The following is a 117799-nucleotide window of genomic DNA, read 5'->3' as shown; positions in this document are numbered from 1 at the left end:
ATCTCACTAATATTGTGAAATATCATTACAATTTAAAAAAAATCAATTTTCTATTTTTAATGCTAATATATTAATGTGATGAATTTTCAGCATCAATACTTCAGTCTTCAGTGTCACATTATCTTTCAGAAATCACTCTAATATGCTGATTTGCTGCTCATTTATTATTATTAATGTCCAAAACAGATTTTTGTGGATACCGCGATGATATCTTTTTCAGGATCCTTAATATTAGAAAGTTTAAAAGAACAGCATTTTCATATTTTGTAACATTATAAATGTCTTCACTGTAAATTTTGATCTGTTTAATGCATCCTTGCCAAATCAAAGTATTAATTTCTATATAAAGTATAAATTTTATTAATAAAAAGTGACTGACTCTTTGAACGGTAGTGTATATCTGCTGTAGGTTACTGCCTTTAAATAGTCCTGCAGGTTTTTGTGGTCAGTCGTTTATAGTTTTTTGATGCCAAAAAATCACAGCCATTTTTTTTTTTCAATCCTGTTAAAGGTATGGTAGGCGATTTCGGAGAGGCTAGCAATAGCAAGCTAAATGTGAAAGCATAAAATCCCACCCTCTCTGCATAATCATTCTCCAAATCCACACCTCAGACAGACCAGAGGCTAACCAGCAACACTGAATGCAATGCTGTCAGATTACCAGTGTCCTAACCGGTGAGGAAACATTACAATACAAAGCGCATAATATTGCAATAATAACGCCTTCCATTCTCGCTCAGTCTGCAATAGCGCAATGGAACACACTGATGACGTATCATGTCTGCGCGAAAAGGTGTGCAAATACATACAATGACAGGCAGGTAGGACAGCCTATCCTAGTCCTAGGACAGAGGGATATGATTTGACTAACATTTTATGGTCCTGCGCCTGCCAATGCACCTACACCCATAAATACATTTAGACCACTTAACTGAGTGATTGCTATCAGGATGTGAAGAGACTTTCAACCAGCATAACAAAAAATGTTTTTGAACCAAATCACCTTAAATCTCAAGAAACACCTATTAGGCTAGAGAATCCATAAGGACACTCCCAAACTGCAGTGACCTAAGTTTAGCCGATCTGAGCAACAGATAGATACTGCAGTGCTGGTGTAAACGTCAGAGCAGCTGACTGTCTGCCAGGCCATAGAGAGCAGCCACTGAGAACAGCAGAACGTCTCATTATCCTTAAGCAGCGAGGAGCTAATCCTCTTGATGGCATTTACATCTGTGCTCCATGAGGAAGGGAAGTGGCTGGGATTACAGCATTACTCTCTGGCAGGGTCAACAGTGGCACTCGAGCCCGTACTGCCATATGTTTTCATATGTGACCCTGGACCACAAAACCAGTCTTAAGTGTCAATTTTTTGAAATTGAGTTTTATACATCATCTGAAGGCTGAATAAATAAGCTTTTCGTCGATGTACGATGTTTGTTATACAATATTTGGCCGAGATACAACTATTTGAAAATCTGTAATCCGAGGGTGCAAAAAAATCAAAATATTGAGAAAATCGCCTTTAAAGTTGTCCAAATGAAGTCTTAGCAATACATATTACTAATCAAAAACGACGTTTTGATATATTTACAGTAGTAAATTTACAAAATATCTTCATGGGATATGATCTTTACTTAATATACTAATGATTTTTGGCATAAAAGAAAAATCTATAATTTTGACCCATACAATCTATTTTTGGCTATTGCTACAAATATACCCCAGCGACTTAAGACTGGTTTTGTGGTCCAGGGTCACATATAGACTTTTATTTGATATGATACATGTTGCTTCCTAAATTAAATAACCAGCTTTAATCAGCTTTAAAAGAGTGATGCAGGTACGGTGTATTTTTGCATTTTAGCACCTCCAACTCCATTGTTCTGAATATTATTGGTTATGTGGTATGTGGTTATTTTCACGTTTTATACTACAGCATAAAAACACCTGTAATACCCCACTCACAATTTTTTTTTAAAGCTTTTACTTGCCTTTAAAAGGCAATCACTAACAAGTGGCTAAATGAGGCAACAGAGGTTGCCGGCGATGTTAAATGTCATCACATGAAACATGTAAACTCATCTACTAACTAGTCCACTAATATAGTCTTATTGCCTTTACAATTGTGCTTTTGCAAGCTTTTCTAACGCAAATGTTCAGGGAAAATGTTTTTAAATAAAGGCTGAAAGAGTTGTCAGAAGGTTATGGCGGTGACATTAAAATCATGCGACCATGGTTTGTTTCTAACTTGTGTTTAGGTTTTTACTTCTGGCAATTGTATTTAGAATTCAAAGTTCATAAAAGTTGCATTCATTTGTGAAGCAGTGTTATCGTCAGTATCTATGCTAGTTTTTGTTGAATTAGATTTTATTTTAGTTTTTTGCTTTTATGTTAATTGTAGTTAAATTTTTAGTCATTTTAGTTTGTGTTTGTTTGTTTTTAAATATAACCGTTCATTTTAGTTTTAGTTGTTTTAGTACATCAAGTTAAACTACATGAAAATAAGAAACATTGCCTTGGAAACTAGCTGAAATAAAATAAAATGAATAGTATGTAAAATAATAAAATATTTTTAGATTTTATTTTACTTCAGTTAAACAACGTCGTTTGCACCGTGCTCCTCCACTACTTGATTCTTTTGTTTTGGTGCATCAATCTGTTAAGTTACTTTGTAAAAGAATTTATGATCCGCACTCACGTGAACAATCTTCTTTTTCGTTTTATTTTACAATCATTACCATTGGGGAATAGGCTACCAAGCCTTCCTCAGTGTGTAAAACAATTATGTAATTGTATCTCGTGAGTGCGGATCATAAATTCTTTTACATTTGACTTCAGTTAACATTTATTTTATTTCAAGTCACAAATGTATATTTTATGAATGGCTGAAACTGAATGGCTGAAATCATCAATTGTGGACCCTAGTAAAAAGGTTATATATTTATTTCTTAGTATAGTTCAAATCAATTAACATATTTACTGACATATCGCTAGAGACTTACTGATGAAAAAAAAACGAATTAATTAAACTTTATTTGGAGTACTACTTGTGCACAATGCGCATTTCTTAATATTAAGTCTAAAATGTGTTTTAATGTCACTATTGATCAGTATTGTATGTTTTTGAATAATATCAGTCTCTAAACATCTGCGAAGATATTTAAAGCGTACCTGAAGTATAGTTCCACTTTAGCACAATCAAAAACACTTCAGTATGTCTTTAGTTGGGCTTCAGCACTATGTATATATCACTCCCAAGCTTTTGCAAAGTTTTAAAACGGTTGGATTTGACAAAAATGGCAAAGCAGTATACAGTAAAACAGAACGGTGTGGACTCACAGAAGTACTTGAATGTCTCGTCGATCTGCTCCTGTGTAAGTCTAAGAGCGGCCTCTGGTGGCAGCAGAGGTGTGTGCAGCCAGTCATCATGCTCGTACCCATACACATGGTTCGCCCGCAGAGTGTATTTGGGCAATTCTTCTGTAAGCAAGCTGACGATCTCCACCTCTGGCAGATCCACACTGGAGCACAGGTCTGTGTGCGATAAACAGAAAGAGAACCATTCATTCACCATTCACATGATCTGAAAGTATCTAATTATCAAGTCGCATCATTTAGAAGCTCACATTCATTGATGTAATAAAAAATACACATACAATGTCTCTGTGGCCTGACTGAAAAATTCAAATCTCACAGTGTGAACATTAATTCAGCAGCAGCTACGATGATACGTCTTTCGAGTTATGTTATTAGTCAGTCAGTTATTAATTAAAACGGTTAGGTTTAGATTACTGGTAGCTGCGAAAGAATGATTTAAAAATCATATTTGAGAGTTTAATGCTATTAATAAATCTACAGCACACACTCTGAGCTTTTAGGATGGAGTATAATTAGAAAGCAGCACACATATAGGTACTTCCTTAGATAGCATGGTTTGTTCCAGCTTTCCTGCCTTTGTCTGCTCTCTGTTCTGTTGTGAAGGTAACACAACAAACTCATATCAGTGAACTGCAGGTGGTAAAGAACAAATGTTGAAGGCTACGTGTGAACAAAGTAGTATTACCCTCACTTAGCAAATTTAAGTAGTTTAAAATACCAAAAAAAGCTACAATCGCGAGTTGGGACATTTTGTCAAATGCAATAAAATCAAGAATCTGTGATTTGTTCATTCTCTTTAACTTTTATTTAATTGACAAAAGCACGATGAAAAGATTTCCAAAGTTTTCACTGACCAACGTGAATGTGTTTTGTAAATATGAACGAACTTTGATTTTGATGGCTGCAACACATTCCAAAAAAAGTTGAATGTTAAATCTTTTGTAACATTTTAAATGTCTTTGCTGTCACTTTTAAATCAATTTGCTGCATCCTCACTAATCAAAATGATACATTTTGTTCAAAAATCTTGATGCATCCTAGGAACAATCGCACACCAGCAAAACCATTTTCTGTACCTGTGAGAGTAGAGACATCATGGAAGCCCCGTGCCGGCAGAGGATCCTCCCTCAGGTTCCCAGGAGTGAGGCAGATCTCCTGGGCGAGGGTCCCGCATGCCTCTCCCTGCTCTCCATTGCGGATGAGAGGCCCTGGGGTCTCCAGGGAGGGCTGAGAGAGGCACGCAGGAGGAGAAGAGGCAGAATCAGAGGAGTGAGACAGCGTGACAGGCCTGCTGGGGTTCAGGGTGATGGATGCTTGAGGCCTTCAGCGGACTGATGCTGGATCAGCGAATGGGTGCAGAACAGACAGACACACGTCCTCATGTGACCTAGCCGAGACAGAAAGAAAGAGAGTGATGCACACTGATATTAACAAATTGAATGTACAGTAAGAAAAGAGCTTTTTGTGTACTCCCCTATCAGTATCTAGTTAAAAGACGTATGAAGACAATGATGCTCAGGATACAGCCTGTGTTAACTGAAAGCAGGCCATTGATTGTATTGTGCTACTGATGTGAAACTAGATAGGCCCTCACGTACCCACAGCAGTGTTACTTTCAGCTTAATGTCTTCCAGTGAAAATGTCTATCAGATCCAGTATTAAATGTCAAGATGCACGTTTCAATAATTCAGCTGGTGGCATATAAAATCATGCATGACTTTTGAGCCATGACCTGTTCGGAAGCAAAGACCCTGTGGTGAGAATATATCACATGTTTAATAGGATATTTGGATACAAGGTGTGTTATGACAATAAAAAGTAATATTATGCTAAAATATAATTATACCATAACAATTCTTTGGTAAGCTCATGCTCTTTTGGTTACTGTTGTTTTGTCATAGCTTTACAGAACATCCAATAGGAATGAACTAGAGATATTTGTATTATACATTTTTATGCAAAGAAATGGTTAAATAACACAAACACCTTGACAAACACTGCTCTAAAAAGAAATCATGAATCAGAACTGGACTAATTTTCACAGTCACTGGAAAACGATAAGCCTCATTTGAACATGCTTACAGCTGATAAGATTTATCAGAGATGCAAAACAATAATTCAACAATAATTGTTATATAATAGCTTTAGATTTTACCTCTGGCATTTTTACCTCTAAGCTTGTAAGAAACGTAAAACTTTGTTGGTCACAGAGCATATTTTCTGCAAATCCAATGAAAAATCCTATTGGGGAACCAGAGTGATGCTTGCTTCCGGGTTGGCTGACAAAAATACGTCACTCTATACAAACTTTGCATTCCACAGTAAATTTGAGCACTGTATTTGTTTTTGGTTTTAACATGTTGACCCAGCTCTTACTTTCAGCCAGAGACTGTGGACTAGCTCAAGGTGACTGTAGACAATACCGGACTCACTGCCAACCAAACTCCTGCTGGAGGTGCCTACGTGTGTCCTTTCACATAGCCTCTATGGCTCTCCTCATCTCAGGGAAAGAGAGAGGCCAATAGAGAGAGAGAGAGAGAGAGAGAGTGATAAAACAAGAGAAAGTGGGAGAGAGAGACAGGCAGAACAAAGAAAGTCTTTTTTCAGCCTATCGGAACAGACACACTTGAATTACAGCTTAAGTCGGGAGGAGGGGCAAGTTCAATGTTCAGAAAGCATGTGTTTGGCTGAATGCAACATGCACTCTGAACCCATCGTCTCCTAGGAGACCTGAGGACTGTGAACGTGCGGCTTGGTCACATGATGCATCCGTCAGTGGGCTTTTATGAGCATGGGCTCATGCAAACACGTACATGCGGACATCTATATGCATGCATACACTAACTTGTTTTTAAAAGTTTATAAAGTTGAAAATGTAGTTATAAATCACATTGTAACAAATACAAAGAACACATTATCACTAAGTCACAAAGAATTAGTTCAGAGATAAACAACTATTACAAAGACAATTTCTACTCGAAACCTAATCCACTTTTTTCGCTTCCCTCTACAGACCACACTTTAACTACAAGTCACAAAACATTTCTTTCCATCAAAATCAAACCACTTTCCTGCAAACTGTTCAATGAAAATCAGCCATTTGTAGAACACACATGCAGTTCAATGGGAAAATCATCATGTGCACAGTTTTTCCTGCTAAAGCATGTCAAGGTTAATGCAGTTGTCCTTTACTCTCTCACCTTCAGTAAATAGATTGGTTGACTGATATGAGTTTTTCAACGGCCAATGCTGATGTCAGTATCTCAAGGTGGCAGGCATAAGGCATATGGCAGGCAATTTAATGATCGCAAATAAGACAAAAACCCACAATATTTATTCAAAATCAATTAAAATAAAATATTTGAATAACTCTGGGTACCTTTTGTTATAGCCTAAGTGCCCTGACAATAATGTTTTACCCTATTTTTGAATCATTTGCCCAAATAAATCTCTTTAAAATTATTCAGATGGCAAAAGTTGACAGCTAAGGCAGGTACAAAATAGACCTATCTGAAAATTGCATGTGTATTATGCAGGCTATTGATAGATTTTGTAACTGGCATATGGGAGAACTAATGCTTTTGGCAATATACTAAGCAAGCATGTGTATCTTCTAATGCCAAAATCAAAAAAGGTCAAATATCAACAAATTAACCAACCTGGCATATCATGGTCAAAACTGATTTTCATCGATCAGCGGAAGGAAATGCATCAAGGAAAACAAGGAACTACAAGCTCGATTTTTTGTAAAATACTGCCAGTTACAAGAATGTTTTCCGCTAATTTGCATCACCTAGATCAGGTAGGTTGATTGCCGGCAATAAACCATAGACCAACAAAGGTGTGGTTGGATACAGATATAATGAGAATCAGATTAAATTACGATATTGAAAGATGCGTCCGTCAAGAACTATTAGCCCACTTTCATCCTGCAGAGATTCAGAAAACTAAAAATGCACAAGGAACCATCCATTACCATCTGCTTGATAATCCACAACCTTTAAAAGAGAACAGCTAATTTCATTTTTCAAATATGTTGCAAGTTATGTAATGATCTCGGCTCTCAGCAGCAATATCAGGTGTTTCTAAAAGAGATCTCTCTCTGCCCCTCAGGTGATAGATAAGTTTTTCCTATCACCGCTGTATCTGATCATGTGTGCCGACTATACAAACAATACCCATTGCCTACGAGCAGTCCTGCACACACTCTCTCCGAATAAAAAGGACAAACAAATCATAAATGCACAACAGCCTCCAATTCTGAGCTGAATTAATAAGATTATGAGCTCAATATACAATAAATAAAACACTGATGATGCAATATGCAGTTGAAAATAGCACTGTTGTGGAAACCTGTTGTTCCAAACCAGTATGCTAGTATTTTGTACATGCGGAAAAGCAGAAATAGTCTGTCTTTGCAGGTTTAAAGATAAATTTAGGACATTTATGTCAACGTGTCTTTTTTCAATTAGTTATTCGCAATACTTCAGTGTTTGAAAATACAACTTCCATTCATTTGTAATTCATTTTACAAAAATAAATTAATTGAATTTGTCTTGTTTTCTAGTGCAAATGCCTATGCATTCTTGATTCAGGAAAATGCATACTTGAGAAGACAAGAAGTCTTTTTGATTGATCGATTAAATTGATTAAAATTAAGTTATTTTATGATTAAACCAAGGACAGATATCTGTTAATGGGCTCCGAAAATCAATTTTCACACCCCACTGACAGATATTTGCTCTTGTTTTAAGCATGAACGTCATTTTGTGACTTCATCTTCATTTTGCATCTGAAGCAAATGTATCTTTACTTAAGGAAGTTTAGATATTTGTATTGAAAAACAAAATACTGAAGGAGACATTCATTTGTTGCAGTGCATGCATCATTCAATGCCATGACTTTATGAATTTTTTTTGAAGACATTCTGTTCCAATTTAAGGCCTTTTTAAGGCCTTTTTAAAGCAAATTAAGACTTTTTTAAGACCCGCAGAAACTCTGTTGAAGCTTGATGTAATATTTATTTTTCAGAGCCAAATGAAACTTGTAGATAAAAATGTAGATAATTAAATATACAAGGAACAATGTGAGCGCAAAAATGACATTTGATGATCACAATAAGGTTTATTTGCTTGAAACCAAACTTTTCATCTGGCTCAGAGTCATGAATATAACATCACATCTATCTGCGCTGCCCGTCCCTTTCCCTCCCACGTGTGGTTTGCTCGGGTTTTTACCTCAATGTAAATCATCCCTCACAAAGAGTGGACTGGGTGCATGTTACACATTAACCCGAGGACATGAATAATAAAAAACTTCCTATGTGTTGATTCTGAACTGATGCACCTTCCTGAACTATGCAGATAAAAATTACAAGCTATGGCTCATCAAAGTTCTCCCTCTAAACTTTTTTTTCATAAAGATGATGATAATGATATGAGACCTGAATTTATACAGTAGCAAGAAAGCGAAAACATGATATGTGCTGTAAGCTGGGCAGGGATCTTTGTTTAAGAGGTCAAAGTTATGCTCATTTATCAAATGACATCAGTATTTATAAAGGTGATCAGCTGATCTGCTTTGCTTTCACTTTTGCCTACAAGCAAAAAAGAAATAAATATAATATTCCAGATCAATTCTGCTTTTAGTGAATTTGGATAAACAGCGCTATAGTGGATAAAGTTACTGAAGCGACTTCCACAAATAACTATTTTCTATTGCAATATATTTTAAAATATTATTTATTCCTGTGATGACAAAGCTGAATTTGTCAGCCATTACTGTAGTCTCAGTGTCACATGATCCTTCAGAAATCATTCTAATATGCTGATTTGCCGCTCGAGAAACATTTATAATTATTATCAATGTTATAAACAGTTATGCTGCTTAATATTTTTGTGGAAACCACGATACAGGATTACATGATTCTTTGAGAACGTTTAAAAGAGCAGCATTTACTTGAACTAGAAATCTTTTGTAAGAATGCAAGTCTTTACTGTCACTTTTGATCAGTTTAATCCATCCTTGCCTGAATAAAACTTTCAGCGTACTAACCCCAAACTTTTCATCACAAGACACCACTTGTCACATTGAACTTCAATGTTCATCACTCATTCAAGGTTTTCTATATGACATAAAGTTTCTATAAAGTGCAAAATTCAACACAGAGAAAACAAACACATGCACACTGCATAATGCGGACTACACTGATAGCAACAAATGTACATTTTACCACACAGCGTTAGATGACTACTTTCATGCCCTTGTAAAATATTTTACAATTAAATAAGACTCAAAGGGATAGTTTGTCAAAAAAGTAAAATACGTCATGCTTTTCTCCCTCTCACGTAGTTCCAAAAATCATTCTTTTTTTCTGTGGAACATAAAACAAGATATTTTGAGAAGTGAACATTGAAATCACTGGGCACCAATGTTTGGTTACCAATATTTTCCAAAATATCTTTTTTTGTGTTTTGCAGAAGATAGTTTGGATGTAGTTTCACTAAAGTTTGGAACAAAAGATTTTTGGGTGAACCTATGCCATTAAGAAAATAGCCTAAACTTCTAAGCCCTTTTTTAAAAGTATTTTTAGAGCACAGTCCTCTGACTATTCAACACACTTCATTACACAATGCCTTGATATAACAACGTGCAAATCTCTGGAGAGCCCCAGCTAAATAGTATGATATATGGTATTTGTAATAGTCCTTAAATAGCCACTTATGTAGTTGTAGTGTTATAAGTATTGTATTGTCTTACACTGTGAATTGTAGTGTTATTAATAAAACAATCATGATCTTGTGTAATTGAAACACAAAAACTAAACAATGGCCTGTAAACAAACGATGATGTATCACATTTCACTGTGGACTGATATCAGTTAAACAGCACACTTACTTCCTGCCTTCTTTCTGTTAAGGGCTTCTCAAACGATGCTTGGACACCAAACAGACATGTCATGTCCATTTGTGTCATATTCGATAAACATCTACAGTAACAGGTTGAAGCTCGACCGAGGGTCCCGTATTAGGACAGAAGAACAGCTGAGAGCTACACATAAAAGAAGTCTAGAGCTACTTACAGCAACTGATAGATGATCTCTGCATTGGTGCATTGGGCGAAAGCAGAGCCGCACTCACACTGGAGCCTGTGTCCTTCTTCAAACTGTCCTTTACACCCGCTCAAGGTTGCCCTGTCTTGTTCTGCTCACTCTATCGACTGTCTTGTGCACTGAGACGACTTTCTGAACGGAGTGATAGGGAGGGTGGAGTAAGAGGAGTGGGTGGGAGCAGGAGCAGGAGCGAGAGAGAGAATAAAGAGAGCCGGCACTTTGCAGCTGATACAGCTAAAAGCAGTTTCACCGCTGCCAGGTCAATTTAATCAAATGCCTCTGATTACTTTAAGGAATCAATCAGGTTTACTGATTAATTGAACTTTATCATTGTCTTTACACTCATGAATGGTTTGTGGACATTTGTGATGGTTTTGATGCTTATTAAACCCATTATTAAATTGCAATGCTTCAATATTCCAATTTAATAATAGTACTCAGTGATGACCAAGTCATTTATTTAAATGTCAATGACTGCAGGCGTGACACGTCATGATACGGCCATATGTGGCACAGTGTGACACTTGCATAATGTAATGTTTTTTTATGTCCAAAGGGTTGATTATTTGTTAAACTAGCACACCTTTTTTCTTTTTATTATATGACAGCCCTATTAAAACAGTCGTGGAAACTTTTCCAACTTATTTTTGCTACTATACTTTTTATGCATATATTTTATTTTATTCTTGTCCCAGACACAGATTTTCACAGTTTTAAATTATGAAATTTCATCATAAACATTTCTTTCTTTCAAAAAGATATTGTATTGTTTACCAAGGATAATAACAGTACAGTGACAGTAAAAGCATGACTAATTATTAAAATTCAAGTAAATATCAGAGTATTTTTTTATATTTTTATTTTTATTTTTTTTAAATGCTTAATATGTCACTTCCAAGACAAAATGTTGATTCAAAAAGGAAATGACATTTTCTTTTATGATTTTCAGAAAAAAAGACTGAACTTTTCTGTGATGCATGATAGACATTGACAAATATTTGTAAGTTTTGACATTTTTTTAAAACATCTATATGGCCAGTAGTTCCTTAAAACCCTATAATAAAGTTCAAGAAATCTATTACAAATTGCATTCATAAATGTTCAATTTAGAACCAAACCTATACTGGTTTATTATAACTAGTTATAATAGTTATTATATGATATCTTACCAGCTCACATTTGTCAATATTTTGTAATATTTTATTTTCAAAATGTCTATGCAAAACAGGAACACAGTTTACATTTCTCCTCATAATGTTTTCCTCATGAGCCCAGGATCAGACTCTGCCCTCTGAGTCACCGTACTTATTTTAACAACATCCTGGAAACATTGTCTATGTCCCTGTTCCTTGTCTTCCACAACAATAGGAGCAAATGCACAAACTACAGAGTTCTCTGTTTTGCATTTGCTGGCAAAGGCTTTATTGGGGAGAACAGGACTGACCACATACAGCAAAACAGAGAACAGGTGCGGACAGGCTTGGAGAGCTAAATCTCATGCTGTATTTAAATGAATCCATTCAGGGGCCATTCAGAGAGCAATGTCCATGTTTTCTAATTAAAGTCCATATTTTGATTAACCCTTCATTTCCAACAAGTATTGTATGCAACAATAACAATCTGGGGAAAAAACTAATCATGCACAGTAATTTAATCAACTTAATTTTCATTCAGAATTACAAAATGTAGGTCATGAGACTTCTGTGGTGCATGATTTATAATACATTCATTTGATACTTAGAGAAAGAACAGCTGAGGTGTTTGCAATGTTTATATTATGTATGTATAGTGTCGAATTTACAGATAACTGGAATATTGGCTTATGGCAATAAGGCGTTTTACATGACTCAAAAATAATTTGAATATGTCAACATTTTAATTAATATCAGTTTATTATTGTGCACGCAAACCCAGTCAATGAATCTCTTCGGGTGTGTCTACACCTGTCTGTTGCTGTTTTTCATTTCAGTGGGAAAATCCACAGCAGCCTGTCTTAAACCCAGGGTAAAGCCCATTTTAAGCAAAGTACACTGCATAAAAGGATTTAAAAGCCATAAGCTTACAAATTAATGGGAGGTGAAAATATTTCGCCCACACTCATGCTCATAATTTCCCACTTATTATTTTATTCTAGCTGATAAATTGCTTCACTGAGCAAATAAATTGCACTTTAATGACTTGGCAGTTAATAGGGAATGTTCCCAGCTGACAGGGAACGTTTTCAGAACTTTGGTTAGAACGTTTTGGCAAGGTTCTCTCAAAAGTTATGAACAAACGTTCTTCCACATTAACTGAACGGTCTTTCAAAGTAATCTGGTCTTTAAAAGGATAGTTAACCAAAAAAAGGAAATTCTGTCATCATGTATAGCCTACAACTCACCCTCAAGTTGTTCCTAATCCTTATGAGTCAATGGCTGCCGTCAACGTTTTGGTTACCAACATTCTTCAAAATATATTCTTCTGTGTTTAACAGAAGAAAGAAAGTCACAAAGGTTTGGACCAATTATATAGGACGACAGAATTTTCATTTTTGGGTTAACTATCCCTTTAATAATGTTCTCGGAATTTCAGCAAAAACATATTTATACATTGTTCATGGAATGCTTTTTTTCTGAAATGTTTTAGTTGGATGTTCATTATTACTTGCCTCAGAATGTTCAGAGATTCAAAAGTAGCATTCCAATGATGATCAAATGGAATGTTCCCTTAACCGCTTTTAAATCATTTGTTAAAAACTTGTTTTAAACGTAAACATAAATACGTTATGAATCATAACTCAATGGGAACGTTAGCTAAACGTTCTAAGAATATATTTTTTGTCAGCTGGGTTGTCATGTCCTATTCTCTCTAAACAATACATAACTACTATGAGTGCAATAGTTTATTATTATCTTAGTCCAAACGTCACCGCGAGCATATCAGGCATACATTAGCAATAATCCGGGTGTGTATTATTTTTGTAAGGGCTCAGCACCAGGCTGTAGAAAACGTGGACACCGGCATATAGCCTATCCAACTGCAAACTGCCGTTTCGGATGGCACCAGACACAAATGCCCTATGTGTGCATTCAATTAAAAAGCGCACAGCGGAAACAGAAGACACTTTTTCTATAGCAAAGCTTTCCATGAGTTTACTAAACCTTATTTGGTAGAAGTGCAACATATGGGGAAAAAAGTAAGAGTTAAAAAAAACACACATAGGCTAATTTAGTCTGCGTTTAACATCAAATGCACGCTGAGCATTTCTAAACCCGTTCTAAACAACACAAGTAAGTGAACTGTCGATGTTTGCAATCAAATGCATGAGATGAAAAGTACCACCCTGCCAAACAACGGGAACGGTCGCCCCTCTGTCCAATTTACTCACTTCACGAATCAGCAGCCAAGCAGTGCATTTTGTTGACAGTTGACATATAAATGCGTGAAACTTACTTTATTTTGTCTGTCCTCTCTTGTCCGTGTGTCGCTCAGGTTTTTGCCCCGGGGTGAAGTTTGTCGGCAGCGCCTCGAGCTGTCAAGATCCGCCCTGAACGCGCTGTGATTCAGAAGCTCGAGCTCCATCAGAGGTCGCTCCATCACCGAGGAATGCTCAGCTGTTCAGCTAAATACAGTGCCTCAGATGTGCTGTCAGGAGATCCATTTAAGTGGATTGAAAACTTTACGCCAGTTTCTTCCTTAAAGGATAGCCTACATGAAAAAAAAAAAAAGCAGTTAAATCTAAACATTTTGACCATTCATCTCAATGACATAAAGAGGTCAAATACAGCCTACAAGTATTCACCCTACACAAATCTACATACAGAGGTGTAAAATACTTGAGTAATTTTACTTGATTACTGTACTTAAGTATTATTTTGGGGGATTTTTACTTTATTCAAGTACAATTTAAACTGACTACTTGTACTTTTACTTGATTACATTTCTGAAGAAAAAACAGTACTTTTTACTCCTTACAATTTTATTTCAACTTAAAAAGTACATTAGAATTTTATGTTATCTTATACACATTGAATATGGGAAACGGAAGCTCAAACGTGCGTGCCTGATGTGAGAACCAATGATCATTGTTTTCACGCATCAAGCACACACACAGTTCTACTTCAGTTATGACTTTCATCAGGTAAATGTCTGGGTTCAAAAGTTCAACATCAAATTCTGGGAATTCTTTTTTTTAATTAAATGTTACAAATCTCCAAAAAAGTGTTTAATTGAACATTGTACGTTTTAATTAATTGTAATTCATGTTTATTGACGTTCTTACCAGGAAGTGGATAAGTTGTATTAATAATATGTCATCATATGACGCATTGAGTAGGAATTTGGACTCTCAATGTATGTATTCTTAATCTTAATAATTACACGATTTGCTCATTAATTCATATAATTAGTCGCAAATAATTATGTAGCAATATTTCCTGAGAAAAAGCCCCCAAAAAAAAATTCCCCAAATAAACCATTAAAAGATTAATTATCCTTTTAGACAGTGATGTAGACAACACACAAAAAAGTGGCCTTTCAAAACGTTAATATTGTATGTTTTAATTCTATGACTCTCTTCATTAATTCAACCCATTCTTGCATTCTGTCTGGAATATGTTTCTAACCTCTGCATCACATTGTTATTAAAAGTGATATTTCACCCAAAAATTAAGATTCTCATGTCGCCCCAGATGTTTATGACTTTCTTTCTTCAGATGAACACAAGCAAAGATTATTAGTCCGTATAATGCAAGGGGACAGGACCACTTCAGAAACCACACAAAGTGAACACGACAGTCAAGTTTAAAATATTAGTATTTGTAATTTTCATTGTTTCACTTAAGACACTGATTCATTAACAGGGGTTACTGTAATATTCACTTTGTGTGGTTTTTGAAGTGTCATTTTTGGACATCCCATACTTGTTATACGAAAAAAGATGATTTAGTTTAGATGATTTAGATCTTAGTTTGTGTGTTCATCTAATAAATGAAAGTCATATATATATATATATATATATATATATATATTTAACTGCATGATTTTTACTGTACCACCAATAACCTACTCCTAAATATAATGTAGAAACTTACATTTTCTGTAAAGCTGCTTTGCAATGATTTGTATCGTGAAAAGCGCTATACAAATACATTTGAATTGAAAAACCTGTATTTTTCTCCCTTTAACAAAACTTATGTATATGTCTGTCAGAAAAAAAAAAAGTACTTTTACTTTTTTAATACTTGAGTACAATTTAAAGTTATACTTTTTTACTTTTACTCAAGTATGTTTTTGGCCAGATACTTGTACTTTTAATTGAGTAAAATTTTCACTGAGTATCTTTACTTTCACTTGAGTAAAATTTTTGAGTACTTTTTACACCTCTGTCTACATATTTATGCATTTGGCAGAAGTTACTGAATGTGCAATTTACCAGTTTGCTATTTCCTGGAAATCGAATCCCATGACCCTGGTTTATGCTTTATGACATGCTTTACTGATTGTACTACTAGTATTATTCATTTTATCAATCAAAATTGTAATGTGAATCAGGTCATTACAATGTTGCAGTAAGAATCCTAAAACTCTGTTTTGATTGTTGTTGTTCTAGTTTTATTTATTATTTATTTATTTTTGTTAAGGCCTACACAGTATGATTTGATTTATTTATTTATGTATTATTTAAGTAATACTTTTATTCTGTAAAGACTTTTAAATTGTTACAAAAAACAATTCTTAAAATGAATGCTGTTTTTTTAGAATTTTCTATTTATCATAAAATCTTGGGGGGGTATCTTCCCCCCAAAAATATTAAGTAGCACTGTTTTCAGCATAAAAATAAAAAGAAGAAATGTTTCTTGAGCAGTAAATCATCATGTTAGAATGATTTCTAAAGGATCATGTTACAGTGGAAACTGGTTGCAGAAAATTCAGCCTGACTATAACAGGAAAATTACATTTTAAAAATATATATTTAAATATATTATTTAATTATATTTCACAATTTGACCGTATTTAATATTATTTAATCAAATAATAGCAGCCTTTGTGAACATTATGGACTTTTCAAAAACAAAAAAAATTGTACAGATCACAAATGTTTGAATGGTAATGTATATTGAAAAGTCATGTATAAATCTTGTATCTTTTATTATAGTCACAATTAAATGGTAAATATTTTTATTAATAAAACATATGGTACATGAAAACATACATAGTCATACACCTCTGAATTATGTGGTAGCATCTACATTAACCAGTTCATTCAAGTCACAAAAATGTGTTTAATATGACTAAATCGCACTGATTTCTTTAGAATTTTTGCACAAAATTCATCTGGTAGAAATAACACCTTTACATCACACATTGTTTGCCAGTCCTGGAGGGCCACCACTTTTCCCATTTGAGATGCTCAGTATCAAAATTTAAGTATTTCCGCTCATGTCGGCAGAGATGTTTAAACATTTAAGTAAGGAAAGTTCGTTTCTATTACACTTGCGTTCATGTGGTGTTTGAAGACAAAATTATACTCTTTCTAACATCACAGTATTGTTATCCATCTAAATCCCTGGAGCTCTGCATTTGGCTCCACACAGCTCTATGAGTCTCCTGCAAAACAATCCTTTACCGCTTAATCGATCTGCAAAGATTGCATTTATTACAACACTGCTTGTTTTCATTCACATCAATTACACTAGTTTGGAAGAGCGTGTTCTTCAAAGCAGCACGTCCATATGTCATCTGTCTCTTATAAAACAATGAGGCTATTTATCATGCATTGTCTTTCTCACTGAGGCATGTCAGAGATCCTCTCTAAAGAGCGCTGGGCTGAATTCAGTAGATGCAGAAACACATGTCTGTGTCTGCTGCACACGTTGCAGCTATTTTGGCTTCCTGAGCTAAGCATGAAAGGCAGCTCGGGAATGCTGACCTCTGACCCCCATTCAGACTGCAAGGCTGAAATATTGACCACAAACCTGCGATTTTGTTTTTTATTTGAGCTATCCAAAATACACATTCTTAATGTACAACAAAGATCTAATTGTTTTTATATATCCTCTTCAAAATCAACATGAATAGATCCCATGATTGCTGGAATGAACCTGCAGTCCTTTGAGCTCTTTCTTTGCACATCTTGATGCTGGTTACACGTCAAAAAGCAGAAGCGGATTTCTAATCTAAAGTGATTTACACTAATCCAACATGAACTTTTAATCTTCTCCTTTCCTAAACTTCCTGATTTTGACCAAGCGATTTTGCCTTCCATTATCGTTACTGCTGTAATTCTTTCAGCACAAAGGAGTGGCCCAGCCACACCCCTTTCTCGCCTTTCACACTCCCTCCTTTTCCTCTGAACTATGTTTTACACATTGGTAAACAGTAATCTGAATCATTCACTCCACAGCAATTAAATCGTTGCCAAAAGCATCAAACGTGACAGGTTTGTAGAGTGAGTGGTCATTGTCTACTCAAAAATACAAATATCTTATAAGATCTAAACTGGTAAGTCAGGATTGTTTAGTCTTTTAGAAGATCTTTAAGATGTCTGAGGACATATGCGTGCTAAAATACAATATTATGGATTCATAATAACTCTTACAAGTACATAATAAACTTCAGATTTAAAAAAATAATAATAATTATAATATTAAAAATGTCATTTTCACTTTTGGGAAGTGTGTCTAGCATGTGAAATTTGTTTAACCCTAAGTGTAATTTTAGAATAAAAGCTCTTTAAGTAAACTGGATGAGAGTATAGTTTCAGAAGTGATTAGACAGAGAGATCATCATATTGCATTGTCTGAGAATTACATGAGTCATGACGCAGCGCCTTGTATGTCGTAATACCTGCCAAAGGTGTGGCCGCTGACATGGGAATATGCCCTACAGCTAGAAGATCTCACTGCTTTTGAGAAGCACAAGTTTACGGCAGAATATGATTTGGAAGGATATCTCTATGAATCATCAGAAATAAAAAAAAGCATAGATGAATCCTTATCAGTGGTCACAGAAAAGAAATGACAGACACAGGCCAGCATACACAGGAAGAAAGCCTCAGTGCTCACTGTGGGGAAAACATAATATTTAATTTTAGATTATATACTTTTATTGTATATTGAAATTAATATGTTTTATTAACATCACACCCTTCCCCAGCAAACACTTTACCGAGTGTCTTCATGTTGTGAGACTATATTATACGAGAAAAAAAAACTAAAAACTGTACCACCAATACCAATACTTTGCACTTTGACATTATATATATATATATATATATATATATATATAGCGACAGGACACAGATAATAAAAAGAATAATATACAAATATACAAAATAGACAAAAAAACAATATATAATATAGACAATTATGTATGTACAGGTATGATATGTGCACATTTGAAATGTAAATAAGTATGTGTGTTAAATAATTAATGTATAATAGTGTTGTGTGTTCCATGTTTATTGTCAAGTGCTCATGAGATGGATTGCCTGAGGGAAGAAACTGTTCCTGTGCCTGGCTGTTCTGGTGCATATATATATGTGTGACCCTGGACCACAAAACCAGTCTTAAGTCGCTGGGGTATATTTGTAGCAATAGCCAAAAATACATTGTATGGGTGAAAATTGTTAATTTTTCTTTTATGCCAAAAATCATTAGGATATTAAGTAAAGATCATGTTCCACGAAGATATTTTGTAAATTTCTTACCATAAATACATCAAAACTGAATTTTTGATTAGTAATATGCATTGCTAAGAACTTCATTTGGACAACTTTAAAGGCGATTTTCTCAATATTTAGATTTTTTTGCGCCCTCAGATTCCAGATTTTCAAATAGTTGTATTTCGGCCAAATATTGTCCGATCCTAACAAACCATACATCAATGGAAAGCTTATTTATTCAGTTTTCAGATGATGTATAAATCTCAATTTCGAAAAATTGACACTTAAGACTGGTTTTGTCGTCCAGGGTCACACACACACACACACACACACACACACACATATATATATATAGGCTATAGCGTTCACTTTTATTATTCTTTTATTGTATAGCCTATTTGAAATTGATATATCATGCATGTTTTAAAACCCATTTAAATGATATGCCATGATGAGCAACTAAAACAATCAGATTTCCACTGTAAGTATTTTTTGAGTGTGTTTATCGGTGAGAGTGCGGAGGTGTGGGGCTGGGTGTGGTGCGGGACTCGTATAGTATCGGGGGCGGAGCTCTGGAGGAGACTTTGCCCTCTCTCCCCAACACACATTGTTCACCCTCATCTGAATGCGAGAGAAAGTGTCGCTCTCTCTGGAACTCTGTGCGCTGGGGAAAACTAAACTCTTGGATCGCTGTCAGCAGCAGTGTTTGGAGACGAGCGTTTAAAGGTAAACTCAAATCTGATTTTATGTGTGTATATTAAATAGGACAGAACTGTGTTTTATTGTGTTTGTGTGCCTTCGTTGTTAGTTAAACGCTCTCCGTTTATAAAAAAAAAAAATTATCCAACATCGACCCTATGAAAAGCAGCCATTGAAATTCGCGGATAGATCTCTTGGGAAAGTGGCGTATTGTGGTGCTCTGAGTTGTCGGTGTTGCTTTACCTACCTGTGCGATACTCGTTCTCACTTCCGTGTATCGGGTTTCAGCTGATCCAAACTTTAAATGCATTTATTTCGCTACATGACCGTACTTTAGTCGTAGTTTGTACAGCACTCAGCTGTATATAAGTTAGGAGGGTGTGTTTATACCCAACAAAGAAACTCAAGCAAAAACCCCCGCACGTTCGCAAATATGTCAACTGTTGGCATTAAACATACGTAATAGGCCTACTACGAGTAAACAATAAATTAAAAATGTAAGAACATGCAATCGACTGAAAGGAATAGTTCATACAGTGGTTAAAGTACTGTAATTACTTACTCGCCCTCATGCTTCAAACATGTAGGACTTTGTTTCTTATGTGAAATACAAAGGGAGATGATTTCAGTTCTGTTGCATGGACAAAATATGAAATAAGTACTTGGCGACGGAGGCTGGCACAGCAGTGTGTGAATTTTTATTAAATAATTTAATTTTTAAATTATTTTAAAAATAATTTTCTGTTCTAGGTGGCTTCGTCTAACACAAATGGTCTTTTAGCGCCTCTAGCGCATGTAAGCTAAGCGTCAACGATCTTACACACATTTTAAACAAAATACTAACGTTTTTTTTTCGTTTGTTTTTTTTAATGTGTGAATATATGATAACTTGCTAAAAAAACAAAACAATGGATGGCCAATACAGACAGCTATAGAGCAGCTGTTGCTGTTTTCCGCATGCAAATAAGATTGCATGCGTTTAGCATTTAATCTCATAGTCTAACTTTTGTATTTTCTAAAACAATTTATTAGCATATTGTTAAAACTAATGTGTGCAACGTATACATACGGTCCAAAGGATATTAATTATGGGAGAACTATCCCTTTAAGAGATCAGTCTTTCTCTCATGGGATTTCGTATATGATTTTTATTTTTATACAAAGCATAAAATTGCATTTTGATGTGTACTGATGGTATATAACCACTGGTTTTGAAAAAAAAAAAAAAAAAAAAAACCCCAGCATGTTTTGAATGCTGATCTGTTGCCACACCTGTAACACCCTGCAGGTTGTTCAGTGAATAGTGAATTTAACCTAAAGTGTGTTATAGAACCTGGTGTCGTCAAATGTAAAGAAATATGTAAACCAAACTAGTTAATTTAACACATCTAAAGTTATTCATGCCTTTGTCTTTTACATTGTTAGTCAGGGTCTTACGTGAGTGCATGTATCTGGGTGGGGCTGTACCATGTTTTATTTACTTCCCAGCTGTGAGCACAGCTGAATAGCTGACTTATCTTTAGTGCTTTCATTTTGAAGAGATGGGATCAGATTTTTCTCGTAATTAAGTTTCTACTTAAGTAATTTTGAGTGTTTACAAAGTGTCAAAGAAATAATGTGCTTAATGTGCCTCAGAGGAAGCAAAATTCCTTATGGTACTCCCTTTCCTGTTTGTCTGGTTAGCAAGGAAGCAAAAAGTCATGTCCTCTGTGAGTGCTTTATCTCTTAAAGACGCAACTAAATTCCGCAAAATTTAATGACATGGATTTAGCGAGCCGCTTTGGGCCAGTTGAGTTTCATTTGGATTTTGGATGGCATCAACATGCCCTACTGGCACACAGTAAAAGGATGATTGTGAGACAAGAACACGTTTTTTTACTCCCTTACAGAATCTGAAAGAAATACGGCCAGACGAAGGACCATATGACAGTCTATTTATATATTTTTATGGGTCAGTTGTAGTAGATATTAACACAGACAGGATGTGGCATTTGCTCTTTGTGGGAGTTCCTGAGTTGTGCACATTAGTATTGCAGTCAGAGGCCAGCTGGTTGCTTTACCGGCTGACTGGCGTTGGTTTTAGGATGAGATTTACAGCATTTGGGCTCACACATAGCCGTTAATCTCCCTACAGGCTCAAATCCCTGATATTGTCCTACATTAGGACAGCAAGGGGCAGCGTGATCCCCTCTTCATAAATACACTTTCAGAGGGGGCAAAGAAGATTACCCACAAGCACCATTCGCTCAGGATGTCTATTTGCTTGTATTTTACTGTATTGTTAGATTAGTTACCATCTTTATCTCTCTACCTTTCTGTATAATTCATGTCTGTAGCATTTTATGGCTGTAGTCTCAGCATATGCGTCACACCTTTACACACTCTCTCCATATCTATAATCTCTAATGTGCAATGTATCTTTAATGAATGTGGGGTGAGATCTGTAGCTATATGAAATCTGTGGTGAATGACCAGCTGGCTGAGATGGATAAGATGGTCTAATGGTTTCATAATCTGTACAGGGCCAAGCCGGTTGTTCTTCAGGACTTTTTGAGGTTAATTGTGTTGTAAACCTGAAACTCGCTGTAGAGGGCTGTTCACAGCAAAGACGATAACGATAACGATAGAGTGCTGTAGTGATGACGTACTTTTGATGGCCAAGCCGGAATTTAGCATATTGCTGAAAAAAAGCAAAAAGTCATGATAATAACTTTTGTGAATTTTGAAGCCTAAATAGGCTACAATCTTAAGACTATAAATGAACCACGTCACATGACCTTTCAGTCTTTAAGAACATTTTCACTGGTAGTTTTCCTCCACTAATAGAAGAGTTTGCAAGAGTGAGATTATAAAAACTATAAGGCTATAAAGTGGACTAGTTAGTAAATTACTTTACCAGTTTGTGATGACAATTAATGTCACGACTACATCCATTTAGCCACTTGTTAGCAACCGCCTTTTTCCAGACAAGTACAAGCTTTAATAAAATTGTGAGTGGGTGAATATTTTATGTCGTAGAATAACACGTGAAAAATATCTTGAGCTTGTGTTACCACAGATCTTATTTCAGGCATTTAACAAAAAACCCCATTGATTTCAGGACAATGGAACCAGAAGTGCTAAAATACGAACTTGCTTCTGGGGTTTGGCCAATAAAAATGTCATGTCTGCAGGACTCTTTGAAGTTTTACTAATCGTAATTGTATGGAAATTGAGACGTCCACCACACAACTATAAAGATAATGACAAAGGAACACTTCCATCTGAATTTAAAGTGGCAGAGGATAAAACTGCAGCCTGAGCTTATGATAAACAGAATATTATTATGTGTTGACACTAATATGGTTATCCTTATTGGTATCATTTTTGGTGTGAATCAGTCTTAGTACTCTGCCTTGATCATTGAGTAGCATTGGTATAACTCAAGAATGTTTTGCACTTAATTACCTCTCTAAGATCTTTTTACACACTGCTATCTTTTCCATACTCTGTGCGGTCAGCTCAGCTCTCATGCAATATTAACAAAGCTCTCCTCAGATGTCAGTAAACACTCCGACACCAGCACAGACCTACTGAATTAACACTGAGCAGTCACAAAGGAGCATAATAGACCCTCTATCCCCTCCCCTTTGTTTTTTTATAAAGTGGAGAGTGGAATTCGAGGAGTCAAATTCCACTCAATATCAAACTAACCTCAGACCCTCATATCCGGACAAAGTGAGTTTAACACTGCAAAACATGAATAATTGGATGTTCCTGTGCTAGTCACTAGTAGAAGGAAGTTGCAAAGCCTAGAAGGGAAGTTCTAAACATGCAAATTGAGTGTGATTTGATCGGCTTAACCAAGGATTTGGGTGATGTTCTGGGTGTGATATCAAAAATAACATGTTACACGATTCTTTATCAAGACCACTGTTCCTGTGAAGGAGGGAGCAGCTTTGCTCAACATGAGTCAAACGTTGTGGGAGGGTCCGGGCATGTATCATCAGGACAGAACATCTCCACTCCTTAAATCAGGGCTAGGGAGGTGTAGAGTAACCAGGGAGAGGTGGAGAAAGGGGCCATTCAGGGAATTTTCGCACACCAGAGACAGACAATCTCAGGGTGATAAATAATCATTATAAAAGGGACTCCGTTTAATTCTGTTTGGTAGTAAAGAAAACTCCCATAGCTTTGTAATAGTGCATTTGACCCCTGTAGGTGACCTGAGTGAAAGATACAACAACCTATAACTCTAGAGTTATAACAGTATTGCACCAGCAAGTCACAACTCCTAAAGGGTTAAGGATATTATAGTTGCATTATAATAATTAAGGACAAACCGCTATTAAAATTCAGGCTGATACCAAAAAGCTGATTAAGTATCATGTTATAGACAAAACCTAATAAATGGTTGACTGATTAGTTACAATCAACAGTGATTAGTTTTGTCTTAATAAATTGTTTCATGAAAAATGCTTACTAACCATAATCAATCATTTTAAATGCTCAGTGAATTTGCATCACAACATTGTAACGTACATTATGAAAAATGGATTTTCATTTAGTGGCATGTTAAATATGCCATTTGCAGTATTTTTAAATTGTGCATATAGATATTCAGGCTGATTAAGTGAATTTCTGGCAATTGTTAGCTTTTTATTAAAAAAAAAATATCTTTAAGTGTGCATCAAATTTGTACTTTTTGCAAATATATTTTACAAATAAATAAATATATATGTTACAGACGACATTTGATATCTTTAATTGTGCAATTTTTGCATTTGGTTAATTTAGAGCGAAGTTTAAAATAATAATCTAAATTTAAAAAATCTAATATTAGCCAGTAACCATTATGGCACAGTTACATTGTGCATCTTTATATATAGTTTCTAGTTCAAGCCTAGTAATACTCTTCATACAGCAGTAGCCTAATTCAGTCTCTTCTCCCGTCAAACATTAACCAGGTTGTCTTCCCAAGTCACTTGCTCTTGAAGACTGTGGCATTCCTCCAGAACTTTCCAGATTTATGCAGAACCAGTAAGGTTTCCCTCAGGACATCTCCGATCGATGAAATATTCAACAACTGTCACATTGGCTCAGTTGTGCTCTACAAACTCATGCATACCTATGATGAAGTAGCTTTCCTCCTTTCTGGGGAAGGAATGACACAATAGGCTCAAATGACGACATTTATGAGAACCACAGATACTCTGATGAATTCTTCTATGTAAAAGTCTTCCATTTCTAAAACCAGGAGGGGCAAATGTTGAAACTTAGCCCTCAGAATGCTGGTAAAATGTCAAACTCTGACTCTGTCTCAGATAACGCCCCACTTACTGTTAAGTGCCTTTGCTAATGACTCAGACTCAGAAGCGTCTTACAATAACACGAATTGTTACCGATGGTCCATCAAGACACAGGCAGTCACACAGCTGCCCACATTCAGTCATGCGCTCCATTCAGATGGAATGACCGCTTTCATCTCAACCGGCCTAAAACAGAAGAGGGATTATGGGATAGTGGACGTTTGAATATGTACATGATACTGGAAATTAGACGTACTCACTGCTCCTATGGCGTATCATGTCAAATTGAATGGAGATGCGAGGATGTGGCGAGCAGACAGACAGCATTTGCTAATGCCCTGTCTCTTCCTGCCTGTGTTAATCTAAGCACTTATTGCAAGTGACACCCATGACTAAATGCCCACCATTTAGCTTTTAAACCATGTAAGTGCAACAGTATGGAGCATCTGCAACATTGTATCATTAACACAGATTTGCAGATTGTCTATGGCAAAACTGGATTGTTTAAATGTACAAATTGTCCTTGGAGTTGCTTCATGCATTTGTTGAATTATGAATTGTTTACATCCCACAGCGAACTAATTAGCCTAGATCTTTACGTTTTAAAATTTTAGCCACAATACTTTGATTAGTATGCTAATCCATTAGACGGGTTGTATGGGAAAATGATCATTTTGACTTTTAAGATGACTACAAGACTTTTACGAACTACTTTTAAGGCCCATTCACAGCCAGGACGAGAACTATAACGATTTAAAATGTTTGAAGAGCTGCTGGAGCATTTAAAACTGCACACAAAACTGCCGTGCTGTTATCTTGCTAACCGAAGACACAAACAAGAAATGTTTCATTTCAATTTTAGCTTTAGGAATATGAAGTTTTATTTCATGATACATTGCATTAGGGGTGGGCAATATGACCCAAATCTTATGTGACAATATGAATTGTTTTATTTCAAAGAAACAATATATATTACAATATAGTTGTTTTTGCTTTAAATAAGGTCTTTAGGACATCAATTTTTGATATCAGTCAGCGATTAAATGGGAATGAGAATCTAATTACAAGCAACAGGACAAAAAAAAAACTACAGTACAACAAATAAATAAGAAATACTACATAGATTGTATAAAGTAATCAAATGTGTAAAAACACTGCATATTCTTCACTCTGTAAATTTAAATATATATTTCTTCTTATTAAAGTTACAAAATTTATTTAGTCAAAAGCAGTGAGAGATTTTCTGTCTCTTGTTGTTTGATTAATATGAATGACAGACAGCAGGAATATTAGACTTTAAGAGCTGCCCAAATCCAATATACTGTTACACGTTTTCTTTCTCAGCTGTTTACTTTCACTTAAGACCTAAATTACTGTGTTTACGAGGATACTTGCAAAGATGCGCATTTTGACACATATGAATAAGTTTGTGTGTATTTAACCGGTCTAGGCCTATAAAGAGGCAAAATGAACTCTATGAGCACCGTCTTCATGTATGCGCGCCTCTCTGACAGCGCTCAGACAGCACGAGCATACAGCAAAACGGGTTCTCTTTCGCTGCTGATTGTGTTTCAGATGATTGATTTGTGTTTAAAAACACGTGCAAATGATAACTTGCATGACCATGTAGCACAGCAACGTCACGTGTAACTGCAATAGAGACAATAGTCCAAAATCTCTACCAGCTAGTGGTTCGTGTCTGCTGGTATATCGCCCATCCCTACATTGTATTAGCAAAGCTATATTATTGTGCGGTAAATTTCTGTAGTAGGATGAATTAAAACCTCTGACGTTGGACACATTTTTTTATTTCATTATAGGCCTTGCAAATAGTCCTCTCTAATAGCTATACATTATTCCGAGGGTGTGCAGCTTCAGATATGTACATTATAACTCGCTGAGTTCTTTTGATCATTTGACCTCCTATGATAACTGTGTAATTGGATGTGCTGGTTGATGGATCTGCATTTTGAGAAGCCTGTGCTTGCATTTCATCTGGGGTTAAAGAAACCCGAGGGCCCGAGCCAGTGCAGACCACCTGCTCGCCCACTTGCTGTCCTCAGCGGAAGCAAGCTGAGCGTCTGGGGAGATCTCAGACACAGCAGGCTCTTAGCAGTATGGGCTCAGCTGGTAACAGCCAGGTCACAAAAAGTCATTAACGGTGTGTGTGTCTGTCTCCTACTGTGTGGGTGGCTTTGGATTTCATACTACTGAATTAAAGCTATGAGGCATAGAAGCTGTATAATCTCTGGAGACTGACTCTAAAACCAAAATGGCTGCTTTCTGGCAGTAATTCAGATGTAAATGTGGTAATGGCTCATTATGGTCACTGTAAAAATAAAGCCTGGCCATAGCCTGAGTATACTGTGATTATTATGAACGTTGTATTCGTAGAAGATGTTTTTCTTCGTAGTAAAGCAAAATAATAATGTTGGATTCATATGATTTTGAAAAACAACTTTGTTAAAGAGACCTTTTTATTTAATGGCTCCAAAATGTCAATGAATTTCCCTTAAATTACCGTAAATGCATGAAAGTTTGAAATTCTGAAATTTCATTTGGAATGAAAGTTTGAATGAAACTCTTCCCCTGCATGTTGAATGCACCACATGAAATTTGTTATGATTTGGTGGACAAAACCTTTTAAAGTTAAATGTTAATAAGCAGAGAAGCAGTTTTGTTAATGTATTTTTTAAAGAAATAATAGTATAATGGTAGTAGTAACAATAGTATTGTTTTAAGGTATAATAGTGTAATAATACTATTAAATTATAATTGTGATTATGATAAAAAAGATTGTCAAAATACATTTACACCACACCCAGACATTTTTGACTTGCAAAAAAATATATAAAAATGAATAATATTAAAATATATTTCTATTGCACCTTTACAATTTTATAAAGATCTATTCAATATACATAAAATGCATGTATATTAATTATATTAGTATAGTAATTAATTACAATTCAGAAATTTAAATATTTGCAAATTACATTTGAATGCGTTTTTGAATGCATAAATAGATAGGACATTAGAAGAAATTAGCATCATATCATTGATGCACACAATTCTGCGACACTATTGAAAGGCTTTAGATGCTATAAAGAGGTTGTCTCAGAGCAGAAGACCACACACACCTGAGTCATATCAGCGGCACTCCCTGTCTGTCCCGAGGGCAGGGCAGTGAGAGCGAGATCACGGCCACTGCGCTGTCAGTCCTCAGTATTGTTCTGTGAATGAGCACCATCAGCACATCTGATTCTGACATTCTTTAGCTGTCAGGTCATGTGAGAAAAACCAGAGTGCTTGTGTGTACATAAGCTAAAAAGGATACAGTAGGGTTCTGCAAACAAGTTTAAAGATTCTAAATTTGGCCAGTTACTGTGTAGTATTATTATTTTTTTGCCAAAGCATCAAGTTTTGTGTCACCAAACACTTGCACTGAAATTATTTTTGAAGTTGTAAATTCTGCTTAAAATTTTTACATTTAATCCAATGTTTTACTTGCTATTTGTTTGCAATTATTTTTTTAATTTATTGCAATTTCTTAGTGAAAACTGTTTCTGCACTTTATTTTTTTGGAACCTTTTTTTTTTTTTTTTTTTTTGTAGTGAAGACTGCTTTTGTATAATCAGATACTTTACTTAAATATTGAAAATTATCGAATATAAATCAGCATTGTACTACCATTTCTAATGTGGATACAAAATATATTGGTAAAATATTGGTTATTTGTAAGTATTGGATATTTAATTCTGCATCCCCCCCCCCCACACACACACACATCTTTACTTAATCTTTAAAGTACATTTCTTTTTTTTCTTTTTTTTGCAAATCTCAAAATTGTATGGTTCTTTTCATAATGTATTTTTTACTGTTTTATTTTAATTTACGGTATAGAATTTTAATGTCATTTAAATTGGTTTATCACCCACGGCATGAAAATAACTATAAACTTATTGTTATTGCACACAATTTTAATATTGGTGCATTCTTGTGTTCTGATTTAATTATTTAATTTGCAATCCTTCAATTTCAGTACCACATGAGACAAAAATGTAAAATACAGTTTTGTATTTATTTATTTTTGAATCAAAGTTTACTTTTTTTAAAGAGTTATTTTGCTCCATTTAGAGTATGTGTGTGTATATATATATATATATATATATATAAAATAATAATTATTTTTTATATATATTAATAATATAAAAAGGTTAATGAAGCAGACTAATGGGAAAAATACACCAGAGTCACGTGTTGATGTGGTCACTGTTGGGCACGATTTTGTGAATATATGTCAGTACATGACAAAGTCATTGACAGGGTGTGTAATGAACACAGTGGACTATTGTGGAATGTCACACCAGGATTAGAGTTTTGGGAATCAACTCTGGGATGTGTCATATCCACAACCCGTTCTGATTCCTCACAGCGTGAGTCAAACACATCCCAGCCTTGTAAGCTGTCAAAGGCGCTCGGCCCGTTAGGCAGGGACAGTAGGTGGAGCAGGGCAGGTGGGGGATGGTGATTATTCTGAAGGGCGTGTGACATTCGTTGCTTGCTTTTCTCAGTGTGAAATCAAATGCACAGTAATAAACTTGTACTCATTAACTACTCATCATCCCAACTGTGTGTGAAGTCCAAAGTAGAGACTACAGTACACACCTCATATCAGCAGTGTATCAGTGGTTCATCAATCATTTCCCCCTTCATACTGCACACTAGATATTGTGGTATCTTGAAGTATCTTTAAAAGTAACATACATGCATACATGCATATACACGTATGTGTGTGTTGGGTCCAAGTCATTAACCCTTTCCCTGCCATCGCCAGAATTTCCCAGCTTTCCGCGTAGGGTACACTGTTACACATCTTCTGTAGTAATGAGTATCTGGATCAAAACGCGGTGAAGAAGCAGAAAAAACAGAACATGTAAACAGGTGCACAGGCAAAAAACACGCTGGTTAAACATATAAATCAAAACCAACTTACGTTACCAAATGAAATGTCGACCCAGTTAGTGATACAGGACTGTGAAGCTTTGGGAGTGTTGATGGAAGCGATCGACTCCATCTGTGTTTTTGACCATAATTCTGAATCCAATCCGAATGTAGTCTTTGACAAAACAGGACTTTTCTCAGCTTGTTATTCAAAAAGTTGCCTTTTTTGAAACTTACCCACATCAGGAATTAATAAAAAAAGAATGCATGCAGCTATGGAAGCTAATACGAATTTATGAATGAACGGCTTTTCAAATTTTAATTTCTCATGACATCCACTTTGAACACTGCAATGCTCATGATAACTTTCATTAACTCTATAATAGTAAATCCACTTCACTAGCTAATTTCCCTTCTTTAGTGATGCTATAGAGTAGTGTTGTCAAAAGTACCGACCGCGATACCATTCGGTACTGGAATTTTAAAAACGTCCATTTCCCGTTGTTGTTGTTTAAAAGCAGTGGTTCTGTTTGACATATTACATGTTTGACACATTGCCATGAAAGTTTTGTGAAAATGCTCAAAATTGCTAGTGGTTGCTGGCAAGGTTTTTAATCACTGGTGGGGAAAGAGTTAATGAACTGAGTTTGAGTGGTAGATGTTTATTAATATCTTTTTATCGTAACTTTGTTTTTACTTATTTTTTTAATCTTTCATGTTACACATGATATGGATTTGTCTGTACTCTGAAAAAAAATCCAGAAAAAGAGTCCAGGTTCATACGTAATTGCAGTCCAAGTCCCAAGCCTGCTGGCTGGTTGCTTACTGCCTCGAGTCAGGATCCCACTGCTGGTCTTAGAAATGTCTCGGGTTCTTTCAGGTGTAAATCTGTCAGATTTTTCAGGTAGTGTCATTTGGGTGTGGCACTGTAATTGTGTGATTGACCTCACCCTTTAAAACAGACCTAGCGTCTGCATGCAAGTATGCACTAGTAAGACCAACTGGAATTGTTTGGTCCACGTTCAAAATCAGTATGTTGTAAAGCTGATCTCGAATGCTATCTCGCCTAATCTGTCATAATCTGTTATGTTTTATTGCTTCTTTTTCTTGCAAATTGCGGCACGGTGTATGGACGTACCAAAGTGGGTGTGTAAACGTGATTCTTTAGCTCACTAGACTGGGAGCTTGAGAAAACACACACACCCAGTGTTCACACAGACACTTGCTATCGTTCACCTGCAGGGCTGGCAGGAGTCGCTGCGTGTTGCGTTTTGCGTGTTTTGACAAGTTTTTGACTTGGTTACACCCAGTTAGGTGTGTCCTGACGTGAAGGGAGTTCAACTTTATATGCAAAACCTCTTACTATGACCTTGAAGTAAAACTAACTCTAAAGAACCATTTCAGTGATGTGTAGTAATACACGAAAAGACTATTTGTGTCAGCACGAGGCACATTTTGGCACGAATAAACAACCACAAGCTTTGCAAACCGACTGACATCTGCTTAGTATTGCTGACTGTTGTGCGGTTTAGAGAAAATGTTTGCTGTAAAACTCTGTTCTTAGTGGCAGCGCAGCCGCACACACTCCACGTGTGTGTGTGTGTGTGTTCACGCTCTCTTCGAGTGTCAACATGCAAGGCATTCAAGATATGTGTTCAGGCTGTTCTCATGATGTTCTGTAAAATGCGGCACATGCATTTTTCAGAGACAGTCTAAAATGTAACTTTCATTTCATTACATGTTTGCAGGGCTGTGGCCAGGCATTCCTGCTGGTTGTTGAATGTCAAGCCTCTGTTTGTGTGCGTTTTGAAAAGTTTATTGGAATGAATCCATGAAACTACTTCACTGCATTTAGGTGCTTGGTTAATTCATACTAATGTTTTATAATTCAAAGGTTTTGCTGGTGCTCATTGGCTGCTCTAATAAACCAATCAAGGTTGTTATTTCCTGAGGCCTGTCCTTTATAGGTCCCACCTCTTTTAGGAATATAAGCAGAATAAAACAGCTGTCATGAGTGCTGGGTTGCTCAGGTCAGGTCTCTTTTGCTTATTAGCAATAAAAAATATAGGCCTAGTGTGTTTGTGCTTTTGTTTTTCTTTATTGTTATTATACTTTTATATCAAAGTTGTTCTGCTGCTTTAAAAATGTTTTTTTTTTTTTTAATAATTAGTACTCATATATTACAGTTAGTGTTTATACATGAATTTTTTATATATTATAGAATTTATTTTTATATACTGTATTTTTTAATATTGTACAAATTTAGGCTTTTTATTCACTTAATCAGACAAACACCATTATAAATAAAAAAATAACAATATAATAATAAACATTACAATATATGTATCTTTTTTTTTTTAAATGCTGAGCTCATGAATTTAAGCTTTTAATCCATTTAACCAGAAAATAATAAACTTTATTTATTATAGATAAATAAATAAATAAAACTGTAATAATAAATATATAATTACATAAGTTTATTTTTTTAAATGATGAATATGAAGTTAGACTTTTTTTTATTGGCTTAATTGGAAAATCGTAAACTATATTTACTAAATATAGATGATAAATAAAAATATAACTATAAAAATAAATACACAATTTTATTTCATTTTTGTTTTTGTTACTCTGAAATAATATTTACAGGCAATAATTTATTATAAAAATAATTTGTTGAACATCAAATATGTTAATCTGTCCTCTCTGCGGTGTTTATTTACACTTGGCCATTTTATGCATTTATAGCTATCCAGTCACGTACAAAAAAAGTGCAAATACCCTTCAAGACGCATTCTAGATCTAATCAAACTACTTCAGTAGGTTGTTTGAGTTGCATGCAAGACCTGACTTGACCAAGAGTAAATGCATCTTTTTTTTCTTTTTTTTTTAACTCCTCCCAAACAGATATTTGCATAGAACACAGGAACAGGAATAATCTATATTAACCTGTCTGATAAATGCTCTTCTTCTCCTCCTGGGGTTCAAAGGTTTTTGTCGGACACAGTCAGAATGTGCTATAAAAAGAGCAAGAGAAATGCAGGATGTACTGTAGATTACCAGAAGGAGGGTTGGAGAGAAATAATTGATAACGTATGAGGAGGAGTTCAAGTGAAGTCAAGAGACTACAAGGTGCAGATAAAAGTGAAAGGAGAAAAGTCATGGCAGCCAAATACATTCAGTCTGTCTTGCTTATTTTGAGAAACATACTGCTCCAATATTGAGCTTTTGTCTGAAATGGACGGTGTAGTTGTGTGTTTAAATGTGTGAGAGTTGGAGAAAGGAGGAGGGTTTGGTGTGTAGGGGAGTGTGAATGCTGAAACACGCTGAGCCGGTTTTGTGAGGTTGTTGTGCTTGCAATCAAGCATTAGCTCACACGCCTTGTTTGAGAAGCCAAGGGTCAAAAACTACCGCTGACATTCCCCCGTCACTGCCGCCCGCCCCTCCTCTCCCATGATCCTTTGCACCAGTTTCAATTGCTTGTGTTTGTTTGAACTTCAGTTTATAATGTGTCCTGTTTTGTCCTGCTGATCAAGAACATATTGCAGGAGGTCTTTATTACATTTTTAATGTTTGGTGCAGTGTTTGACACAAGTCAGTTTTAGTATTTGTTTAATCTTGTCATTGTTTTTTCGTTTTACAGGTTTTTACTTTTGGACCGTTTGGTTTGAGTCCAGGAGGCCAAAATGGATATTCACTGTAAGTAGATGCAATTGTCACATTATTAAAACTCTTTGTGATGCACATAATCCAATTAATATTTTCATGTTATGACCGATAATCACTAAATGGCCAGGATTTAAATCTATTTTTATTTACCGTTTTATTTAAAAGAGAAAATGAAAGAAATAAAACACTAAAAACCTAACTTTTAAATGCTATAAATGAACAATTTAATGTCCAGTATTAAAAAAATGGATATTATTTTATTTATTTAAATTTAATATTTGCTCAAATTATTTTTATTTATTTATTATATTAATGATTTAAATATTAATTTAAATTGAGCATTAGTTGATGGCAGAAAAAAAAATGTAAGTGTAAAAGTAAAGCATGCACAACTAAATACCTTATATTCAATATTGACTGACACTGATAAATTTAAATATCTCTAAAGTAGTGCTAATATATTGTGCATCCCTAATAAAATGCCCAGTCAGTTTAATAGTTGTTTATGAGTTGGAGTTTTGTGCTTTGTAATCCATGTTTAATAGCTTTGAGGTCATCTGTCATCAAGTTTTGCTTGATTATAATTGTAACTTCAGTGGGTGTTTTATATGGTTTTAATGAAACATAGGCAATATGTCCATTCAAACTCATGCTGTATATGTGTGTATCAGTGGCAGAGGCCCCAGGCACGGTGAAGGTCACAGAATGGCAGCAGTCGTATTATGGGACAGATTCAGGCATCCAGTCAGGAGCCACTACGGTTCGCTCAGATGAAGATGGAACAGAATACAGGACCAAGAAATTCTACACCACCACATTCACAGAGAACCCTGCAGGTGCACAAAGTAGGGCTGCACAATAATGGTCGAAAAGTTAATTATGATTATAAAGCATGATTATTGTCATTTCAAATTGTTACATTTCATCAGAATTATCGCACTTTCACATAAGCAAGAGAACAAGATTCGGTCACAGTAAGCAGCGCAAACGGTCGCATGAAAGTAAACAGACTGGTTCTATTACACTTTTATTTGAGCAGAATATCTCAGTGGAGATCTCTACTTTAATGTTGAACTTTTACTTTAATGTCTGCTGGTGTTATCAGCTCATCAGCACTTTTTCCGTAATGCAGTGAGTGTGTGTGCATGGTTGCCAGGTTGGGAAGATTAAGTAAACCACTGGGCAGATATTGTATTGATTTAAAGGGATGGTTCATCCCACAGTGAAAGTTCAGTCATTAATTACTCACCCTTACGTCGTTCCAATTTTGGAACACAGATTAAGATATTTTTGATGAAATCCAAGAGCTTCTGACTCTCCATAGAGTTATTGACAGAATTAAAATTTGTGGGTGAACTAACCCTTTAAGAGAAAACCTCTGTTTGGGGATTTAAACACTTGACATCTGGCAACCCGCAACCATGAAAGCTTGTGGAGGCTTGTTGCTAATGCGAGATGATGCAGATGCCAACTGAAAATAAAACATTTTTAGTATAAATAATCAGCAAATATCACAGACAATTACGCTTAATAAAGCGAGCAGAAATTGTTTAATCACGATTAAAAAATGGTTTATTGTATACCGTACATCAAAACTATTATATAGCAAGTTTGCCTACCAGTTGCCTTTGCCAGGATACACAGTATGTTGAGCTACAGATTTATTTCAGATTCTTTTCCACCAAAATAAGCATAGAAACTTAAAAAAAAAAAAAGTAAAGTTGGTTTATAGTTCTCTAAACCATAGTTCACTCTCTCCTGTAGACGTGGAGTCTCAATATAATATGACTCGGGCCCAGCGCATAAGAGCGGCCATGTTTCCCGAGACCGTGATGGAGGGAACGGCCGTCCTTTCCACACAGATGGATTCGTCCCAGCAGACCAATGTACAGAAGCTGGCCGAACCGTCTCAGCAGCTCAAAGAAGCCATCATTCATCTCATCAACTACCAGGACGACGCCGAACTCGCCACCCGCGCCATTCCAGAGCTCACCAAACTCCTCAACGATGAGGACCAGGTACCTCGCTGCTCGTGTCGAATATTCAATCTCTGCTTTTTCTATAGGATCTTCATGTCCTGACCTCTGACCCTCTCTCTTGGCTTCAGGTCGTGGTGAATAAGGCAGCAATGATCGTGAACCAGCTGACCCGCAAGGAGGCGTCCCGCCGGGCTCTGATGCAGTCCCCGCAGATGGTGGCCGCTGTTGTGAGAGCCATGCAGAACACGTCTGACATGGAGACAACCCGCGCCACAGCCAGCATCCTGCACAACCTTTCCCACCAGCGCGAGGGACTGCTCGCCATCTTCAAATCAGGAGGCATTCCCGCTCTGGTGCGCATGCTGAGGTAAGAGAGTCACACTGAAGTAAAGGACTAGTTCACCTGAGAATGAGACTGTTGTTGGAATTTATTCACCCTCGTGTCATTTGAACAACATGGTTATGTCAGAATGTTCATTTTTAGGGTAAACCAAGTGAAAATAAAAACTGATTTCTAAAACTGTCATATGTCGTATGTGTTTCACCCTAAACTAAAGCTGTATTAATTTATGCATTTATTGCACATAACACATTTTTCATTTGATTGCATGCCTTTCATTTACATGTTTTGAAACAGATATTCCTAATTATTAGGAAATTACTCCAGCACTTGATTTGAAATTAGACAGTGATTTATGTTTCAGAAAGCTGCAAAAAGCAGTCAAAAACTCATTAAAAAATTTGTGTGTGCTAAGTTCTTTAATACCAAGCTCAGATGTTCTGCCGAAGATTTCCTTTTGCATTTCATTGATGAAATAAAAAAGGAAATCTAATTTAATGACAAAATGGGGTAAACTATTACTTTTAAAAAAATTAAAACAAAAACTTGATTCATAAGACTTCCATGCCGTATTTATGTCACCCTAAATTTAAAGCTATATTAATTTATGAATTTATTGCCCATAACAGATTTCTCTTATTTGATTAGATGCATTTCATTGCAAATATGTGCTTTTATTTTACATTATTTGAAACCTAGATATTATTAGGAAATTACTCCAGCACTTGATTTGAAAGTAATTGGAGATTTCATTTATACTTCAGTAAGCTGCAAAAAAAATGATTAAATGATGACAATTTTTTTTGATAAACTATTACTTGGAAAAAAATAAATAAAAAATTATTTAGAAAGATGATCAAATGTTATATTTTTGATTTATTGCAAATGTGTGCTTCAGTGTTTTTTTTTTTTTTTTTTTTTACATTGTTAGGAACATAGATATTCTTAATTTATTAGGAAATTAGCAATAAATCACTTGATCTGCACTTGATCTGAACACTCATCCCATTTGTTTTGTAGCTCTCCGATGGATTCGGTTCTTTTCTATGCCATCACCACCCTGCACAATCTGCTTCTGCATCAGGAGGGAGCCAAGATGGCGGTGCGTCTGGCTGACGGTTTGCAGAGGATGGTTCCCCTGCTGAAGAAAAGCAACCCCAAGTTTCTGGCCATCACCACAGACTGCCTACAGCTGCTTTCCTATGGCAACCAGGAGAGCAAGGTGCTTGTTGTTATATTTAAAAAATAAAAAAAAAGTTACAAATAAATGTATTAGTTGTTGATTTCCTGTTTCTTGTGGTGTGTCATGTGTTAACATCAGTCTGATTGTCTCTCAGCTAATTATCCTGGCTAACGGTGGTCCTGAGGGTCTAGTGAACATCATGAGGACCTACAACTATGAGAAGCTGCTCTGGACCACTAGCCGTGTGCTCAAAGTTCTCTCAGTTTGTCCTAGTAACAAACCTGCAATTGTAGATGCTGGTAAGTCAAATTGGAAAACTGAGCTCTTCTAAATCTAGTAATTAGAGTGTTTAGTTAGTTGTGCTTGCTAAGGCATCCATCACACTTGCTTTTAATTATACTAATCCACTCTGGACATCAATGATAGCTGAAATTTTGTGGCTTTTTATCAAACTTGTGCTTTTTGCCAGGTATATGTTTCATTTTAATTTTAGTTAAAGTAATTTTGTTGTCTTTGTCTCTATAGTTTTTATTTAATTTTTTTTTTTTTTTCAGTTTTGATTTCGTAATTTAATGAGAAATATTGCTTTGGCAATATAAAGTTTTAAGTATTTTATTACTTTTTTTTTTGTTTTGTTTTTTTGAATGTTGAAATATTTAAATGTATAAATTAAATATATTTAAAATATAATTTTTTAAGTTAACATTTATTTTATTTACTTTTCACTTTTTTATGGTTTTAGTTAACTGTTAATCACAAGTGTATCTAACAATTTCTCTCTCTCTCTCAGGTGGAATGCAAGCTCTTGGTAAGCATCTGACCGGCTCCAGTCAACGTCTGATGCAAAACTGCCTGTGGACCTTGAGAAACTTGTCAGATGCTGCAACCAGACAGGTCAGTTTATACATCTGACACCATCTGTCTTTCACGCAGACACTTAATATATTAATAATAATTCATTCGCTTCAATTCTTGTAAGTAATGCAGTTTAATTCTAAATTAAAATGCTGAAAAAATCCAATCAAGATACAGACTGAATTTTGTATCCCTTTAGTAACTTTTGTTTGTATTAAAGAGCAAAGTGCTTGAAATGTCTGGAATCTTAAAGTTTCAGTGAATTGTGGTTAATTAATTTAATGTAGCATGTCAGTTAAAAAAAAAAAAAAAAAAGAACCCTTAAAAACAACCAATTTTTCTTAGTTCCAACACAAACACCGGAATGTATCAGGCCAACACATGCTCGTTCTCTCGCCCCCTGCAGGACGGAATGGAAAATCTGCTCCAAGTGCTGGTTGGCCTGCTGTCCTCTGATGACATCAACATGCTGACCTGTGCCACAGGCATCCTGTCCAACCTCACCTGCAACAACACACGCAACAAAACACAGGTGACCCAGAGTAACGGCGTGGAGGCTCTGATTCACACCATCCTGAGGGCCGGTTCAAAACAAGACGTGATCGAGCCAGCCGTCTGCGCCCTGCGTCACCTGACCAGCCGGCACCCGGAGGCTGAGACTGCACAGAATGCCGTACGAATGCATTACGGCATCCCGGCTATTGTCAAATTGCTCAATCAGCCCTACTACTGGCCAGTCGTAAAGGTAAGTGAAAGAAAAACAGAGAAAACTGACAAATTAGTGCCTTCGTGAACAATTGATTGGTTTGTAAACTACCCAAGAAAAAAAAAAGTATCCTTTTTAAACATTTTATTAATTTCTAAAAGTTTTTAGCAACAAAAAGTATTTTATCATAAAATTAAGGTGCACTAATAATTTTTTTTAATTTGATTTTTAAATTTATTTTTACTTTGCGTAATGCTTCATCCACACCAATAGGTGTCAATATAAAGTCTAAAACCAATGTATAGCAAAGTAAAAACTTTTTTGGAGACATATGTGAAGGGTCCATAATGTCATTTTCTAGGTGTATTATTTTTGTAACAGGATCACTACTTAAAGCTGCAGTCCGTAACTTTTTTTTGTGTTCAAAATTTATATAATAAGCGAATACACCATGAATCCATTTTCCAAACCATGTTTTTGGCTTGTCCTGAATCACTATGGTACACCTATGATAAGTGTTTATATTCAGACTATTTTAGACTGGTTTGGGTAGGTACCGGTACCTGCGTTATTCGTCATAGACATGAACAGAGAGAAGTAGCTCCGGCTACAATGTTCTTCCGCAAGATGCACGCAGTTGTGTGTTAACCGCTAGAGCGCCAAAAGTTACGGACTGCAGCTTTAAATTTGCAAGGCCCAGGATGATATATCATAGGCGGTCTCTTTCTCAGTTAGTAATTCTCCTGTTGTGCTGTATAACCATTGCTGACCCCACGTTTGTCTTCATCACAGGCTGTGGTTGGTCTGATCCGTAACCTGGCGCTGTGTCCAGGCAATCAAGCTCCTTTGAGAGATGCCGAAGCCATTCCCAAACTGGTCACTTTGCTTACGAAAGCTCATCAAGATGCACAGAAGCACGGTTCATCTGCTCAACAAACATACCAGGTATGAATTCCTCACCTGTCAAAAACACGTAGAACAAAACTATAGTACATTTCCTGAACTAATGACTCTAATGAGTTGATTCTTTTTAGTGAATCAACAACATATAGCTCAGTGCAGTCCAGTTCCCAGTCAAAAGACTCTTTGAGTTGGTTCTTTGTAGTGCAGCTTTCACTAACCTCTGAGACTTGAATCAGTATATACTGACTAGTTGTTCATATGATTACATGTAGTTAAAGAGACACTTTTTGTTATGTTTCTTAAATAATCTTACTATTCCTTAAAAGTGCTGAACAAGTCATTAATAGAATTGTGAAGTAACTAAAACCATTGAGAAGAATCAAAACCAGAATTGTTCAATTCCCTACAGTTCCCATTCTTACGCACAGAATACAACGTACAGACTACTATTTAACGAAATGTCCTTTTCTCTCTCTCTCTCAGGATGGAGTGAGAATGGAGGAGATTGTGGAGGGCTGCACTGGTGCTCTGCATATCATGGCCAGAGATCCTTTGAACAAAGCCACCATCGCCAGCATGGACACCATTCCTCTGTTTGTTCAGGTAACTCTTACATCTTTCCACTGTGTTGTGGGTCAGTCTTTGCCCTCCATCTGACATGGTCAGTGTATAATAGACATCTGTTTTCTGTCGCTGCAGCTGTTGTATTCTCCACTGGATAACGTCAAGCGTGTGGCAGCTGGTGTTCTGTGTGAACTGGCTCTCGACAAACAGTCGGCTGAGATCATTGATTCAGAAGGAGCTTGTGCTCCTCTCATGGAGCTCCTCCACTCCAGCAACGAAGGGATCGGTGAGTGAGAGAGAAGCATCCAAATACGCCAAAAAGATTTGAATGAATACACTCTCATCAGCATAGTATATGAATACTGTACTCGCATGTCCAGTGTCTACGCCAAGAAAAATCTGGCTAAGCATAAAACTCTCTAGTGTGCATGTTCTATCAAATGTGTAAAAAAGCTATGCATTCACATCAACACTGATGTATAATTTGGATTTAAGCGCGTAACAAGGGTGCTTGCTTTCTTCCAGCCACCTATGCTGCTGCTGTTCTCTACCGAATTTCGGAGGACAAAAACCCAGACTATAAGAAACGAGTGTCAGTGGAGCTCACGCACTCACTCTTCAAACACGACCCTGCTGCTTGGGAGATGGTGAGTTTGCCCCCTGGTGGTGTGGAGGTTATTAAGTGCATTATTTGAACACATTGCACCTGAAATTGCATTCGCAAACCATTTTTATCTCCATAATGTGACGGATTTGAGTGTATTTAACAAGAAAAACAAATTATTATTTTATTATGTCTGATCCTAAAAAAATGGTCTTTATGGTAAGATATTTTTATAAGGAAACTTGGGATATTTCTGTGGAAGCCCGTATCCTCCACTGAATAAAAAAATAAAAAAGGTAATTGCGACTTTTTATCTCACAATTCTGATGTATTTTCTCACAGTTGTGAGATATAAACTTGTGAGAAATAAAGTCAGAATTGCGAGATATAAACTTGCAATTCTGTAAACATACCAGTTTTTCTCTTATATTTCTCCTATATATATATATATATATATATATATATATATATATATATATATATATATATATATATATATATATATATATATATATATATAAATATATATAAATATATAAAAATTGTAATATGTTATTGTCTATGAATTAAAAAATGGGAACAATATATTTTTGCTTGTTTTAGTTTTTTAATTGTTGGTTCAATATACTATTATTGTAAACCCTAACCGGTTTTATGCAATTCACCTATATATATATATATATATATATGAAAATATCATGTTTGATTTCTATGTTGACTGTAAAGCTGACGTTGGCAGTCTTTATATAACAGTACATTGACATAAATCCCAACAAATGAGATCATTTATGATATAAATATATACATGGAGTGCAGGTTTCTTGACAGTTTCCTTGTTGCATTTTAGGCACACAACACCATGATGGAAACTGGCCTTGCAGAGGATGGTTAGTATATCATCTCTCTCTCTCACCATGATTGGCAATTATGTCTCTAACGACTGTATGGTCTGCAGAGACCATAACATTACGCAGATAATAACTTTTTGCAGTGTTGTCCCGTACAGAACTGGATGGATACGGTCAAGCATATCAAGGATACGATGGCATGCATCTGGACGGTATGCATCTAGATCCAGACATGCCAGAGGATTTTGTGCCAGGCATGGGTTACAGCTCCATGCCCAGAGCCTATCATGATTACTAACAGGTTAGTACTGCTCGAATACACTAGTAGCTGTCATTCGAATACTCAAGTAGGATTGGCTGTATGTGCTAAAGTCTGCATTAAACTGAATGTTGTGTATTTATTTTACAGCACGATGATGCCACTGAAAGAGGGATATGAAAAATACAAGAGACAGACACTCTTGGCAGAGTTTTTTTTTTCTTCTTTTCCAACGCTAGACGCCTGTGGTCCATTTCTCGGCAAACACAAACTGACACTGCTGTAATATATGCAATTCTCACTGTGCTGGGAGAGGCAGAATCGAGCACAACTTTAACCTGCCTTTATAAAAAGATGACAGCATGATGCAATTTACACGTCTTTTTGTAGAAAATTTTATATTTTAGTGTTTCTTATGGGTGCATTAATACATTGTTGGTAAGAGGACTGGTTAACTATGCCAAAGAGATTTTATTATAATATTTTATAATGATAATCACGTTGCTTTTTATAGGTTGTAAGATTTTGGAAAATGCGCTCAGTGATTTAGACTTGTGATCTCACAATAACTGACCCGAGGTCAGCTTTATAGCTTGGTTCACGATGGTTTTAGAGGAGACCAGAGCTAATTGGCTTTTGTGAGTGGAAATGTCTGGCATGTTGATTTCCTACAGCGCTTTGAACTCAATACAGTGCATCTCCATGTTTCTTCCCTTGCTGAGACTGTCGAATACTGGCGTTTTTACGTTAACTTTTTCCCACTTGTTTTTTTCACTCCATATATTTGTTTTGCTAAAATTGTCTTAATGTATAGACAAGGAAATACTGATTTTGTTTGTTTTGCATTGCAATGTGTATGGAGGTTTTGTTTTGTTGTTTTTTTTTTTTGCGTGATAAATGCTGTGCTGATTGAAAGGGACTAAAGTTTAACCAAACAATTAAACCTTGAGTTATAAAACTAGCTTCACATTTGTTCGAATACTAACTCCTCTTAGGAGGCAAGCAGAACAAAGGGATTCTTCGTAGCGTTTTTACTTCACACTTTGTCCAAAAAAATGAAATAAAATCATGTTAACTAATGCTTTGTGTTGAGCTTCATTTTGACAAGTACTAGGGTGTTGAAATGGTTGAATTGTGTAAAGGTCTTCCGAGTCATTTTTCTTCATTTGGTTTAATCAACTATTTCTTTATTGTATTTTAAATATTTCAATCTTAAAATGAAAAGTTACTTTTGGAACTGATTTGGAAAAAATTTAGCATTACGGCACTTGCTCACCAATGGATCCACTGCAGTGAATGGGTGCCGTGAGAATGAGAGCAGATAAAGCTAAGAACACCACAATAATCCACACGATTCCAGTCCGTCAATAAAAAGTGATAATGTGAAACATACTGTCTGAAGGAGAGAAACAAGCACTGATCAAGTGTTGTTTACAAGTGAAACCAGTCCAGAACAGTTCTAAACAATTGATGTGAGAAGACAACAGGACTTTTTCACTGGAGGAAGTGCTATTATGGACTTGTGTATCAGCCAGAAGTGATGGTTTAAAGTTAATACACTTTGATGGATTTGTTCATTACAAACACACAGCCTTTTACTTCACAATACATTAATTGATGGACTGGAGTGGTGTGGATTGTGACGTTTTTAATCGGCACCCATTCACTGCAGAGGATTCACTGGTGAGCAAGTAATGTAAAGCTAAATTTCTCCAAATCTTTTCCTAAAAAACCAACCCATCTACATTTAGGATGGCCTTTATTTCTGGTGTGTGTAAAGCCAAATTGTTGGTCAACACACAAGTGAAACTTTAGCAGTAACAAGTAGATTTAATACACCTACTTTAATACAATAGGGAAGTGGAAAACTTTGACTAGCTTGTTTTAAATTGTGCCATATTTTATAAATGTGTTTGATTTTTTAGATATAATTAAATGAGTAATTCAGAAGCAAACTTACATTCTGCTTTATTAAAAGTGTACATCCCCAAAACCATTACAAAGCTGATGTACAAAATAAAATAGAAGGCACTGTCTTCCGTTTTGAAACAGAAGAATTTATGCCCATTTAAGAATACATTAAAAAAAAGAAAAGAAAAAAAAACAACCCTACACTTAAGGCAGGTCAAATGTTTGACACAAACAAAGAAAAAATATCAACCCTTTTGGATCAAATCATCACTCTTTGAAACGGCACATCTCATTTTAAACAAGACTTCTCAAAGTATTATAAAATATTGACCAATGAGAAAAAAAAAAAAAAAAAGTAAAATTAGTTAAAAAGAAAACAAAAAAACTACGGACTTAAAATCTGATGTAATTTATGGCAGACCAGCTGCTAATATGCTACCAAGGAGAGTTCGATCCTTCAATGCATTCTCCACATCTCGCTCTTCAATCTTCAGGGAGATCTAGGAAAGAGAAAACAATATTGACCCCTCATTAAGCTTTAATGAATTAAGATACCGATTCAATAAAAATCTTAAGGCCAGAGTACACTACATTTTCTGTTATACTATAGATAATTCATAACTGCTCTTACTTTAGTCAGTCGAGCCTCCTTGGCCTTTTTGAGTGTGAAGATTCCTCTGCTCTCCAGCAGACTGCAGAGAGACAGACACTCAGTCTGTCCGACGCCGCCCACCTGCCTCTGCTTACACAGCTTACTGTACACTTCACACAGCTGCAGAAACACAAACAGGGTCATCAGCCCCAGAATGACCTCTCACTTCCTCCCTAATGTATTCAGAACACTTCAGTTACAGGGTTTAGAAACAAGTTTCATGTTAAAAACATGAGACGATCAAATTTTGCCTCACCTTGCCCAACTGCACCTCTTTGCTCTTGCCATTACGGATGATAAGCAGCAGACAGCAGACCAGAAGCTTCTGCTGCAAAGGGAAGCTCTCGCCTTCCCCGCTGCTGGATGCCATTCGGTCACCATACACCTCTGATAAAACCCGCGCCACCTGAGGAACGCTCACCCGCGACACTGCAACAAGAAAGCAGACAAATCCCTCGTTTCTTTTTCTCTAAATAAGGTTTAATTGGTAATCGGGACACCGTATCTGAACTAGCCACAACAGGAGATTCTGCATGACCTTTTTAAGACCTGCAGACCCTGATGATAACATTAAATGACATATATACACCCATGTAGCTTTTTTTTTTTTTTTTTTTTAAACTCTCTCAAATGACCCAGTACATCTTATTTTCTGGAAAATATAGTAGAGTAATTCCTACCTTTAGGGCTGGCCGCAGGTTCAGACCTGTCAGCTGCTTCCATAATCTCCACAGCCCTCCTGATGGACAGACACACAGATGTGTGAGAACCTCACAAAGCTAACGGTCACACTTATTTTAGCAGTTGAAACTGGTTCTCTTACCTGCATATGTCAAGCACTTTGCGGGCATCTCCTGACACAGCTGAAACTTTTCTGGCACAGAACTGAACTGCTGCTGCGTCCAAAACACCTTCACCTGAAATCTGAACACACACGAATACGCCAGTGTATTATTACCTCAGAAAGTGAGAAGTTCAAATAACAGGAAATATGGAAGTATTTGTAAGTATCACATACTTGTGTGAGCCGGTCTTGAACGATTGCATTAAGCTCCTCACGACTGTAGGGAGGAAAGTTGAGCAGCTTGGGTCGGCAGTGTGGCTTGGCCTGCAGTCTAGGCAGAATACGGTCCGTCAGGTCCAATGCATTAGCAATACCTAAAGGGTTAAAGTTCACCGGTTAGCAGACGTCCAAAACGACCCTCTTCATATAGAAGATTGTTAACAGAAACCATAAATTTGGGGAGATAAATGCACGACTATCTTACCAATGAGACAAACACGAGAGTTGCGCAGGTAAGGCCACTCAAAGATCGTGTAGAGAACCTCCTGAGACTTGCTGTCCAACTGGTCCATCTCGTCGAGAACCAACAGGCTGTTGGACACAAAAACACCACAGTAAGAGCTAAATCAAGCAAAACAAAACATGTTTGACTCAGAATACAAAATCTGGCCTCGCTCACAGTACATAATGAGCTAAAAACCTGAAATGGTTCATGCAACTTAGCACGAGCTGACTTACACAGTGGGCCCTGAGCTGGTCAGAAGTTTCTCCAGCCGAGCCTCGCTGTTGCCCTTTGGAACCCCCAGTCTCTCTCCCAGCAATGGAAAGATGGCATGTGAGCTACGCAGATTCATACAGTTGATGACCACAGTCTGAACACCTTTCAACAGAGCCTGGAAACAAGAGAAGACGGATGACCATAAGCACGGTCGTTTATGTATCATCTCATTTTAAGTTCATGTTACAATCTTGCATGCCAGATTTGAAAAGCTGATGTTCACTACTATTCAAAAGTTTATGGTCAGGAAGATTTTTTCAAGTCTCTTATGGTCACCAAAAGCTGCATTTATTTGATCGCAAATACAGTAAAATATTAATGTTGTGAAATTATTATTACAATTAAAATTACATTTTTATTTCTTGTGATGCAAAGCTGAATTTTCAGCATCGTTACTCCAGTATTCAGAGTATTAGTATGATCTTTCAGAAATCATTCTAATATGCTGATTTGCTGCTCTAGAAACTTATATTATCAATGCCGAAAACAGCTGTGATGCTACATATTTTTGTGGAATGTTTGGAAGTAAATTAGAAACTTCCCAAGAACAGCATTAAGAAAATAGATATTTTGTTACACATTATAAACACCATTTTAATGGAGCTTTCTTGACCTCGATTTTAAACAGTAGTGCTGTTTGATTTTAGATTTTCAGACCCCCATTTTTCCTCTTGAGCTCACCTTTTGTTCCTGGAGGACGCAGTTCAGACAGGCGGTCTTGCCTGTGCCAGGAGCACCAGAAATATAGAGGCTGGAGGGTTTTTCTGCCACCACATGGTTCTCTAGGAAGGAGACGATGGCAGCTCTCTCTGCCTCACGAGAGAGAAGACGTTCGGGTACTGCGGTGTGAAGAGCCTGCTTTACACTCTGATAACCCGATTCTGCAGAAAAAAAAAGACCATAAAGATACAGATTGCTTATTAAATATCAGCAACTGATCAATGTGCGACACCGGTTTTAATACATCAGAGTAAATTAGCTAACAGACAATGAACAAAACATACTTTTCACAGGAAAGAGTCGAGTAACAGGGCGCTTTCCCTCTTTACGGGGGATTGGGTTTGAGCAGGGGGTCTCCTGCAGACGCTTTGGCGATGGACGTGAAATAGGAGAGAGGGGAATTTTGGGTGAGGACGGGGTGGGACGCGGAGGTGAGAAGACCGGCGTGTTCTCATTGAAGGACAGCTTACGAGGGGAGCACAGAGGAGCGCAGCGCTGCTTAGGAGGAGAGCCAAGCATAGAGACCGGGAGGTTACAGCCATTCTCATCACCTGAAAAACAAACACAGGAAAACCAAGAGCATAAATCAATAAAAGATTCAAACCATGCCACGTTCCTATAAGCACAGCAACTGTGATGGGTGTTTAAAGGTGATGGTTTACACACCTGTACGTTTGCGGGGGCTCAAGGCAGCCTCTCAGACAAAGAGAGAGATTTCCTGGGAGACAGACAAACGCCGAGCGAATCTCCCACGTTTGTCTTTCTAGGGGACAGAGGGGTGGTCTGGACGCCCATTGCATTTTCAGAGGAGCTTTTAGGTCGAGAACCCAATCTGGAAGACTTTCTTCGTGGGAACTGAAGGGTGGGCTGATTCTGTGAGCGAGTGCTGGGCATTTTTAGTTTAAAACCAGGAAGCAGATCTGAAAGGAAAAGCACAGTGATTACTTAGTTTACTGTAATCAATGACCTCCAAAGCACAATAGTTTGCAATATATCCTGTGTCTGATCCACTCATGTGATTTGATTACATCTGTAGCTTGAGGAGCAAGCTGAGATAACCCATCAAGTATTTAGCAAGTAAGTGTAGTTTTTAGTGTGGACTTTGAGGTGCGAGTGATTAACAAAGCCATACTAACCTAAACCTGTTGGGGGTTGGTTGTTGTAGAAGTTAATATCATCAAGTCTTACAACAAAGACAATCATGTATGACCATTTCTCCAGAATCACACAGATCAAAGATCAGAAGTTATGTATTCCTTTCCATTTTGGCCGTCTGAGCTTACAGACACTTTGTGATTGCTTATTTTGTTAATGTTTTCTGTCGGTTTTATTCCACGACCGCGCTTTGAAAATAATTCCATTAACAAATAAATGGGTTTATTTGTTGCAGAAGCGCTTGTGGATGTCTAACAAATACTGTAAATTAAAAGTAAGCAGTTCCTGCTGTGGGTCATTTGGCGCCAAGCTGTTTGTTCACACGCATAACAACACTCAATAAAACTAATCCTTTCTTTTAAAAAACACTACACAACAACCTTTTAAAAACGACAGGATTAATACATTTAATGTCTTACCTGATTAAAGCTGAATTTGCGTTGACAATCGTTGTAATTACCACAAGCTGTAGATCTCTCCGAGTCCGCTCCTCTCAACACTCACTTCCTCGCCGTCAAACTAGCGCCAAATGTGCTCGCGACGTCCTCCTCTAAACAGCTGACGCGCTGGCGTGTGACGTGAGCGCATGACTACGCATTTCATTGGCTGGCGGAGTTCCTTTTTGTTTTAAGGAACCAATAGGATTCTTAGTCCCCTCCCCCATTGACTTGACTGTAAAGGCGGGTAATTCTTTATGGGTATTTTGGCGGAAAGAATTTCCCGGGAAATATTAAGAACGTTTTTCCCACTTAGTTGCAGGTTTGTTGCATTAATTGAAGGAAGATGTTCTAACATCAATATCCACTCTTGAAATCTTTATTTGAATCTTCCTGGTGTAAACCAGGTTTCCACATTGTCAGGCTCATTTGTGCCTCGCACACACACACATTCAAAAGAAACATGCTGCTGGAATATTCTGAATACATTAGTTTCTACATTTCCTGATCTATGACATACTATTAGTATAAGCGCTTATTTATTGAAAGATTTTGGTTATTTTATGGCCATTTTTGTATTGTTTTTATCGTATTCACTCATCTAAAAACGAGTTTTTATACATATTTATTACTTAGTTGGGTAAAAAATCAACAACAACCAAATCTTCATTATATCTGTTCAGTTATTGTATTATATTTTTAAAATACATGAAATAATAGTGTTTTTACTCTGCAGTTCAAATGTACTATACTAATATGAAGAATATGTAGCAAATAAAGTGTCACAAACGTTTTGTAAACAACTTGTCTCTTCAGAGAACATGCTTGAATACTCCTGGGACAAAGTATCTAAAAACAACAACTACATAAAACAATCAAATTATTTGCTGTTTAATCTCTTTAAGGTCCTCTTAGATCTATAGGATAAAGTGTTTCTGTGACAACAGTGCCACCAACTGGGTCAAGGACGGTCATATTTGTGTCTGAATATACATTTCAGTAAAAATAGAAATTGTGTTATATTTTGAAATTTGATTGTTTAAAAATCATGCATAATATTATCTTATATTGACATTTCATTCGAGTATTTGAGTTTAAATTGATTAATTGTTCATGTGAATTTATTTTATGTTGGATAATGTTTTAATTATTTTGGATTTATGTTGGGCAGTTTCTGGATTTGTTAAGGGGAGATTTGTGGACTTGATTAATAGATTTTCTGGTGAAAAATTACATTCCGTTTCTTTTAAGAATATGTATAATCATGTGACATTTTTGACTGTGATTCTGTTTGATTTGGCTGTTATTAAATTATTCAACTAAGCTATAAAATACATACATTTACAGGATATCTTGTTTCACATTTTATGTTAAGGGTGTTTAAAAATGGTGACAAGACCATTTTGGTCCCTTTTCATGATTTAGTTATTTTTATCCATTTGTTCTCTTATGTTGTTTGTCTGTTGTGACATTTAAAGAAATCTGAAGTCAAATTTCTTCCAAGATTAATCTATATAGACAATAACCCTGAGTTGTTTTGTGAGTGTGCATCATCAGTATGACAGTGTTATACCTCAGTCTAACTGGTTAATTATGACATGGAGTGGCTAAATATTTAGTTAATGTAAAAGACTAATTATAAAGCAAAGTGTATTAACAAAGATCAACACATTTATATTATAGCATTATCGTAAAGAAGCACATTAATTCCCATTCCACCTTTTATTTGAGAATTATGTTGACACATATTTTAACATTCAGAAAGAGATAAAATGACATTTACAAGTCAGACTGATTGGTCACCAAATCCTAATTAATAGCTTCTATATTAATGGCCAGAAGTGCCAAGAACATACTTGGGTCACTTTATAACATATAATACAATGTCACAGAATTAAAATACGCCCATTAGAAAACTTGTAGTGTTTTGTACAAAATCAACTAAAATTTATTTCCTGAAATTCAGTTTAGGTTTAAAACACTAATGATGAAAAGCAATGTGTAAATGACCCAGAAATATTGGTACCCAGCAGGAGAAAGGGTGCAGATTAGCCAGAAGATGGCACTATCTGTATACTGTTTAAAAAAAAACACAGATCTCCAACAAGACCAAGTCTTCGATGGCACTTAGTGTATATTTGGTCAGTAAAACGTAGTTTAAATTCAGCATGGAGCTGATTTTTTTATTTTTTTTAAATCAGCTCTATGTGACCATATTTTTTGACTCTGTAGTATGACGAGGAAAACACAACTGTGGAAACAAAGCTGTTCTGTGGCCTTTGTAGTGTAAGCAAACGCTATCAGAATTAAACTCATTCCTGACTGGTTTGGAAAGAAAAAAATAAGAATAAAAATACATACAATGACATGATTGTCCAGAGAAATACAGACTTTGTGTCTGATATGCATAGTCATCAATAATCTACAAGTGCTACACATTTTCTCATTGAATTAAAAGATTTGGTTGCTGTAAGAAACAGGTGGAATGTACACATCTAGCTTCATGTGAACTGGAGTTGTCTGCTCTCGCATTGCTGTGCCGCTGTCATCTGACACGATATTAAAAGGTGCATTTCTAGGCAGCACAGGAATATTGCACAGTGTTTTCAGGTCTAGAGGTACAGCATTCTGGAGTGGTTTGGATCAGAGATCATGTAGGTTTTTATAGTGTTGTCTTAAGAAAGATGTCACGTTATTCGATGTATTTGTAGGTGCAATTAATGTTTGTGTGGCAAACACACATAAATATTTACTGTATATGCATGTACACATTTATGTGTTTATGTGTCATCTCTTCTTGGTCCTTCTCTTCCCTGAACAGTGTTCACTTCCCTAAAACAGGAGGCAGTGGAGGAGCACCTCTCACTAAACCTGGAGAGATAAAGAGGACGTGAGGAAATGTGTTTATCTCTATGGATGAATGATAGGTCAAAGTTAAAAGTAAGGTCTTTACCCCTGTTGCTTTGGCTGGGGTAGATCTTCGTGAAGGGTCTGTATTCTTCAGGCGGGGGAAGGTCCTCTATAGGGTGGAAGTCGTACTTGGACTCAAAATCATCTGAGAAGAGACATCAAACATTTTATAAATAGAAAACATTATCTATTTTAGGCACTACCTAGTGGACAAGTAGCTTTGCATATGCTGATGTTTAACTGCCATGTCAAGATGAGCACATTCATTTAATTTAGTATGTGGCTGTTGGAAGAATTTTTCATAAATGTTTTTGCTATATAAAATAATTATAATCCATCTACTCCAGTCTTTAGCAAATTAAAGCTTCATTAAAAATTCAAAGCAATACATTCAATATTCACAATGAACACACACACACACACAAAAAAAAGAGTATCGAACAGTACATTTATTTGTTCAAAATATGTTGTAATTATAATTTAAAATAACTGTTCCTTATTTGAATAAATTATAAAATGTAATTTATTATTATAAATAAAAAATGTGATGCTTAATATTTTGTGGAAACTGTGATAAACAGCCATTTAAAAGTTGGGGTTAAGTGAAGGAAAGAAATTAATTACTTGTATTCAGTTGATCAAAAGTAACAGTAAAGACATTTTATGTTACAAAAAATGCTGTTCTTTCGAAATTAACAATATAAAGCAGCAAAAACTGTTTTCAACATTAATAATAATAATAAATGTTTCTCGAGCAGCATATTAGAATGATTTCTGAAGGATCACGCGAGACTGAAGACTGGAGTAATGATGTTGAAAATTCAGCTTTGCATCACATGAATAAATGAGTTTTTAAAATATATTAAAATGGAAAACAGCTATTTTTAATTGTAATAATATTTCACAGTATTATGGTTTTTTTCTGCAGCCTTGGTGAGTGTAAGAGACTTCCTCAGGCCTATTGTGAATACTGTATTTGATATTAATGTGCTTGTTTAGTTTAATAAAAGTAATTTTGGTGTTTATAGTGAAATAGTAATCAAACTTGATTACCTTAAACAAGATTTTTTTTCTGTGTTTTATTTCTTGAATTAAACATTTTAAAACTGAAAGAGGTAGCTGTTTGGTCAAAATGATTTATCCAACCTGTCAAATACTGAAATATAGAACAGAATCAAAAAGCTGATATTTCTTTAGCTACGTTCTCCAGCAAACGGATTCCCAAGCTTTCTTCCCAGCCGAATCCTTCAGACAAAACATTTTCTGGGTTTTTAAAGTTAATATTTCTGTAATTTACCAACACATTTGGATGTTCAGGGGTTTCTGATGTTGCTTTATTGTCACATGGCATGCAGGTAAACAAATAAAATTTTATTTTCATTTTATCATTATCATTTTATTTTGATGGTTTTTATTTTAAAACTATTTATTCACAGTAGAGGCCTGCATGATTTGGTCAAAACATATATTGTAATTATTTCATCATATATTGCAATTTCAATTTCCTAAATGCACATTATAAACAACATTCAGAGATGGAGTGTGACCCGAGCCGCATGAGACACTGAAAACACTGGATCATGAGCTGCTCACGGGTAAATGAACTCAGAAACACGCAATGTAACAGACTAAAATACAGCCTTTTGTGACTTCATAATCATATTAAACTATTTTAATTTGACATTTTTATTATTTTAGTAACGCATGAACCTTCACAAATCCCCAAGAGTTTTAGAAACCTGTTTTTTGTAAATTAATGATGACTAAAGTTTTACTCATGACCATTAATGATGGTCATGAGTAAAACGATGATCTTATTTTTCAGAACTACTTATCTGCGCGTTCTGAGAAGGCTTTGTTGACGGGTGTAATGAGGAAGTAAGTGGGCCGCATTTGAATTACTGAGAGCTCATTTGACTTCAGGGTTATTTTTATGTGCTGATGCACAGTAGACTACAGATCCACTCTGGAAATCAAAGTTCTGATCTACGGGAACTTCCCACGAACAACCAAATTAGCAACTAAGAGAATCAACTGAACTGATGTTCCCAAAAAAATCTGATGGAACTCACCAACAAAGGACCTGGGGGCAGATGACGTGTGTCCATTGCGGAGAGGTGGAGGAGGAGGAGGAGGTGCATGTCCTGAATGCTGACGTCCAGCAGAGGACAGAGGAGGGGGCTTCCCTCGACTAGGGGGTTCAGAAGACGTTTGTGGCCCGCCGCGATAAGGAGGCGGAGGGGGTGGTGTTTCCCGAACCCCGTTACGAATTACAGGAGGAGGAACCTGAGGAGCTGAATGAACACTTTAAATGAGATCTACATTTACTTGAAAACCCGTGATTTCAATTAACAGTTCATGAAAAACAGTCATCATTTAGTTCTTTTTCCATTTAAAACCTATTTGTTAAGTAATTCAATTTTGGTAATTGGGTCATTTAATTCTATATACTGTTCAGTGAGTCATGTTGTCATGTTGTCTTCTAATCTCATTTCATTCTGTAGTGAGAGAATTTTCAGTTTGTGTTTTACCTGTGTTGCGCACCACTGGATCTCGTGATGGCGGCGGGGGTCGTCTGTTCTGCTGGGCATGGGGTGGAGGAGGAGCCTGGCTACGGACGTTAGCATTGCCATGGCTTCTCTTGTTCAGCGAGTTTCGCCTCTGTGGCAACTCAGGGGCCGGGTCACCATTTGCAGCATTAGTCGGCTGACGATAAGGAGGTGGAGGTGCGTTTGAGGAAGAGGAGGAGGATGAAGAGGAGCGAGATGAAAGAGGGGGATGTCTAGGATGCCCATCCCGAGCAGAAGATGGCGGCGGCGGAGGCCCCTTGCTTGCAGGCGGTGGTGGAAGGGGTTTCTCACGACTGTGTGCCCCAGAACCCTGTTGGGCTGAGGAGGGTCCGCGGTTGCCACCGCGATTGAATGGCGGGGGTGGAGGCGGAGCGGAGTTGGTGGGTTTTGAGGAGCTGCTGGCAGAAGACGGTTTGGAGATGTCTGGCACGGAGGGACGTTGATTTCGTGGCTGTTCTGAAGGTGAGGAGCGGCCTCCATCACCACGACCGGAGCTGTCCGGTTCAGAATGACTCACGCCACGAGGGACTGCAGGGCGAGAGCCAGGCGGCCGCAGCGCTGACCGTCCTACAGAGCTGTCTGTGTGGACACATTAATCAAACAGTTTGAGATAATTAGGGCTGCACGATATTGGGGGAAAAGTGACACTGCAATATGCTGCGATATGAAAAAATACATTTTGGCCATTTGACTTCATAATTGGAAAGAATTAATCATTCTAGAGTTAGTACGGTGATTTAGTTTGCTAGCGCATCTTCATATAAATAAAAATGAGGGCTTACACCGAAATGAAAATTCTGGGCCGAAACTGAAAACGAAAATTCTGAATGCACTTGGCCCAAAACTGAAACTGAAAATGCTTTTTAATAATGATTTCATATTTTATAGACTTTTTTAATTTGACTCGATACTTTTAATTTTACTGAATAAAAAAAATACACTTTTATTGAAAGTAAAACAATACAATTGGACAGAAAATTATTTAATATTAAATATCAATATATTATTTTTATTCAGTTGTATGCAACAGAATCTTTAACTGATTTAATCGATTTTCTTTTCTTTTTTTTCAGTTTGAATTTTTAATAATTTTTAACTGATTTTTTTTTTTTTTCAGCCAAAAATCAAAAATGCCATTTTCAGTCGATAATTTTTGGCAGCCAAAATTTCAGCGCATCCCTAATAAAAAATAATTTTTAAAAATGGTGAAAAAGTCATTTTTATTGTGTAGCCTTAATAAAAATCCATCATTGCACTACCCACTGTGAGAGGGAAACATACCTCCGACTGGTCGTAGTTTAGGCACTCCTCCACTGAACAATCCTCCCATGGCCTTTGGCCCAGAACCACCTCCAAATCCTCCACCACCTCCACTACCTCCACCTCCACCTCCACCTCCTCCTCCACCTCGACCTCCAGTCTCTGCCAAAAAATAAAAAAAAACACTGCATGGTTAGCTGGCTCACGTCAAACATTAATTGTATTTTCAGCAGTAGTGCACTACAGATGACGTACGTTCAAGGACAGGTGCACTTCTGTCATTGATCCCACTGGTCTTCTTCAGTCTGGTGCCTTTGCAGATGTCTGACAGCAGAGCTCCTCTTCCTTTAGCTTCATCTCGATTTATTTTTGGAGGTGTGGTGTTTGCCTGAAAGTCAACACATTTGTATGTTAAAAAACCTGATCTATTAATTTATTTAAAAATACACTAAAAACGCATTTCATTGACTTGAATTTCTCTTTAAGAAAAAAAATTGTTCTAAATTTCTGAAATTAAAATGAATTTTGATATTTTTTTGTGGAGCATAAACATTGAATATATATTTAAAAACATGATAAAATTATATGCAAAACTTTTTTCAAGAATACATCTTGTTTTTTTAAGACAACAATGTTTTATTATTATTTATTGAAAAAAAGGGTAACACTTTACAATAAGGTGTCATTTGTTAACATTAGTTAATGTATTAACTAACATGAACAAACAATGAACAATGCATTTATTACACTATTTATTAATCTTTGTTAAAATTCAGCCGTTCATTGTTTGTTCATGTTAGTTCACAGTGCATTAACTAATGTTAACAAACATAACTTGTGATTTTAATAATCTATGTTAGTTAATGAAAATACAGTCGTTCATTGTTTGTTTACAGTGCATTAATGTTAACAAACACAACTTGTGATTTTAATAATGCATTAGTAAATGCTGAAATTAACATTAACTAAGATTAATAAATGCTGTAGAAGTATTGTTCATTCTTAGTTCATGTTTACTAATGTTGTTAACTAATGTTAACTAATGAACCTTATTGTAAAGTGTTACCAAAAAAAGTAACAAATGCTTTAATGCTCAATAATATTAAAAAAATTCCACTAAATGAACGTTATATGGTGAAACCAACACGCTGTGTCAAAGTCAGTCTCTTAAGTTATAAGATTATTAATTTTTTTGTTGTTGTTGTTATGACAAGTAGTGTCACTCTGCAAACTACAAAATCTAAATGATATTTTATTAACTTTTTTAGTAACACTTTACAATAAGGTTCACTAGTTAACAACATTAATTAACATGAACTAAGAATGAACAATACTTCTACAGCATTTATTAATCTTAGTTAATGTTAATTTCAGCATTTACTAATGCATTATTAAAATCACAAGTTGTGTTAACATTAGTTAATGCACTGTGAACTAACATGAACAAACAATTAACGACTGTATTTTCATTAACTAACATTAACAAAGATTAATAAATGCATTGTTCATTGTTCATGTTAGTTAATACATTAACTAATGTTAATAAATGACACTTTACACTGACCTGGCTAAAGCTGGGGGGTGGTGGAGGTCCAGGTGGAGGGGGAGGAGGAGGAATAGGCATCTTGGCAAATACGGAAGACGTCGACAATCAACTCAATCTTCAGCGCTTGGTCTGAGGTTCTCACAAAAACTCTGCGAGGTGGAAGAATTACAGCCATCAGACTTCCATGCACAGCTTCAGGCAAATCAACAGATGGTTGTAACTAAAACAATCTTTTAAAAACAGGGACTCATCACAGTGACGTATTAGTGATTAACATCATCAATGTGGCGTCACAGTACCTCCTAAACTACCTGACTCTTCCAGGAACTACACAACAGCAGACAGCAAGCTCCACTATAGAACGTTTCAAAAATACTCAAACAAAAAAACCCTATTCCTCGTTTTTTTTTTTTTTTTGTTCACTGACAGGTTAAATTTCCTTGCTTCCAAAAAGTTTCCCTACCAGTTCAGGCAGAAGTGCTCGCTCACATGTCCACAGATGAAGTGTAGTGATACAAAACTTCAGCAGGTCTAACTGGAATGTCACTAAGCAGGATCTGCCGCTGCACAACGACTAATTGAGAGAGTGTTAAAATGGGTGAAGCACGGCAAAATGTGTATAAAACCATTATGCTTGTGACCTGAATGGCTCATCTTCATTACATTCAAGCTATTATATGCTGTAATCGAAACACCTGTTGCTGCTCTATTTAATCATGGCTTTGTGTATGAACATATCTAATAAATAAAACTACAAAATGCACCACACAAACCTCTAAAACAGATATGGCATATGATTTGTTTCCCGAAATCTGCATGTGATCGTGAGCACATGGACACTACAATAAAGAAATAAACCCACCTATGTCACAGAAACTCATCAACCCACTTTTAAACCTAGTGACCTTTAGAGGCAAACAAATTTAAATGGAAACACAATGGGGAAAAAATACATTTCTGTCATCATTTACTCACCCTCCAGTTGTTCCTGAACATAAAAGAAGATATTTTGAAGAATGAAGAGTTGATGGTCTGCATTGACTTCCACAGTGGTGACCAGAAAACAACATTATTTAAAGTATCTTCTGTGGTGTTCAGCCAAAGAAAAAAATCATAACGATTTCGAACAACTTGACAGTGAGAAAATGATGACTTTTAACAATATTGAATGCACTACAAAACATTTTATCCAGAAAATAAACCTGGCATTCCTCACATTGTCGCATACCAGGCCAAAACAGGCAAACAACTATCTCTGCTCTAATCAGCCGTACCAAATCTGACAAGGGCCTTGTTTATTACACCCAACTGTTGCATGAATCTGTTTGTGATACGCATTATAAAAGCACATGTGAAAAACGTACAGATGTAGGAGTTTAATCAGCTGGCTACATTTAATCTGGAATGCAAGGTTCACATCAAGACCACAAAAACAATTTAATTTTGTGAGAAAATGTACTTTTGCCACTGACAAGTCGCTGATGTATTTCACAGTTATTAACAGTAAAGTTCAGACATGATGTCGTACGTACATTTTTGCTTGGCAGTTGTAAATGTCTCATGACCAGACGTGTTTAACCCTATATAAAGCCTACAGTATCATATTTGAAACTTGAATTTCTAAACCGTCTACATTATCCACATGATCAAAATGGAAAATGCTGTTGCAGAGTTTATACTTTTTCAGCAAGTAAAAGGCCTTTTAGTATAATTTAGTATAATAGTAAAACATCCAATAAAGTAAACATAAGAATAACTTTAATATCCTTAGTAATATTTCAAGATGAACACTTACTAGACTGAAGCAACTTCAGTTTACTTGATTATCCATGCATAATTTTTTTGAAAAAATCAGGTTAAAATATAAACTTATCAAATATTATTATCTCTATTATTACTATATAACATTGCATTACATGTTTCGTCCCCCATAATTAAAACTACAGCGTTTCGATCATAAAACTAAACGTTAAAATATAATCTTAACAAGACATATTATTAGGAGATATGGAGTGACAACTAATATTAATATGCATTTTATGTAAGTAGTCTGCTGTAATAAATACACATCATCATAATATAAATATCTTGTACCAAATATTTGCTGTAAATAAAATTGCTCTGCTTTCTTCATCAAGTGTAAACTTCATATTCTCCAATATCATACTATATGTTTTATGGGCATAAAAACTTGATATATCAGATATGATACTAAACATACTGCAAAACAGTTTCATATTTTGTCTAAAGCTTCAATAAAATGTTCAATTAAAATAAAAAATCATTAAAAGACCTCACAAGGTATACTTTTGTTTGGCCCTCTAAAAGATTTTGTCTCTAAAAGCATAATACAGATACAAATACCACATTTGGAGCATATAATATTTATGCTCAGTATCATAAACCGCTGCCATGTCAGACCAATGTGATCATAGAATTAAAATCTTGTTTCGCTGAGAGTAATTTTACAGCAAAACGAAGGAAATTAACAGTGGAAGAAGCCAAACCAGTTTGTGGTTAACATGATCATGCCTAACTGAGTCAACAAATACTTGAACAGTACACACAGACTAAGTGACCATACCTGTCATGCCATACAAGATCCTGAAGAGTCGTGAAATGTGATACAGGTTCAAGCACGTACAGGTATTGATTAGGTAAAAGCAAAACTTTTGAAATAACGATGTTGCGAACGACGCAAATGATGGGGATTCGTAACCGAATTGTTCTTTTGAGTCGAATCTTTGGAATGAATCGGTTGAACAGGTTCACAAAACCGGTCTAAACGACTCGCTGATTAATAAAAACAACCCCAGCGAAACAGTATATGCGCAAAATCACTTGTGTATTCAATAAGAACGGTAAATAACAAATAGGTCAACTTGATGACTTCTTATTCTTCCGGCTGTTAAGACGTTAGCAAAGCTTAACTTACCTGTCGCTCGATGTGAGATCCTGACCCAAACAACATTAATGTTAAACAGTAACCGGCTGCTCTTTCGCCGATGATCCGCTGTCTGACTGACCACCGAAAACACTGGTAACTAAGTTAACTAGTCGTAAGAAAGCTTAGATTGGTCCGCTGTCATACTGACGGCTGGTTATTGCCAACTCTGTAAACTTATTCCCAACAGTTCACTGCGTCAAACGAAAGCACCAAAGGCAAAGATTCACAAAAACGGATGTCTTGTTGCCATCAACATTGCTGCCCAGTGTTTGAGAGCGATACTCTTCCAGCGGTGGACCACTGGGCTTCAGCGAACCCAGTTCTACGAAATCCCGGAAATCACCGAGTCGGTACAAAATGGAGGCACGAGGCCGAAAAAATCCGATTGCATCCGGAAAACAAGACCTGCAACTACACGGCTAACCTGACCTTTTCCCCTTGCGTCACGCTGCAGTGGTAATCAGATTGAAGCATCTGCCAAAACTCAACAGTAGTTACTAACCTCGTTGTTTATTTATTTATTTGAGGACACTGGTGACTGCAGGAACTTTATGGTATTTATAATAATAGTTTCTAATAATTGTCACAAAACCAGTCATAAGTGTCAATTTTTCGAAATTGAGTTTTCTACATCATCTGAAAGATGAATAAATAAGCTTTCCATTGATGTATGGTTTGTTAGGATAGGGCGATATTTGGCCGAGATACATCTATTTGAAAATCTGGAATCTGAGGGTGCAAAAAAATCAAAATACTGAGAAAATCACTTTTAAAGTTGTCTAAATGAAGTTCTTAGCTATGCATATTACTGATCAAAAATTAAGTTTTTATATATTTACGGTAGGAAATTCACTAAATATCTTCATGGAACATGATCTTTACTTAATGTCCTAATGATTTTTGTCATAAAAGAAAAATGGATAATTTTGACCCATACAATGTATTTTTGGCTATTGCTAAAAATATACTCCAGGGACTTAAGGGTCACAATTTGTCAAATTAACCATAAAGTCAAACTAATCATATTCAGGTAACACTTTACAATAAGGTTCATTAGTTAACATGAACTAAAAATGAACAATACTTCTACAGCATTTATTAATAGATTATTAAAATCACAAGTTATGTTTGTTAACATTAGTTAATGCACTGTGAACTAACATGAACAAACAATGAACGGCTGAATTTTAACAAAGATTAATAAATAGTGTAATTAATGTATTGTTCATTATTGGTTCATGTTAGTTAATGCATTAACTAATGTTAACAAATGGCACCTTATTCTAGTGTTACCCATATTTTCAACAAGTAATTTTGAACAACAAAAGTTCTAGAAGTCACTTTGCTTTTGAAACTAATTTTAAAACGGTTTCGCTCATTTAGACCCAAGCCTATACATAATTGATTCAGAGTTTTAACATTTACATTTATGCATTTAGCAGACACTTTAAAGCGACTTACATTGCATTCAAATTACAGTTTTTACATTTTATCAGCTGTTGCTTTCCCTGAGAATCGAACCCATGATCTTGGCGTTGCTAGCACCATGCTCTACTATTTGATCTACAGGAAAGCAGGAGTTTTAATACTTTTTGACCAAAGAATTTCCATAACTTTAGCCTACAAGTATTTTTAACATCACTTATATAAGTTAGAATTATCCATTGGTATCTCAGGTAAAAGATGTACAGTGAAGGAGAGAGCAGGACTAACACAAGACCCTATTTGCCCACTATTACAACAGCACCTGATAAAGCTCTACCCTCCAGGCCACAGCTCCAAAAACAGACAAGTCAGCAGCACAAAAGAATCTACAAAGTACAGTGCAAAATGTGTTCAGCAAAATTCAGTGTGCAAATAGATGACAGACACAAGATCAAGCAATAGATCAAAGATCAATATTATGCAAATAAGTCCATGGGAAATTTTTAATCATACATTTCTTTACTCTAATTCTAATATCAAATTTTAAGTGTGAATCTTTTGAGATTTTCATGTCACACAATAGGCTACTTTTATGGTCAATTCTTAAACACATGGGCTACACTGTAAAAAAAAAAAAGTTGAGTGAACTTTAAAAAAAAAACATTTTTTACCAGCTTCAGCAGATTTTTGAGTTTACTCAACTTATTTTTGTGGGAGATTCTCAAATTTGTGTTGTATAAACTTAAAACGACAAGTTGAGAAAACTTAAAAATCTGCTGAAGATGGTTGCCTTAAAACTTTAAGTTGGCTCAACTTTCTTTTTTTTTACAGTGTAGAATGTTTATTAAGAATACCAACACTGCTGTCCACTTTCTGTATGCAAAACAGTTTCGCTAGGTTGACCTTTTAATTATCATAACTGACTACAAAAGACTCTTACATAAACTCTTAAAAATGAAGGTGCTTAAAAGGTTCTTCACAGCGATGCCATATAGAAGAACCATTTTTGGTTCCACAAAGAACCATTCAGTCAAAGGTTCTTTAAAGAACCATCTCTTTCTTACCTTTTTATAATCTTTCGCCACAAATAAACTTTTGTGAAACAGAAAGGTTCTGCAGATGTTAAAGGTTCTTTATGGAACCATTTAGGGGGGGGGGGAAGGTTCTTCTATGGCATTGTGAAGCACCTTTATTTTTAAAAGTGTACATGCAGATTTTGTCATAATGTGCAAATACTCTTTATATAGCAAGCTTTTTTAAAGTAGCATTTAGGTAAATGATTTTTCTAAATAACCATTTCAGAAAAGGGTACACTATTATGTTTATTTCAGTTGCATAATATTTGAAGTATTCTACAACAACAACTGCTTTTGTATCTTGAAGCAACAATGTTAGTAGGAATATTTCACAAATGATTTATACATCCTTCAAAACAAATACCCCTATGTGTACCTTACTGTATCAATGAGCATAAAACACAAAAAATGTATGAAAACAAAACAAAAAAAAAGTTGGAAAGAAACAAGAGATATTATCCAAACAAACTGTTTTCCAGACAAAACTTTACACATGTGTATATTTCATCCACACTGTATTTATACATTACTGTAGCATTTTACATAATTTACAAAATATATATGATTTACAATATTTAATCAGGCAAGATCCACATAATATAGTCACATATTTTGTCACACACACACACACACACATATATATATATATATATATATATAGTACATAAACTCTTCTAAAAACTTATAACCTAATGATCTGTGCTACTGTAAGTTTATGCTAACATTTCAAATATAACATCTCCTTTAGGGAAAGGCTTGTTCATCGGTGTTAAGAAGCAGTGTAGAAAAAACTCTACTCTAAGTTTTTATAGTTTTTAATATGCTATTAGTTCTTATCAGCCCTGTAAACATGATTGCTAAGGTCTCCCACATCCCTTTCTATTAATGATCCTACTATATTAGTTTAAGAACGTTAAATTTTGACCCTTTCAAAGTGCTTTCTGGAACCTCCAGATCCATTGCATGTATTTGCAAATGTCTCATTGTCTGTCTGCGACTATGGTCAATTTGCCTGTAGCCCCTTCCATCTCTTCTAGGCATCCCTTTGTAAGTGTAGCATATATCATCAGTAGTGTAATAATGTCTAGGAACCATCTTCCTATAATAACCTGCATTATCACCTGATCTTTGCATGGTACTTATTCCCACTGCTACATTTTCTCTATTTCTTGAAACTGGAATTTTAGGCACTGATATATTGTTCCAGTTGCCATCAATATCAAAGTTACTTGTTTTTGCTTTATGATGTCCTGACCTGAATGCCCCAGACATATCATTGTAGTAAACATCTGAAGATGTTGGACCTACTCCAGAGATTCTGGTCTGACCAGAGACATGTTTTTGCATTGTAGGCCACTGAGCTTTTCCTGAAACTTCCATGTCTCTATTCAAGTCATAATAGGGGTCCTGCATGTTAAATTCTGGGGCACTATATTTCTGATGAGCCGGTATTCTGACGTCTCTTGAAGGAGCATCAAGACCATACGTTTTACCTCTTGGGACTGCATAGCTGTTAGCATGCATCTGTGTATAGGTACCAAAATCAACATCAGACCCCAGGCCATGAAAATCAGGGCTATCAATTCCTCCTTTAATTCGGGGGGTTTTAAGATTCATCTTTGGAGAGCTGAATTTAAGATCTGTTCCTTCTGGCATGTTTCCTGAGAGTTTCATTTTCCCAGAAGGAGCATCAGTGTCAAAGTCTGGTGCGTTCACATGAACACTGGGTTTCTTGAAATTTGGTCCTTTTATTTTGCCTTTATGGAAATCAACATTCATATCTGGGGCTGTGATATCTGGCTTATGACCTCTGATACTGAAGTCTGAGGAATCAAATTGTGTCTTAATCTTCGGAGCCGAGAGGTCCATTTTTGGTGTCTTTAGATCATACTCAGGTGTCTTTACTTTGGGTGCTGAGAAACCAATGTCAGGCATTTTAAAAGCAGGCATTTTAATTTGACCAGATCGCATGTCCGTGTCTGGAATTGTCAAGTCTGTTCTTGGACCTTTAAGATCAACATTAGGACCATGAATGTCAATATCAGGATGATTAATCCCAGCATTTACTTTGGGAGCTGATGCGCTCAGATTAAGGTCGGGCTGATCAATGTCAGCATCCATATTCATATGTGGCCCTTTCAAACCAGAAAGGCCAATACTGGGCATCTTTAACTTTGGCATATTCATTTTACCCGAAGGGCCATTAAAATCAATATCAGGTGATTTGATATCTAGGTTTGGGCCTTTCAAATCAGACCGAGGCAGAGTTAGATCCATGTTTGGGGTGACAATTCCTCCCTTTATTTTGGGGCTTTTAAGATTCAGCTTTGGAGATTTGACTTTAAGATCAGGTCCTTCTTGACTGCTGTCTGAGAAGCCCAGCTTTGGCAGTTTAAATTTACTTGAAGGTGCATCAATGTCGAAGTCTGGAGTGTTCAAATCAAGATTGGGTTTCTTGAAATTTGGTTCTTTAATTTTACCTTTAGGTAAATCAACATTCATGTCTGGGGTTGTGATATCTGGCTTATGACCTCTGATGTTGAAGTCTGGTGAATCAAAGTCTGCCTTAAACTTTGGAGCTGGCAGATCCATTTTAGGGGTATTCAGATCATAGCCCGATGTTTTGAGTTTGGGTCCTGAGAAACCAACATCACGCATCTTGAGGGTGGGTATTTTCAATTTTCCAGAAGGCACGTCCATGTCTGGAAATGCAAGGTTGGTTTTTGGACCCTTGAAATCAGCATTAGGTCCATGAATGTCAATATCAGGACCATTTATCCCTGCATTTAGTTTGGGAGCTGATGCATTCAAATTAAGGTCGGGCTGATCAATGTCAGCATCCACATTCATATGTGGCCCTTTCAAACCTGACAAGCCACAACTGGGCATCTTTAACTTTGGCATATTCAATTTACCTGAAGGGCCATTAACATCAATATCAGGTGTATTGATATCTAGGTTTGGGCCTTTCAAATCAGTTTGAGGCAGAGTCAGATCCATGTCTGGGGTATTGATTCCCCCCTTAATTTTGGGGCTTTTGAGATTCAGGTCTGGAGATTTGATTTTAAGATCTGGAACTTTTGGCTTGGTACCAGAAAAGCCAACTTTTGGCAGCTTAAATTTACCTGAAGGGGCATTTATGTCAAGGTCAGGTGCATTCATGTCAAGATTGGGCGTCTTTAAGTCTGGTGCTGTAAATTTACCTTGAGGGAAATCAAGATTCATGTCTGGACCTGTGATATCTGGCTTACGACCTTTAATGTTCAGGTCTGGGGAATCAAAGTCTGCCTTAAACTTTGGAGCTGACAGATCCATTTCAGGGGTCTTCAAATCATAGTCAGGCGTCTTTATTTTTGGCCCAAACTTGGGCATCTTTAAAGTGGGCATTTTAAATTTTCCAGAAGGCTTGTCAATGTCTGGAAGAGTAAGGTCTGTTTTTGGACCTTTGAAATCAGCATTGGGTCCATTTAAGTCAATATCAGGACCACTTAACCCTGCATTTAGTTTAGGAGCTGATGCATTCAAATTAAGGTCAGGCTTGTTTATGTCAGCATCCACATTCATATGTGGCCCTTTCATACCTGACAGGCCAAAACTGGACATCTTTAACTTTGGCATATTCAATTTACCTGATGGGCCATTGATATCAACATCAGGTGATTTGATATCAAGGTTTGGGCCTTTTAAATCAGTTTGAGGCAGTGTCAAGTCCATGTCTGGGGCATCTATTCCTCCCTTCATTTTGGGGCTTTTGAAATTCAGCTTTGGATATTTGATTTTAAAATCTGAGCCTTTTGGCTTACTACCTGATAACCCGAATTTTGGCTTCTTCAGTTTACCTGAAGGGGCATTGATGTTGAGGCCAGGTGCATTCATTTCAAGATTGGGTGTCTTTAAGTCTGGTGCTGTAAATTTACCTTTAGGGAAATCAAGATTCACATCTGGACCTGTGATATCTGGCTTATGACCTTTAAAGTTGAGGTCTGGGGAATCAAGGTCTGCCTTAAACTTTGGAGCTGACAGATCCATTTCAGGGGTCTTCAAATCATAATCAGGCGTCTTTATTTTTGGCCCTGAGACACCATACTTGGGCATCTTTAAAGTGGGAATTTTAAATTTTCTAGAAGGCTTGTCAATGTCTGGAAGAGTAAGGTCTGTTTGTGGACCTTTAAGATCAATATCAGGACTATTTATCCCTGCATGTAGTTTGGGAGTTGATGTGCTCAGATTGAGGTCGGGCTGATCAATATCAGTATCCACATTCATATGTGGTCCTTTCAAACCTGACAGGCCAAAACTGGGCATCTTTATCTTTGGCATATCAAATTTACCCGAAGGGCCATTAACATCAATATCAGGAGATCTGATATCTAGGTTTGGGCCTTTTAAATCAGTTTGAGGCAGAGTCAGATCCATGTCTGGGGCATCTATTCCTCCCTTCATTTTGGGGCTTTTGAGATTCATCTTTGGAGATTTGATTTTAAGATCTGGGCCTTTTGGCTTACCAAATTTTGGCAGCTTCAATTTACCTGAAGGGGCATTGATGTCGAGGTCAGGTGCATTCATGTCAAGACTGGGTGCCTTTAAGTCTGGTGCTTTACATTTACCTTTAGGGAAATCAAGATTCATGTCTGGACCTGTGATATCTGGCTTATGACCTTTAATGTTGAGGTCTGGTGAATCAAAGTCTGCCTTAAACTTTGGAGCTGAAAGATCCATTTCCGGGGTCTTTAGATCATAGTCAGGCATCTTTACTTTTGGTCCCGAGACACCAAACTTAGGCATCTTTAAATTGGGCATTTTCATTTTTCCAGATGGCATGTCCATGTCTGGAAGTGTAAGGTCTGTTTTTGGACCAGTGAGATCAACATTAGGTCCATGAATGTCAATATCAGGACTGTTTATCCCTGCATTTAGTTTGGGAGTTGATGCACTCAGATTGAGGTCTGGCTTATCAATGTCAGCATCCATGTTCATATGTGACCCCTTCAAACCTGACAGGCCAAAACTGGGCATCTTTAGCTTTGGAATATTAAATTTACTTGATGGACCATTAACATCAATATCAGGTGATTTGATATCTAGGTTCTGGCCTTTTAAGTCACTTTGAGGCAGATTCAGATCCATGTCTGGCGTATCGATTCCTCCCTTTATTTTGGGGCTTTTGAGATTCAAGTCTGGAGATTTGACTTTAAGATCTGGGCCTTTTGGCTTACTACCAGAAAAGCCAAATTTTGGCATTTTCAATTTACTTGAAGGGGCACTGATGTCAAGGTCAGGTGCATTCATATCAAGATTGGGTTTCTTGAAATTGGGTCCTTTAATTTTACCTTTAGGGAAATCCACATTCATGTCAGGTGTCGTGATATCTGGTGAATCAAAGTCTGCCTTAAACTTTGGAGCTGAAAGATCCATTTCCGGGGTCTTCAGATCATAGTCAGGAGTCTTTATTTTGGGTCCTGAGAGACCAAAATCAGGCATCTTGAAAGTTGGCATTTTAATTTTTCCAGATGGCATGTCCATGTCTGGAAGTTTAAGATCTGTTTTCGGGCCTTTGAGATCAACATTAGGACCATGAATGTCAATATCAGGACTATTTATCCCTGCATTTAGTTTGGGAGTTGATGCACTTAGATTAAGATCGGGCTGATCAATGTCAGCATCAATCTTCGTATGTGGCCCTTTCAAGCCTGGCAGGCCTAAACTGGGCATTTTTAGCTTTGGCATATTCATTTTACCTGAAGGGCCATTAACATCAATATTAGGTGATTTGATATCTACATTTGGGTTTTTTAAATCTGTTTTAGGCAGAGTCAGATCCATGTCTGGGGTATTGATTCCTCCTTTCATTTTTGGGCTAGAGAAATTCAGCTTTGGAGATTTGACTTTAAAATCAGGTCCTTTTGGCTTACTACTTGAGAAGCCAAATTTTGGCAGCTTCAGTTTAGCTGAAGGGGAATTTATGTTCCCCTTCAGATCAGGTGCATTTATGTCAAGATCGGGTTTCTTGAAATTTGGTCCTTTTATTTTTCCTTTTGGGAAATTAACATTCATGTCAGGTGCGGTGATATCTGGCTTATGACCTCCAATGTTGAGATCTGGGGAATCAAAATCTGCCTTAAACTTTGGAGCTGACAGATCCATTTCAGGAGTCTTCAGATCATATTCAGGTGTCTTTATTTTTGGTGCTGAGAGACCAAAATCAGGCATCTTGAAAGTGGGCATTTTCAGTTTTCCAGATGGCATGTCCATGTCTGGAAGTGCAAGGTCTGTTTTTGGACAATTGAAATCAGCATCAGGTCCATGAATATCAAAATCTGGACCATTTATCCCTGCATTAAGTTTGGGAGTTGTTGCACTCAGATTAAGATCGGGCTGATCAATGTCAGCATCAATCTTCGTATGTGGCCCTTTCAAGCCTGGCAGGCCTAAACTGGGCATTTTTAGCTTTGGCATATTCATTTTACCTGAAGGGCCATTAACATCAATATCAGGTGATTTGATATCTAGGTTCGGGCCTTTCAAATCAGTTTGAGGCAGAGTCAGATCCATGTCTGGAGTATCGATTCCTCCCTTAAATTTGGGGTTTTTGAGATTCAGGTCTGGAGATTTGATTTTAAGATTTGGTCCTTCTGCTTTTTTACCAGAGATGTCAAATTTCGGCAACTTCAGTTTACCCGAAGGAGCATTTATGTCAAGGTCAGGTGCATTCATGTTAATTTTGGGTGTCTTCAAATTTGGTCCTTGAACTTTACCTTTAGGGAAATCAACATTCACGTCAGGTGCCGTGATATCTGGTGAATTCAAATCTGCCTTAAACTTTGGGGCCGAAACATCCATGTCTGGAGTCCTCAGATCATAGTCAGGCTTTTTCATTTTAGGTGCTGAAAGACCAAAATCAGGCATCTTGAAAGTTGGCCTTTTCATTTTTCCAGATGGCATGTCCATGTCTGGAAGCGTAAGATCTGTTTTTGGACCTGTGAGATCAACATTAGGTCCATGAATGTCAATATCAGGACTGTTTATCCCTGCCTTTAGTTTGGGAGTTGATGCACTCAGATTGAGGTCTGGCTTATCAATGTCAGCATCCATGTTCATATGTGGCCCCTTCAAACCTGACATGCCAACACTGGGCATCTTTAGCTTTGGCATGTTAAATTTACCTGAAGGGCCATTAATATCAATATCAGGTGATTTGATATCTAGGTTCGGGCCTTTCAAATCAGTTTGAGGCAGAGTCAGGTCCATGTCTGGGGTATCGATTCCTCCCTTAATTTGGGGGATTTTGAGATTCAGGTCTGGAGATTTGATTTTAAGATCAGGTCCTTCTGGCTTTCTACCAGAGAAGTCAACTTTTGGCAGTTTAAGGTTACCAGAAGGAACATTTATGCCGTCATCAGGTGCATTCAAGTCAAGATTGGGTTTCTTGAAATTTGGTCCTTTAAATGTACCTTCAGGAATATCAACATCCATGTCAGGTGCTGTGATATCTGGCTTATGACCTCTGATGTTGATGTCTGCTGAATCAAAGTCTGCCTTAAATTTGGGAGCAGACAGATCATAGTCAGGTGTTTTTATTTTGGGTCCTGACAGGTCAAAATTAGGCATGCTGAAAGTGGGCGTTTTCAGTTTTCCAGATGACATGTCCATGTTTGGAAGGTCTGTTTTTAGACCTTTGAAATCAGCCTTTGGTCCATCAATTTGTATATCAGAACCATTAAGACCTGCAGCTACTTCAGGGTATGCCAGTTTTGACCCCTTCATACTTCCATCATAACTGATGTCTGCATTCTTGTTTCCAGAGAGGCTAAACTTTGGCAGTTTAAATTTTGGCTTCTTGACATTAACCGATGGTACATCCATATCCATATCAGAAGAATTAAGCACTGCTTTTGGGCCTTTAAAATGTCCTTTTGTGAGGTGCATCACCGGAGATCCTTGGGTATTTGGCAGTGCAAGATTTGAATCTGGTGCATTAACACCAACATCTATTTTTGGATCTGGAAATGTTCCACCACGTATGTTGATTTCCCTATCAACACTGGTCAAGTTCTTTGTGGAATGATGCGATGGAACATCTCTCAAAATATTGGTTTTGATCTTTGCTGATCTGAGCAGGTCAGATTCTTGTATTAACATTTCGGAGTCATATGGCCCTGCATGATTGTCAAATTCTGTTTCATATGAAGTGAGACGCATTCGATCTGCATTCTCAAGTAAAGCAGAAACATTTACTCGACCACTTTTGCGGTCAAGTGTTTGGGTTGTCATTGATCCATCGTGTATGCCATGTCTGTTTTCCTTAAGAGTTTTATTTCCTTTCATGAATTTCTTGACTTTAGTATTGAAGAGCTTGTCATATGAATCTTTCCACACCTGTTGAAACATTTGAATTGTAAATTAATTTGTTTGGGGGTTTCATAAGAAAAAAAAAAAAAAAGTGAATGTGATGTGCACAGACCTCATTTGGAGCTTTGATATCCAGGCTTTCCAAGCTCCTGCTGGATTTCAAACCATGCTTCGTTATCTCCTTGTCATCAACAATCAACTTTAAAATGTCCACAGCTTCATTCTTCTTTTGTTCATTCCTCTTTAGTTCAAACTGACCACTGGCACCCACAATTTCATCATCTGAAATGGAAATGTAATGTAACGTGAAATGTAGTCTTTCATAAACGGTTATCCTTAAATTTCCACCTTATCAATGTTCACAGCAAGCCATTTTCCCCCACAGTAAATGTGAACCAGCAATATAAAGCTCAATCAATACACAATGACGTTAAAAAAAATAATAATAATAATAATATTCAAACAGTCATGAAGCTGTACCTTCATGAAAGTGCAGGTCTGTGTATTCCAAACCCTCTACAGACACATTGTCATCTTCAAGTAGAAGGCTGTCAGAGAGGCTTCTTCGAAGAGCCTGCAAGTTACAAGATAATAACATGGTGTATTTATTTATTTTTTTCATATTTCTTGAAATTAAATTCATGCATTTTTTTTTAATTTTTTGGTGATAAACATAAACCTCTGCCAAACTGCGCTACTAATATTTAATTAATTCATTTAGCATTTACTCCTAATAATGACAAGTACATGAACTTTAAAGTATATTTGATAGATCACACAAAATGCGTACACAAAATATAGTTCAGATACAGATTGGAAAAAATAAAAATAAAAAAAGAGATGTCATACCATTTCACTAGTATATATTTACAGTGGAAAAAAAGCCTCCGAATCTCAAACCTGTTGATGCAAAAGAAATGATTGAGCGGTAGCAAGACACCCAGGTTTCAGTGCTTATTAACTACTGACAAATGTAATTGTTAATGGTTGGTCATAATGCAATGACAGACTTGAACATGTGAACTATGAACATCATTGAATGAAAAAAGCCCTTGCCTCAAAATGAAACAAGACTGAGCAAACAACACTAACTTCATTTAAATTTACTTTACACTTTGCCAGTTGACACAAGGACATCTATCTTTGTGTGCAATTCATTCTTAAAGACGTTAATTCTTAATGAAACATCTGCATTTATCCCACTGGCAGACAGATTAAACTGAGGTATTCAAGGAATTGTTCAGGGATAGTGTAACAAGAGGGCATTAGGAACAGGTTAGTCCAGACAAAGAAAACTGTGAACAGACCTCACCTTGTTAACCACACCCTCTGTATTAAACATGCATAATCGTAGCGGTACCAGGTGCTTCCATGATCATCTGTAAGGGCACAGATTTTGATAATCTGCTCAACTATTTATTCAAATGACTCAATTGTCTCATTTCATTGAAACAGGTTTCAAAAACATCTAATTACGAACTATTATCTACAGTATATGATCTATTTAACATGCACAAAACCTATTTATTAACATGTATATTTACAGTAAACACAAATTACAGGTACAGGACCTAAATGTGGGCTTCAGAAACATTCGTTTTGATACAGAGTAATAGTCACTAACAGTATTTAGAAAAAATGGTCCCCAAAGAAATCATGTTAATGTACACATTCACAACTTTAAATATCTTATAACTGTCCCTGTGCAATACTTTAATACACAACTGAAGTGCAGTAATATTAATACATTAAACCACTCTAAATGACAGTAAAAACACAATTAAATCAGCATAACCTGTGCGAGTGCTGCATAGTCATTCATAACAAAAACAGCTGGATACCTGCGCTTGCTAAACAACCAAACTTGAATTACCATACGGACTGTTTTACGCAACATAGTTCAGTCCAAAGTACTGTTGTAAATTTGAACAGCAAAGAAAAGCCTTACCTTGTATCAAGTGAGCTTTTAAATCCTTGTTCAGTGTCAGCAGTGATAATGTGCCATACTGAAGACAGTTTACACTGGATGAGACCGTGTTTACCTCTGTTCTCTTCTCACTGTTTATGGTTTTCTCACTGCGGCAAGTAATACACTTGAAGAGTGGACCAACTGGTTTAACCAGGCCAAACGCATACCTCATAAAGCTTCAGCATCACTGCCTGTTCTGCATTGGAGGCAGGGTGACATAACAAAAACAAACCTCTCCCTAGTTCTAGATTGATGGGACAAAATCAAAAGGAATGGTTATAAAATAAGGTTAAACTATGCACACATGCACTCCCATATGACTCATACAAGTTGGAAACCATCCACCTGTACAAGGCGTAGTCTCTCTCACACAGGTTGCTCTGGGTGGAGACGGCTTATTACGAGCGTTCACACCTCTAATGAAACCAATTAAGCATTGTGAATTCTCAGAAGAGAGAATGCATTCAAACCACAGAAATAAATATTAGAACACAGTGGGACTCTCACACCTTAGTTTGCAAGAATGAATGATTTTTTCTACCTGTTTGAAGAGGGAAAAAGTACTTTGAGTAGATCTTCTTGAAGACCAATAAATACAAATATGAAAACAGACCAACAACTTAAAAAAAAAAAACACATTTACTTCTAAAACAATTCCATACAAATGGGACCGTTTATAAAACGACAAACAATTTTCCCTGAGTTTTACATTGTATAACATGATAAACTGCAGGTATTTGCACATATGCAGTGGCCATGCATAGGACTCCAACTACTGTACATTCTTAGCTGGAAATACAGTATTTTAAACTCGGTCTTCCCCACCACGTAAGAGTTTCTGGAAAACAGAGTCTTCTCTTTGGCACAGCGCAGCAGGGCTGTCAAACTCCACCACCTTCCCAGCATGCATCACCAGCACTCTGTCAGAGTCCATAATTGTATTCAGTCTGTGGGATAAGAAAGACTGATTGGGTTAGTATGGCAATGGAATTGTTCTTGAAAGGTGCTTTAACTTAACATGCTACATTAATTCAAAAGGTAGTCACTACCAGTTTTTTTTTTTTTTTTCTATCAACCTAACAACAAGACAACCAAAAACTAAATAAACCCTGAAAACTAAATTAATCATCTGAATTTATTAACCTTACAAAGCAGTGAAGAACTCACCATTTTCTTTGGCAGCTTCTCTTAAACCTAATCATGCACTTACTAGTAATGTTAATGTTACCTAAAATGCTTGACTGTTCAGTACAAAGGTTAACCGAGATAATTATAGTAATTTAAGGAGATTAACACTCATAAAATAGTTGCAAATATACTTTTACAATGTGAAAAATATCCGCTTGGTTTTATTTAAGAAATGCCTCACAGAACCGTGCACTTTAGAATTGTTTTTTAAAAGAAAATCAGTTTTGCATCGCTATAAAGATAAGTTTGATAAAGGGATTTTTCCCTCTTTATTTTCATTCCATACTCAAAGGTCAATTTTAAAAAAATCTAATATAAATCACATGCAAGTATACAAGCAATACCTGTGGGCGATGGTAAGAACAGTTTTATCTTTGAATTTTTCTCTGATAGTTTTCTGCAGAAGCATGTCAGTCTTATGGTCGACACTTGCTGTGGCCTCATCAATGCATAAAATCTATTGAAACAAATAACATTCAAGTACAAAGTTAAGATTTTTTGTTTGACATGGTTTATGCTGTACGTTAATTATGCATTAGCTTTATACATTAGCCTCTGTAAGCAGAGCACGGGCAAGACACAGCAGCTGCCTCTGGCCCACAGACAGAGACTTTCCCCTCTCTCCAACCTCCGAATCCAGGCCACCTGTAATGGGAGACACAGACAAAGAAAAAAACAAAACAAATGAATATTAAAGACAGAATTTTCTCATGCCCTACATAAATCCTATCAAGTACGAAGACACAACATTCAAAAGTGTTTGACTCCTCTAACCGATCCTCTGTACTACATCTCCCAGGTGGCATTGCTCAAGGGCATCTAGTAACCGGAAGTCTGGGTGACAGCCATGAGGATCAAGGTTCTCTCGCACTGTGCTGGAGAACAGGAAGGGATCCTGAGGGATGATAGCCAGCTTTGATCTATAGAGGGCAACACAAACATAACAAATTCTTATTTGCAGAGACCATATTAAAAACACAATGAACACATTTTACCTCATAAGTCTATGTTGTAAGAAATATTTGCAGTTCTTCTGCTGTACTTAAAGGTTTGTGGTTTGTAATTAAAAAAAAAAAAAAAAATTATGTTTTTAAGTCTCAATCAAAAATACTGTAAAAACAGTAATATTCAGAAATACAGTTTATTTTATTTTTTTAAATTTTAATATATTTTAAAATGTAATTTATTCCTGTGATGGCAAAGCTGAATTTTCAGCATCATTACTCCAGGCTTCAAATTATTCTAATATGGTGCTCAAGAAATATTTCTGTTTATTATCAATGTTGAAAACAGTTGTGCTGCTTAATATTTTTGTGGAAACTGTGATAATGTTTTTAGGATTCTACAAGAAATAGAAAGTTCAATAGAACAGCATTTATTTGAAATAGATATCTTCTGTAACATTCTAAATGTCTTTACCATCACTTTTGAAAAATGTAATGCATCCTTGCTGAATAATAATAATAAATAAAAAAAAAAAAAAATCACATTGATCTTACTAAGAAAACCATCAAACACTGGTGACTTAACCCTTACCGCAGGTTACTAAGTCTGACCGAGCTGATGTCGACTCCATCCAGCAGGATTTGACCCTGGTTCAGCTCCACCATACGGAATAGGGCGAGGAACAATGAGGATTTCCCTGAGCCTGTACGTCCTACAATGCCCACCCTCTCACCAGGTAATACCTCCAGGCTGACCCCATCAAGAGCGTTAGGCAAGCCTGGCCGGTACGACAAAACAGCACCCACAAACTCAACCCGGCCCTTTTCAGGCCACGATTCTTGAACCTGCAGATGTAGAGTTTTGTGATAAGGTTTTGTGTTACACTTTAATGACATTCTGAATAATACACAGGGTCTCACAAGCTGGGGTTTGCTATAGACATACAAGCAATACTTCAGATTTTGAAATAAATAAATAGGCTATTAGGCCATCCAAGATGAGTGTAAAGGATGGGTTGTTTTGTGCGCTCAACGGATGAACAGAGTGGGAATGGAATTTAAGGGGGATACTTTCAAGGTCGCAATTAATGCAAATCAACATCGCTATCTCTTGGGAAAGCATAAGGGAGTCTATTGCCTTGACCTTCAAGATAAGGTTGGAAATTGTTGTCGTTTGAACAATATTAGGTGCAGGATCCTGGCACCACGTTGATTACGAAAATTCAGAGATATTGCCAATTAAGAACTCATGTTTTTCTGTAATTAAAACGAAGTGCACCCAATTGGGAGGGGGAGCGAGCCTGGCCAGTTTGCTTTCTCTCTCACCTGGAGGGTTGTTCTTAAACCGCACCTAATTTTAAAGTCTAAAAAAGGGAGTTTCTTTCAGAAACAGTGGAAGCTCAGCCGTGGGATAAGCGTGCGTCGCTCGGCATTCTCGGACAAGTGTTGGTCTTCTACTGTGACTGAAACGGGCTCCCCAGTCTTTTGAATAGTGAAGATGATGGCACGGCTCTGCGGTTGTATATTTGTTCTAACACTTAGCTTTGGGGATTAGTTTTAGTGTATGCTCGAATCTGTGTATTATTCACTCATTATTATTATTATCTTTTATCCATTTACTCATGATCATTCTTATATTATGCACTAGTTTGTGATTATTCTGCCTTAAACTGTTTATTTTTGATTATCATTATTCTTTTATGCACTTACCTATGATCATTATCATTATTATTGATATCAGCTGTGTATCAACAATAAACAGTTGTATTGCTTGATTAGTATGGTGTACGGACCTTTTATTGGCACCTCCTCTTGCTGATTAGCACCACACTTGTCTCACATCAGTTTTGAAAACAAAAACCATACTAAAACAATGAGTTTGTTTCTTCAAAGAAACACATTTTGAGAAATTTTGCATTACATCATTTGCTCACCTAAGGATCCTCTGCAGGGAATGGGTGCCGTCAGAATGAAAGTCCAAAAACATCACAACTTTTCGCTTCAAAGACATTCATTGATGGACTGGAGTGGTGTGGATTACTTGTCAATACTTGTTATTTTTTTTCTCAGCTGTTTGGACTCTCATTCTGACGGCACCCATTCACTGCAGAGTGATGTAATGCTACATTTCTCCAAATCTGTTCTGATGAAGAAACAAACTCATCTATATCTTGGATGGCCTGAGGGTAAGTACATTTTCAGCAAATTTTAAATTTTGTGTGAGCTATTCCTTTAAAATATTCTACCAAAAAAGGTTGTGAAACTTGGTCCTGATTCAGTTTTTGGGGTAAATATATCACTCCTCTAACCTCAGTGCTGGCTTCTTGAGGCTCCTGCGGGATGTTGGTGGAATACTCCTCTGTACGCTCTATGCTCACCAACTGCATCTCTGTCTGCGCAAAGCTGAAAATCAGGCCTGACAGCAGATTGGTGATGGACAGTGCATAGGACAGAGACAGACCCACCAGCCCTGACAGAACAGAGAAGAGATTTTAGCACAAACTTTAGACCATTTTGAAGGCCTTATGACTGAGCTGAACGATGATCTTCTAAAACTGGACAATAGTGCAGTGAATCTGTCTACACAAGACCGTAATAGACACAGGGCTGTGCGATATGACGATATATATCGGGTGGACGAAATAAAAAGTTTATCGTTTCATATTATGTTCTATCGTTTATTTCGTGGTGTTCACAGTAATACTTTTCAATCATTTGGATGACTGAGATCATCCAAATCCGTGAAGGGGAGACGGAACCAGGTGGAGAACAACCAGAAAAAAAACGAGGAGCTGTTCCTAAACGAGGGACTACATCTTTAGCATGGGCGCGTGTTTTTAAGCACTGCAGTTTTAAAACAACCGATTTTAAGCCGTTGAAACACAAACAACAGAGCTATATGCGTGCGCCGTCTCTGTTTCTGTGTGAGAGGACCGCACATTTATTTTTATTATTATTTTTTTTTGCCGCTTTATTGACTTTGAACGATTACATAAACACTTATATGCGTCTGAATCCCCGTCTTGGCAAGTATCCTCATAAAGACAGCGATTTAGGTCTTAAGAGAGAGGAAACAGCTAAAAGAGAAAACGCATATGTAACAGTATATTGGATCCGGACTTCGGTCTTATATTCGTTCTGTCTGCCATTCATATAAATCACAGCAAATTGCTAGAAAATCTCTCACTGCTCTTGACTAAATCACTTTTGTAACTTTAATAAGAAGAAATAATAATAAAAAATAATGATATATTTATATATATGTATAGAATCTATACATAATACACGTGTTAATTATATCTATCATAAATAGATAGATAGATATAATTAACACAATGAAGACTAATTAATTCACACAATGTATGTAGCGTTTCTTATTTATTGTAGTTTTTTGTCCTATTGCTTGCAATTAGTTTTTTATACTTATTTCATCACTGACTGTTTATTCATTTTCAGTGAGCTTGTTTTTTTTTTGTCTATATTTAGGCTTGTATTAGTTTGATATTGATATTGGTGACAAGGATTATGAAAATTCTATGGTATCAAAGATTTTAATATCATAAAAACCTTTTTAAAAGAAAAAAAAATTACTACCGTATTGACCCGAATATAAGACGATGTTTCTTTCTTGGAAATGCATCTGAAAAAACGCGGTCGTCTTATATTCAGGGTCTAGACTTTGACATGTCAGTAATACACCCACAACAATAGGTGGCGCCAAAAACGCATAAAACGAGTGAGCCATGAAATATGTAATGCAATGTGTGTTGTAAAGATGCAGTGAAAACAAAAGAAAAGAACGCTTACAATGGCACGAATCGTGACTGTCATGTTAGTCTGATGGGACCAAACTTCCTCTGTAAGTGATTTTAAAACATAAGACAGTACCCAGATTTGAAGACTACAATAAGATTTCACTTCTACCGTTAATAAAATTTTGGTAGGCTACTATGAGATGGATAGCCTAAATGTTATATAACTCAGGTGGGCTACCTGTTGTTTTTAGGGTATATCAAAAAGTGTATATTTTTCAATGTCATTGTTGGTACATTTTACCAGTATTTACCATACTTTCAAAACAAAAATTAAAATAGGAAAAATATGCAATATGAAAATAATTTAAGAAAAAATGTGTTTTAAAAAAGATTTGGTTTTCAAAAAGCCTTTTTCCAAAAGGTACATCTGGAAAAAGGGGGGTCGTCTTATAATCAGGGTCGTCTTATATTCGGGACAATACGGTATATCGTGATATATATCGTTATCGTGATATAAAATTAGTCATATCGTGAAATAAGATTTTGGTCATATCGCCCACCCCTAAATAGACATGGTTTTTCAAATAATTTCAGATGAGATGTTGCTATGAAAATTAGTTACAGAACTAAGAGTTACCAATTCGGCACAGACCTAATTTCTAAACTTATCTGAATTTATAATTTCCCCAATAGTTAACATTCTCAATGCTCTGTTGACCGTGGCTGTCTGACATGAAGCTAAAGATTCTGGTAAAGAGCACCTGCTGAATGCCTTAAATGTTAATTTACTGTACACTCTAATCTCATTAAGAGGCTAACCTGGGTCGATGGATCTGAGCTGATGCTGGATCACAGCGATCACACTGATGCCGGTTACTACAGTGACACCGATCATCTGCAGCCGAATGTCCAGCCACTGCATGGCAGCATTACTGTTAAAGAGACAGCGCTGATTCTGTTCCAGACGCCTCTCATTCTCCTCCTCAAATCTGCTCTCAAACACACAAAAATACAGTTTTATACAGCATTGCAATCACTGCCAGGCAATTATCAAACTTCAGGTTACATTCAACATTTATCTTTGTGTCATCAAGTAGATGTTAATTAGTATTGAGGGAACTCATTACACAATAAGAACACTGAGTTTTTTTTTTTTTTTTAATCATTGAGTTATTTAAAACAATAAACAAACAATATTTGTATTGTAAAGGGGTGAACCTCACTGTCAGTAAAATGTTCAGGTCATATTTCACCTCAAAGTCAAATGAGAAAAGACAGCATAGTACAGAGGAAATTTGCATAAAATTTAAAAAAAAAAAAAAAAACCTTATTACAGCCTTTTTTCTCTAAATGCAAAAAAAAAAAAAAAAACATTACTGTAATAATAATTTTTTTGGAATACAGAAAAGTCCTGTGTGAACGTTACTAAATCAATAATCAATAATAGTCAGAAAAATAATGTCACAATGCAACAAAAAAAGCTTAATTTTCTTTATGCAAAATAATTTTTACTTAACTTTTTATTTTACTGTGAAATATGACCCAGACATTTCTTTAAACCAAACATCAATGCAAATGAAATGATTTGAGTGCAATAGTACAGCTAGTTTTCAGACCTGGTAGTGTGTCTACTGGCCCGCACTGTAGACAGGCCGCTGAGTGTTTCTGAGAAGTGTGAATAAACTGGAGAGAGCGTGAGGCTACACAGACGTTTCAGCTCACGGGACGAGTGGCGATAAAAACACTGAGTTTGGTAGTAGAGTACCCCCAGAGGAAGTAAAGGAAGCAGTACCCATGGCAGCCCATAGCTCATGACAAGCAGCATCCCGAGCAGCCCAAACACATTGGCCAGGAGAATGTTTAAGACAAAGGGGAGAGAGTCATCCACACTGTAAATATCTGAGGAGAAACGATTCAGGATGCGACCCAAGGGTGTAGTGTCAAAAAACGTCATAGTGGCCTAGAATGGAAGAGGCATATGAATAATGTACTTTATATTAAAGTTTTATGTGCTTACACAACATCAAAAGAAGTGGCATCTACATATTTTTTTCAGTTTAGCAATGACTTTAAACCATCTTGGCTGAAGGTGATGAAAACAGTGCTGTGGTTCATTACCTTTAGCACACTGGACAGCAGTCTCTTATGAATGACAGTCGCAGCACAGATTGCTCCATAAGCAAAGAGAAAGGCTCGAGCAGCTGTAAAGACGGTGTTTGCTGCCGCCAGAGATCCATACACGGTCATGTAAAACTTCAGCTCAGAGCTCACATTCCCCGCAGTCTCTGAACCAGGTGCGTGAAACCTGATAAGAGTGATGGAGAATATGGAGATAATCTAATCAACACAAATTGCAACTGTGTACCTAAAAGAGAATGTTACAAGGCATTAAATAAGATTTTTGGCATAGATATAAATGAGATATCTAGACTCTATTTTCATGTCAAATAAAAGCAGTATTTTGGAAGAAAAAAGAAAACAATCTAATGTTATGGAAAATACAGTGCTGCTGGAAAGTTTGTGAACTTTGTGAACATATTTCTGCATAAATATGACCCAAAACATAATCAGATTTTCGCACAAGTCCTAAAGTAGATAAAGAGAACCCAATCAAACGAATGAGACAAAAATACTTTCTTTGTCATTTATTTATTCAGGAAAATGATCCAATATTGCATATCTGTGAGTGGCAAAAGTATGTGAATCTCTTGGATTTAAAGGTGAAATTAGAGTCCATCTGTGCAGAGGTGTTTTCAGTCAGTGCAATGACTATCAAATGTCAGTACGCGACCCGTTTTATTAAAAAAAACAGGGATCTATCAAAGTCTGATCATGTTTGTGGAAGTGAAGAATTTCCTCCATTTGTACAGATTGTGTACAAATGGAGGAAATTCAAGACCACTGTTACCTTGGTGGTAGTATCATGGCTTGGGCCTGTTTTGCAGCATCTGGGCCAGGACAGCCTGCCATCATTGATGGAACAATGAATTCTGAATTACACCAGTAAATTCTAAAGGAAAACGTCAGAACATCTGTCTCAAGAGAACGTGGGCCATGCAGCAAGACAACAACCTCAAGCACACAAGTTATTTTACCAAAGAATGGTTAAAGAAGAACAAAGTTCATGTTTTGGAATAGTTGAGTCAAAGTCCAGACCTTAATCCAATTAAAATGTTGTGGAAGAACCCAAGCAAGCAGTTCATAGGAGGAAACCCACCAACATCACAGAGTTTAAGTGGTTCTGCCCAAGGAATGGGCTAAAACTCTTTCGTGTTATTGTGCAGGACTGATCAACATTTACAAGAAACTTTACCTTCAGTTACTGCAGCAAAAGTGGGTCACACCAGATACTGAAAGCAAAGATTCACATACTTTTGCAATGCACAGATATGCAATATTGGATCATTTTTCTCAATAAATAAGTGACAAAGAAAATATTTTTATCTCACTTGTTTGATTCGGTTTTTTTTGTCTACTTTCATGACTTATATGAAAATCTGATGATGTTTTGGGTCATATTTATGCAGAAATATAGAAAATTCTAGAGGGTTCACAAACTTTCAAGCAGCACTATATATAAAGCATATAATGTTCTGCCTATTTAAAGGTGAAATTTCATTTCATTTTTCTGTTAATTTATAGTTCATACTTTATAGTCATACTAGTTCATACTGTATATTATAAGATTTTTTTAAAGAAATTAACACTTTAATTCAGCATGAATGCATTAACTTGATGAAAAGCAACGGTAAAGATATTACAATAATATCTGCTTCAAATAAATGCTGTTCTTTTGAACTTCCTATTCACTGAAGAATCCAGGAAAAAAAAATGTATCATGGTTTCCATAAAGATATTAACCTTTTTTAACACTGATAACAATCAGAAATGTTTCTTGAGCAGCTAATCAGCATATTAGAATGATTTCTGAAGGATCATGTGTCAATGAAGACTGGAGTAATGATGCTGAAAATTCAGCTTTAATTACAACAATCAATTACATTTTTAAATAAATTAACAGTTCTTTTAAATTGTAATAATATTTCACAATATTATTATTTTTATTGTATAGCATTATTGATCAACTAAATGCAGCCTTATGCTCTTTAAAAAAAATCTTACAAACCCCAAACTCTTGAACGGTAGTGTAATAATAGAAAAATTTATCATTAAATGATTTCATAACACGATTAAAATCATTTAATGAAACGTCTAACTCACATAAGTCTCTCAGGAGAGAGGAAGGTCAGCATTAAGAGTGGATCAGCTGACAGTGACACCAGCTCAGTCGTATTGTCCTTCAAATGAGAAATCCAATGAGAAAGCCACCAGTCTGACACATTTTTGGAGGCTGCGTAGAGCAAATCCAAGTAGTTACTGTAGTGTTGTAGTGATGTCTTATAATACATACAGCTGATATTGATACAGTTTTTAATACCTTGCATTAGAAAAAGGGAGAGCAGAACAGCCACAGCCATGCATCCACCCACTGCCCTCCAATAGGAGCGGTACACAGCCCAGGACAGCTTGCCCATTTGCTTCTGCTCCTCCCCAAACATCTTCAGCTCTGCCTCTAGCTCCGGCTCATTGGCCTCCTCTTCCACTCGGCCTATAGCATCTGAGAAAGAAGGTTTATTTGCATAAGTTCGCGGACATGGATCACTTATTCATTTGAAAAGCATCCATACCTTTCTCCTTAGCATTGCTGTTGTTCTTGCAGTCTTTAGGGGCTTTTACCAAAGAAAGAACTTCCTTTGGCGTCCCTTAACCAAAAAAAAAAAAAAAAAAAAGACAAAGCCGAGAGTTTATTAGAAATAGCAATCAATGCATTAGTAAACTCACAAAGTTTCTATTTAAAGAGCCAAGAGGGCATGCTTTGTGAAAGCTAGTACCTGTTTTTACAATCATCCCATTGTCCATCAGCACCACCACATCTGCCTTATCCACAAACTCTATCCGATGAGTACAAAGAATTCTGGTCTTGTTCTTGAGGATCCCCAAAATGCATTTCTCCATGAGGTGGTGGGCAACATCAGCATCCACAGCTGCTAAGGGATCATCTAGCAAGTAGATTTCTTTATCCTGAAATATGAGAGAATGTACCATAAATACACACATCATATTTCTGCCCCAAAATGTATGAACTCTCTGTCTGAGCATCAAACTGAGATTAAAAAAAAAAAAAAAAACTTGTACCATATAAACAGCCCGGGCCAAAGCGAGGCGGCTTTTCTGTCCTCCGCTCAGAGTGACACCGTTCTCTCCAACCTCCGTCTGATCGCCACCAGGCAAGATCTGAACAAAATAGTGTCAGTTGTAGCTTTTACACAAGGAAATCATGGGAAAAACTGCATGCAAGTATAGCTAGATATATACACCTACATTTAGGTCATCAGCAAGGGCACAGGCCTCAATCACAGCTTGATAGAACGTGCTGTCAAAGTCCCTGCCAAAAAGAATGTTGTCCTGTACGGTTGCATGCTGGATCCACGGCTCTTGAACAGCCAGTCCAAATCCCTGCTCTCTTCCCCGAACAAATACTTCCCCTCCACTCCTACGCAAGACAAAACCACAAAATCATGAAGAATGTACACCTTTAAAGGTGAAGTGTGTGATTTCTGTTGCACTAGAAACTGTAAAATATAAAAATGATAAAAATTTAAAAAACACTGACATTCAAATGTTGTTGTTGTTTTTTTTTTTTAAAGAAACTGATACTTTTATTCAGCAAGGACACATTAAATTGATCAAACGTGACAGTAAAGAAATGTATACGATTTCTAATTCAAATAAATTCTGTTCTTTTCAACAATCTATTCATCAAAGAATCCTTAAAAAATGCATCACTGTTTCCAAATAAATATTTTAAAAATGCATCACTGTTTATATTAAATATTAATATTAAGCAGTACAGCGGTTTTCAACATTAATAATAATAAGAAATGTTACTTGATCAGCATATTAGAATGATTTCTGATAGATCATCACAAAAAGAAATTACATTTTATTTAAAAAATATATTAGAATACATATTTTAGATTGTAATAGCATTTCACATTATTGCTGTTTTGTTGTATTTCTGATGAAAAAAAAATGCAGTCTTTTGAGCAAATTTTAGTTTAGTTCTATTTTAGTAGAAAAAAAAGAAGAAAGCATTCCACAAACTCCAGCTTATATATATAAATATCTTTATTAACTTTGGTCACTCGACCTTCACCAACCGAAACACTGTAGTTAATAAAGATATTTTACATGCAAGCTATAGTGTGTGGGATCCTTTTTCTTTTTTTTCAACTAGATTGTCTTTTTTGATCCTTGCACTTGTTTTCTTTACATTTTTTTTAATCTAACAGACCCTAAATTTTAGAATGTTAATGTATATACCGTATTGACCCGAATATAAGACGATGTTTTTTTCTTGGAAATACATCTGAAAAAACGCGTTCGTCTTATATTCAGGGTCTAGAGTCTAGACTTTGACATGTCAATAATACACCCACAACAATAGGTGGCGCCAAAAACACATAAAACGAGTGTGCCATGAAATATGTAATGTAATGTGTGTTGTGAAGATCGCGAGTGAAAACAAAAGAAAAAGAAAAGCTTACAGCGGCATGAATCCTGACTGTCATGTTAGCCTGATGGGACCAAACTTCCTCTGTAAGTGATTTTAAACAAGACTGTACCCAGATTTGAAGACTACAATAATATTTCATGATAATACAATTTTGGTAGGCTACTATGAGATGGATAGACTAAATGTTATATAATTCAGATGGGCTACCTGTTATTTTTATGGTATATCAAAAAGTGTATATTTTTCAATGTCATTGTTGGTACATTTTACCAGTATTTACCATACTTTCAAAACAAAAATTAAAATAGGAAAAACATGCAATTTGAAAATAATTTAAGAAAAAATGTGTTTTACAGAGAGAGAGAAAAAAAACAAGATTTGGTTTTCAAAAAGCCTTTTTCCAAAAGGTACATCTGGAAAAGGGGGGGGGGGGGGTGGGGGGGGGGGTCATCTTATAATCAGGGTCGTCTTATATTCGGGTCAATACGGTACTTTCCCTTTAAAGAGTAACTTTATACATGTATTATAAATCAGTACCTGGTAAGCTCTCCTGTTATGGCGGCCAACAGGGAACTTTTCCCACAACCAACCTTTCCCACCACAGCCACCAGAGAGCCCTAGAGCCAGAAATCAGAAACATTTACAAACTTATACACTTTTTCATTATTCAAACTAATGACAAAATATTTGAAGACACATCTGAAAACAAACTTTGAAAGGAGACAAATATATTTATGTTAATCGTGGTGAAACAACTAATCTTCTGATGGTCCACTTAAGCACAAATGAATGGCATATATTGCTCTTGCTGCAGCACATACCCTTTTAATGCTGAGATTGAGTGCATGCAGATAGAAGCTGAGTGGTGGTGACCCATCCTCTGTCTTGTCATCAGGTACACTGACAGAATCATGTTCCTCTGACTGCTTCCAGGAAAAACTCGCCTGGTCCATCTCAACAGCGGACAGAGGGTCCTCAGGACATACTGCAGAAAAATCAAGACCGATATAAAGTGCATTAATTAAATGCAATAATCAATGTTTTATGCAGATTATTCATTTAATGAATCTGCCATATGCCATATATAAGAGTTTTATTTACCATTAGATGAATTTCATAACTGTGTTTAAATGACAAGTAATATGAAAACAAACAAAAGCACTCAAATCTTGTAAAAAAAAATCTTGTAAAAGAAGAATCTTGTAAAAAAAGAGCCAATGATAACTAACAGTACAGCCAATGAGAGAAATGTAAAACTGCACCAGACTTTTGGGTTGTGCTTAAAGTAATAGTTCAACCAAAAATGAATACTTGCTAAAAATGTACTCACTCTCGGGTCATCCAAGATGTAGATCCCTGTTTCTTCATGGGAACAGATTTGAGGAAATTTAGCATTACATCATTGGCTGATAAATGGATCCTCTGCAGTGAATGGGTGCCATCAGAATGAGAGTTTTTTTTTTTTTAAAGTTAGAACACCATAACGATGGATTTGTTTCTTACAAACACACAGCTTTTTGCTTCACAAGATGCTAATTGATGAACTTGAGTGGTGTGGATTATTGTGATGTTTTTAGCAACTGTTTTGACTTTCATTCTGGTGGCACCCATTCACTGCAGAGGATCCACTGGTGAGCAAGTGTTGTAATGCTTAATTCCTCCAAATCTGTTCCCATGAAAAGACAAACTCACCTACATCTTAGTGCATTTTCAGCAAAAGTTCATTTTTGGGTGTACTATTCCTTTAAGTATGGACTAGTTTTAACCTTACAGAAACAAGTCAGGTACCTTGACTGTAATAGACGGTGAGGTCCTGATCCTGTAGTGTGAGGAAGCGCTGAATACGGTCCAAAGACACTTTGGCTTCTAGGGTTCCATTCAGCACCCAGGGGAAGGCATTGAGAGGCACAATGAGCATCCCCACCAGAGCCAGAGTACTGAACACCTGCCAAACAAAACATTAAATGCAGGGAAGGTGTAGAGCAATATTTAGCAATTAAAAAATATTTGAGAAAATTTTCACACAGAGTGAACTGTTCCCTTTTTATCTCCAGGTTCCCTTGATTTAACCTGGAATATTCATTTAAAGTGACCTACACACCTTTGCAGCAGTGAGATTGTTTCCCAGCAGGACGTATGTGATGAAGGTGAGAATAGAGATGACCACGGGCAGAGCAGACCAGGTGTACACACACACAGCATCCAGGTACTTCAGAAGTTTCAGGTGATGTAGCTCTTTTTTTCGGGCCTCCGCAATCTTTTGAGTGAAGTGCTCCTCCCAATTATAGTACTTCAGGACCCGAATCCCAAAGAGGATCTCCGTCATTAGCTTAAGACAAAAAGATATCAGATATTTAATTACCCAGAAGCTACACTACTGTTCAAAATTGGTGTGATTTTCTAAATGCTTTTGAAAGGAAAATGTGAAAGGAAAATATTATTTGATTAAAATTGCAGTAAAAATATTTAATATTTCATAATTTCATAACAATAACAACATTAACTAATCGGGAAAAAAATCTCTGTATTTTAATATCTTTTAAAAACAAAATGTAATTTATTTTTGTGATGTCAAAGCTGAATTTTCAGCATCATTACCCCAATTTTCAATGTCACGTGACCCTTCAGAAATCATTTGAATATGCTGATTTTGTGCTCAAGAAAGATTTCTTATCGTTACTGTTGAAAACATAATATTTCTGTAGAAACCATGATATATAAATATATTTTTTTATTTTTTGATGAATAAAGTTCTAAAGAACAGCATTTGAAATAGTAAAATTTTGTAACGTTATAAACTTATTTACTGCCACTTCTGATCAATTTCCTTGCTGCATAAATGTATTAATTTCTCTCTCTTACTGACCCTAAATGTTTTAAACAGCAGTGTATTTACTTAAAGCCAAATTAAAAGATTTATTAACAACATTACAGATCATGGAATTAACGTATGCAAAGCATTCAAACCTTCACTCTTCCATCCTTGTGTAGCAGCATATGTTTATTGTTTTCCAGAATTCGGGATGCCAGGACTTTATTCAAAGGCACGAGCAGCATGGCCACGCCCACTCCACCCAAAAAGGCCACGCCCACCTGTAGGTAGAGCAGGTAAAGTGCGAGTACAAACTGGAAGGGAAGACTCCAAACCTCATGGAAGCTGTTAAAGAAATTCACCACCCGGTCTGTGTCGGTGCTCATGAAGTTGACCACCTCGCCCATGTTGAAGCGAGCCAGAGCGGACGCGCTGACTTTTAGGGCTTTGTTGTAGATGGTGGAAATCACAGCAGCCCGGGCCTCCAGCGCAACCTTTGATACTTCATAAACAAAGACGTTCCTCAGCACAGCAGCAAGAAAGGTACTAGCAAAGAGCCCCACGGTACACCACACACCCTTGCTCAGTGGCGCCCCCTCTGTCTCCATGAAACCCACTAATCCACCGAGAAGCAGGGGTCCTGCAAAGGCTAGCATGCTTCCTACTAACTTCAATATGCCTAGAAGGTAGTAGCGCAGACCAAAGGCCTTGTGCAACACCTGCAGGAGCTTGACAACATTTTGTGCTCCACCTTCACACATCCTCTCCGGCTCGGCCTCGCTCCAATTGTTGTCCTGCAGGTTTTCTCTCGGAAGCCGATCCTGTCTCTCAGGTCTCTCCAGACCTCTCGGATGGAGGCATTTCTGCCAGCACTGGTAGAACCGGAGAGTGACTGCTTTGGTACGTAGCCGATGTGGCAGCTGGAAGACATCACATGGCCTCTCCAGCTCTCCACGTTTACCTCGTCTGAGCAAAGGGTTCAGCCAGAGGTAGAGGAGTCTGGACAGCCAGCTGCATCCATCCTCGGCTACAGTCACCCCTCCATCGGGCTCAAAGGTGACAATTAACGGAGCTACGTCTTCCGCATTACAGGACAGTAGGTCTCTTTGACTTGTGTAACAGGGAAAGATATAACCCAGCAGGTAAACCAGCACCAGAGCAGCCCTGGTTACCATCAGAGCTAGACGGACAACCTGCAGTGGCTGTGAGACTCCAAGGTGATTGATTTCTTGAACGCAAGCGGTGAGGATAAAAGCTAGATTAGGGATGGAGAAAATAAGCAGCACAGGAAGCAAAGCAGGACCTCGAGTTCTTCTGTACATGGACCTTTGTAACGCCAAAACGGCCCCAAAATGAACCAACCAGGCCAGTACGCCACATCCATCGGCTAAGACGTCCAGATATATGCCTGGGGCCTTCAGCTCAAAAACCAGGACCACGTCTCCAATAAACAAGAGAGCCATCAACAAGGTCGACGCGGCCCTGAAGCCCCAGCCAATGGGAAGGGAGGATACAATATGGGTAAGTCTGTGGGTAACAAAAGGATCATTAAAAAAGATCATTTGAAAATGTGTTATGGTATCATGAACATAATGAAAGTCAACATGATATGCAACCCATTTAAAAATCAATAATCTGATGTATTTCTAAATATTCAAAATGGTCAATTGTTTATTGTCAATAATGTAGTGATGCATGAAGCACAGCTCACTTTCAAAACAATCAGCTTTTGGTCATCACAGTGAATCCATGTAACCAACTTGAACCCATAAAAAAAATCTTACGCCCTTTTGTGAAATTCCCAATTGCATGGATTCCCACTGAAATGAATATTTCACCCATGAAAAATCATCGAACAACAGTCATTATGACCATACCTACAGATTTTAACACATACACTATCGTTCAAAAGTGTGAGGTAAAATGTACATTTTCTTTTTGAAGGAAATGCTCACCAAGGCTACATTTATTTGATCAAAAATGCAGTAAAAACAGTTAAATAATGAAATATTATTACAATTTTAATATAACTGTTTTCTATTGTAATATATTTTAAAATACAATTTATTTGGGTGATGCAACACTGAATTTTACTCCAGTCTTAAGTGTCACATGATCCTTCAAATATCATTCTAATATGCTGATTTGCTGCTCAGGATTCATTTCTCATTATTATCAATGTTGAAAACAGTTGTTTAAATGCTTTGAAGTTCAAAAGAACAACATTTATTGGAAATAGATCATATAATGTTATATGTTTTGTGTTACATGATGTGTTTACTGTCACTTATCACACAAATTAATTCATCCTTCCTGAGTAAAAGTATGAATTTCTTGAAAAAAAAAAGAAATTATAGAATTGTATTTCAGTACATGGTTTTTAAAGGGTTACTCCATCCCAAAATGAAAATTGTCGTCATTAATCCCTAACTCAATGTCGTTCCAAACCCATAAAAGCTTTGTTCATCTTCGGAACACAATTTAAAATATTTTGGATGAAAACCAGGAGGCCTGTGACTGTCCCATTGACTGCCAAGTAAATAACACTGTCAAGGCCCAGAAAAGTATGAAAGACATCGTCAAAATAGTCCATCTGCCATCAGTGGGTCAATCTGAATTTTATGAAGTGACGAGAATACTTTTTATGCGCAAAGAAAAAAAAAAATAACGATTTTATTCCACAGCATACGCAGTTTACGTCCAGTGGATACTCTCCAAAATGGCACTATGGTGACACAGAGGAGATGAATGGTTGAATAAAATATTTTTTTTTCTTTGCGAACAAAAAGTATTCTCGTCACTTCATAAAATTCAGATTGAACCACTGATGGCAGATGGACAATTTTGACGATGTCTTTCATACTTTTCTGGGCTTTGACAGTGTTATTTACTTGGCAGTCAATGGGACAGTCACAAGCCTCCTGGTTTCAATCCAAAATATTTTAAATTGTGTTCAGAAGACGAACGAAGCTTTTACGGGTTTGGAACGACATGGGGGTAAGTGATTAATGACAAAATTTTCATTTTGGGGTGGTGTATCCCTTTAAGTGGACTTCATATAATAGCTTTACACTCACCTGGGCACACTAATGTAACAGGCACTAATGATTGCGATAACAGCATGTGACAGTGATCCCAGCAGAAGCTGGTTGACACAGGGACTGATGGTGCCATTCTTCCACACAGGAAAAGGATTGTCCACATTAGTGTGACAGAGCTCTGATATGAACTCAGCTGCTCCAAACACATCTGTACTTCCCCCCATGGTCTTCTGAAGACCCCTGAGGGATGAAATACGGTCCTGGAAGGAAGAAAAAAAGGTTTGGAGGTTAAACAAATAATAATGGGTGTGTGCCTAGTGAGCAGCCTACCTATACAGCACTTTTGGGCAACCCAGGTAGGCAGTACCCCAAGTTAAGACACAGCCAAAGTCACGTTAGTCAGAATATCTTTTAATTATTCTGTGCAGACGTCAGTTCGTTTAACTCTCTTAGTCGCTAGACAATTTTGCAACGTTATACTCTGTAGGAAGTTTTTGGTAACATTTATAGAGTAAAATGTCGCGATTTTTGCTTCTTACCTGTGATTTACCAGCAATGTTGTTATTCTCCAGGCATCTTTCACTTCAGCGCGGAGCGTGAAGCCAAACGGTGCGACAGCGCTTCAAACGGCTGTGTAGACTAACTCCCCTTCAAAATAAAGGTCAGCTTCGTACCGCACACCAAGAATTGAGAAATAAATTTATTATCTTCATATAATCTTCATATAATTTACTTATCTTCATACAAACCCAAAAGAAAGTAGATGTTAGACAGAATGTACAAGTTGTGTGTTTTTTTTTTACATATAATCAATGAATGTAAATGGAAGCTGGAGCTGTAATGTAGGCTACTTAAAGATTGTTGAGCACAAACAAGGAAATGCCAAAAAAAAAAAAGTGTACAGTGTTAGTAAAACACTTCACACTAAAATAATGCCAAAAATGAAAGTATGTATATGTATATATATAGTCATGGCCAAAAATATCGGCACCCTTGGTAAATATGATCAAAGAAGGCTGTGAAAATTAATCTGCATTGTTAATCCTTTTGATATTTTATTTTAAAAAATCACAAAAATCTAACCTTTCATTGGATAATAAGAATTTAAAATGGGGGGAAATATCATTATGAAATAAATGTTTTTCTCTAATACACATTGGCCACAATTAACAGCACCCTTTTATTCAATACTTTTTGAAACCTCCATTTGCCAGTTTAACAGCTCTAAATGTTCTCCTATAATGCCTGATGAGGTTAGAGAACACCTGACAAGAGATCAGAGACCATTCCTTCATCCAGAATCACTCTAGACCCTTTAGATTCCCAGCTCCATGTTGGTGCTTCTTCTCTTCAGTTCACTCATTTTCTATAGGGTTCAGGTCAGAGGACTGGAATGGCCAGCAGAAGCTTGGTTTTGTGCTCAGTGACCCATTTTGTGTTGTTTTTGAGGTTTGTATTTGGATTATTGTACAGTTGGAAGATCCAAACATGGCCCATTATAAGATTTCTAACAGAGTCAGTCACTTATTGATTTTTTATCTGTTGGTATTTGATAGAATCCATGATGCCATGTGTCTAAACAAGATGTCCAGGACCTCCAGCAGAAATATAGGCCCACAACATCAAAAACACAGCAGTATATTTAATTGTATACATTTTTATCCCTGTGTTCACCAAACCCATCTTGAGTGTTTGCTGCTAAAAAGCTCATTTTTTAGTTTCATCTGACCATAGAAGACAGTCCCATTTGAAGTTCCAGTCGTGTCTGATAACTGAATATGCTGGAGTTTGTTTTTGGATGAGCGAGGAGAATTTGTCTTGAAAGCCTCCCAAACAACATGTGCTGATGTAGGTGCTGTTTGACTATTTTTTTAAAGGTTTTCTGAGCCTGAGACTCAACTATTTTCTGCAATTCTCCAGCTGTGGTCCTTGGAGAGTCTTTAGCCACTCAAACTCTCCTTCTCACTGTGCATTAGGACGATATAGACACACGTCCTCTTCCAGGTGGTTTCGTAACATTTTATGTTGATTGGAAATTCTTAATTATTGCCCTGATGGTGGAAATGGGAATTTTCACTGCTCTAGCTCTTTTCTTAAAGCCACTTCACTAATTTGTGAAGCTCAATTATCTTTTGCTGCACATCAGAAATATATTCTTTGGTTTTCTCATTGTGATGGATGATTAAGGGAATTTGGGCTTTGTTTTCCCTCCTATTTATATTTCTGTGAAACAGGAAGCCATGGCTGGATAATTTCATGTTCATAATCACCCTGGAGTGCTCAAAATTGTGAATATGAATGGGAATATACTTCAGAGATATTTTACTCATAAGAATTTCTAGGGGTGCCAATAATTGTGTCTAACGTGTACTTGAGAAAAACATTTATTTCATAATGATATTTCCCTCCATTTTAAATTCCTATTATCCAATGAAAGGTTAGATTTTTGTGAATTGTTTTTAAAATAAAAGATCAAAAGGATTAACAATGCAGATTAATTTTCACAGCCTTCTTTGATCATATTTACCAAGGGTGCCAAAATTTGTGGCCATGACTGTATATATATATATATATATATATATATATATATATATATATATATATACACATAATCTTGATTTTTAGTTATTTTAGCTTGTTTTGTCTTATTTTAAGTCATCCTCAGGTTCCCTTGGACGTTTGCTGAGGCCTGTTTGCCACCTTGAGTGAGGCAAAATGAGACACCCATTTATGAGAAAAAGAATTTCTAGAATAAAGAACATTCATCAATGTAACTGAAATTGTTTAATTGATCTATTCATATCCATGTTTTTTTTTTTTACTTATCAGTATACACTGAAGAAAAATGAAAATTGTTAGTCAGAAACTGCTCGTACAAATAATTACAAAAAACGAAGTAATGCTATGAATTAACATTAATTTTTTGTAATATAAAGTTTTTTCTTAGTCTGCACTTATCAAATGTACCAGGGTTTTAAAACGTTACATCCAAAGTTTTAGTGAGGTACTATGTCAAATAAGTTGATGCACAACAGAAATGATTTCTTAAGTCTAAAATGGCCTGTGGGCTCTATTCCTCATGTTAATATGTAGTCACGACAGAAAGTCATGTGTGGGTTTGAACGTGAGCGTAAGTACTGTGAAAACACTAATTCCATTGAAAAACAGAGAAACACTCAGTGTTTTGTGTTATGCTTTATTGGGTGAGTGGGAGCGGTGGTCTGACTGTAGAAAAAGATAGCGAGTTCTCTGGTCTAAGCTCCTCAGTACAATTTATACAAACACAGGGTTACCTACCGATTTTCAAAGCCAGGGCTCTTTAAATGTGGGGTTTATCAAGGATAGATAAAGAACTTTTTATTCTGTCAAATCAGATGTAGGTACATGAACCAAAAAATTAAATTATCCACTCAGTGAAAACCCTGAATTTGGTCAGTGCACATAAATTGGCATTTCTTCACACTTTATAAGTTAGACAAAAAATAAAAGAAAAAAAAATATATAATAATAAAGCAGGTCTACAAATGCAGTTCCCTGGAAAAAGACAAATCTCTTTAAATATGGGGTGCTGCAGACTAAGGCAACTTTTAGTCAATAAAAAGGGTAATCTATTAGTTTTAGATATTATAGGAATGAAACTATACAACATTGTTTTTCCTTCTCATTTACACTGTACACAGTCCACATCTTTCATGTTTGGCAACAATAGCCAATACACGTTTGTGTAACAATTATCCTACATTTTACACCCAAATACAACAGCGTGAACTCAGACACTATACAAACATACATAAGCACACACTTTTTTCTTCTTAAGGCCTCTTTTAGAGAGCTTGGACAAAAACTTGGATGAACTTAAATGGAATGACTGAATTTAGCTAACCATTAAATCCATCAGCATGGACTTACAAGTACCTTCAATGAAATAAAACATTTGAATTGGTGTAATGTAACAACAAGCACATTTTCATCACATCGCGTCCTGTTTTGTGAGACATTTCATCCTGCTTTACACGAGAACATAAACATGAGTTCTACATTTTTTTGAACGGACACATTTGCAATCTTTAATAAAGACACAACCTGCATACATTCAATGCCATTTCAGCTTTTTTTTAATAAATAAATGATTCCTTATTATGATGATCAACCTTTCAACATGTAGCAAGTCCAAAGATATTTACCCTCCTGTTTATCTCCTCTATATAAGACATGATTGTCTAACATGGACAAGTATGTAAAAGCCAAAATCTTTCTTTTCCACACCTCCACTAATATTAAAAACAACCAACCAAAGTTATACAAAGTTTCAAGCTTCTGTTTAAAATTCCAAAGCAGACTTTAAAAAAAAAATTTAAATCAACTGAAAATAATTTAACTGGGTCAAAGAGTTTGTCCAAAGCGTCGCTTTTGTATTCAAATTTGCCATAGTTTGTACAAATGTATGTTTGTATGTATGAAAACAAACATTTACACAATAAAAGCCAGGAAACACTGTCCATTAGCTGCTACACTTCATGTGAGGGGCTTGGTTTAGCTAAAACAACCAAAAACGTGAGAAATTGTAAGTGCAGGGGGAAAAGTAGCGGTTTCGTTTTTTTTTGGCTGGAGTGTCTGTTGGTGCTGAGACAGACGTCTTTTCTGCTCCATATTACAGAGGAATCAGCCAAAACACAACTGGCGTCCCAGTTGAGGGCCACACTTTACAGTGCCACATTGGTTTACGTACGCCAGCGTTCCTCTGTTGATGAGGGCAAGTAAAAAAGTGGTCAGCGGGAGTGTAGTTTACCCTGAAACGGCTGGTCAAAACAGGTGATCTTCCAGGGCCACGTCGTACATGTGAAGGCGGGTTGACCTCTGTTTCCTCCCATCTCACAAGCCCTGGGAACAGCATTTTTCTCTCTTATTCCCCTCAAAGTTCTTAAAACCCTGTGAAAGACTACGTTCACAGGCTCTTTGTGTTGATGTGTGTTTTGTAATGCTTTGTGAGGTGGTCACTCCGCATGAAACGTTTCTGACACTTATTGCACTCAAACCGTTTGTCTCCTGAAAACAGACAAAAAAGCAGGAGAATTTAAACACTGATGCATCACACTTGTATTTAGTGCATGTGTGCATTTGAAGCTTGCATACCCGTGTGTGTCCTGGCGTGCCGTTGCAGCTCGTCACTGCGTGTGAATCGTTTTCCGCAGAAGACCCAGCTGCACACAAAGGGTCTCTCTCCCGTGTGCAGTCGGACATGCGCCCGCAGCAGCGAAGTCTTTCGAAAGGTCTTTTCACAGCCTGCTATGTGGCAGATGTGTTTTCTTTTCCCCACCTCTCCCGGCCTGCAGCATTGAGTATTTCATTTAAAGACAGACATTAATCTACACAGAACAGAACCCAATCCAGTTTGCCGCTTCACCATTTAAATTTAATCAATGTCAATATTTATCAGAGAAAATAAATCCATGATATCTATAAACTTTTGAATAGCCTACTTCTAGACTATTGGCTGCACATCGCAAAAAAAAAGCATGCATTCAGATCTTCATGTTTGGCATGATTCTGTGTGAATGAGCAGTGCAGTTTCCTCTACTACACACATTCAAGCAACAATAAAAGTAATATTAATTATTGTTTTCAGCAATATAATAAGCAAGTTACTTTTAATCATTTTTACAGTATACAAGCTTTGTTGTGCATCACTTTATTTGACAAAAAATGCAATGTTTTGTTGCAAATTAATGGTTATATTTTAAATTGATTACATTTCAAAAGATCCACATGGCTCTAGTCCATCAATTAACTCAATTTTTTTTTTGGCAAGAAGTGATGGTTTAAAGTTAAAATGCCTTAATGATTGATTTGTTTATTATAAACATGCAGCTTTTCAAGACGTTAATTGATGGACTGGAGTGGTGTGGATTATGGTGATGTTTTTATCAGCTGTTTGGACTCTCATTCTGACGGCACCCATTCACTGCAGAGGATCCTATTGGTGAGCAAGTGATGTTATGCTACATTTCTCCAAATAGGTTCTGATCAAGAAACAAACTCATCTACATCTTGAATGGCCTGAGGGTAAACTGCTCATTTACGGCTATCAAATGAATATTGTAATAAATGTGACCCTGGACCACAAAACCAGTCTTAAGTTGCACGGGTATATTTGTAGCAATAGTCAAAAATACATTGTGGGTCAAAATTATACATTTTTCTTTTATACCAAAAATCGTTAGGATATTAAGTAAAGATATCCATGAAGATATTTTGTAAATTTCCTACCGTAAATATATCAAACTTCATTTTTGATTAGTAATATGCATTTTTTGGCACCCTCAGATTTTCAAATAGTTGTATCTCGGCCTATCCTAACAAACCCTACATCAATGGAAAGTTTATTTATTCAGCTTTCAGATTATATATAAATCTCAATTTCGAAAAATTTACCCTTATGACTGCTTTTGTGGTCCAGGGTCACAAATATCAATATCGAACGAAATGGGAAAAATAAATTGTGATATTTTAGCCATATCGCCCAGATCTTACACCAATTAAAACAAACCCATAATATGTAATGCTTTCCCACCTCTTTTCTGCATCTTTGCAGTTCGGACAGGTGCAGGCCATGCGCCGCTTTTTCTCTCCTGGCTGACTCTGCAGTTCCAGTGCGAGTGTCTGCGTCTGTTCCACCTGCATGGTCTGCGTCTGTGTCTGCACACCGCCCAGCTGCAGACCCGCACCTGGAACCGTCTGCACTGTGAGATGCTGCTGGCCTAAAAGACACCAGTCAAAATGCAGCCAAGATCACGTTAACATCACATCACAAGCTGGATGTCTGTCGAAATGAAGCACTCACTCACTCACTCACCCCCAGCGTTGGTGATTGTCACAGGAACACCCTGCACCTGGACACCATTAATATTGATGGTCTGAACTGCCTGAGCAGCAGAGGCCAGCTGGGCTGCATTCAGTGTTATCAGCCCCCCTCCAGCCGGGGCGATCTTAGGGAGAGTCCTTTCTTTCCGTGTCCCTGTTTGAGCCTTTTTAGTGACCACGGCAGGTGTGGGCGTGCTGGTGGGTGTTGTTGGCGTGGTAACAGTTGTCTCCTGTAGCTGTACAGCCTGCCATTCACCTGAGGCTGTTTTAATCAGCACCTGGGAGAGCAGAGCACATGCATGACATCTTTAGATAATTGTTGATTTTTCTTAATTTTTCTAGCAATGGAATCTTAATTGCCCTAGTTTAAACCATAAAAAAAAGTGGTTTTCTGATGTACCTGTGTGGGTTCTGGGGGGGACATCTGCACACTGGGCGTGACTGTCTGTCTCTGTGGTACAGGGGGAAGTGTGGCAGAGGCGGCCTGAACAACTTTTAGAGCCTGCGAGGGGATCTGAACGACCTGCTGATCTGATTTCTGCTGAACCAACTGCACCTGCTGCACCACAGCAGGCTGACTCCCCCCTGGACTCTGCACGATCAGGAGATTATTTCCTGCCTGGGACAGGAAGACATTATTAGGGACATACGCAATCAACAAAAACAGCTGCCTGCACACATCCGGGGTGAATTTGAATATTCACCAAATTCTGAATATTTCATTTTATTTTTTTCATTTATAGTTTCTAAAAAAAAATATTCTCAATTGTGTTCCTCATCATTACGTTCTCATAATTATAATTAAGATCATTTTTGTTGACAACAAATAATACCATTACAACACTGGTATTACTTTAAATTAATTCTGAAATAAAATATAAATATTACATGAAAACCTAAACAAAAATTGCACCTTAGAGCTGGAATTTTAAATTTTAATCATTAAAAATATTAAATGGAAATAAATAAAAACTAAAACTAAAATGAAAATGTTACTTGAACATACAATAAAAAACAAATAAAATGATCACAGAAAATTACAAAAAAATATTTTTTTAAACTAAGTTCTCTTAATATTTCTAAAAATATTTTTTATAAAAACAACAATAGTAAGTAAATAATAGTAAATGAAAAATGAATTTAATGCAGTATTTTTTAAAGTAAATTACTTTCAAATATTAATGATTATTGGAAAATGTGAATGATTTTTATTTAAACCCAGCATGAAAACAAATATGGTGTATATGTACTTTATCATTTGTTTTTACTTTTTTTATTACATTAATGCTGAGAAGGAAATATTTTGCATTGGGGATGAAATGTACTTAACTGTCATGTATAATAATATCATGATCCAAAAAATCTTAAAAATGGCATATTTTAGCATAATATCACTTCTTGATATGTTTTAATTTTGGGGTGAACAGGACTGGTTTTGTGCAAACTTTGCACAACAAACAAAATAACTGAAAATCCCTTGACACACATGCCAACATAGAACAGTGTAAACCACAAAGGTCATTTTGATGTAGAAATCGGTCAGATGAGACATCATCCAGGAAAACAGCAATTGACAAAATTTCACAATTTCAAGTTAAAGCAGGAAGCCAAAGCAGAACTACAAAAACACACTTACCTGAATAATGTTGTCAGCTGTGGTCTCTATTAGCAAGGCTTCAACCTGTTCAGCTACAGGTGGCGGAGAGGGGGGTTGTTGGGTCGGGGTGGGTGGGGCTATAGCCACCTGTCTCTTCCTCCCCCTCTTGCCCTTCACTGGAGCAGCAGCAGTCTCCGTAACAACCTGCGCTCCTCCCACCTCGCTCGTACTAACGTTGAGTGGGAGCGTGAGTCCACTGGGGAGCCGTACAACGTTAGCATTATTCTGCCGCCGCTTTTGAGAAGACGGCTTGATCGCCACCGTCTTGTGCTGGGGGGCCGGGGCCAGAGGTGGCGGAGCTGGTGTGGCAGTCTGAACTGTGACAGGTGAGGTGATAATGGCCTGGTTGGTTCCGGGGATGATCTGGATCTGTCCTCCCTGAGGCATCATTTGAATGGTCTGAGACCCCTGGAACTGAGGAATCACTTGGTACTGGATGTTGGCAGTGGATGTGCCAGCTGGACGTGAAGGGCTCTGAATAGTGAAGACAATAGGGCTGCCCCCTGACGAACCAAGTCCCGCGGGCAGCTGGATAACATTTCCCTTCGCTGAGAGGAATCCAAGGTTTTTGGGTGGAGCCGGGGCAATAGGGGCGGGCTTGATAGGGTGCAGACGACGCGTGGCTGGCTGAGATGGTGGTGTGCTGACTGGGGCCTGTGCGGCCGGAGGCCCGATCTTACTGCAGGTAGCAGCCAGAAGTGCCAGCGGGGAGGGCTGTGAATCCTACACAAGAGAGTGTTGATACACAATTAGCAGCAGGAAATATTTAACAGAGTTTGACTAACTGATAATTGTAAGAATGCAAGCATGAGAAGAACAGAGTAGTATTTCTTTAATAGTGAACAAAAAGACACCATACAGTACAAGAGAAGACATTAAACTGGCACAGCTATTGTTTTTTGGGAACAGCTGTCAAATATACAGTTTAAGGCCAGAATACATTACATGACTTTTAAAATCTGAACAGATTTTAAAACACCTGCTGAGCCTGTAAATGGTTACGGAGGAAAAACTGTGCATCATGCGCCTTGTTGCTAGGATATGTGTGACAAATAAAAACAATGTGCGTTCTAAAATCAGCTCAACATGTTTGATCTCAGATGACTGGATGGATTCATAGTTTGAAGCTAATAAAAACGTATCATACACTACACATTTTTTCTGCGAAATCTGTCAACACAAAAGTGCAAACTGGCTTCGACTTTCGCCAACTAGTGTCAACTTGTCCAGACTGTAAAGCGGGGCAAAAGTCACGTATTGTAGTTTGTCTAGGATTTACTTTTATAAAAATTCTCACTCAAAAACAACTATCAAAGTTCACAAATAATCAAAAGAAACAGCAAGTAACACTGAATTAAATGTGAAATTTTGAGTAGAAACAGTTATTTATTTTTATTGCCATGTCAGCAGTTAGAATAATACAAGAGTTACATAACACAGCAGTTAAAATTATACAAGATTTTTAAAATTAACATGATAAAAAAGAAAAAAAATCTGTCATTTAACTCCAACTTGAAGCCAATCTTAAAAATAATTAATACTTTAATGACACTGTGAAATGCATTTTTTTTTTTTTTTTTAGAAAATTTCAAAATGAATATCTATTTCTGAATATCCATTTCAAAATGAATATCGATATCTATGGCACATTACAAATGTTACTCATTTTTAACTTTCCTAATGCATTCAAAAATTAATTATGCATTCACTTTTTGCACCTTTCTCAGGTCCAGGTTACGTAAGCTTAATAAACAGTCATAATTTAATAAATATCATAAGCGAATGCACTAACATTTCAATTTCAAGTTTTGACTCACACTAAAGAAATCAATAAAAAAATAATAAATTAACATCACTATTTAGTTTTTGTGAAAGTTTCGACTGTTACCAAGTTATTTCTACATTTACCTCCTCATTCATTAAAAATGAGAATTTGAACTAGACTAACTATAACAAAACTAGCATAATGGAAGATTTTTCTCAATATTTCTGAGACATTTTATTTCAATGTCATAATATAAAATTTATAAAAACATAAATTGAGAATAACCAGTAATGGTAGTTTCATTAAAGCATTTCAAATGACTTTCATTGATAACATTAAAATAATTATTGGCTTATCGGGTTAAAATTTTATTATCAAGGCATCCCTAAAATATAGTCTAAAAATACAGAAAGATGGGATCTTACTTGAGAAGAGGTGGTGGAGGGCTGAAGATATTCACTGGGGCTGACTGCGACAGTGGTGGCCATACTGTCCTTTTGATCTGTGAGAAAAAGGTGAATCTATTAATGCAAAGAAAACACCAGAACTCTCCAATCAATCCATTTCCACTTGACAGCGAATTATTGCAGAAGGACTTATTTGAACTACTTAAGTCGAATGAATTCTGTGCTTAGACTGCGCATGCCTGTGCTTTCCAAAGCACCACAGCATTGTGATCAATGTTTGCATAGAAACTGGAAATACTGAACAAATCAAATAATCTGATCGTTCTGTTCAAAGCAAAATAAACAAAACAGAAAGGCATGCACTTTCAGTTATGACAGCATAGCTAAGGAGGCGTTACCTGTGATAATCTAAACCCTGGAGAGGAGTGATTCAGCGGGACAGGGTTTAAAACTCAATCCACTAATAGCACACCATAAGATGTTCTCAATCCTGGTCCTGAAGTGCTCTTCGTCAGAACTAGGACTGAGAGCCGCTGCTCTAGTATACACACATACACATCTATGGTAAACACCCAGCACTGCCCCCATTGACCCCGCATGTACCAAGATCTCAGATCCCAACACAAATGAACACTTGACGTTATGGTGCTTGCTAATTGGCTGTCAAACCTAGCAAAATTAACCGTTTGTCCACATTTATTTGAACGGGATCAAAATGATAGTAAGTCTAAGGGAATTACACCACAGTGAGCTTTCTGCCATCATATTTAATGGTTTTGCAACTTTACTTGAAGAATAACTTGCTCTCATAACAAGCTAATCAGGCTGAAAATCAGGGCACAGCCGCTAATAACCAACGCTTGTGCATTTACAGCGAAATTCGTGGTTGGAGAAAAGAAAGCGGTGTTTTAAGCTTATATAAAAGCAACATACAGTTTAGTTAAAGCTGCAAGCTGAAACCAGCGGCTAACGCTAACGGGCTAAACGTCAGATGCTTGCAAGTGGTTGAGCTATGCTAACTGAATTCTCTAAAATATCAATTTAACCTCACATTATATTATGTCTTAACCAGTCGTTTACACGTTTACGTCTTTCTGCGATCATGCAGTTCGCTATTCAAAGGTTATTCCGTCTGCGGGCAGACAGACTCAAGAGTGCGCTGATGGAGGAGGAAACTGCTGGCTTAGCATGCTAAAGTGCTAACTAGCCAGATAAACTCTTCGCTGCGGAAAAGAACCGTGATTCCGGAAGTGTGCATTTGGTACAAACGCCGTGCTACGCATGTTTTTTTTAAAAACTCGTGTGTGCTAGCTACGACATAAAACATATATCGGTTCATTCGCTCAAGAAAATGTTTAAGAAAGTATCAGTAATATAAACACCAACGTTATAATTCCTACCCACCGCTCATGACGACATTCACTCTCCGTGAAGCCTTGAAGAACCCACACGAGATACCGCCCCACCCGCGACCTCTGGCCAATCAGGTTACTTGTCAATCAGCGCGAGCTCGCGGTCCTGACCAATCACAGTAAGGCATTTGTCTGATTGACGTTTGTTCCGGCCAATGAGATAAGGTAGTATTTCTATGACAGCTGAAGGATATATTTTTGACCAATAGATTGTCGAGCTTTCACGAGAAAGGCGGGCGTTGGGAAGCAGTCAAAATAATAAGCCGAGCCAATAATACACAGGCTTGAATTTCACTGACGTTTAGCTCGCCCAGTTAGAGGAGGGTAAAGCATATCAATCAAAAGTAATTGACAAGAATTTCGATCGATCAGCCTGCGCGTGCACTCTGTTATTTTTCTATTGTAATATGAAAGCAGGTGCTCCATAAGAATATATGGTTGGTTGTTATATATGGTGCATCTTTGACTGCTCAACATGACATTTTGCATTTTGTATATGCCATTTTAGTGACCCCAATACTAGTTAGATTTAATGTTTAGGCATTATTACCTGAATGTATAAAACCAAAGGATGGAAAAATGTGTATGTACATACTTAACCATATTTTGGAGACCAATTTTTTACTCAGAAGTGAGTTAAATCTGACAAAACCTCCTTTTTGGACTTGCGCAGTTGGAAATAAATTATAAATACAAAAGTTTTGTTTAAAATTGTAAAAATGCAGAAAGTGTTCTGTTAGGGTGTCACTTAGGGTTGGGTTATAGTATTTAGAACTAGCTGTATATAAGAACAGTAAAAGTCCATGCAATGTCCCCATTTAGTTTGTTAATTGTGTATGATGTCCCACACAAGAAAGGACTGTTACCATGACATAATGACAGTAGCAAATAGTAATACAATCATACTGAATGATTATCACAGTCATATCCCATGGTATTAAGGAGAGGCATTCCAGGTAAAAAGGCAAGGCAAACAGTTAAAACAGTTAAAAATAGAAAATGATTATACATGAAATACTGTGCAATCAGTTCGGATGTAGCACAGTGCTTGTTCAATAAATGCACAGTTAAACAGATGAGTTTTGAGTCTGCATTTAAATGTGGTTAACGTTTTAGCACATCTGATCTCTTCTGGAAGCTGATTCCAACTGCGGGCGGCATAATAGCTAAAAGCGGACTCCCCTTGTTTCATGTGAACCCTTGGTATTTCTAATGGTCTTCTTTGGAAGGCCGGTGAGGAGACCATTACAATAGTCCACCCTGCTGGTGATAAAGGCATGAACAAGTTTCTCCAAGTCTTGACTGGAAACAAAACATCTAATTCTTGCAATGTTTTTGAGATGATTGTATGCTGATTTAGTTACTGCTTTGACATGACTACTGAAACTAAGGTCTGTCTCCAGAATCACTCCAAGATTCTTGACTTGATTTTTAGTTGTTTGACCCCTAGAAGGTATGCATTCACCTTGAGAACTTCATCTTTGTTTCCAAATGCAATAACTTCAGTTTTCCTGCGAGGTGTCATGGTCGGTTCACTTAGTTGTGTCGTGGCCACGACATCATAACTCATGGGAATGTGATATTATGTCGTGGCCTCGAGATGCTATGTTGAGGGAACGACATCCATTTCTCGTGGCCACGACTTCTTATGTTGAGGGAACGAGATATTTTTCTCGTGGCCACGGTTAAGGCTAGAAGGGATACTCATGCTGCTACTGTAAATTCTTACTGCATTCTTGTAAAGGGTAGGTTCAGGATAGGAGTAGGTGTAGGTGTAGATGTTAATAATGTCAGTTTCCGGTCGGAGCTGTATCCCTTCTAGCCACAACCTGTGGCCACAAGTTCAGTGCGTAAACAAACCTGCTTGACTATAGCACCCCGGGATTATCAGATATTATCATAAAACATTTTTTATTAACATTAAACATTTAATTTAATATTTGTATAGGCTATTATTATTATTATTATTACATTAACTTTTAGGGTTATATTTTTATATTTGTTATATATGCTTATTTCCCCTTTCAGTTTGTGTATGCTTTACCTAGTTGACGTTTTGTGTAATTATGCTATATTTTCTAGCCTACCATATATTTTGCAAATACTGTGAACGCTTGACAATTATGTGAATAAAGTTTTGACTTTATGATTGTATTTATGCCCGTGTGTGATGATAAATGAGCGTGTTGTGTTTTCATTTACAAATGAAATTACGTGAATGCTTAATTCCTCAACGAAACACTATATAGTGTTTGTAATTATGGTCTATTACTTAGCAGAAATAAATTCCAGTCAGCATAATCAAAGCTTTATTGGCATGTCGAGCATTTACAGTAGGCTGTTATTTACAATTTAGAACGTTAAGTAAAGAGATCGAAATGAAGGGGGGAAAAACGAATAAACGAATATCAAAATATAATCAATTATTAATAATAATATACAAATATTATGGGAAAAAGATGATCAGTTAATGGATTTACAAGACTGTGGGATGGATACAAATGTTTTCTTGTGGGTCTATTTTATTTTATGCACTTTATGTAACATTTCATGATAAACTTCATTTTAATGCTGACTATGGCACCTACAGTCCGGTAGCCATAGTAATAATTTAATAATGTAATTTCTATAATAATTAATATAATAATTTCTTAATTCTAAATAAAATATTAATGAATCCATCTCTGGCCTGATAGCACACGTACATCTTGGAGACGTCTATTTGACATCTGCATTTACATCTGCAAGACAAATGGATAAATGGAAGTCACTATAAGCTAATTAATTTAACCTAAAAGTCTGCACTGTGGGGTCGATCGATGACGTCACTTACATGAACTAATGGGCTGAAACTATTTCAAACACGTTTTGAACTTTCATTGCAAACAAATATTGATAAATTGTACTGTGATTTCAGGAGCGTCAGAAAAAAATACCTAAAACGGGAAGTTACAAGAAAATTTGTAATGGGAGCTGCTGACAGAGATGCAGGAAACACAGGTGATCTGAGAAATCTTATTAAATAACTTTATATTAATTTTTCACAATATATTTCAACTATATCATCATGCATCTGTAAAACCTAAAAATATTAATTCTGGTATCTTAAGATTTTTTGTGTGTTTTGTATAATATTATTATTATTATTATTGCATTTCACCTCTGCTGTAGTTTGTTTATTTCTAATAATCCTGACAATGTATACTACATTTTATATATCTATTCTTCCATGCTGATGGTTGTGCTGCAGAGCTGGAGCGGATCTCCTGTTGAAGAACATCTCCAAAGCGCCATGAACCATCTGACTAGTAAGTAAAACCTCAAACATTCAAAAGTTTATCAAATATAAAAAAAAAAATATATCAAATAAATATCAAATATTTCCCAGACAACAAGCAGTGTCGGCCCAGATCCGGCCCACATCTGGCCCACATCTGGCCCGCATGGATTTCACGCGGGCCAGATGTGGGCCGGATCTGGGCCAACACTATGTTGCTGTCTGGGTTCCTGTATGTCCTACAAGACCATCTTGTTTAACTCTGCTCTGAGGACACTTCATACACAACAACCTACAGAGGGGTCAATCATAATTCAAAAAAAGACACAGATGATAATAAAAAAGTTCTTTGAAATTAAAATTAATAACGGTAAGACAGAACCAGAGTACCTCAGGGCCATAACCACCATAGACATTGAGGGGGACAAGTCCCCCCCAATAATTAGAAATTGCCAAATGTCACCCCCAATATTTGAAATTCTTGCACTGATCTGCTGTCCTCCATTACGCAGCGCTCTTGTTAGGATGACAAAAAAGCTTTAAAAGTAAAATTTTCAGTCTGCTCTGCCTCAACGGGCTAACAGCGCTTATCAGTGTCAAAATAATTGAACTGGCCAATCAAATCAAAGTAGGCGGGGTTTAGCATTCACAGACGCTGCGAAGATTGAAAACATTGAAAGAGAGCGAGGTAAGATGGAAGCTACAAGTCATTTAATGTTAGTCAACTGTTTTACCATAGAAATATTAAATGACCGACAGTTATATTTAGTGAAGCAAACTACTCAACGTTTTTTCTCAAATATGCCCATTTTGAGAGAGAGAGAGTGAGAGAGAGAGAGAGAGAGAGAGAGATTAAATGTGCGTGTGTTAATTATCTGCATCTGTTTGTCTGTCCCGACAAACAATAAATTTACTTCTGCTTATAGGAAACTATTTCATTACAATAAAAGTTGCGGGGTAGTGTTGACAAGTTTCTGTGTGCGTTCATCAATTAAAGCATTATATATATACAGGTGCTGGTCATATAATTAGAATATCATCCAAAAGTTGATTTATTTCACTAATTCCATTCAAAAAGTGAAACTTGTATATTATATTCATTCATTACACACAGACTGATATATTTCAAATGTTTATTTCTTTTAATTTTGATGATTATAACTGACAACTAAGCAAAATCCCAAATTCAGTATCTCAAAAAATTTGAATATTGTGAAAAGGTTCAATATTGAAGACACCTGGTGCCACACTCTAATCAGCTAATTAACTCAAAACACCTGCAAAGGCCTTTAAATGGTCTCTCAGTCTAGTTCTGTAGGCTACACAATCATGGGGAAGACTGCTGACTTGACAGTTGTCCAAAAGACGACCATTGACACGTTGCACAAGGAGGGCAAGACACAAAAGGTCATTGCAAAAGAGGCTGGCTGTTCACAGAGCTCTGTGTCCAAGCACATTAATAGAGAGGCGAAGGGAAGGAAAAGATGTGGTAGAAAAAAGTGTACAAGCAATAGGGATAACCGCACCCTGGAGAGGATTGTGAAACAAAACCCATTCAAAAATGTGGGGGAGATTCACAAAGAGTGGACTGCAGCTGGAGTCAGTTCTTCAGGAACCACTACGCACAGACGTATGCAAGACATGGGTTTCAGCTGTCGCATTCCTTGTGTCAAGCCACTCTTGAACAACAGACAGCGTCAGAAGCGTCTTGCCTGGGCTAAAGACCAAAGTTATGTTCTCTGATGAAAGTAAATTTTGCATTTCCTTTGGAAATCAGGGTCCCAGAGTCTGGAGGAAGAGAGGAGAGGCACACAATCCACGTTGCTTGAGGTCCAGTGTAAAGTTTCCACAGTCAGTGATAGTTTGGGGTGCCATGTCATCTGCTGGTGTTGGTCCACTTTGTTTTCTGAGGTCCAAGGTCAACGCAGCCGTATACCAGGAAGTTTTAGAGCACTTCATGCTTCCTGCTGCTGACCAACTTTATGGAGATGCAGATTTTATTTTCCAACAGGACTTGGCACCTGCACACAGTGCCAAAGCAACCAGTATCTGGTTTAAGGACCATGGTATCCCTGTTCTTAATTGGCCAGCAAACTCGCCTGACCTTAACCCCATAAAAAATCTATGGGGTATTGTGAAGAGGAAGATGCGATATACCAGACCCAACAATGCAGAAGAGCTGAAGGCCACTATCAGAGCAACCTGGGCTCTCATAACACCTGAGCAGTGCCACAGACTGATCGACTCCATGCCACGCCGCATTGCTGCAGTAATTCAGGCAAAAGGAGCCCCAACTAAGTATTGAGTGCTGTACATGCTCATACTTTTCATGTTCATACTTTTCAGTTGGCCAAGATTTCTAAAAATCTTTTCTTTGTATTGGTCTTAAGTAATATTCAAATTTTCTGAGATACTGAATTTGGGATTTTCCTTAGTTGTCAGTTATAATCATCAAAATTAAAAGAAATAAACATTTGAAATATATCAGTCTGTGTGTAATGAATGAATATAATATACAAGTTTCACTTTTTGAATGGAATTAGTGAAATAAATCAACTTTTTGATGATATTCTAATTATATGACCAGCACCCGTGTGTGTATATATATATATATGTATGTCTTGAAAATTGTTCCCCCCCAATGTTCAAGACATGGTTATGGCCTTGGAGTACCTCACTTCAAACTGTAACGGTCTATTATTTTCTAAACTTTAAATGAAGTGAAGTTTTTGTTCAAGCAGACTTTGTTGCTTGTGGAAACCTCACGCGAGCCTGAAAGATACTTAAAACTTAAAATATTATTTGCACTCTTGAAGACTGTTCACCAAAGACTAAATTTCAGTCCAGCAGGATTTTCTGCACACTTCACAACTGAGGCCAAAATGAGCATTGTGAATGTAAGAGCCTTACACTACATTGTTTGTTTGAATTGCATTTCAGGGCAGTTCGTGAAGACAGATAACCTGGACAGAAGTCAGTTCAAGATCCAGCCTCCACACCAGACTTCTCACTCACAAGGATTGCTGTCCACTAAATATTATGTGTACTCTTCAGACTTGGGTTCATGCAGATATTATTCAGGGACATGAACGCATGAATATTGCAAAAATAGAGAAACTACCTTATTTAAGAATTTTGTGTTAATTGCGTTAACATTAAACAAATATATATTTCTTTTACTGTTTTTTGTTTTGTTTTCCAAAGCACCTAAAAGCCAATTCACACTGCCATACAGGGTGAAGACACTGACCAAGCAAAACAAATAAGCATGTTTTTTTAAATAGTTTTTTATAATTTTTGTGAACTGACCATAATGCTGTATGTTAGGTGTGAAATTCATTCAACTTGGTTTGCTGATTAAACATGATTAAATATTTGTTCAGAATTTTGTAGTTGTTGTGACTATTCATCTGGGAGGGGTGTGTATCAAGTGGCTTGGTTATGGTTTTGTTGAGGCTGACATGTGGAACCCATCTGGTCCAGTGTATAGGACCAGAATAGGGCCAGCTATGGTCATACAGGTATGGTCATACAGGACCTCAGATCCCACATAGCAATTTTTCTCTGGCCCAGCTCCAGCCCAAATAGCAATTTTTCTCCGGCCCACACAATCAGCTTTTGCTTGACCCACATACCGCAATGAATTACGGTCCTAGTGTGGACCAGGTCTGGATTCCAGACAAGGGCCACACATGGGCATATAACTGGCCCAATTCAGGGCCAGTTATGGGTAATTAACTTGGCTGAGACTTGGGCCAGTTATGGCCCATGTGTGGCCCTTGTCTGGAATCCAGACCTGGTACACACTAGGACCGTAAGTCATTGCGGTATGTGGGCTAAGCAAAAGCTGATTGTGTGGGCCGGAGCTGGGCCAGAGAAAAATTGCTATGTGGGTACAGACTAAACAGGAGCGGTGCAAGAATTGAACCTTGTGGGACTCCGCATGTCATAGACGTCCACTAGACTATTATGTTCTCCTATACTCAGGGGCGGACTTAGCGATTTGGGGGCCCTAAGCAAATTCCAGGTATGGGGCCCCCACACAATAACTATGTGTACTTTTATGCTTAACCCCTATTTTGCTCGCTCGCTCTAGTTTTTAGTTAATTTATCCCTTCACAACCAGTAATTAGTCAACCTGCTGCTGTTCTAAAGCCAAATTAGGCTACCTTATTTTTTTTTTTTGGATCACAAAAGGAAGACATTATCAAAAAATAAAGAAAGAAAGAAAGAAAAGAAAAATGCGTGCACTTGTCCATTTAATAAATTGTAAACATTTTCAGTCTTTTTACAAACATAAAACTATCCCATGCAACTCATTCTATATTCCAAGTGTTTATTCTTAACCCTTATTTTGCTCGCTCGCTCTAGTTTATAGTTTATTTGTACCTTCACAACCAGTACGCTAATTTGTCAACCTGATACTGTTCTAAAGCCAAATTTGGCTACCTTATTTTTTGATGTTACAAATGAAGACATCAAAAAAAAAAAAAAAAAATGCTTGCACTTGTCCATTTAATAAATTGTAAACTTTTCCAATCTTTTTACAAGCATAAAATTATCCCAGGCAACTCATTATATATTCCAAGTGTTCTGAAGGCATACTGTAGGGTTTGCCGAGAAACAAATAGAAAATGAAACCTATTATTAATATTATTTATACATGTACGCGGCAGTTCGCACCAGTGTGCCTAGGAGAAGCACACAAGAGAGTCATAATTCCCGAATTCGCAGAACTCAGCACTTGACAAAAACTCGGCATTTTGATCGGTAAGTGGATTCTAACTTAAACACTTCTGGTCACTGCGTTCAAGAAATTAGCGCACATGTCTGTGAACGGCTACATTGCTCAACGCTGCAAATATGTTTCGCCAATATCAGATGGGGCCCCCTGATTCCCCGGGGCCCTAAGCGGCCCGCTTACCTCGCTTATTTGTTAAGTCCGCCCCTGCCTATACTCACATAACCTCTCCCTTCTAAGTATGACCTGAACCATTTGAGTACCATCCCAGAAAGCCCGACCCAGTTTTCTAGTCTCTCTAGAAGTATGTTCTACAGTGTCAAATGCAGCACTAAGATCTACCAGCACTGATATTTTGCCAGAATCAGAATTAAAGCAAATTTCATTTATTATCTTAATGAGTGCTGTCTCTGTGCTGTGATGTGGTCGGAAACCATATTGAAAATTGTCCAGGTATCCCTTTGAGTTTAGTTGTTCAGCTGATTAAAAACTACCTGCTCAATAATCTTGCCTATAAAAGGAAGATTTGATATTGGTCTATAGTTGCTCAGTATGGTGCTATCAAGATTGCTCTTTTTCAGAAGAGGCTTAACAACTGCAGTTTTCAGGGATTTTGGAAACGTCCCAGAAAGAAGTGAGGTGTTTACCACTTCTAAGAGATCTGCTTCTAAACAGTTAAGCACACTTTTGAAAAAAAGGTGTGGGAAGTGTGTCAAGATAGCAGGTTGACGATTTAAGGTGCTGTACTATTTCTTCCAAAACCTTACTATCAATTGCTTCAAAAACAGACATTTTAACTTCTTTTTGAAATTTCGGTCGAATCTGTCTGACCTCTGCATAACTTGAGGATGTGCTAATCACCTTTCTGATATTATTGATCTTCTCAGAAAAGAAGGAAGCAAACTCATTACATTTGCTGTCAGAGAGCATTTCACTGGGAATCTGACTTGGGGGGTTTGTCAGTCTCTCAACAGTAGCAAAAAGAGTGTGAGTGTTGTTTAAGTTACTGTTTATAAGGTTTGAGAAGAAGGACTGTCTAACTGTGGCTAGTTCCACATTGAAAGCATGAAGGCTGTCTGCTATAGTGAATTTCAAGTTTCGTCTTCCCGCCTCATCCGCTCAGCTTTTATGCATTGTCTTTTCATATTTTGAACTGCTGTTGATTTTCTCCATGGTGATTTTTGTCTGCCAGTCTTCTTACTGACTTTTACAGGAGCAATATCATTAATAACATTCTTAACTTTTGAGTTAAAGGAATCAAGGAGAAGATCGACAGAGTCTGCAGAAATGCTTGGTGTTTTAAGATGGTTAAAAGATATAGCCTCCATAAATAGCACACTAGTGTTTTCGTTAATGCATCTCTTTCTGATAGAGACAGATCTATTCAGTGGTAACAGAGATCAGTATATCAAAGAAAATACAGAAGTGATCAGATAGTGCTACTTCCTTAATAACAATGGATGAAATGTTTAGACCTCTACTGATGAGTTAATCTAGAGCGTGTCCACGATTGTGTGTGGGTCCATGCACATGCTGAATCAGGTCAAAAGTGTTTAAAACAGTTATAATTTCTTTTGTAGTTTTGATTTCTGCATTATCTATGTGTATATTAAAATCCCCTGCAATAGCAAAACAGTCAAACTCATTGACACAGTTCTGTGAACTCTTCAACAAAGGCTGGAGAGTATTTTGGAGGCCTGTAAATAATGATAAACAGAAGGTGTGGAGCACCTTTCAGCACAATACACCATACACCAGTTCCTCCATTTTCTGTGAGAAGCTTAGAAGTGGAGATGCTGGAGAGAGGGATAATGTGTCTGGTGAGCGGGGCTCTGGCTCTGGTGTTTCCGGTGGCTGTAATATGTTGTCCTGGCTTCCCTGGCTGTTTTCCACAAAGTCGTCCTGGGTACTGAGTCTTGAAGCTGTTGTGGTACATCACAGTCTGTCAGTGACGAGTTCTGTGGGCAGGGCTCAGACGGGATGTCCATGAGCAGAGCTTGTTTTGGCTTTGTGGCGTTATCAGTGTCCTTGTGGGATGTGTCAACCACATGATGACTCGGAAGCTTATATGAAGTCCTGTGGTCACTCATATTCTGTCCAGGTATGTGTGTGTGCCATTCAGGTTGAGTGGATAAGCACACACTACTGAAGGATGACTGAGGGAGAAATAGACATTGTCCTTTAGCACTCTTGCACCAAGTTTGTTTGGGTGGAGGCCATCCAGTTTAAACAGTTGTCTATGGCCCCAGAAAAGATTGAAGTAGTCTATGTTGACTCCTTTTATACTGCATGTTCTTTGTAGCCATGTATTCAGCCCAAGCAACCGTGAAAACATGTTAGTTCCCATTGCTGGGAGTGGTCCACTGATGAACGACTGAACTGCAAGTCTTTGAAGTGTTTCAAAGAGTTCGCTGAAATCCTTCTTAAGGAGTTCTGACTGCTCTTTCCGAATATCATTCTTCCCCACATGGATGATGACTCGATTTGCAATCTTGTGCTTCATTAGAATGCTCCAAAGTTCCTTGTTCACATCAGAGACAGAGTCCTGCTACTGATGTTTCTGATAATGGAGTCACCCACTATCAGAGTCCTGGGCTCGGCTATGCTCTGAGCTGTCTGCCTTTGGGTCTCCCTCCCTGTTTGTGCCATTGATTAGTCTGTTGATCAGTTTCGGCTTGTTCCTCTACACTTGGTATAAACTGTTGAGATTCACTAGATTCACAGGACTCACCGGCTGTATGCTGAGGGGGTCCATGATGACGATCTGCTATGTGTTCCGCCTGTACGGTACAGCCAAACAGTAGTGAAGCCGGAAGCGAAAAATTTAACTAATAGATATCACCTTCCCTTCCCAGTTGATTATATTATTGATTCAATACATTTAGAACCACAAATTTTTATGAAAAGTTATGATTAAATGTGAAGTAATTTGCATACATTTCCACAACAGAAATCGGAATATTAGATGAAGCCAGGTTCAAAATTCTTTCATTTTGTTGACAATGACATTAGATTGTTTTTTACAGAGAGGATTTTGGATATATCTTTTTATCACCCCACAAATCAGCAAATAGCCAGAACAAAAATCACCATGTTTTTAGAAATAAAATGTTGCAAAAAATGAGGCAAATGATTTGAACAAACTCCTCTCTAAAAACCTTCAGAATATAAATAGGAAACACTGGAAAGTTTGTTGTATGTATGCGCTTCTGAAGTGGAGCTCAGTGCATGAGAGAAAACTGCCTTTAAAGATATGTATCAGACACAAACAGACACAAATAGATGAAGTGCAATAAAATAAACTTGTATATTTTGAATGTTTTCTTTCCACTGGTCTGAAACATAACATTATGAAAAGCTAATTCTTAAAACCTCAAAATTGACCAGTGCATGGAAAAACAATGTTTTTGCCTGTAGTGCCTTACCTTAATACAGAACACCACGCTGCTTTTAAAGAAAACCTTGGAATCACCATGATGGTTAAAAAAAATGTGTAACTCAATACAGTAATCTGCAAGGAAAAACGGATATGTCTAGTGGCGAGACCAATTTAAATTCAAGCGATCATAATCTTAAATCATAAATAATGTGAAAAAGTCATCAAATATACCACCACTTATTTTCAAGTTTACTTTGTATTTTACTCAAAATACAGTTCATGTGGCCTGATCAGATCGAAGGAGTTACAATCAGGGAAAGGACAAATAAAGGGGTCACACACTCCACCCAGGGGTCAGGGGCCTGATGAGGAAAGAAAGAAGAACCAAACAGAGACGGATTCACAAACTGGCCAGTTTAAAAACTCCAGTGTAATATAACCTACAGATGAAGGCTTTTGCTAGTACCCCAAGTCAAATGTCCTTGATCGTTTTTTTGTTTAACTTAATTATTTTTTTAAGTCCACTGTTTGCTGTCCAGTGACCTTTCAAGTCTTTTGTCTATCATGTCAGTCTCTGGATTTATTTGCCTGCTCAACATAGACAGTATTCCAGCACTCCTCTGTACTCCCTCTGTCCACGTATTGGTCAAAGAGGAGGGGCCAGTCGGCTGATGTTCATTGGCTTCTGCTGGAAGACTGGCAGGGAGTTGGAGCAGAGCTGTGCACCAGGAAGTGTCCATGCGCTGTTCCATCTATTATCCACACACAGAAATCCTAAAAAAAAAACAATCCAATTGTGTTCTGTTACTTAAACATACTGGCACCGAGCACAAGATAATGAACGTATGTCAGTCATGGCTGCAGGTACGTACAGTGAAGAGGAGCGATCTGGCTATGTTTCAGACTCGGCTTCCTGTTCCACACCTGCTGCCTGGCGCATGCCTTTGATTGACAGGTACATCTCCTCCTCTGGATCATAGTAATAGAACTTCCTCAAGTAGACAATGAGCGGTCTAAGATGAAAAAAAATAAGTTTGTCTTTTTAGGCACCTTTGTAGGCAAAGTATTTTTTTAACTTCAAAATTGCTTAATGTTATACATGTTTATTTCAATAAAACCAAACAACATTGGCATTCATTACTCCCTGCATATTACTAACTAAAAGTTTGCTGTTGACAAAAATATGAGTGTAAATGATTTCTCTTGATATTCTAATTATCATTTTAATACATTTCATTGAATTGAATTTACTTTAAAATACTTTTATTAGGGCAACTGAATACCATATTCTTTATGTATATGCTAAACTGTGTTCTTGACTTAATTTAGATTAGTAAATGAATATAAATCAGTAAATTATGTCCTACAATGTGTCCAAATGTCTAAAACTTTACATCAGTGAGCAACACAGAAGGTCAGTAACTAGTCCTAGTATTTCATGTTATATCTCCTATATACACCACCGTTCAAATTTATTTATTTATTTATTTTTTAATATAAGAAATTAATACTTTTATTCAGCAGGGATGCAATAAATTGATCAAAAGTGAAAGTGAAGACATTCATAATATAACAAAAAGATTTCTGTTCCATATAAATGCTGTTCTTTTGAGCTTTTTATTGATCAAAGAATCCTAAAAAAATGAATTACGGCGATATTTACAATGATGAAATGATTAAGACATGTTTCTCGAGCAGTAATTGTCAAGTAATGGCTGCTTGAAAATTCAGCTTTTCCATCGCAGGAATAAATTACACTTTAAAACATTTAAGGCATTTAATAATATTTCACAATATTAGTGTTTTACTGTATTTTTGATCAAATAAATGCAGCTTTAGTGAGCACAAGAGACTTTTTAAAAACATTACCTTACAGACCTCAAACATCTGAATGGTAGTGTATCGGAAATGTAAATAAGCCAAATAATGTAAGGTGTGAGCGAGTCATACTTGGGGAGGGGCAGCTCCTGGATGTGGTCTATGCGGACGAGTTGTCGGATGCAGAAACGGCACAGATGCTGGAGTGATTTCACATTGCTGAAGCGTGAGACCGGATAGAGCAGCTGCACAGGGGTCGGGGGCAACCCTGAAACAGACACCACACGTTTCATTGCGCTGACCTTTCATCTCGCACACCCTCAAACCTGCTTTTGGTTTTCACAAACAATATAAATAATGCCTTTTATTTTTGTGCATATTGGCAACTACCTGAAATAAAATAAGTACTAAAATGACTAAAACTGAAAAAAAAGAAAAGAAAAGGTAAACAGAAATATTTAAAAACAAACAAAAACTAATAAAAATGACAAAAGCACATAACATTACTAAAACTTAACTAAAAATTTAAATACAAAGTTGAATTCTAAAAATAAAAGCTAATTTAAAATATGAATAAATACTATACTAGTATATAAGTAATACTATACAAAATACATTTTTAAAAGAATTAAGTTTTTGTTGTGAGAACTACTGAATATATCTAAATCTAATCTGTTAAAACTATTTTTTTAAATTTACATTATGTAACATAAATTTAATGTAGTATAAAAAGTAGCTAGCTTAAACACATAAATTGTCTGTATACCCCCTTAAAAATGGTGAAAAAATGACATGCTGATATTTAAATATTAGCCAATGTATTATGGCCCATCCTTTGTGCATAAACCTGTTACCCATAATCTTCCAAGGAAAAAACAAACAAAAAGACTTCTTTTTGTCCCTATATCCCTCCTGCATCAGCAAACAGAAAAATGAAATGCTTTTTATTCAGCAGTAGTGGCTGAGAATCCTGTCTGCAATGGATACTTGTAGCCTTACCAGGTACACGTGAACGTAGGAAGTAGAGGAATTTCCCATTTTTAGAGTGCATGATGGCTCGCTCAATGAATTCCACCACAGAATGGCAGCGGTCTTCAAACTTAGGGTGGCACCATAAACTGAAGGTTCCTGAAGAGTTAAAAACAAACTTTCAGGAAAAAAATACACTAAACTCCAATACTCCAATTTGTTACAGCCAAATGTATGATTTTTTTCTCAAATGATATTTATTTTTAATCAAAAATATGACCACAAAGACCACATGAATGTGTTATGTACTAACTAAATATGTACTAACTTATGTACTATGTTATGTATTAACTTTTTTAGTACTATGTACTAAAAAAAAAAAGCTGAAAAATTAACAGAACCCACAATCATTTCTGCAGTCAGTAAACCTAGCATGTGTTTTGCATGTTCACAAAAATACTTTAAATTTTTTCTACGTGTTATTTGCTTTTAGACAAACTGAACAAAACCATGGTTTTCGATTAGACTATGCTAAAAAAAAAAAAACATGACACCTGTTTCACATTTTTCAGTGTAATGCAGGAAATCTAATGAAATTTGATGTGAAAAAATGTATTGACTACCGATTTGACTGTATTTAGGAATAACCATCAATCTGAAAGTGGTGAAATCTAATCTGTTTGTTCAGGCAGTGTAGTCAACACTGACCTTTTAATCTGACTTCAAACTAGGGGTG

At 36.7% G+C, this 117799-nt stretch overlaps 7 protein-coding genes and 2 long non-coding RNA genes across 22 annotated transcripts in view; 2 read left to right on the top strand and 7 right to left on the bottom strand.

Moving 5' to 3' along the window:
* Positions 1 to 3608: 3608 nt before the first annotated feature.
* On the bottom strand, positions 3609 to 14099 carry LOC131549900 (uncharacterized). Its single transcript, XR_009273515.1, has 4 exons — positions 13922 to 14099; positions 10460 to 10621; positions 4455 to 4765; positions 3609 to 3970 (listed from the first exon to the last, which is right to left on the bottom strand). It is a non-coding gene; the product is annotated as an uncharacterized LOC131549900 (long non-coding RNA).
* Positions 14100 to 19704: 5605 nt separating this feature from the next.
* On the top strand, positions 19705 to 43051 carry jupa (junction plakoglobin a). Of its 4 annotated transcripts, none has more exons than XM_058792465.1 (16): positions 19705 to 19859; positions 33705 to 33760; positions 34402 to 34566; positions 35495 to 35748; positions 35838 to 36076; positions 37070 to 37271; positions 37387 to 37531; positions 38023 to 38126; positions 38494 to 38832; positions 39586 to 39738; positions 40180 to 40299; positions 40396 to 40546; positions 40786 to 40907; positions 41712 to 41751; positions 41871 to 42013; positions 42122 to 43051. In XM_058792465.1, the coding sequence occupies exons 2-15, from the start codon at positions 33748 to 33750 to the stop codon at positions 42008 to 42010; spliced, it is 2187 nt and encodes a 728-aa protein (XP_058648448.1). In that variant the 5' UTR covers positions 19705 to 19859; positions 33705 to 33747; the 3' UTR covers positions 42011 to 42013; positions 42122 to 43051. The 4 variants fall into 4 exon arrangements, with proteins under 4 accessions (XP_058648448.1, XP_058648445.1, XP_058648446.1 ...); XM_058792462.1 differs by having other exon boundaries at positions 41856 to 42013; XM_058792463.1 differs by having other exon boundaries at positions 34402 to 34575.
* Positions 43052 to 43924: 873 nt separating this feature from the next.
* On the bottom strand, positions 43925 to 48549 carry cdc6 (cell division cycle 6 homolog (S. cerevisiae)). The gene is given in 13 exon segments (XM_058792466.1): positions 43925 to 44382; positions 44514 to 44654; positions 44791 to 44963; positions 45215 to 45273; positions 45358 to 45458; positions 45553 to 45692; positions 45803 to 45909; positions 46057 to 46211; positions 46778 to 46977; positions 47101 to 47367; positions 47483 to 47503; positions 47506 to 47736; positions 48391 to 48549. Coding segments are annotated over 12 exon segments (1659 nt in total). The 5' UTR covers positions 47711 to 47736; positions 48391 to 48549; the 3' UTR covers positions 43925 to 44292.
* Positions 48550 to 50115: 1566 nt separating this feature from the next.
* Positions 50116 to 59843, bottom strand: wipf2a (WAS/WASL interacting protein family, member 2a). Of its 5 annotated transcripts, none has more exons than XM_058792468.1 (8): positions 59630 to 59843; positions 56713 to 56843; positions 55404 to 55536; positions 55170 to 55310; positions 53850 to 54467; positions 53391 to 53612; positions 51362 to 51463; positions 50116 to 51279 (listed from the first exon to the last, which is right to left on the bottom strand). In XM_058792468.1, exons 2-8 carry the CDS (start codon positions 56770 to 56772, stop codon positions 51233 to 51235), a joined length of 1323 nt encoding a protein of 440 aa, XP_058648451.1. In that variant the 5' UTR covers positions 56773 to 56843; positions 59630 to 59843; the 3' UTR covers positions 50116 to 51232. The 5 variants fall into 5 exon arrangements, with proteins under 5 accessions (XP_058648451.1, XP_058648453.1, XP_058648454.1 ...); XM_058792470.1 differs by lacking the exon at positions 59630 to 59843 and adding an exon at positions 59279 to 59432; XM_058792471.1 differs by lacking the exon at positions 59630 to 59843 and adding an exon at positions 57670 to 59255.
* A 2537-nt stretch (positions 59844 to 62380) lies between these two features.
* si:ch211-69b7.6 (neuroblast differentiation-associated protein AHNAK) lies at positions 62381 to 72572 on the bottom strand. Its single transcript, XM_058790625.1, has 6 exons — positions 72440 to 72572; positions 71804 to 71870; positions 71341 to 71391; positions 70972 to 71065; positions 70604 to 70773; positions 62381 to 70518 (listed from the first exon to the last, which is right to left on the bottom strand). The coding sequence occupies exons 3-6, from the start codon at positions 71341 to 71343 to the stop codon at positions 63037 to 63039; spliced, it is 7749 nt and encodes a 2582-aa protein (XP_058646608.1). The 5' UTR covers positions 71344 to 71391; positions 71804 to 71870; positions 72440 to 72572; the 3' UTR covers positions 62381 to 63036.
* Positions 72573 to 73252: 680 nt separating this feature from the next.
* Positions 73253 to 91001, bottom strand: abcc10 (ATP-binding cassette, sub-family C (CFTR/MRP), member 10). 2 transcript variants are annotated; one of them, XM_058790628.1, is made up of 22 exons: positions 90814 to 91001; positions 88099 to 89263; positions 87892 to 88017; positions 87026 to 87253; positions 86713 to 86869; positions 85746 to 85909; positions 85462 to 85541; positions 83730 to 83901; positions 83544 to 83642; positions 83240 to 83429; positions 83036 to 83110; positions 82786 to 82965; positions 82569 to 82698; positions 80466 to 80652; positions 79964 to 80307; positions 79167 to 79336; positions 76902 to 77062; positions 75185 to 75438; positions 74423 to 74568; positions 74196 to 74293; positions 73993 to 74105; positions 73253 to 73407 (listed from the first exon to the last, which is right to left on the bottom strand). In XM_058790628.1, the coding sequence occupies exons 1-22, from the start codon at positions 90999 to 91001 to the stop codon at positions 73266 to 73268; spliced, it is 4569 nt and encodes a 1522-aa protein (XP_058646611.1). In that variant the 3' UTR covers positions 73253 to 73265. The 2 variants fall into 2 exon arrangements, with proteins under 2 accessions (XP_058646611.1, XP_058646610.1); XM_058790627.1 differs by having other exon boundaries at positions 87892 to 89263.
* On the top strand, positions 90924 to 93769 carry LOC131548980 (uncharacterized). 2 transcript variants are annotated; one of them, XR_009273301.1, is made up of 3 exons: positions 90924 to 91056; positions 91350 to 91438; positions 93443 to 93769. It is a non-coding gene; the product is annotated as an uncharacterized LOC131548980 (long non-coding RNA). The 2 variants fall into 2 exon arrangements; XR_009273302.1 differs by having other exon boundaries at positions 93433 to 93769.
* Positions 93770 to 93958: 189 nt separating this feature from the next.
* Positions 93959 to 102952, bottom strand: sp2 (sp2 transcription factor). 4 transcript variants are annotated; one of them, XM_058790631.1, is made up of 9 exons: positions 102854 to 102871; positions 101866 to 102005; positions 101486 to 101562; positions 99275 to 100018; positions 98039 to 98257; positions 97631 to 97916; positions 97349 to 97535; positions 95911 to 96104; positions 93959 to 95823 (listed from the first exon to the last, which is right to left on the bottom strand). In XM_058790631.1, exons 3-9 carry the CDS (start codon positions 101546 to 101548, stop codon positions 95723 to 95725), a joined length of 1794 nt encoding a protein of 597 aa, XP_058646614.1. In that variant the 5' UTR covers positions 101549 to 101562; positions 101866 to 102005; positions 102854 to 102871; the 3' UTR covers positions 93959 to 95722. The 4 variants fall into 4 exon arrangements, with proteins under 4 accessions (XP_058646614.1, XP_058646612.1, XP_058646615.1 ...); XM_058790629.1 differs by lacking the exons at positions 101866 to 102005; positions 102854 to 102871 and adding an exon at positions 102872 to 102952; XM_058790632.1 differs by lacking the exon at positions 101866 to 102005 and having other exon boundaries at positions 102854 to 102879.
* A 10922-nt stretch (positions 102953 to 113874) lies between these two features.
* socs7 (suppressor of cytokine signaling 7) overlaps positions 113875 to 117799 on the bottom strand; it is a 14573-nt gene continuing 10648 nt past the window's right edge. For both annotated transcript variants that reach the window (XM_058792485.1, XM_058792486.1), the window contains 4 exons: positions 117094 to 117222; positions 116227 to 116362; positions 115149 to 115289; positions 113875 to 115050 (listed from right to left, as the gene is read on the bottom strand). In XM_058792485.1, coding sequence (XP_058648468.1) covers positions 115169 to 115289; positions 116227 to 116362; positions 117094 to 117222 — 386 coding nt within the window. In that variant the 3' untranslated portion in view covers positions 113875 to 115050; positions 115149 to 115168. The remainder of the gene's footprint in view (positions 115051 to 115148; positions 115290 to 116226; positions 116363 to 117093; positions 117223 to 117799) is intronic.

The sequence above is a fragment of the Onychostoma macrolepis genome, chromosome 11 (assembly GCF_012432095.1).
Source record: "Onychostoma macrolepis isolate SWU-2019 chromosome 11, ASM1243209v1, whole genome shotgun sequence".
Lineage (NCBI taxonomy): Eukaryota > Metazoa > Chordata > Actinopteri > Cypriniformes > Cyprinidae > Onychostoma > Onychostoma macrolepis.
The sequence above is the reverse complement of the archived record's forward strand: the minus strand, read 5'-3'. Positions and strand labels throughout refer to the sequence as shown.

What these genes read in the sequence shown, in the direction of transcription:
- jupa (XM_058792461.1), top strand. An exon ending in GAACCCTGCAGGTGCACAAA is followed by an intron (nt 34,576 to 35,494) that starts GTAGGGCTGCAC and finishes TCTCTCCTGTAG; the next exon opens with ACGTGGAGTCTCAATATAAT. An exon ending in ATGGCAACCAGGAGAGCAAG is followed by an intron (nt 37,272 to 37,386) that starts GTGCTTGTTGTT and finishes ATTGTCTCTCAG; the next exon opens with CTAATTATCCTGGCTAACGG.
- abcc10 (XM_058790627.1), bottom strand. Translation starts at nt 91,001, where the DNA reads ATGGGGGGAAGTACAGATGTGTTTGGAGCAGCTGAGTTCATATCAGAG. An exon ending in ACAAGGATGGAAGAGTGAAG is followed by an intron (nt 87,254 to 87,891) that starts GTTTGAATGCTT and finishes TTTTGTCTTAAG; the next exon opens with CTAATGACGGAGATCCTCTT. An exon ending in CTCTGCTTACAGAGGCTAAT is followed by an intron (nt 74,106 to 74,195) that starts GTATAAAGCTAA and finishes TTGTTTCAATAG; the next exon opens with ATTTTATGCATTGATGAGGC.
- sp2 (XM_058790629.1), bottom strand. An exon ending in CAGCTGACAACATTATTCAG is followed by an intron (nt 98,258 to 99,274) that starts GTAAGTGTGTTT and finishes TTCCTGTCCCAG; the next exon opens with GCAGGAAATAATCTCCTGAT. An exon ending in TGCAAAGATGCAGAAAAGAG is followed by an intron (nt 96,105 to 97,348) that starts GTGGGAAAGCAT and finishes TCAATGCTGCAG; the next exon opens with GCCGGGAGAGGTGGGGAAAA.
- si:ch211-69b7.6 (XM_058790625.1), bottom strand. An exon ending in AGACCTGCACTTTCATGAAG is followed by an intron (nt 70,774 to 70,971) that starts GTACAGCTTCAT and finishes TTTCCATTTCAG; the next exon opens with ATGATGAAATTGTGGGTGCC. An exon ending in ATATCAAAGCTCCAAATGAG is followed by an intron (nt 70,519 to 70,603) that starts GTCTGTGCACAT and finishes ATGTTTCAACAG; the next exon opens with GTGTGGAAAGATTCATATGA.
- wipf2a (XM_058792468.1), bottom strand. Translation starts at nt 56,772, where the DNA reads ATGCCTATTCCTCCTCCTCCCCCTCCACCTGGACCTCCACCACCCCCC. An exon ending in CACCCCCCAGCTTTAGCCAG is followed by an intron (nt 55,537 to 56,712) that starts GTCAGTGTAAAG and finishes GTTGACTTTCAG; the next exon opens with GCAAACACCACACCTCCAAA. An exon ending in TAAACTACGACCAGTCGGAG is followed by an intron (nt 54,468 to 55,169) that starts GTATGTTTCCCT and finishes GTGTCCACACAG; the next exon opens with ACAGCTCTGTAGGACGGTCA.